The sequence below is a fragment of the Bombina bombina genome, chromosome 11 (genome assembly GCF_027579735.1).
Source record: "Bombina bombina isolate aBomBom1 chromosome 11, aBomBom1.pri, whole genome shotgun sequence".
Lineage (NCBI taxonomy): Eukaryota > Metazoa > Chordata > Amphibia > Anura > Bombinatoridae > Bombina > Bombina bombina.
This window is the reverse complement of record NC_069509.1, coordinates 55429428-55573606: the sequence shown is the minus strand read 5'-3', so window position 1 is coordinate 55573606 and position 144179 is coordinate 55429428. Positions and strand designations below refer to the sequence as shown.

Here is a 144179-nt window from a genome sequence, read left to right as displayed (position 1 = left end):
TGCAAAACAACCAGAGATCTACTTGGGGAAAAACTACAAGGTTTTTACCCTTGCCTAACATGTAAGGCATGTAAATATGCTAATAAAACAAAAAGTTTTATCTCAACAAATACTAAGAAAAAATATACAATAAAAGAAACTATTAGATGCATTGACATCAATGCTATCTATTTGATAACTTGTAAAAAATGTGGGAAACAGTATATTGGTGAAACAGAGAGAACAATAAGAGAGAGAATAAGGGAACATTTAAACTCAATTGAAAATTCCGAAAAAGACAGAAATAAAGACCTTCCAGTGGCTAAACATTTTAGGACATGCTGTAACAATAACTTAAAATATTTTAATTTCACAGCAATAGCTAAAATGAATGAAAAGAGAAGAGGGGGTAATCTGTCTTACTCACTATTGTAAAACGAGGCAAAATGGATTTTTGAACTCCGTACACTAAAACCAGAAGGGTTAAACCTAGATTTTAACCTTAATTGCTTTTTAAACTCCTGAGTTAAATATGTGTTTTATCATATCCAAGACTACCTACAAAACATAATAGAAGTTAACTGGTTTCCTCCCTCATAATTACCTTCCTCATCTTCTTCTATCTTTTTAACCTAGCTTTTTAAGCATTCTTATTATGTATATATACACTATCTCCTTATACACATTTTACAGCGTTTATAAATCCATGCGCTTACTGCACTATTCCTTATTCCTCCTCTAACATCTTCTGGGAGATTTATTACTGTTCTATTCTAAAACTGAAATAGTGGTGATGAAGTCAGATCACTACATTTATATATCTCTCACTTTATGATATTTTTAACAAAAGTCACTTAGTCAATGCATGTTTAAATGCTCTAAAATACAGACTTGGGAATTCTACGATCATTGCTAAAGGTTATATATTGTATGATCAGAAACTACCTCTATAGTAATCTTTTACACTGTAAGACAACAATATTTGATAATTGTATTATTGATATCCACTAATAGCCAATCTTTCCTCAGCTGAAACGCGTTGCTGCTAACTTTTTCACCCAAGGAGATCGCTTAGGACGTATCTGAAACCATTTTCTACTACAGCCGTAGAGCCGGGATCCTCATCGTAAGCGGCTACTCCCCCAAAAGGCTGGGACCAATCAGAGCCCTTTCCGGAGAAGGCGCGCTCTCTGTAGGTTCACAGCAGGAGAACGCCGAGAAGTCCAGACCGGCTCCACGATCGGCTGTCATCTTAAATATCTGAAGGTTCCTTCTGCAAAGCTTCCACAGAAGCGAAACGGAGGTTCTATATTGGATGACCTGCACTGGGCAATTTAGAAAGGAGAGACTCCGCTAAAGGTACCATTCAGCTGCAAAATATACGGTTAAACAGTCAAACAGATGTTTAATCCGTTTGTCTTTCTTTGATGTATTTCGCAAAAAGAACATTGATTTAACAGACTATTTGTTCGCATAATAACTGTCCTTTTCAAGTATATTATTGGTATATTTTAACACCAACGAAAAGAATAATCATCATTAGGTTTACTTAGGTTAACTATTTTATTAAGTACAGATCTTCCAGCCCTTAGATCTGCTGTATATGATTCATGTAATACCTCGCACTATATTAATATCATTTTTATTGCTCTGTGCTGCTACAGTCTTTTATTTTATTCTCTGTGCTGAGTTAGTTTTTATATATGCATTAATAGATAAATCCACTATATTTATTACATCCACATTTTTGTATTTATTTTTAAGGTTGGCCAACCTGAATACACATAATTCCTCTGGCACAGTGAGAATTACCAACGTCTTATATCGGATAACCATATTCTAATTGTTTTTATATATAGTTCAGTAATAAATAAATATTTATTTTATTTCATAAACAGATTCTGTGTCCTTTGGGTATTTTAGCCTATTCTTGGCGCTGGTGTGTTATTTCTTTGCTTGAGAACCTCTTCTTACAGTGCTCCACCGTTTTGGCATGTGCGCCTTTCGGCGGAGACACTGTCAGCTATACCCTCCAAATTCTGTTTTTTGGAGAGAGAGGTTTTTTGGGCTTTGGAACCAATTAAAAAATCATAGTGCTCTAAAACAAGGGTAACTAAAATTCGGTTCTGCTCAAAAGAAAATTGAATATTGCGCCCAGACTTTGTCTTTCCAGACGCCATATCCAAATAACCAAAATAAAGTACAATAAAGACTCAAAAAAATAAAGCACAAAATCACAGTAATACCTACCGCTATCATGCAAGCTTTGTAGGACTTAATATACTCTATTTTGCTTCCCCTTTTATAGTTAGTCAATACGTAGACAATCAGCCGTTAACAATTAGACAATAATCAATTAAAACAGTATTAGCTTTATTGAAGGTTATTCAATTATTTAAGTACATGCTATTAATAATGCCGTCATTGTTGACGCATATAATATTAAATGTTCGGACAAGTGATTTCGAAAATGAACTTGTTTGTTAAATTAATTAATATTGTTATATAATCAATAACTTCTATGAAATTCATTAACATTGATTCAATACACTTATGTAAGGAAATATACATTCATATTTGTTTTATTAAGAATTTATTAGCAAGTGCGAAGAAAAAGAGGATATAGTTTTCAGAACTCAGTCATTGGTGAAAAAGAGGATATAGTTTTCAGAACTCAGTCATTGGTGACGCATATTATATAATATGTTTACATTTTTAATGTGGATTACATAGCAATTGTCATAAACACATGATGAATATAATCCGCCAATCAAATATTAATAATTTGTTTCCACTGTCAATAACCAATCAGATTGCTCTCTAATTGGTATAGTTGTGTCGCACTTAAAAATTATATCATTTTTTGGAGTTCAAGATGGCGCGACCTCCAATTTTTAGTGAAGGGGAATTGTTGATCCTGGTCTATGGGATGGACCGCTATTTCCCAAGGAGGATAGGAGGTGTGAGAGGGATTGCCCATGAGGACAGGGACCGCATCATCTATGAGATGATGCAGCGGATGAGAAGGGTGTCGGGCATAAGGAGGTTGCGTCAGAGTTGTCCCCAGAGGTTTTTGGACCTTCGGAGATGTGAAAACGAGCGATACCTGGACTTCTGATCGCTCATTAGAGCCTGTAAGTATCACTTCTTATATTGTGTATTGTAATTATAAATTATGTATATTTCAATGACGCTGAAAAAAAATAATAATTTCATGATAGAGCTTTGAATTTTAATCGACTTTGTAATGTAATCCTATTAATTTTATTTCATTCTGTGAATATGTTTATTTGAAAATCAAAGAATATAAGTTTTGTTGCAGGCCCATTTTAATTTCAAAACATGGGTTGTTTTTAATGGTTGTTGGCTTTATGGCAGCCACCAATTTTATGTCAGCCCCCAATAAAACAGTTCTGTACAGGGTCATTAAAATAAAAATGACTACCTCCTTAGCTTATATACATTATTTTTTAAATAAAGACAGCCATAGAAAGAAGAAAAATGGATAATATGAGTAAATATGGTTGATTAAAAATTCATACTCTATCAGAATCCTTTCAAAAACATAAAATAAAGTTTATTAAGAAAAAAAAAATAATAATATATATTTATATATATATTATATATATTATATATACTGCATGTAAATATATATATATATATGTTATTTTAAATCAGTTGTTATTTTCATAATAGGAAATAAAGATTACATGCATTACAGCTGCAGATACATTACACAAAAGAAAAATATAACATGGATCTAATGTTGACATAGAACTTTATATTTTCACAGATCTCAGTGGGCAGAGAGAAAGAATACCTGTTATGTCAGGTCAGTGTCGATGGCTACCCCTAGGAGCAACCGCTCTACTCCACCACTGCCATTGACACTGCTTGAGGGTCGTCCAGAAGATGACCCAGGGACAGATGTGGATGTCCCTGACATCCAAGGTAATTTTCAAGTATAATACTATCGGATAGATTACGAGTTTTGCGTTAGAGGCTATGCGGTGATAACGAGCAGTTTATGCTCACCGCTCACTTAGACAGCGCTGGTATTATGGGTTTCTACAAACCAGACAAGAAGTGAGAGTTGAGCAAAATTTTGCACATTAACGCACTCCAATACCAGCGCTGTTTAAGAGGTGAGCTGGTGTAACATGCTCGTGCACGATTTCCCCATAGGAATCAACGGGGAGAGCCGACTGAAAAAAAGTCTAACACCTGCCAAAAAGCAGCATAAAACTCACTAACGCAGCCCCATTGATTCCTATGGGGAAATAAAATTTATGTCTACACCTAACACCCTAACATGAACCCCGAGTCTAAACACCCCTAATCTTATACTTATGAACCCCTAATCTGCTGCCCCCAACATCGCTGACACCTACATTATATTTATTAACCCCTACTCTGCCGCCCCAAATGTCGCCACCACCTACCTACATTTATTAACCCCTAATCTGCTGCCCCCAACGTCGCCGCCACTATAATAAACATATTAACCCCTAAACCGCCGCAGTCCCGCCTCACAAACATTAGTTAAATATTATTAACCCCTAATCTGCCAGCCCTAACATTGCCGACACCTACCTACATTTATTAACCCCTAATCTGCCGCCCCCAACGTCGCCGCCACTATATTAAAGTTATTAACCCCTAAACCTAAGTCTAACCCTAAACCTAACACCCCCTAACTTAAATATAATTAAAAGAAATCGAAATAAAATTACTATAATTAACTACATTATTCCTATTTAAATCTAAATACTTACCTGTAAAATAAACCTTAAGATAGCTACAATATAACTGATAGTTACATTGTAGCTAGCTTAGGGTTTATTTTTATTTTACATGCAAGTTTGTATTTATTTTAACTAGGTACAATAGTTATTAAATAGTTATTAACTATTTAATAACTACCTAGTTAAAATATATACAAAAGTACCTGTAAAATAAAACCTAACCTAAGTTACAATTACACCTAATACTACACTATAATTAAATTATTTCCCTAAATTAAATACAATTAAATTAAATTATCTAAAGTACAAAAAAACCACACTACATACCACACTAAATTACAGAAAATAATAAACAAATTACAAGATTTTTAAGCTAATTACACCTAATCTAATCCCCCTAACAAAATAAAAAAGCCCCCCAAAATAAAAAAAAGCCCTACCCTACACTAAATTACAAATAGCCCTTAAAAGGGCCTTTTACGGGGCATTGCCCCAAAGTAATCAGCTCTTTTACCTGTAAAAAAAATTACAAATCCCCCCTCAACATTAAAACCCACCACCCACACAACCAACCCTACTCTAAAACCCACCCAATACCCCTTAAAAAAACCTAACACTTACTTACCGGGAGAAGTCTTCATCCATCCGGGCTGAAGTCCTCAACGAAGCTGGGAGAAGTCTTCATCCAAGCCGGGCGAAGTGGTCCTCCAGACGGGCAGAAGTCTTCATCCAAACAGCATCTTCTATCTTCATCCATCTGGGCGGAGCAGGTCCATCTTCAAGACATCCGACGGGGAGCATCCTCTTCATCCGATGGCTAAGACTGTATGAAGGTCCCTTTAATGACATCATCCAAGATGGTGTCCCTTCAATTCCGATTGGCTGATAGAATTCTATCAGCCAATCGGAATTAAGGTAGAAAAAATCCTATTGGCTGATGCAATCAGCCAATAGGATTGAACTTCAATCCTATTGGCAATCAGCCAATAGGATTGAGCTTGCATTCTATTGGCTGTTCCAATCAGCCCAATCAGAATTAAGGTAGAAAAATCCTATTGGCTGATGCAATCAGCCAATAGGATTTTTCTACCTTAATTCTGATTGGCTGATAGAATTCTATCAGCCAATCGGAATTGAAGGGACGCCATCTTGGATGACGTCATTTAAAGGAACCTTCATTCAGTCTTAGCCGTCGTCAGAAGAGGATGCTCCGCGTCGGATGTCTTGAAGATGGACCCGCTCCGCGCCGGATGGATGAAGATAGAAGATGCTATCTGGATGAAGACTTCTGCCCGTCTGGAGGACCAACTGACAGAAAAGCACTTCTTCATGCTACCAGCTGCCACCCTAGGGCACTACTACAGGCTATACCTCAAGCCCAATTGACAAGAGTCATTAGGAACAATAGTGACAATTTCAATCAATCATTACAACTTGAGGCAATGAGTAAGAAGTTCCTGGATAGGAGTTACCAGCAAAGAAGCATTAGACATGCAAGAGAAAAAAGCATAGAGTCCAGTTTGGTGCACCTGAAGAAGGATGAGTCCATCACTCCACGGATGACTTTTGTCACCAAGTATTCCCCTGACTTAAGATCAACTGAGATGAGTCTTCGCCATCATTGGCATATTGTGCAAGGTGACCCCAATTTGCCACTTTCCAATTGGGCACCACCAAGGGTCGGCTACAAAAGGAATACCAGCTTGAGGGATCTCCTTATGAAGACAGATCCCAGCCACTGCTATCAGGAACACACTTGGCTCCAACCAAAAAAGTTGGGATGCTATCGGTGCATAGGATGCCCTACCTGCAGCTCTATGCTTCCAGGAGCAACATTCAGTCATCCGCATAAGATGAAAAAAATCACTATACGACATTGGTTGACATGTACAACAAAGTTTGTTATTTACCTGCTGAGCTGCAGTTGCGCCAAGTTCTATGTGGGAAAACCATCTGATGACGCCCGCACAAGGATGGCGAATCACCGATCGGCCATCAGAGCGGCTATTAAGAACCAGAAGAGTGATCAACCCGTTGCAAGACATTTTTTAGAGGCTGGTCATAATCCAACGGACCTTCGTTTTGTCCTCATTGACCATGTCCCACCTCTGAAAAGGTGGGGTGATAGGAACAGAACTCTCCTTCAAATAGAAGCAAAATGGACATATCGATTGAACACTATACAGCCACACAGATTAAATTCCATGCTTGATTGGCATTGTTTTCTTTAATGAGTTTGTCCAGCAGATCCTGTTTCTTGAGAGTCCGCAAGCCATTATGCTCTGCTTCTCTATTAACTTAATGTAGCTTGTTAATTATTGCAACATAAGCCATTGTGTACGGTAGTATGCATCCATGTTCAGTGGGTGCTTCCATCGTCCTCTTTGCAATATGTACTATAATGTGGAGGTATGGTTAATTAAGTTTCCTATTGGTCTAGTCCCTCTCTTTAGGGTGCCCTATGCGTGCCCCATGATGCCCTGGTCTCTATATAATCTTTTTATGTAGAATCTTTTATGTATAGAATTTGTATGTATACTTATGCATGTCTGACATATTTCTTCTGTCCTACATGAGTATAGACCTATACATGTTCGTATTTGTATACCTCTACACCATGCAGTGTTTATACCATTTTAAGTTCCTAATGATAGTTGTTTGCACGCTGTTGCTACCAACTGATTATTCAGTTATTCAGTTATATGCTTAATCATCCTTGTTAGGTCCTTGGTTTAGGTGTTTAATGGTATATAGGGTTCCCATCTGAACTTTTCACATTAGTTATGTTTCAACTATAATCCTCTCCGTGCATCACAGTGACAGCGTGTGATCCGATGTAACAGCTGTTCGTTTGTTTACTCAGCTGACACACGTGATGACGCAATTGGCGCCGCCTCCTCTGGATACACGCTGCCTCTGTGCAGTTTACTGAGCGCTTTGCTGTTAATACACATTGGCCTATGGCTTCTAGAGTTACAGTGGCATGTTGTGACATAAGTATGAACCGAATTGCATATTTGAAGGTAGGTTGAGTCATTTTGTGTTCTGTCCCCTTGCTCTTAAATAGTGCTCTGTTGCAAATAGCGGTTCTAAATAGCTTCTGTATTTCTGTGTATCTGCTTGTTGTGGTAAGTTTGCTGCTGTTAGAGTGAGTTGATGTTAATGTACTTAATTCTAAGCTTATATGCGTTTTTTTACATTCTGTACCTATGATAAATGTTGTTGTCCTTATGTTAGGTGTCACTTGTTGTTTCTCGCCTGTCTATTGGGTGAGCTTTGTGGGTGTGTACTTTGTTTATTGTGGTTGCTATGACAACCATTTGGCGTTTTTTTTTCATTCAGGGGGTGGGGTTTGTGTTTCATTGGTTGTTTGTTCTTATAAATGAATGTATTTCACTGCGATCCTTTGTCTGAGGAAGGGGATACGGTCCCCGAAACGTCACAAATAAAGGCACGTAATTAAAAGGACCAGTGAGTGCAAGCCAATTGTTCATTGCTATTCAATTTTTGCATGCACCCTGGCAAGTTGACCTATGAAGTGCGAGTGCTCTCCAATTGTTTATATATATAATATATATATATATATATACAGTATATATACATACATAGTACTGTGCAAACGTCTTAGGCTACCACCAGCTTGTTGACCAGTGAGTGCAAGCCATTTGTTCATTGCTATATATATATATATATATCATTTATTTAAGAATAAATAGAACATATTCTTCTATGTAAACAATATTGGAATGTACAATATTCATATTTCATGTCGGGTTTAGCACTCTTGAATAAACGCGATCAGGTTAATGCGCAAGTATGGGTGTTTTTTCCCCCCAGCTTTTGAGCACGTCTGGTTTTCGATGACGCAATACTTTTTTCTTTCAACTTGTAATACAAGTGCAACTCGACACGCACAAAAAGTTTACTTCTAGCAAAGTTAATCTAGCCCAAAGAGAAAAAGTTGACATATTCTTATTGATTTATTGTGTTATATTTCATTATAGTCATATACAAATATACACTAAATTGGCCACCTGGCCATGGGCCAGATTACAAGTGGTGCACTACTTAGCGATGTCGCTGGCGTGCAAACACTGCCAGAAGTAAACTTTTAATGCATACAGGTTAGCGAACATATTACAAGTTGAAAGCAAAATGTTTGCCTGCCAGCAAAAGCCAATGCCCGCTAACATCAGGACTTATCGTGACCGCACTAAGTAAAAAAAAATAACACGTATTGCTTGTGCGTTAACCTGACCACTTTTAACCAAATGCGCTATACCCGACATGAATTATGCATATTTTACATTCCAATGTTCTTCACATAGAAGAAAATAATATATTTTTTTTAAGATATATTTCTATAGATATCTGATGTTGTTTTTGTAAAATAACATAATTTATGCTTACCTGATAAATTCCTTTCTGTCTTGGTGGTGATAGTACACATAATTCCTTGCTTTTGGGAAATGACTTTCTGGTTACCAGGAGGAGACAAAGACAAAAAGTCTTTAAATATCCCTCCCACTTCCCTGTCTCCCCAAGTAGTATGAATAGCTGAGGAAAGGAGAAAGAAGTAAGAAAGATAGTAGGGTAAAGAGGTGCACCCTAGAACTGCCGCCAACCTTGAAACACAGGTTGGTTTGTGGATTATTACCACCAAGAAAGGAAGGAATTTATCAGGTAAGCATAAATTGGAAACCAAATAAGAGCTCTACACCAAAAGAGCAATGCAAAATTTTGCATGATCACTAATCTACAGCAATCCCTTGTAAAACATATTTTCTAAGAAACGTGTAACCCTGTGTTTAACATTAAGAGGGAATTGATCCATAGTTATTACCTAGAGCACAGTTTAAGGTCAAAGTTGCAATACCAATTTATATATTGCAAAGGGAAAGATCACTATACACTATTATGTATCCAATTGTGTGATCTAATCTCTATCAAGAAAATGTCTAAAATTCACCATCGTAAATTATTTCACTCCACTTTTGAAAATATGATACTAATCCTTCATTAAGATACAAATGCTGTTTGCAGTGCTCTACCTTTGGCATCATATATAGCTAATTTGCCGCGTTCCCTTAAACTCCCCTCATAATACTCCAACCCCATACGTCTTCCCATCTGTTCTAAGCCAATTTAAGTAAATATTTCTGCCCATTTCAAATCGAAATTAGAGGGGTTTGTCATATGATGCAACGTTTACTAAATCAAGTCGATGTTTGTAACATTCTACATAAATCTTTACATAATTCCAATTCTAATTAAACAAATTAACCAATTTTTTAAGTCTCATCAAGGAAAGTATGTGAACAATACCAAACCACTACACAGTAGATACTATCCCCCTATTTAAGAAATCTGGTGGACCTGATCCAACAGTGTGGATCAGGTCCGCCAGACCTCACTGAATACGGCGAGCAATACGCTCGCCGTATTCAGCATTGCACCAGCAGCTCACAAGAGCTGCTGCAACGCCGCCCCCTGCAGACTCAGCAGGGGGGTGTCAATCAACCCGATTGTACTCGATCGGGTTGATTTCCGGCGATGTCTGTCCGCCTTCTCAGAGCAGGAGGACAGGTTATGGAGCAGCGGTCTTTGTGACCGCTGCTTCATAACTGCTGTTTTTGGCAAGTATGCAGGCTCGCCAGAAACACGGGGCATCAAGCTCCATTCAGAGCTTGATACATATGCCCCTATTAGTACTTCATGGCTGATAACAATGCCTAGGAAAGACCCATACATTATTTGTTTATTCCTCCCCTTCATTATTGAGTTGGACCAAAATATCCACTTACTTTCAGCCTGCAGTAACATCTTATCAATATTACCACCACTTATCTCAGTTCTTATTACCTGTAAAACACAATATACTAATTCCAGTTTGGAATTGTGTTTGATCATAAAATGCCGTACCACTGATCTTATTGTTTTACCTCTTTCAAAGTCTTTCTTGCTATTACGTATATTACAGATATGTTCCTTAAAAGGGACAGTCTACACCAGAATTGTTATTGTTTTAAAAGATAGAGAATCCCTTTATTACTCATTCCCCAGTTTTGCATAACCAGCACTGTTATATTAATACACTTTTTACTTCTGTGATTACCTTGTATCTAAACATCTTCTGACAGCCCCCTGATCACATGACTTTTTATTTATTATCTATTGACTTGCATTTTAGCCAATTAGTGCAGTGTCTGCCACAAACGTGATCACAATGTTATCTATATGACTCACATGAACTAGCAGTCTCCTGTTGCAAAAAGCTAATAAAAAAGCATGTGATCAGAGGCTGTCTGTAGTGGCTTAGAAACAGTCAGACATTTAGAGGTTTTAAATGTTATAAAGTATATTAATATAACAGTGTTGGTTGTGCAAAGCTGGGGGATGGGTATTAAAGGCATTATCTATCTTTTTAAACAATAACAATTTTAGTGTTGACTGTCCCTTTAACCTTACTCTGAGTTTTCTGTAGGTCATTTACACTACAGGTAATAAATCACATTACGTGTTTTACAATTCAAGTAATCACATATCCGTTTCAAAGGTCTTACTCTCTGTCAAAGCAAACATATAATAATAATAGCTACATGATCCACAGACAAACGTTCCCCTACTCTTCTGGTCACGTATACAATGACTATTTACCACCTTATCAGCAATTGAAGGCGCTTGTCTTTAATATATTAATATGGTTATTCAAAATGCATGTAACCTCTATGGGCCCCATTACATATGCGGCATCGCCCGCAAAAGCAGGCAACGCCGGTTTTTGCGTGGTTTTGGTACCCTATATACAGCTCCGCATATTAATGCGGCACGTATATATATTTCACCCGTCACCCGCAATTTTTACTCCCTTAGGCTAACATGGGACCGCGTTGCAAATCGGTATCCAATATCCAGCGCCAGACTTACGTGGCGAAAATGAAGAAATCTTACTCCATTTTTACCTCGCCATAAAAGGCAGCCATAGCAGGCCTTGCGCTGAGTATGGGAGCACCGTAACTCCCGAAAATGCCTGCAAAAATAGCGCAATGTCTATCTACGTGTCAACCGCAATCCCCCACCGCAATAACTAATAAATTGTATTAACCCCTATATCCGCCATCAAACCCACACCGCAAGTAATAACTAAATTATTAAACCCTAAATCCACCAACCCCAACATCGCAAACTACCTATTAAAACTATTAACCCCTAATCCACCATTAACCCACAACGCAATAAACCCATTAAAACTATTAACCCCTAATCCGCCATTAACCCACAACGCATTAAACCCATTAAAACTATTAACCCCTAAACCGCCAAAACCCACAACACAATAAACCTATTAAAGTATTAACCCCTAAACCGCCAAAGCCCACAACGCTAAATTAAAAAAGAGTAACACTACTTTAAAAATACAAATAAACTAAGTATAAATTAAAGGGACAATCTAATAAAAATTCTGGAGTACACTGTCCCTTTAAACTACAATTACAGAAAATAAAAAAATCTAAGATTACCGGCGGCAAAAAAAAGAATTTTGAAAACCCAAGGAAAGGAGACAGCCCTCGTGGAATGAGCCGTAATTCTCTCAGGAGGCTGCTGTCAAGCAGTCTCGCCAAACAAATTATACTTCGCAACCAGAGAGAAAAAGAAGTAGCAGAAGCTTTCTGTCATTTATATTTCCCAGAGAAACAAACAAACAGGGTAGAAGACTGGCGAAAATCCTTAGTCATCTGGAGATAGAATTTAAGAGCACGTACAACATCCAAGTTGTGCACCAAACGTTCCCCATGAAAAGAAGGATTAGGACATAGTGAAGGAACAACAAATTCCTGAATTTCTATTCAAAACCACTTTAGAAAGAAAATCTAACAGTACAAAGAACCGCCATATCGGCCTGAAAGATAAGATAAGGCGAACCACACTGCAAGGCTGAGAGTTCCGAGATTCTCAGAGCAGAAGAGATCCTTAGCGAAAAGAGCAAAACCTTCCAAGATAACAAATTCAATATATATGGAATGCATCAGCTCAAACGGAGCATGCTTCAAAACCTTAAGAACAAGGTTAAGGCTAGCAACAGACTGAAACACAAGTCTGAAAATCTGCCCCTGGGAGGAAATATTAGATTGGACTCAAAAAGGCATGACTGACCCTGCAGAAAGAGGAAAAGTAAAGTTTTCCTTTAGTTCTACTCTCCTGACGAGTGGTAGAAAAAAACCTTTCAGTTTTTACCCGAAAGTCAGAGGATAATTTTGCTAGACTAACCCAAAACAAGGTCTAATCTTTAAGGAGACGCCAAAAACGTGGATTTGGAGAAAACTTAAAATATTGAACCTGCAACAGCAGGACTCTTAAGCCTAGACTGTACTACTAAGTCACAGGTAGGTATCTCAGTTGACAAAGACTTCAGTCACAATGCACAGCGGCTAGTACAGCAAGTCTAAAAGAGACAAGGCATTGCTCTAAATGAACACTTAAACCTCTTATCCATGGATCCATAAAGGAGCAGCCACCGTCCACAAGGTTCAAAGTTCTCAGAGCCATAGTAGAAAACACTCCCTTCTACTTAGGGCACTGTGCAATTTAGTGGAGTCAGTGACAGGAATATCATTTAAAGGACGGTAAACAAAGGAGGATGATATCCCTAGCTTCTCCTATTCCTGTGAAAATATCCAAGGCAGCTTCCTCATAGAAAGGAACAACATAGAAAAGGTAAAAGTTCACAAAACTTTCAAAGGTTGACAACGACAGGGGTATCAATGTCGTCCAAGTAGCCAAAAACCTCCTTTAACAGTACACAAGCTGTGCAAGCATACATCTGAAGAGGACCACTTCAGCATCAGATGAAGGAATTATACTGTCTGATCTGAGAATTTATCCCGAGAAGCTACCGGCAAATTCTCCTCACCAGACTTAGGAGAGAGAGCATCCTGTGTAGTAGAAGGAAGAGCAGCAACCTTACTATCTGGATCTTGATCTTCTCCTCTTGCGTTTTCAGGGATGGATTCCCTGCACTTTCTGGAACAGGACCACAGTGGAATCCTAGTAAATATAAAATTTACTAGATGGACACAGTCCAACTTCCCCTTAGCTGTTAGTGCATATATACACAAACCCTTTAACTCTAAATCTATTTCTACTATTTTCTGCGTTTTGGGAGCAGAATTGTATATGTGCAAGGGCTTATACCAGTGCATCACTTAATCCTTTTGTTTTTTAAATTTACTAGATATCTTAGGGTTGACAGCGACAGGATATCAGAATAGTCCCAAGTAGCCAAAACATCCTTTAACCATACACAAGGTATTCAGGCATAAATCTGAAGAATATCACTTCAGCATCAGATGAAGGAATTATACTGTCCAAATCTGAGATTTCACCCTCAGAAACTACCAGCGATTCCCGCTCACCAAACTTAGGAGAGAGAGCAGCTGTGAAGCAGAATGTGGAACAGAAACCTACTATCTGAAACTTTACATATCCTCTTGCATTTACCCTGTAAGAAAGGGAAAGCAGATAAAGTCGCAGATAGGATACCTGAGCTGCAAATCTGCAGGCAAATACACTCCTCCAAGAGTTTAAGAGGAACCGCAGAGCACTGCATGTGATGCCATAGAGGCTTGGGACGTTAGAGGAGAAAACTGTGGCAATGCCTGAACAGTATCATCCTGGGAGACAAGAGGTTCAGAAGGCAACAAACTATCTGTACATTAAATAGTTTGAATATTTGTGCCCTACCAGAATAGGTAAACAAACCAGTAACACTCCGTTACCAAAAAAACTGCTTATGAGGGACATGAGGCATGATCTTTACTATGCAGAAAACATCTTGAATATGAGGGATAAAATTCTTTATTAGGTTCAATAATCCCTAGTTCCTAGGAACAGATCCTGTCTCAAGAAACAAAAGCCCCAAAACATTAACCTTTTAACAGTTTGACTTCCTTACCACTAACTACAGTGATATTTCCTTCGTTTAATATATTGTCCCTGACTTGAGGACCTTAAAAATATTCACCCTTTTATTTACATTTTCTCTTGTTTTTAAGTACCGTTTCCATCCAGGAACGTTATCAACAAATAACACTGCTACCATTGTGGTCTCTCTATAAAGAACTGCTCCTCAGAGCTAGAGACAGGCATAACGAGAACTCTGCTCCGTTCTCATGTCTCCAAACGAGGCAGAGTTACAGACACTAACTCGTATTTTGATTTTCTCTTCCAAAATGGCGCTGCTCCGCTTTACTGAGAAGGAGGCGGAGCCATGAGAAACGGCATGGGGATGAAGCGCAGTTCTGATACCTCACGCTTCATCCTGCCGTCACTAACAAATACCAGTCAAGGAAAATTTACCTCCAAGTAGCATACAGGACAATAAAATAAAACAAGGAAACCGCTGCACTTTCTATCAACAAGTGGAAGAATTGCCATAGTTCACACTCCCCATTAGTATGATACAGTTTACTTTACCTATAGGCATGGTGCTGTAAGTGAAAAAGAGCGCTTCTCCTAAAACAGGGGTCGCCAACCTTTTGGACCTCAGGGACCACTAAACTCACAATTTTGAATCCGTGGACCACTAACATGATTTTTTTTTTAAAAAAGGTACAAACCTCTGTGTATGTGTTTGTATGTATATATATATATATATATATATTTATTTATATCTATCTATATATATATATATATATATATATTATATATATATATATATATATATATATAAACACATACTTACTTTACATAACTAGTATAACCATAGCTAAGTTTACATTATGTATATATATATATACACATTTTTAAGAATTATTTTTTGGAATTAACTAACTGAATGACAGAACTGAGAGAATAGTTCCAAATGACAGATGAAGGGTGAGTGCCAACTTTTGAGCTGGAATCAGAGAGGCAGAAAGTGGGAAAAAAAGAATTATGTTTAAAAGGACCACAAGACTTCCAAGTTACCTCCCCAGTTAGGAATTATTCAAAACTACTTATGATCATGGACAGACATTGGAGTCATAAATTAAGTTTATATCAGAAAACTCTCAATATGGATGTGAGCTAACCACGACTGATGTTACTGGCAATTACTATAATACCTGTGGGATATGGCTGATCTGCTGGATGGCAATTACTGGAATTCAGGTGGAATAAAATTATTAGAATGAAAAATAATATTTAATTAAAAAAAAGAAGATGGAGGGGAGGAAGACAAACAGTGATTTAAGTCTATCTAAAGAAATTAGGAAAACTACTACAAAGAGACAGGTAAAGGAAAGAAAATAAATGAAATATGAGAGAAATAGTTTTTAATTTTTTTTTTCTTTTTTATATATTTAATTCCACTATTTCAAGCCAAGACTATACCAACCTCTGCTGGCTTTAGAATGGAAGACTCTTCCTCTGAGCAGCGCGCCGGATGGGAGAAGTAAAAAATACAATCTAGTTACGCAAGTTGCGCAGTACTACGCAACGTGCGTAGGGAGATTGTAATTTAACTCCTCCTCCATTAGTTTTCACTGATGTCCAGCCAGGCACTGTAGGGAGTTGCGGCACAACGGGTGTGACACCATCAGAGGATATTAATTTCTGCTTGATGGTGTCAAGGACCACCAACATCTTCTCGTGGACCACCAGTGGTCCATGGACCACTGGTTGGCGACCACTGTCCTAAAACACCACTAATACTTCTGACAAACAGAGAATTAGGGCAGGATTAACCCTAAGAATTAAATAAACAGGGTCCTGCATTAAATTAAGAGGGGATTAAAGTAAATTCTGAGCCAAAAGAGAATTAACTCCTTCCTTGCCTTGAAGGAGATTAACCTTTAAGTCTCTCAATCACATGCCCATGTAGTGCCTGCCCACTGCCATAAATATCCTTCATTCAGGATTTTGTGTCCAATATAAATTGCAGGGAGTCCTCAACTAGGGATGGGCGAATGTTTCTAAAACTTCGAAATTTAAAACAAATTTTGATACATTCGTTCATTCGAATCGAATTTCGAATGTTTATATAACATTCTAACATTCTATTTTCAAATTTTCGTTTTCAAATTTTTCAATAAAATTCGAAAATATTTGCTCGAATAATAGAATGTTTAGCTATGTATTCATTCAATTTCGAAATGTAATATTCGAATTCGAATGTGACATTCAAATTTGAAATAGTATTTTGAGTCTAATACTGTGTTTTAAATGTGATATTCTATTCGAATGTGATATTCGATTCGAATGTGACATTCAAATTCGAAATAGTATTTCTAGTCTAATACTGTGTTTTATAAATGTAATATTCGAATTCGAATGTGACATTCGATTCGAATGTGATATTCGATTCGAATGTGACATTCGAAATAGTGTTTCTAGTCTACAATTGTGTTTTATAAATGTAATATTCGAATTTGAATGTGATATTCGAATGTGACATTCGAATTCGAATGTGACATTCGAAAACTGTAAATAACATTCGAAAATCGAATTTTTAAGAATATTCGTTCTTATCAACATTCTATTATGTAAATCGAATTTCTACAATAACATTCGTTCTAACATTCGAACAGATATAAACACATTCGCCCATCCCTATCCTCAACCCCTTCAGTGCCAGCCTCCTAGCCCCAGAAGTCAAAAGGCACTTACCTGCACATATAGCTGTCCGGCAAAAGGGCAGCTCACCCGGCATGAGAGGTTGCCACTCCTCACAGAGACCTGTGGAAGAAAGAAAGAACTGAGTAAACCTACTCAGGCTTTCTATACCAGGGCAGCAACATGTTAGGAAAACGCAACAAGGCCCACCTCACAAGTTCCTAACGGCTTTAAAGCCACCACTGCCCTACTGAAGAGACTAATGTGGAGTACAGCTAGACCCAATCTTGAGAGGAAAGATCAGAGCAAACCTACTCTGGCTTTCAAAATAATAAAATCTTGATAGAAGTGAAATATCCAAACTTCTTCAGACACCAAAAAACTTCACCTCCTCCTTGCACCGAAGGCAAAGAGAATGACTGGGGTTTGTGGAAGGGAAGTGATAACAGCTTTGCTGTGGTGCTGTTTGCCTCCTCCTGCTGGCCAGGAGTGATATTCCCAACAGTAATTGATGATGCCGTGGACTCACCATATCTTAGGAAAGAAAAGGGGTTTATCACGGCTGTTTGTGTGCGTTTTTTCACTCGTATTATAAGTTGAAAGTAAACATGATCGTTTAAAGGACCAGTAAATACAGTAGATTTGCATAATCAACAAATACATGATAAAAAGACAATGTAATAGCTTGATGATATAATCTTTGCCAGCTCAAACCTTCTTTTTCTCACTGACACTCGCAGGGCTGCCCCGGTGCAATGATCGTAAAAAAGGGGCAGTCCCTGCGAGTTGCGAGATGGCTCCTATAAAAAGTATTGGAGCTCGCTGGTTAGGGAAACTTCGCTCCTTAGTGCCAAGTTATCAGGGAGCAGGGGGAGCACTTTAAAATTAAAAACCTGCAGCCAATATAACTCACATTACGTTGCTTTCTGCTTATAGCATCTTACATTCGCCTATATTTTAGTATGCACTTGTTTTTCTATTGGGGTTATAAGTGTTCGTATTGTTTTGAGAAAAGCTCGCCACCTTTTAGTTGGCGAGAAAAAACAGTGAGATCTGCAGTGCGAACATCTTTATAGAATTACGCTGGGATTAGTGAGACATTGTCATATACGCCCATGGAACGCCCATGTTCAGCTAATTTTACGAAAAAACAACAATTACGCTGTGCATTTTGTATTTATAAATTCAAATTTCTGTGTGATTTTTGCACATCCAGTGTACTACAATTACGATTTACGCTGTGCATATTTAATTTGATTTATTCCTGTGTAAATTACATACTAATTTTACTTTTTTGTTAACATACGATTTTTGGTGAAGTATTTTGTTACGATTTTTGATGCACCTTAACAATACAATTTTTCCCTGCTTATTTTTGTGTGAATGGTTCAAATATTTGTTTTGTATAATGTTTAAAATCCGAATTTTGTTGTGCACATTTCATATGAAAATGCAGTATACGCCCCTTAGCGAGACACCCTGTTTTCAGGGTAAAAAATGGATTTAGATCATCCCACCAGGGAAATAGAAGGACTGGTGAGCATTTATTCATAATCTCGCCAGCCCAGAGAGCTTTCAATCATCGAGCCCTTAGTCTGAACTTCAAATTAGTAGTAGATTTTATTCTGACAAATTTCAAATTTCAAGGTTATGTCTATTTTCACTCCTCCTGTATCATGTGACAGCCATCAGCCAATCACAAATGCATAACATATATTCGGATAATTCTTGCACATGCTCAGTAGGAGCTGGTGACTCAAAAATTGTAAATATAAAAAAAAATTGCACATTTTGTTAATAGAAGTAATTTGGAAAGTTGTTTAAATTGCTTCTCTGCCTGAATCATGAAAGTTTAATTTTGACTTGAGTGTCCCTTTAAGCACAACTGAAGTTAACCTTAGAGCTCTGGTTAACTGTTTCGCTAAAAACAAAAAAGTGTCACAAAACACATCAAAAATACATTACAAAGTACAGTTACACTCATAATAACACCATCTAATAAAAATTATTTTAAAAAAATTTTGCGCACAAAAGTTATAAGGGCTCAAAGATATGAGATCTCAGGTGTTAAAAAAAGAAAAGCAGGCAAAGGGCTGTAACATAGAGATACATACATCTACATGTCAGATGGAATATGTGAATATTATATATATATATATTTATATATATATATTTATTATTATGTGTGTGTGTACATTGTAGACCTTTGCAGTTAAAGGGACACTAAAAAATCTTTCACGATTCAGGTAGAGAATACAATTTTAAGCAATATTCCCATTTACTTATATTACCTAATTTGCTTCATTCTTTAGATATCCTTTGTTAAAGAAATAGCAATGCACATGGGTGAGCCAATCACACAAGACATCTGTGTGCAGCCACCAATCAGCAGCTACTGAGCCTATCTAGATATGCTTTTCAGCATAGGATATCAAGAGAATGAAGCAAATTATATAATAGAAATGAATTAGAAAGTTGTTTAAAATGACATGCCCTTTATAAATTATGAAAGAAAAAATTTGGGTTCCATGGCCCTTTAAGTAGATGAAAACATGGAAGATCATATTTATGCAAAATTAATATTTAATAAAGGTTTTAAACTATATATTTACTGTAAATATTTCACATTCCAATGTTCTTCACATAGGGGAATATGTTCTAAGTATTTAGAAATAGATATTCCTATAAATAAATAAATAATATATATATATATATATATTTATATATTTATATATATATACTGTATGTATATATGTATAGATATATATTGTATCAAAACACCATAAGATATATTTAGACATATGTATTTATGAATAACTAGAACATTCTTTGTGAAGAACAATGGAATGTGAAATATTCATACCAGTCAGTCAGAAGCATGGCCTGATAATTAAAGTTACCGTGTGGTGGAGGGAACTATAATTACCAGCCCAGTCTTTGTATAGAGAGGAGGCAGAGGGGAGGAGCATCATTAGAGAGCACTACATAGGCGAGTTTTTGATCATCGGGCCCACAGAGAGATGGGATATGTCTGCTATATAAAGTAATGAGGCTTTCTGGAATACATAATTTCACAGGGGAGAGTGAAGTTAACAGGAGAACATCTGGGACTAATATAAAGTCTAATATAATATAAACTGAAATACCCTGGAAACTTACCTGTTCAGCACAGGGACCCTGTCCATCATGCTTTCTGAAGCTGTCAGTTTTAGAGTAAATACAAAGTGCAATATAAAAGATACATATAAATATACAAAGTATGATCCTAATTTGTTAAAGTAACAGAAAATATCAAAACATAATCATTATTTGTAAAATCACTCTTGTATCTATACATCTAAATGCACTAACTAAAAAAAAAATGTTATAATACTGAAAGGACCCAATCTAAAGTGTAAAGTGTCACAGATAAAGAGGGCAGATATGTATTAGTTCACAGACAAATCCACGGGGTAGATATCCTACTATGTAACATCTTTACGCCCAATGACAAGCAGGACTCTTTTTTTTCTGTAATATCTCCAACCTTATAACAGGCTGGACTTAAACCAGAATCATCTTAGCTGGAGACTTCAATGTCGACCTCCAAACCCTATTCTATAAAACACCCGTGATAAAATTAAAAAAAAAGCAAAGTCAAAATTCCATACCTAAGACCATTGTAGAGTCTCTATCCACACACACTTTACAAGACACATGGAAAACAGTATATGGCGATACTTCAGACATAACCTACTACTCAGTCGCACATTACTGCTATGCTAAGATTATATATACACTAGTCAGATTCTCCAACCTATTCTTCAGTCAGCCAACATACACACATGCATGTGGTCAGACCACTCTATTTCCCAAATCCACCTGGGAGACATTGGAGATCCAAAGAGAGAGAAAAGCTGGACTTATGACCCCTTGTGCTTGAAAGACCCAACCACTAAAGATAACTTACTTAAAAACTTGAAAGAATATTGGCAAATTAATATAGACAACACAACAAATCCTTTGGGCATATGGGTCACTCACAAACCAGTCATCAGAGGCCTACTAATCAAAGAAAAGATTCTCTATAGGAAAAAAATGAACACACACATGGCACAACTATATACTGAAATAGAGACCCTAGAAAAAGAACACAAACTAACTGAATCGAAAATTACCCTTTCTACACTTCAGAGGAAAAGACAGATCCTATCTGCAAATATAAATGAACAATCTCTTAAGACTGCCCACAGATCAAAAACTAACTATTGCTTATATGCGAATAAACCTGATGTTTAGCCAAAAAAATAAGAGATAGTTACCAGGCTTTGTCTATCCCACATTTACAAAAAGCAGACGGGAATCTCACTTGCCATCCCCAGGAAATTGTAGACACATTCACACAATACTATAGTAACCTCTATGACGGTAATAAGGTACCACATAACAAACACACTCACACTTTGCTCCAGTCCTTTGTCAGCAAAGCAAGCTTAAACTCCATAACAAAGGAAACCATGTAAAATGGAATGCCCCAATAATACATGAGGTGATAGTATCGGCTATAAAAGACCTAAAGCCAGGAAAAGCCCCAGGCCCTGATGGATTCCCAAGCGAATATTATAAAGCCTCAGTTCTGATACCACATCTAGCTAAATTCGCTAACCACCTTATGGAAGGTAGAGACATTCCTATTGATCTACTCTAAGCCAAAATTATAGTGATCCCAAAGCCAGGGAAAATCCCCAAGTTTTGTTCTAACTACAGACCCATCTCCCTCATTAACCAAGACACTAAGGCCTAGATTTGGAGTTTGGCGGTAGCCGTGAAAACCAGCGTTAGAGGCTCCTAACGCTGGTTTTAGGCTACCTCCGGTATTTGGAGTCACTCAAAAGAGGGTCTAACTCTCACTTTTCAGCCGCGACTTTTCCATACCGCAGATCCCCTTACGTCAATTGCGTATCCTATCTTTTCAATGGGATTTTTCTAACTCCGGTATTTAGAGTCGTGTCTGAAGTGAGCGTTAGAATTCTAACGACAAAACTCCAGCCGCAGAAAAAAGTCAGTAGTTAAGAGCTTTCTGGGCTAACGCGGTTCATAAAGCTCTTAACTACTGTACTCTAAAGTACACTAACACCTATAAACTACCTATGTACCCCTAAACCGAGGTCCCCCCACATCGCCGCCACTCGATTAAATTTTTTTAACCCCTAATCTGCCGACCGCCACCTACGTTATACTTATGTACCCCTAATCTGCTGCCCCTAACACCGCCGACCCCTATTATATTTATTAACCCCTAACCTGCCCCCCACAACGTCGCCGCCAGCTACCTACAATAATTAACCCCAAATCTGCCGACCGCACAGCGCCGCCACCTACATTATCCCTATGTACCCCTAATCTGCTGCCCCTAACACCGCCGACCCCTATATTATATTTATTAACCCCTAATCTGCCCCCCACAACGTCGCCTCCACCTGCCTACACTTATCTAACGAAATTAATTAACTCTTATTAAATAAATTATTCCTATTTAAAGCTAAATACTTACCTGTAAAATAAACCCTAATATAGCTACAATATAAATTATAATTATATTGTAGCTATTTTAGGATTAATATTTATTTTACAGGCAACTTTGTATTTATTTTAAACAGGTACAATAGCTATTAAATAGTTAAGAACTATTTAATAGTTACCTAGTTAAAATAATTACAAATTACCTGTAAAATAAATCCTAACCTAAGTTACAATTAAACCTAACACTACACTATCAATAAATAAATTAAATACAATTCCTACAAATAACTACAATGAAATAAACTAACTAAAGTACAAAAAATAAAAAAGAACTAAGTTACAAAAAATAAAAAAATATTTACAAACATAAGAAAAATATTACAACAATTTTAAACTAATTACACCTACTCTAAGCCCCCTAATAAAATAACAAAGCCCCCCAAAATAAAAAAAATGCCCTACCCTATTCTAAATTACTAAAGTTCAAAGCTCTTTTACCTTACCAGCCCTGAACAGGGCCCTTTGCGGGGCATGCCCCAAGAAGTTCAGCTCTTTTGCCTGTAAAAAAAAAACATACAATACCCCCCCCCAACATTACAACCCACCACCCACATACCCCTAATCTAACCCATTGGATCAGCCAATCGGATTGAACTTGATTCTGATTGGCTGATTCCATCAGCCAATCAGAATATTCCTACCTTAATTCTGATTGGCTGATAGAATCCTATCAGCCAATCGGAATTCGAGGGACGCCATCTTGGATGACGTAATTTAAAGGAACCGTCATTCGTCGGCCAGGATGGATGTTCCGCGTGGAGGTCTTCAGGATCCTGCCGCTCCGCTCCGGATGGATGACGATAGAAGATCCCGCTTGGATGAAGACTTCAATCGGATGGAAGACCTCTTCTGCCCCGCTTGGATGAAGACTTCAGCCGGATCATGGACCTCTTCAGCTCCCGCTTGGATGATTACTTCAGCCGGATCATGGACCTCTTCAGCCCCCGCTTGGGCTTGGATCAGGACATCGGAGGAGCTCTTCTGGACCGATCGGTGAACCTGGTATGGTGAAGATAAGGTAGGAAGATCTTCAGGGCTTAGTGTTAGGTTTATTTAAGGGGTGTTTGGGTTAGATTAGGGGTATAGGTGGTGGGTTGTAATGTTGGGGGGGGGTATTGTATGTTTTTTTTTACAGGCAAAAGAGCTGAACTTCTTGGGGCATGCCCCGCAAAGGGCCCTGTTCAGGGCTGGTAAGGTAAAAGAGCTTTGAACTTTAGTAATTTAGAATAGGGTAGGGCATTTTTTTATTTTGGGGGGCTTTGTTATTTTATTAGGGGGCTTAGAGTAGGTGTAATTAGTTTAAAATTGTTGTAATATTTTTCTTATGTTTGTAAATATTTTTTTATTTTTTGTAACTTAGTTCTTTTTTATTTTTTTGTACTTTAGTTAGTTTATTTCATTGTAGTTATTTGTAGGAATTGTATTTAATGTATTTATTGATAGTGTAGTGTTAGGTTTAATTGTAGGTAATTGTAGGTATTTTATTTAATTAATTTAATGATAGTATAGTGTTAGGTTTAATTGTAACTTAGGTTAGGATTTATTTTACAGGTAATTTTGTAATTATTTTAACTAGGTAACTATTAAATAGTTCTTAACTATTTAATAGCTATTGTACCTGGTTAAAATAATTACAAAGTTGCCTGTAAAATAAATATTAATCCTAAAATAGCTACAATGTAATTATAATTTATATTGTAGCTATATTAGGATTTATTTTACAGGTAAGTATTTAGCTTTAAATAGGAATAATTTATTTAATAAGAGTTAATTAATTTCGTTAGATTAAAATTATATTTAACTTAGGGGGGTGTTAGTGTTAGGGTTAGACTTAGCTTTAGGGGTTAATACATTTATTAGAATAGCGGTGAGCTCCGGTCGGCAGATTAGGGGTTAATAATTGAAGTTAGGTGTCGGCGATGTTAGGGAGGGCAGATTAGGGGTTAATACTATTTATTATAGAGTTAGTGAGGCGGATTAGGGGTTAATAACTTTATTATAGTAGCGCTCAGGTCCGCTCGGCAGATTAGGGGTTAATAAGTGTAGACAAGTGGAGGCGACGTTGTGGGGGGCAGATTAGGGGTTAAAAAATATAATATAGGGGTTGGCGGTGTTAGGGGCAGCAGATTAGGGGTACATAAGGATAATGTAAGTAGCGGCGGTTTACGGAGCGGCAGATTAGGGGTTAAAAATAATATGCAGGGGTCAGCGATAGCGGGGGCGGCAGAATAGGGGTTAATAAGTGTAAGGTTAGGGGTGTTTAGACTCGGGGTACATGTTAGGGTGTTAGGTGCAGACGTAGGAAGTGTTTCCCCATAGCAAACAATGGGGCTGCGTTAGGAGCTGAACGCGGCTTTTTTGCAGGTGTTAGGTTTTTTTTCAGCTCAAACAGCCCCATTGTTTTCTATGGGGGAATCGTGCACGAGCACGTTTTTGAGGCTGGCCGCTTGCGTAAGCAACTCTGGTATCGAGAGTTGAAGTTGCGTTAAATATGCTCTACGCTCCTTTTTTGGAGCCTAACGCTGACATTATATGGACTCTCAATACCAGAGTTATTTTTATGGTGCGGCCAGAAAAAAGCCAGCGTTAGCTTTTCGGGTCCTTACCGACAAAACTCTAAATCTAGCCGTAAAATAGTAACTAAGATCCTAGCTAACTGCCTCAAACACATTCTACCATCCATAATACATCTAGATCAAGTGGAATTCATTAAAGACAGGGAAGCCCCAGATAATATACGAAAGATGATATCTGTGATTGACTACTTAAGCAACAACAAGATCCCTTCTCTGCATCTATCCTTAGATGCAGAGAAGACGTTCGATAGGGTAGACTGGACATATATGACCATTTTTTTTTAAAAAAATGGGCTTTGAGAGACCATTTATGTCGGCCATTAAGAGTCTATATTTCACACCCACAGCACAAATTAGAGCTATTGGTCACCAATCCAAACAACTCAATATTCTCAATGGCACCAGGCAGGGATGACCACTTTCCCCCCTCCTCTTCACCATATGCATAGAACCCCTAGCAGCAAGTATCTGAAATTACCCAGACATTTATGGACTAAAAATCGGAACTAACCACCACAAAATAACCCTGTTTGCCGATGACCTATTACTAACATTATCAAAACCATTAATATCCCTAATCCCTATTCTATACACCATCTTACAACAATTCTCTGAAATATCAGGATATAAATTAAATCTGGACAAATGTGAAGCCCTCTCCATAGCTCTACTGAAACATACAATCAAAACTATTAAAACAAACTTTACCTTCAAGTGGACCAGAGATTAAATAAAATATCTGGGGTTCAAATTGACAACCCATTCTAAAAAACTATACAAAGCCAACTACACACCACTATATAGATCAATTCGGGCAGATCTGAACAAATGGAAACAATATAACTTTTCATGGTTTGGCAGACTATTCTCTATTAGGATGACGACTGTCCCAAGAATCTTATATTTATTTAGAACCCTCACAATCAAAATCAACAAATAAGAGTTGCTAACTCTCCAATCAGATATACAACGATATCTCAGTGATAATAAACATGCAAGAATCCCACACCTGACTCTCACACAACAGATAACTGGGGAAGTAGGGGCCCCCAATCTATCAGATTATTACCTGCCTTCCAGACTGGCCCAAAACTCTATCTTAAGTAGAAGACAAAGTGATATACTATGGCCCAAATTAGAATCAGACATAAGTGGGCTTGAGACGCCGGAAGATATAGTTTGGGACAAAGATAAAAGTAAAAGCGAAAGTCAGTACCAGAACCTGACCACAAAAAGTCCACACAACATTGGTCACTCCCTCTAAGAGATGAACAGTTATTACCCACATATACCCTGATTAAACCTGTTAAATATCGGATTCACAGAGACTACAGGCAACATATTGACAAATGGGAAAACAAAGGCCTTTATAGGGTAATGGATTTTATAAACAACAAAGCGCTATTAACATTTAACCAACTTCAACAAAAAAATAGACCCCCTCCATCTACACTGGTTTCTCTACCTACAAATCACCTCAGCCCTACGGGAATATATCCTAAAAAACGACACACCCAAACCGACCTGGAACAACTAAGCAGTACTTTATAACATCGCTTTTTTTTATACCAGAGAGTGGAGAGACAGCCACTCAGATAGGAGGGGACGGCAATAGCGCTCAGAAAGACATAACAAAGAGCTAACACCCAAGAACCAGAATTAAACCCTATCAACTAGTAGACAGAGAGAGACTAATAGCTATAACAAAGAGATGTACAGGACTTAATGTCCTTTTTTTCTCTTCTTTTTGTATTATTTAACTCATTTAAGTAATTTTCCTTCTTTATGATTAGTTAAGTTTGTATTGCAGTTTGTAAAATTATAGCCACATTCAACATTTCTCAATGATATATGTAATAGACCGTAGTAATTTACTGTAGTCCTCCTACAACACTTGTACTTCATCACAAGCCCAAGATCTCAATTACGTCCATCAACAAAGAGGAAACAGAGCTCCTCAAGGAGATTTGAGGACAATTGAAAGGAACCTGCTCATTGTAGGAACAACCTCTGCTGCTACAGAGACCTGTGAACCACATTATCTAAAGGTCGATAAAGATATACTAATTAATATGTCTAGTACTTATTATGTCAAAGCTGTATTTGTACGAGATATGTGAAGTGTGCTTAATAAAAACCAATTTCAACCAAAGTGTAAAGTAATATAAAATACAAAGCACAAGGTATAAGTGTAACAAAACTCTCGAATCATGCATTGCTATATTACACTGGGCTTGTCTCTTCTTCACATACAGAAATGCAGAGAACACCCCTGCAAGAATCTTGTGAAAAAATGACGCAGTGCTGTGAAGATCATATAAGATCATCTCATTGAGTGGAGAACTTTATAGGGAGGTGTAACGGAAGCTTCCGTTACTTTTGTACTTGGAGAGGACATGCAAGCCAGCCTCCTTCCACTGACTATGGACCCAGGAACTTGAGGGTATTCTATGTTTGGGAGGTGGGTGCCCAGGGTACATTTGGAGTACTTTTTACCCGTGGATTCAGGTTTACCCATTTTCCATCAATTCCCAGAGACTCTGAGGACTGAGGGAACTGATACAGAGTTGGGATTCCTGTGTTTTGTTGGAGTATAAGGTGACAGCCCAATTCAGTATTGCCTGCTCCAACCCCCCCCCCCTAGACTCAGAATGTTTGAACTTATAGTCTAGATGTGAGACACAGAGCAGGAGATTACACACAGCACAGACATCCAATGCTGAGACCTCCTGCTGTTATGTGTCTGTATATCTAGTCTAGGTGTGAAGTTTCTTTCTGTTATTGTGTGAGTCATCCATTGCCCTTTTGTAAGTCATGATGTGATTAGAATCTTGTTTAACTAACCATTGTCTGATGTTGTCTCATTGTATAATATTTGTATATAACTACCCCCTTTTTGTTGGAAATGTATAAAAGCTGTGTTTCCTGTGCAATAAAGCAGTTCCTATTTTGACCCTCAAGCATTCAGTTTTGGCTAATGTCTTGGGGTAAGCTATAACAACTTGCAGCGGCCGTTATTCTAATAGCGGAAGGTATCCAGTGGAGGTTTATGGGTTGGCGGTTTGTGGAAGGAAGCTGATTTTAGCGGGTATACCCAGTCTGGGGTACCGAGACCCGCTACAGGAGGTATCTCTAATCTCTCTGGCACTTTCAGGTTCCAACCTTTTTTCTCTTATAGTATTCAATAAGTTCAGCCCCTGTGAAGTCTGCATTGTAATTTTTTCTCCAAGCTGGAGAGAGAATCTTTGATTATCATACCCTATGTGTGATGCATTTAGAAATGTGTTAGGAAATATTATTGCGGTATAAAGAAATTATTATAATTTGCAATATGAATATTTGAATAATTTACACTATAGTAAACTTAAGTAAATGTATTATTCTGATGAGAGAAAAAAACTGTCATATCGGTTTCTAGGGGCCTTTACAAACAGATATGCAGTTATATATAATGGAGAACGTAGAAAACAAATGAATATCTATATATATAGCAGTAATATTCATGTGTAAGGATGACTGTGTAACGTTATTGAAAAAAAAAAAAAACAATGTATATTTGAAAGGAAATATATACTTAGAATATGAGATGCTGTAGGTTAGAGAAGCTTTATGTTGACCATCACCTCAGTCTGGAATTCTCCCCTTTAAAACTGGTTTCCCACTGGTCCTTCCCAGTTGATCATCTCCCAATGTATTGTGTGGTAACTCTCTTACGGAGAAATCTATATGCAAATGCTAGTACAACCTTTAACAAGTGTATTTTAAACGATTAATTAAAATACTTAATTTTAATAATAAAGAGAAACAAGATATTTTTTGAATAACCATTTAATATCTATAATGCAAGACAGCACATTTTTCCATTTGAAAAATAAACCCCAAAATAATGATAAATTCTCTATTGTTTTAACTAATATTCTGCATGGGTGGATAGGATTGATCACTCCCTTTATATTCCCAGAAAAAAATCTTCTACCATGGGTTTTTAACTAGGACATTTGACAGGTAAACAAAAATTATAACTTTTGAACAACAACCATCATGGACTCCCATTATCCCATGAGAAAAACAACTGGTCTAAAATGTAGATTCAGAATTCAAAAATAATTATGAATTACATATTATATAATCACCAACTTCAAGTAGGATAACATGATATATAATGACCATCTGTATGTGAAGCTTCCATGGATATATAAGTGTCTCTAGGGATGTGCATTCGGGGTGTTTACATTATAAAACGAATGCCAAATATGGCTGCCGCCAGCAGCATTCAGCTTGTGAAAGTGCAACTACGAAGATCTGTGCAAATCCAGACTTTCACAAGAAGAAATCTAGCTCTGAAAAAAGAGCTGAACACCCGAAAGCAAATCCCTAGCGTCTCCTTTATAAGACGGTAAGTTATATCACTGGTCACAGTATATGGAACTAAAGACTATTCACTTGACCAAAATAAAAAAGGGGATGATAAAATCTAATTAGGAGCCATTGAGTCTGGTTTTGAGGCTAATCACAGAGACTTCTGAACTCTGGTAACTTAACCGTTTTCAGTGTCTTCATCTCGGTGACTACAGTGGTGTTTTTGCCCCTTCATCTGTTTTCTCACTCTCTCTCTCTCTAATTCTAACTCCATCCTCATTTGTTCCTTAACTTGCCTCTTGTATTCCGTCATCTTACCTAGCCTCTGTCTTTTTCGTAGGCCTCTGTCAGCCTCGTTAATACACACAGTCAGAAAGTTCATGATTTCAGCGTCGGTTTCGGGGGTTCGCTCAGGTTTCTCTGTGCTGAAATTCTGAAGGGAACAAACATGGCTCACTCCAAGCAATGAAAACGTATTGCTGATCTTGTCCAAACTTTCACCCGCCTCCATGATCAGAACAATAGGGAAAATACCTACAAGAAAAACCAAAGAGCATTTCAGGCCAATAAAAGCAGAAACATTTTATAAAACTATTTATAACCCAACTTACACAAACATTATGTTATCATGTAACTAGCTAGTTAACTAGAGTGGATGTCGATTTAGGAGGCGGCAAATACTTTTTTCACAGCCTGCAGTAAAGTCTGTGTTTTTTTATTCAGGTGAATGGTGTTCAAGAAGCTCATGAGAGTTAAAGGGACGTGAAACCCAACATTTTTTCTTTCATGAATCAGATAGATATAACAATTTTAAACAACTTTCCAATTAAACTTCTATTATCTAATTCATTTCTTCTCTTGGTATCCTTTGTTGAATGAGGATAGTGCAGTAATGTACTACTGGTAGATAGCTGAAAGCCAATCACAAGAGGCATATATGTGCAGCCACCAATCAGCATCTTCTGTGCCTTCCTAGGTATTCTATCCAACAAACGATACTAAGAGACATGAAACAAAATTAAATCATTAAATTGGAAAGTTATTTAAAATTGCATCCTCTGTCGGAATAAAAGAACACAATTTTAAGTTTAATATCCCTTTAAGGTAAGTAGCCCTGCTTAAAAAGCAAAGATATTATACTCTATTATGGACAAATGACAGTGAATACAGTGAGTGGGAGAAATTATGTGAGTTAGCCATTTGTGGGAGTGTGTATGAGAGTCAGAGTGTGTGTAGGAAAGTTTGTCTATAAGTTATTACCTTTACAACATTTTCAATTGTGACTGCACTATAAAATGTGCACAATTCTAGTCACTTTGCACACAAATGTTTAGCTGTGCAATTTTTGGCCCAGTGCTCAAAAAAATAAAAAAATTAGAAGGTACATTACTGGCAGCGTATTTTCCCTATATTTGTTTCTTCAAATAATTGTCAAAAAATATGATGCAGATTAAAGCAAACCTGGTTAAAAATATATGTGAGTGCATCTTTTTGAATACAAAGGCCTAAATCCCTAATTAAAAAACTAATAGATTTACGCCCGACTATTGACAATGATCTTAAAAGGACATTAACTGCTGTGCAAGTCTCCAAAAGAATAGTAACTGCTCCACTGTGTTATTGCATTTTATCCAGTTCCTGCAGATCTTTTCAAATCCGTTTTCCTGTTTTAATAGCTTAAAGTGCCATAATATAGGTTGAGATCTGTTCATATACTAAAAGTGCTAATTAATTAAAAATAGTTTGCATAAAAACATTGTTTAAAAAATTGCTGGCAAGTATTTTAAAATAATTTGCAAAAATACTAAAATAGCCATGCTGTCTGGAGCAGTCTACTACACCCCCCTTATCAGTGTTTAGAGCACAGGCATTGTATTTCAAGTGAGTTCACAGCTTCTAGGCAGCTCCAGCAGATAATCCCTGTTCACTTTTGCATTCTACCAAAACAACAATAGACATAGATACAGCCATAGAAGGAAATGTGTGGGGGGAGTTAGAGCTTTACAATTCGGAAACTTAAAAGAAAGGGTTAATGACGAGGCACTGCAATATAAAGTTGCAGGTAAAGTAATTAAAGTACATGTTATTATATTTTGTCTCTATCCAACTTGTTTTATGTCCCTTTAAAGGTGCCAGATACCAAAGCTCCACCAGTCTTTGTACTGGAGCCGCCATCTTGAAGCTAAAGTATTCTCACAGCCTGTGACAGAAGCTGTGCGCACTCACATATCAGTAATATTGCCCACTTTTTTTACAGCTGTTTCATTTGTTTGGAGTTAGTGTGCATGATACATTGTGTGACCTTTACATTTCTTACATAGTTTTACAGTTACACAAAATATATTTTAAAAAAGGCACTCAACTTTAATATACAGCAATGCAGCAGCTGCAAAATGTAAAGCTTCTCTGTATCATGCACCCTAACCTTAAGCCCTTTATACAACCTCATTCATATGTAAATGCACACTGCTTTTGTCACAGGCTCTGAGAATTACTTAAGCTCCAAGATAGCAGTGCCCAGTATGAAGAGACGGAGCTTCAGTATCTGGCACCTTTAAAGGGACAGTTTACTCAAAAATGCTCTCCCCTTTAATTTGTTCCCAATGATTCACTTTACCTGCTGGAGTGTATTAAAATGTTTACAAGTATTTCCATTAGCCTTATATTGGCATTTGAAATAGTATATTTAGCCTGTGATATCTCCCCACCCATCCTGAAAGTTTTTGGCCTCAAGCACAGCCAGTAGAAGAAATTACACTCCCAGTGGGGTATAGAAGAGATAAGGTAATAAAATGTTAATTTTACATTGTTCTCTCCAAGTATTGGTGATTCGTTTATGGACAGATATAAGATAAAGAAGCAGGTATATGTATACAATGTGATAAAGTAATACAAAATCTGATTAAACCTACAAGCTTAAAGGACCAGTCAACACAGTAGATTTGCATAATCAACAAATACAAGATAACAAGAAAATGCAATAGCACTTAGTCTGAACCTCAAATGAGTAGTAGATTTTTTTTCTGACAATTTTAAAAGTTATGTCTTTTTCCACTCCCCCTGTACCATGTGACAGCCATCAGCCAATCACAAATGCATACACGTACCATGTGACAGCAATCAGCCATTCACAAATGCAAACACACTTATTCTTGCACATGCTGAGTCAATAGAATGCCAGCTCAATCCTATTGGCTGATTGGATCAGCCAATAGGATTGAAGCTCAATCCTATTGGCTGATTGCATCAGCTAATAGGATTTTTTCACCTTTAATTCCGATTGGCTGATAGAATTCTATCAGCCAATCGGAATTCAAGGGACGCCATCTTGAATGACGTCACTTAAAGGAACCTTCATTCTGGAAGAAGACTTGGATGGAAGAGGATGCTCCGCGCCGGATGTCTTGAACATGGACCTGCTATGCGCCGGATGGATGAAGATAGAAGATGCCATCTGGATGAAGACTTCTGCCCGTCTGGAGGACTACTTCTGCCGGCTTGGATGAAGACTTCTCCCGGCTTCGTTGAGGACTTCTTGCCGCTTGGATGAAGACTTCTCCCGGCTTCGTTGAGGATGGATGTCCGGTCTTCAAAACTGTAAGTGGATCTTCGGGGGTTAGTGTTAGGTTTTTTTAAGGGTTTATTGGGTGGGTTTTATTTTTAGATTAGTGTTTGGGCAATTGAAAAAGAGCTAAATGTGTTGGTGGGTTTTATTGTTGCGGGGTTGTTTGTATTTTTTTTACAGGTAAAAGAGCTGATTTCTTTGGGGCAATGCCCCGCAAAAGGCTCTTTTAAGGGCTATTGGTAGTTTAGGATAGGTTTTTTTTATTTTGGGGGGGCTTTTTTATTTTGATAGGGCTATTAGATTAGGTGTAATTAGTTTAAATATCTGATAATGTCTTTTTTTATTTTGTGTAATTTAGTGGGGTTTTTTTTTGTAATTTAGGTAATTGTATTTAATTTAGGTAATTTATTTAATTGTAGTGTAAGGTTAGGTGTTAGTGTAACTCAGGTTAGGTTTTATTTTACAGGTACATTTGTATTTATTTTAGCTAGGTAGTTAGTAAATAGTTAATAATTATTTACTAACTATTCTACCTAGTTAAAATAAATACAAACTTGCTTGTGAAATAAAAATAAACCCTAAGCTAGCTACAATATAACTAATAGTTACATTGTATCTAGGTTAGGGTTTAGGGTTAGACTTAGGTTTAGGGGTTAATAAATTTAGGATAGTGGCGGCGACGTTGGGGCAGCAGATTAGGGGTTAATAAATGTAGGTAGGTGGCGGCGATGTTAGGGGCGGCAGATTAGGGGCTAATAATATTTAACTAGTGTTTGTGATGTGGGAGTGTGGCAGTTTAGGGGTTAATATGTTTATTATAGTGGTGGTGATGTCCGGAGCGGCAGATTAGGGGTTAATAAGTGTAAGTAGGTTGCGACGACATTGTGGGCGGCAGATTAGGAGTTAATAAATATAATATAGGTGTTGGCGATGTTGGGGGTAGCAGATTAGAGGTTAAGTATAATGTAGGTGTCGGCAATGTCGGGGGCGGCAGATTAGGGGTTAATAAGTGTAAGATTAGGGGTGTTTAGACTCGGGGTTTATGTTAGGGTGTTAGGTGTAAACATAAATTTAGTTTCCCCATAGGAATCAATGGGGCTGCGTTATGGAGCTTTACGCTGCTTTATTGCAGGTGTTAGACTTTTTTTTTCAGCCGGCTCTCCCCATTGAGGTCTATGGGGAAATCGTGCATAAGCACGTATAACCAGCTCACTGCAGCTTTCAGCAGCACTGGTATTGGAGTGTGGTATGGAGCACAATTTTGCTCTACGCTCACTTCTTGCCTGTTAACGCCGGGTTTTTGTAAACCTGTAATACCAGCGCTGTAGGGAAGTGAGCGGTGACAATAACATGCAAGTTAGCACCGCACCCCTCATAACGCAAAACTCGTAATCTAGCCGTTACATCTTTGCATGAAAACCACATAAATGTTTAAGGTATAAAAATGAATAGAAAAATTGAGATATATATATATATATATATATATATATACAAACAATCGAACCAAACAAAAATCAGTCCTCTCTCATAGATGTGTGCTAAACCAGCAGACGTAATGTTATACGCACAAGTCTTGGTGCTATGTATAAAAAAATTGATGTCAGTCACTATGCAAAGTTCCAATAGTATAGATAGCCCCCTTCGGTGTGATAATAATAAAGCGCAGAAGACAGGTAAACATACCCCTAAGTTTGTTCTTGACAGAATCCGCAAATGCTTAAGAAAAAAAGCAAACAGTCGTACTGTACCTCTCCGTCTTCAGCAGATGATGCTGCAAGAAAGCTCAGCTCTCTGTGTAGTAGAGCAGGGATCGATGTCCGTCGGAGGCTGTATGTGTCAGAGCGGATGATGCCGCGTCAGGCTCCTCCTATGTGACATCAGAGAGGGAAGCGGACTCTTAGAGAATACTCACTACCGTGAAGGGGGCTCCTGTATGGAACACTGCTGGTAGCAGAGTGCAAAACTACGAAACGATTCCAATCCTCCGGGCTTGCCCAGCCACAAATGCAGATACAAAAAAGAACAACAAGGAGGTGCAGGAATCTTAAAGCAAGTGAATTTATTCAAGCTTGATGTGTGGAGCACAAAACCAGTGTACAAGGCTTAGAAGCTACGGATCTGACGCGTTTCGCGCATGCTCAGTGCGCTTCATCCGAGATCTCTGATGAAGCGCACTGAGCATGCGCGAAACGTGTCACCTCCTTGTTGTTCTTTTTTGTATCTATATATATATATATATATATATATATATATATATATACTATAATTATATATATATATATATATATATATATATATACACACACACATACATACACACACACATATATATATATATATACATATACATACATACACAAAATTGCTATTTTATGCTACAGGTACATGTAATTATTCTTCCTGGGTGCACTGGTCCAGTCTGTGAGTGTGGTCCATTCCTGTGTTTTGTATATACATAGGGGAGGTTACAAAAGCCTATGTCACCCTGGGAGGTTCCCAGTTGTTTTTTTTAGAAGTATGCATTGTGTGGGTGCTGGTTTAGGGTCCCAGGAAGGGGGAGACCTTGTTGTGGTCCTGGGCTTGATCCTTTGGCGCCAAATGTAACTGACTTCCCCCAGTTTTGCTTTTAAACATTACTGTGAATCTGCTGGCGAGGTTTTCTGTGTGTTGAGTTGATAATGTTTGTAATGCTTCCCTGCAGGTTTGTCACCCAGGCTGCTCTGGGGTCAGCTGCCTGTGTTGCTGGGAACTTTGTAGCTGTCTGTCAGTGTTCAGGGCTGTGGAGTTTAGAGTGGCTTAGGATGTGATTGTGTACACAGTCCAGTATGTGAGTGTGGTCCATTCCTGTGTTTTATATACACATATACACATATACAGTATATATATAATATAATTGAAACTAACAGGTGTGTGATAAATGCAATTCCAAAGTTGGGTGTTACTGCTAAAAAAACAACCTAGGTAAAAAGTGTTAAGAAAAGGAATAGTGCTAAAAAAGCTATCGCACTGACATGGACAAATATTTTATCTATAAAATATAGCATAAACAATGTTATAATACAGTACAATAATAATATATTAAAATCTCAAATGAGACCACCGGTGGATTTCTAAAAATATATATTGGCATAGAATATGAAAAATGTCGATAAGGCTTATAAATGGCTGATTTAAAAAACAGGCATTGAATAATATTCAAAATGCAAAGTCCGTACAAAATCAGAATCTTCAACATTGAACTGGAAATTTATATCACATAAAGAAGCCGACAACAAACAAGTTTCAAATCTCACACCGGAAAATCTCTACCCTGATTGGCTCTCACACCACACGTGACCGCAAGGCAGAAGTAATCTACATCGTGGAGCTACAACGGCGTACAAACAGACGGACCAAGTAATACCAGTGCGATTTGTGCAGCCACATACCGAAGGAAGCTACAAAGTGGTGAAGTATACTTGGTATCAAGTTCTGTTTGTTGTCTTCATGTGAAGGCTCTGTTGTCTAAACTTCTATAAGTGTCTTTTTACGGACTGAAATTCTGCCCATATTAACCGCAATCCTCCACTTCTAAAGGACACTTTACTATCACGCTGTTACCGACCCTTTAGATCACTGTCCGATTATATCTGCAGATTCTGATTTTGTACGGACTTTGCATTTTGAATATTATTCAATGCCTGTTTTTTAAATCAGCCATTTATAAGCCTTATCGACATTTTTCATATTATATGCCAATATATATTTTTAGAAATCCACCGGTGGTCTCATTTGAGATTTTAATATATTATTATTGTACTGTATTATAACATTGTTTATGCTATATTTTATAGATAAAATATTTGTCCATGTGAGTGCGAAACGTTACTGGCAATAAAGTCACTTTGGTGGATTTAAAAGACCTATGAGTGCGGTCTCTAACTTTGTTGTATATATATATATATATATATATACACACACACACACAATATATATATATATATATATATATATATATATATATATATATATATACACACACACACACACAATATATATATATATATATATATATATATATATATATATATATATAAACACACACACACAATAATTTTGCTCTTTTTATGCTACAGGTATATGTAATTATTGTTGCTGGGTGCACCGGTGAAGAATCAGTGTCATAAAACACAGGCAGGTATTTTCTCACTGTGTGCTGCTATATTTGTGCAATTAAAGGGATAGTCTAGTCAAAATTAATGTTTCATGATTCAGGTAGAGCATGCAATTTTAAGCAACTTTCTAATTTACTCCTATTATCATTTTTTCTTCGTTCTCTTGGTATCTTTATTTGAATGTGAGCTTAGAAGCCTCAGCACCTGGGTAGCACTTGCTGATTGGGTGGCTACATTTAGACACTAATCAGAAATTGCTACCCAGGTTCTGAAACAAAAATGGGACGGCTTCTATGCTTACATTATTGCTTTTCAAATCAAGATACTAAGAGAATGAAGAAAATTTGATAATAGGAGTAAATTAGAAAGTTGCTTAAAAATGCATGCTCTATCCGAATCATGAAAGTTTAATTTTAACTTTCCTATCCCTTTAATGCTCCATTCCTTTTTAATCCTTTGTCATTATTTTAAATAGACAAACTCTAAATACACTGACAATAGAAAAAACAAGACATAAATAGAAAGACAAAATACTATAGAAAGACAGAGACAAGCAGGTAGATCAACTGTAACTAGAGTGATATGATACTGTATGGACTTTTAATAAAATACAATCTTTTCCTAGTTACTCATATTTGTAGTTTCTTATATAATGATCTTACTTGTGACATCAAAGGCCCTCGATATAAACTTCCTCATATTGTTGGAATGTTCTTCAGACATATTAGTCGTTCCTCTGTAAAAGAAAGTAAATCATTCAGATCACCAGTATCTGCTTAAATCTAGTAAGTGCCATTTTTCAGGGGGCAAATAAAAAAATAAAATCATCCCTTATTACTTGTTACCTTACAAGTGGTTTTCACTTAAGCGTTAAACCCACCCATTCATGAGCTATCTGAGCTCCCTAAAACATTCCCGTAATTAAATAAAGACACAACAAGAGGAGCTGGCGAGAAAGTCAACACGGGACGCATTTATTAAGTACAAAATGCTGAAAAGCATGCTAACTTTGTTTCTTAAACAAAACAGGGAGCGGCGCAAGAGGTCCAGATACTAATCTACAAGTAGGACCCAAGTGAAGCAAGGACAGGGACCTGCATGTGAGCGATTTTTGCAGGACCCCAGCCGGGCCCCGCCCATCAAAAATTGGAAACCGACAGTCACCAGGAAACGAGGGCCAGCAGGCCGGCGGGGAGAGGCACAGCAGGCTCTGAACTGCTGCATCCTGCCCCTCCCATTAGCTCGACCCCTGCACCAATAGGCTATGGCAAACATTTGCAGAACCCTGACCCCGCCTGCCAGGGTGCTCTTTATAAAGTTATGTTTCATGCCCTGACCTATTAGGGGTCCAAGTAATGCCAGCAGTACCACAAGACATTTACCCGGAAGGGCAAAAAATAAAGTCTATGGGCTTACTCTGAGCTAGCTCAAATGTGCATGCCCCTGCCATGACAACTACGGTAGCCAAAAGGACTCTGGGCTACCTCGGCACCACTTCCTTGAAATACAAAACCAACAATGGGGTGTGAGGGAAAAAAACAGCAGCAGGATCCAGGAGTTAAGAGGATTCCCTTACACAGCCTTATATAAGGTAAGGGAAAACGCCCCTTATAAGAAACAATGTTTCATTCCCTTACTCAGCTAACTCCTAGGTTGGGTTAACCCTTAAGGCACTTCAGGTAAGGGCTTTCATATGCATTCTGTTGCTTGCAAGCATAATCACATGTACTCTGCCTCTCTGAAACACATTCCTGTACAAACCAAAACTATTTTATTGTACTACGTCTGTGTATTCTAATACATGATTCTTATTGTTTCAAAATTAACTTTTTAAAGTCCTTAAGCACCCCTTCCCCCAATATTAAATTGTAGAACCGCCATTGCCCTAAGACGTGTTATCTTTTTAAAACACATTCACAAAAAGTTTGAACATCTTCTTTTTACCTACAATATTGCAAATGGGCGGTTATAAATTTTACAGTTTCTGTCCTGTCAAATTCCAGTTTAAGAAGATGTCATAAGTCCTTGTTTTTTTATGTAGATAACACGAAAACGTGCCTTTCAAATCAATAAAAGTACATTTAGAAAATATATTACAAGTGACAATATTGCTCAGTATGTCCAGCATGCCTCAGATACAAATGGAATCCATATTGTTTAGCAGTGATGAGGATGGACTTGGATTGCAATAGGTTCCTTCTGAACAACTGCGCAATCCCGTGTGAAAGGTCAGTTATGAAGACGCCTGTGTGGTTTTTAATTTTGTCCCTTTGTGGTCGCCAAAATGTGTTTTTTCATTTTATCTGGAGATATATATATATATATATATATATATATATATATAAAATATAAATGTATCTAGATTTTTAAATTTATACTAAATACAATTCTACGGTAAATTATCTGGAAACGACTAATCCATTACAACTAAGTTGTTAAATAAACACTGTAAAATGGTCTCCATTGTTTCCAAAGCATTTATTAGGAATCAATATATGTTAATAAGAGGAATATATTTAGAGATATATTTACAAATATATTTTACAGCAAAACAGTCCAAATAATTATTACAGGGCAACTAGCTACCACAACTAGTGATGGGTGAATGTTTCGCAACATGCGAAAAATGAAACAAATTTTAACACATTCGTTCATGCGAATCGAATTTCGAATGTTTACATAACATTCTAACATTCGATTTTCGCATGTTCGGTTTTGGATTTTACGATTACATTCGAAAATATTCGTTTCGAAAAATTCAAATTTTTCTAAATTGTATTTCTAATGCTTTCTTTAAATGTAATATTCGAATTATGCAATATTCTATATAGAAACATTCGAAATTATATATTTGTATCTATTATGTATCAATTTACTAGATTCCCTCCCTACCACATGAACTATTGAACTTCTGAATAGTATTTGTTAAATAGAATGTTAAATTCGAAATTTCGAATGTGGACATTCAATATAATTATAAACATTCAAATTCGAAAGTGACATTCGAAAACTGTAAATAGCAATCGATTATAGAATTTTTAAGAAAATTCGTTCTTATCAACATTCGGATTTATAATTTGAATTTCAGTAATAACATTCCTTCTAACATTCGAATTTGGAAATTTACACATTCGCCCATCCCTAACCACAACCCCAATTTGTGCAACACTGCTAAAATAATCACAGAATTTTATCAAAGGAATATACTTAGCCGAATTCTCCAATGTGTCCAACATCAGCCATCTTCAGCAAGAGAGGGAGAGAGAAGAGAGAGGAACTAGTTTGGTGTTCCATTTTTTATGCCCCAATTCAATAGGGAGTGGCTTATCATATGATGTCAAATGCTATATGAGAGTATTTTTAACACCTTGACAAGAAACAAAGCTGTATCTGGTAAAGGGTTTTAATAACAGCTAGGTGAATATTCCAGTGATAAAATGTCACCACAGCCTGTACTGACAGTGACAATCACAACTGTGAGAAACAAACATTAACAGAAAGTGATTGCTACATGCCATGTATAGCTGTCCTAATCTCACCTTTCCCGAAGCCCCTCATAGCTGTATAGGTTATCATGTACTCAAATATATAGATTAAATACTACAACCATGGTCTTAAGTAGACTGGCTCAAATAACCCTATCTCAGCCATAACATCAGCGACCCTAAGGAAGCCGTAAAGCTCACTCCCCCATTACTAATATCTGGGTGTGGTAGGGAGGGAAAGCTGGCTGATGACCCATGGAGATGAGGCCTGGAGTCTGCTGGAGTATCCTTTTAAAACGGTGAGTACAGACACACACTGCAACTCTTTTCTAGTCTTGTGCTTTTTACGCTACTCTTCTCTCTACCTTAGGCCTTAACCTGTAACCCCTTCAGGACAAATATATTCACAATTTTTGCACAAAGGATCAGAGCTTTTTTTGCTATTTTTGACAGGTTTATATAGTCAACCACGAATCTCTGCTTTAATATTTAATGCACCCATATATATTATATATTGCTTTTTAAAGGACAGATAGGGCTTTCTTATAAAAGCTATATATATATATATATATATATATATATATATATATATATATATATATATATATATATATATATACACACACACACATTATATATATATATAATTTATTATTTTGGCACTTTAAGGTCAACTTCCACAAGAGGTACATTATTGTTTCAAAACTACAATTTTTCAAAATTCAATATGCTGGCATTGAAAGTGTCTCAACTTATACACAACCGAAAATTGCTACACAAGAGTATATATTTTTAAAAAGATATAAAATCAGAGGTTTTACATTTGGGGGTTTTGACACATTTCATATGGTCATTTGATTAGCAAGATCTGCCAGAATATGGGGTTATATTTTTTTTTGTATTTTACACACAGGCTCACACAATATTGCATTTTAATTGTGAATATTGAACTCCTGGGGGGATATTTATCAAAGCATCAATCTCAGTGCATTCGCCAGCGTCAATACGCTCGCCAGACATCGCTGACACGGATCCACATACAATCCCCTTATTAATTTAAAAAAAACGTAAGAAACACACGCGTCAAGTCATCGATGTCGCGGTTATTCAGGTTTTTCCCAACTTTATTTATACCATTTCATTACTGTCCATGAACAAGCACATTTCTCTAAAGCTAATCTTTTATTTTTTATCTGTTAATGTCCAAGAAATAGATAGATGTATACCTCAACAAACAAATTCTCATAGAAAGTTACTTTTATATTTATTTGTTATATGATACTTTCACATAAATTAATGTGTATTTGTAAGTCATCATGATATGCTTTTATCTCATGTTTCTTTTTTATAAATGTTTATTAATGCTAGAATTTGTACATATATCTTTGCACATACTTGAATATATATATATATATATATATATGTGTGTGTGTGTGTGTTATGTCAGAAATCTTTTGCAAACATATTTACATGTCTCTAAGTTCCTTTTTTTGTTCTAAACAATGTTGTCTGTCATGTCTCTGTGTTTATTTATACCACTATATGTATATAGTGTAAGTTTATTATTATTCTGAGCATGAATAATTGCGAATATAGCATGTAATCAGGGTATCATATGTATTTATTTGCAATCAATGGATATTTTAAGAGCTGGGATAGTTTTCTCTCTGTACCAGTATAACCGCTCCTGATTGCAATCTAGTTTTAAAAAACACTCCTACACAGGTGTTATAAAATGGGCTGGCATATAAGATGACATTTCTTACTGAAAAAGAAATTCAAGAGAAGGAAGAAATACACTGAAAATAGCATGACAGTAAAGAGGTGATTTTAATTTCTGCTGTATCTGAATTATGACAGTTTAATGTTAGGTGGGCTATCCCTTTGAGCTATCATCTTAAGATTATATTGAATCAAACATCAATTCGAATTTTAAAATCATTGTCTAAAATATTACACTGTGTGTCCTAATGTCAGCATCAATGTTTATCGTTAATACTAATTTCACATATACATACTTTCAAAGTATAATACACAATGTAACAAATGGCACTTACAAGTTCTAATGAGTTATCAATGACACAAGTATTTAGATTCGCAAGCAATTAGATTCGTTAGTGATAGTTTAAAATGTATATTTGAATCAGATTGGCTGATGTCATAAATCATGTGATTATGCATATTCCAATCAAAAGTGGTTGAAAAATTCACTAGCGTGTGGGTTGTTTAGGAGTCTGCGTCATAATTGGTGCGAAAAGTGTTGCGTTAAAATTGGTGCGAAGTGGAGAGTGGGACTTGTATTACATGGCTTAAACATGGTGCACATAGATTTTTCCAAAAAAATAAAAAGGAAGTTAGCTATATTATGTTGTGTATTGATTTCATTTTTATCTCTATATCTATTAGTGCGACAAGTTTAGGGCAAAACTTTGCAACAAATTTGGAGAAATAATATTGTCCCCTTGCTTTGTAATGAGAGACAAAGTTGTACCATAATTCATAAGTAGTAATGTATTTTTAATTTTTATCCCTATATCTACCAGTGCACCATATGTGGAGCAATAATATTGTTTGATTTAGAAAGGGTATACAATTTTAATAAAGTTTATAATTTACTTTTATTATGTAATATACTTCATTCTCTTGCATCATCGAACATAAGCTTTCTGTGTTTTCAGACTCCCATTGAGTTCTATGGCATCCGCTGCCTCAAGGGTGGCGGATTGAAAACGAGGTACGCTGCGTCTGAATAGACGCAAGCGTACCTGTTAAATGTTTGATGAATTTGGACAAGGGTCAAATAGAGTCGAATCTGAAATCGAAACATCTGTAATGATGCAAGCATCGATCTGCGTCAGATTGAGATTCCGGGAGCGTATACTACATCACAAATTTCAACATTTGACAATCTTGACGCTTTGTTAACTACAGTGGATCAATCTTGCAACAAATATGACGCGGGATTCAAGCGTATTTTCAGTTGACGCTTTGATAAATATACCCCCTGATATGTACCACTGCAGACAAACTTCTCAATATTTGTTTACATCTACTGAGTCCACCAGTACCCCACAAGTATAGGTTTGTCTACTTTCTCTTGTTAAGTGTATCCAGTCCACGGATCATCCATTACTTGTGGGATATTCTCCTTCCCAACAGGAAGTTGCAAGAGGATCACCCACAGCAGAGCTGCTATATAGCTCCTCCCCTAACTGCCATATCCAGTCATTCTCTTACAACTCTCAACAAAGATGGACGTAGTAAGAGGAGAGTGGTGTATTATAGTTAGTTTCTTAACTTCAATCAAAAGTTTGTTATTTTTAAATGGTACCGGAGTGTACTGTTTTATCAAAGGCAGCATTAGAAGAAGAATCTGCCTGTGATTTCTATGATCTTAGCAGAAGTAACTAAGATCCATTGCCGTTCTCACATATTCTGAGGAGTGAGGTAACTTCAGAGAGGGAATGGCGTGCAGGTTTTCCTGCAATAAGGTATGTGCAGTAAACATATTTCTAGGGATGGAACTTGCTAGAAAAATGCTGCTGATACCGGATTAATGTAAGTTAAGCCTAAATGCAGTGATTTAATAGCGACTGGTATCAGGCTTATTAACAGAGATACATACTCTTATAAAAGTGTAATATAAAACGTTTGCTGGCATGTTTAATCATTTTTATATATGCTTTGGTGATAAACCTTATTGGGGCCTAGTTTTTTCCACATGGCTGGCTTTATTTTTGCTAGAAACAGTTTTCCTGAGGCTTTCCACTGTTATAGTATAAAAGTTACAGTTGGTGCAGTTAAAATTACAAACTGTGACATTCAGCTTCCCTCAGCAGTCCCCTGCATGCTATAGGACATCTCTGATGGGCTCAACAGGCTTCAAAAGTAGGAGCTGTGGCAGTTGTTATGACTGTTTAAAAAACATATTTTTCGTTTTGTTAATCTGTTTTTTGTATTAAGGGGTTAATCATCCATTTGCAAGTGGGTGCAATGCTCTGCTAACTTGTTACATACACTGTAAAAACTTCGTTAGTGTAACTGCCTTTTTTCACTGTTATTTCAAATTTTGCCAAAATTTGTTTCTCTTAAAGGCACAGTAACGTTTTTTTATATTGCTTGTTAACTTTGTTTAAAGTGTTTTCCAAGCTTGCTAGTCTCATTGCTAGTCTGTACAAACATGTCTGACACAGAGGAAACTACTTGTTCATTATGTTTAAAAGCCATTGTGGAGCCCCATAGGAGAATGTGTACTAAATGTATTGATTTCACCTTAAACAGTAAAGATCAGTCTTTATCTACAAAAGAATTGTCACCAGAGGGGTCTGTCGAGGGGGAAGTTATGCCGACTAACTTTCCCCACGTGTCGGACCCTTCGCCTCCCGCTCGAGGGACGCACGCTAATATGGCGCCAAGTACATCAGGGATGCCCATAGCGATTACTTTGCAGGACATGGCTGCAATCATGAATAATACCCTGTCACAGGTATTAGCCAGATTGCCTGAATTGAGAGGCAAGCGCAATAGCTCTGGGGTTAGACGAGATACAGAGCGCGTAGATGCTGTAAGAGCCATGTCTGATACTGCGTCACAATATGCAGAACCTGAGGACGGAGAGCTTCAGTCTGTGGGTGACGTCTCTGTATCGGGGAGACCTGATTCAGAGATTTCTAATTTTAAATTTAAGCTTGAGAACCTCCGTGTGTTACTTGGGGAGGTATTAGCTGCTCTGAATGACTGTGACACATTTGCAGTGCCAGAGAAATTGTGTAGGCTGGATAAATACTATGCAGTGCCGGTGAGTACTGATGTTTTTCCAATACCTAAAAGGCTTACAGAAATTATTAGTAAGGAGTGGGATAGACCCGGTGTGCCCTTTTCCCCACCTCCTATATTTAGAAAAATGTTTCCAATAGATGCCACTACACGGGACTTATGGCAGACAGTCCCTAAGGTGGAGGGAGCAGTTTCTACTTTAGCAAAGCGTACCACTATCCCGGTTGAGGACAGTTGTGCTTTTTCAGATCCAATGGATAAAAAATTAGAGGGTTACCTTAAGAAAATGTTTATTCAACAAGGTTTTATTTTACAGCCCCTTGCATGCATTGCGCCTGTCACTGCTGCGGCGGCGTTCTGGTTTGAGGCCATCCATACAGCTCCATTGACTGAAATTATTTACAAGCTTAGAACACTTAAGCTAGCTAACTCATTTGTTTCTGATGCCATTGTTCATTTGACTAAACTAACGGCTAAGAATTCCGGATTCACCATCCAGGCGCGTAGGGCGCTATGGCTTAAATCCTGGTCAGCTGATGTGACTTCAAAGTCTAAATTACTTAACATTCCTTTCAAGGGGCAGACCTTATTCGGGCCTGGTTTGAAAGAAATTATTGCTGACATTACTGGAGGTAAGGGTCATACCCTTCCTCAGGACAGGGCCAAATCAAGGGCCAAACAGTCTAATTTTCGTGCCTTTCGAAATTTTAAGGCAGGTGCAGGATCAGCTCCCTCTACTTCAAAACAAGAGGGAACTTTTCCTCAATCTAAGCAGGCCTGGAAACCTACCCAGTCCTGGAACAAGGGCAAGCAGGCCAGAAAGCCTGCTGCTGCCTCCAAGACAGCATGAAGGAGCGGCCCCCTATCCGACAACGGATCTAGTAGGGGGCAGACTCTCTCTTCGCCCAGGCGTGGGCAAGAGATGTTCAGGATCCCTGGGCGTTGGAGATCATATCTCAGGGATATCTTCTGGACTTCAAAGCTTCTCCCCCACAAGGGAGATTTCACCTTTCAAGATTATCTGCAAACCAGATAAAGAAAGAGGCATTCCTAAGCTGCGTGCAAGACCTCCTTGTAATGGGAGTGATCCATCCAGTTCCGCGGACGGAACAAGGACAGGGGTTTTATTCAAATCTGTTTGTGGTTCCCAAAAAAGAGGGAACCTTCAGACCAATTTTGGATCTAAAGATCCTAAACAAATTCCTCAGAGTTCCATCATTCAAGATGGAAACTATTCGAACCATTTTACCCATGATCCAAGAGGGTCAGTACATGACCACAGTGGACTTAAAGGATGCCTACCTTCACATTCCGATCCACAAGAATCATCATCGGTTCCTGAGGTTTGCCTTTCTAGACAGGCATTACCAGTTTGTAGCTCTGCCATTCGGGTTGGCTACAGCCCCAAGAATTTTTACAAAGGTTCTGGGCTCACTTCTGGCGGTTCTAAGACCGCGAGGCATAGCGGTGGCTCCTTACCTAGACGACATCCTGATACAGGCGTCAAGCTTTCAAATAGCCAAGTCTCATACAGAGATAGTTCTGGCATTTCTGAGGTCGCATGGGTGGAAAGTGAACGAAGAAAAGAGTTCTCTATCTCCTCTCACAAGGGTTTCCTTCCTAGGGACTCTGATAGATTCTATAGAAATGAAAATTTACCTGACGGAGTCCAGGTTATCAAAACTTCTAAATGCTTGCCGTGTTCTTCACTCCATTCCGCGCCCCACGGTGGCTCAGTGCATGGAAGTAATCGGCTTAATGGTAGCGGCGATGGACATAGTGCCATTTGCGCGCCTGCATCTCAGACCACTGCAATTATGCATGCTCAGTCAGTGGAATGGGGATTACACAGATTTGTCCCCTCTACTAAATCTGGATCAGGAAACCAGAGATTCTCTTCTCTGGTGTTTATCTCGGGTCCATCTGTCCAAAGGTATGACCTTTCGCAGGCCAGATTGGACCATTGTAACAACAGACGCCAGCCTTCTAGGTTGGGGTGCAGTCTGGAACTCCCTGAAGGCTCAGGGTTCATGGACTCAGGAGGAGAAACTCCTCCCAATAAATATTCTGGAGTTAAGAGCAATATTCAATGCTCTTCTAGCTTGGCCTCAGTTAGCAACACTGAGGTTCATCAGATTTCAGTCGGACAACATCACGACTGTGGCTTACATCATCCATCAAGGGGGGACCAGGAGTTCCCTAGCGATGTCAGAAGTCTCCAAGATAATTCGCTGGGCAGAGACTCACTCTTGCCACCTATCAGCGATCCATATCCCAGGGGTAGAGAACTGGAAGGCGGATTTTCTAAGTCATCAGACTTTTCATCCGGGGGAGTGGGAACTCCATCCGGAGGTGTTTGCTCAATTGGTTCTCCGTTGGGGCAAACCAGAACTGGATCTCATGGCGTCTCGCCAGAACGCCAAGCTTCCTTGTTACGGATCCAGGTCCAGGGACCCAGAAGCGGCACTGATAGATGCTCTAGCAGCGCCTTGGTTCTTCAACCTGGCCTATGTGTTTCCACCGTTTCCTCTGCTCCCTCGTCTGATTGCCAAAATCAAACAGGAGAGAGCATCGGTGATATTGATAGCGCCTGCGTGGCCACGCAGGACCTGGTATGCAGACCTAGTGGACATGTCATCCTTTCCACCATGGACTCTGCCTCTGAGACAAGACCTTCTAATACAAGGTCCTTTCAATCATCCGAATCTACTTTCTCTGAGACTGACTGCATGGAGATTGAACGCTTGATCCTATCAAAGCGTGGCTTCTCCGAGTCAGTAATTGATACATTAATACAGGCACGAAAGCCTGTCACCAGGAAAATTTACCACAAGATTTGGCGTAAATATCTTCATTGGTGTGAATCCAAGAATTACTCATGGAGTAGGGTTAGGATTCCTAGGATATTGTCCTTCCTCCAAGAGGGTTTGGACAAAGGACTATCAGCTAGTTCTTTAAAGGGACAGATTTCTGCTCTGTCTATTCTTTTACACAAGCGTCTGGCAGAAGTTCCAGACGTTCAGGCATTTTGTCAGGCTTTAGTTAGAATTAAGCCTGTGTTTAAACCTGTTGCTCCCCCATGGAGCTTAAACTTGGTTCTTAAAGTTCTTCAAGGGGTTCCGTTTGAACCCCTTCATTCTACTGATATCAAACTTCTATCATGGAAAGTTCTTTTTCTGATGGCTATTTCCTCGGCTCGAAGAGTCTCGGAGTTATCTGCCTTACATTGTGATTCTCCTTATCTGATCTTTCATTCAGATAAAGTAGTTCTGCGTACAAAACCTGGGTTTTTACCTAAGGTGGTTTCTAACAAGAATATCAATCAAGAGATTGTTGTTCCATCATTATGCCCTAATCCTTCTTCAAAGAAGGAACGTCTTTTGCATAATCTAGACGTAGTCCGTGCATTGAAGTTTTACTTGCAGGCTACTAAAGATTTTCGCCAAACATCTCACCTGTTTGTTATTTACTCTGGACAGAGGAGAGGTCAAAAGGCCTCAGCAACCTCTTTCTTTTTGGCTTCGGAGTATAATCCGTTTAGCATATGAGACTGCTGGACAGCAGCCCCCTGAAAGAATTACAGCTCATTCTACTAGAGCTGTGGCTTCTACCTGGGCCTTTAAAAATGAGGCCTCTGTTGAACAGATTTGCAAGGCTGCGACTTGGTCTTCGCTTCATACCTTTTCAAAATTTTACAAATTTGATACTTTTGCTTCTTCGGAGGCTGTTTTTGGGAGAAAGGTTCTACAGGCAGTGGTTCCTTCCGTTTAAGTTCCTGCCTTGTCCCTCCCATCATCCGTGTACTTAAGCTTTGGTATTGGTATCCCACAAGTAATGGATGATCCGTGGACTGGATACACTTAACAAGAGAAAACATAATTTATGCTTACCTGATAAATTTATTTCTCTTGTAGTGTATCCAGTCCACGGCCCGCCCTGTCCTTTTAAGGCAGGTCTAAATTTTAATTACACTTCAGTCACCACTGCACCCTATGGTTTCTCCTTTCTCGGCTTGTTTCGGTCGAATGACTGGATATGGCAGTTAGGGGAGGAGCTATATAGCAGCTCTGCTGTGGGTGATCCTCTTGCAACTTCCTGTTGGGAAGGAGAATATCCCACAAGTAATGGATGATCCGTGGACTGGATACACTACAAGAGAAATAAATTTATCAGGTAAGCATAAATTATGTTTTTTGTGAAGTAAAGGGCCCAATTATGAACCTGCCCATTTCTGTTTTCAAAGCAGGAATTTGTACAGCTTATTTTCTTGGGTCCATGTTGCATTTAGATTACTGCAGTAGCCTACCAGCTCAAAATACCCCCATTATGTATACTATTTTCAATGGTAGACACCCCAGGGAATCTGAAATGGAGCATTTTCAGCCTTTGTGAACCCCCATCTCATAACCAACTTCTTCCATATTTTGCGGTAATAAAATCATCATTTTTAGCACACAAGTTGCATTTTCATTGTGAATATTGAAATCCTGATGTGCGCCACTGCAGACAAATTCCTTTATATGTTTTCAGCTACATCTCATCCGCCAGTACCCCACATGTATAGGTTTGTCTACTTTTTCTGAAGATAAAGGGCCAAATTAGGAACCTGCCCATTTCTGTTTTCAAAGCAGGAATTTTTACAAATTAATTTCTTGGGCCCATGTTGCATTAAGAGTAGAGCAATAGCCTACCAGCTCAAGATACCCCCCAAAATGAATACTATTTTCAATGGTAGACACCCTGGAAATCTGAAATGGAGAATTTTCAGCTTTTATGAACCACTATCTCATCACTAATTTCTTCCAAAATTTGCGGTAAAAAACAAACAAACAAAAATAAGTTTTTCACACATAATTTGCTTTTTTCACTGTGAATATTGAAATCCTGATGTGTGCCACATCAGGATTTCAATATTCCTGAGCCCTGATCACCACAGATCACAATGCTGACTGGAATGAGGACAGTGAAGGATCTCTGATCAAGAGGTTAATGTTAACCTTAAACCCCAAAGCCTTACCCTTACACTAAATAATAAATATTTAACTAATTCATTTGTTATTAAAATTATGGTTTAAAAAACAAAACAAAAAAACCCAGCCCGGATCACATGTAATAATCACAGTGACAAGGCTTAGGGGTTAATTATTTGTGGGATTTTGTGTGTGTGTGGGTGTATGAGGCACTTCAATTAAGCTACAAAAACAATGTAGCAACTGCCCTAACTGTTAGCTCTCTCTAGAACACAGAGATCATGAGAGGCAGAGGTGCACTTCTATTGTTACGATTATGGTCCTGGATAGAGTAACATTGTGATTTGCTATCGCAATGATCACATGACTGCCTGGGCTGTGATTGACCCCGGACACAGTGCTTCAGTTGTGAGGTAGGTTCCAGGGTTGAGGGCGGTCGAAGCCAGCAATCCCCTCAGAATGCAGAGCAAAAGGGAGGAGGCACCATTACGTCACTAGGGTCCTTAAAATCCAGCATTTTCGAGACATAATGGTACGTCCAAAAAGCCCAAGGGGTTAAAGCGTTTCTAGCCTAAATGTCCCAGCCTAACCTCATCAACAGAGCTAAACTGGGAGCTTTTAAGGAAGTTTTTAAAAGGTTTTATACTGGATTTTTATATAGTATTGTCTTATGCATGCAGTTATTTGAAAATTGATGTATACTGTCCCTTTAAGGCACCTTCCTTCCTGGTAACCAAATGACTGCCTGGTTAAGTACAACGCCCATTTCACTGTTTACGCAGCTGTTTCAAGGTTAAGGTACAACCTAGTGAGGAAGACTTTTTTTAATGATACTTTGTATATTTGCTCTTCATTGTTTATTGAGCATATTACTTTCACATATTGAGTTTTTATTTGTCAGTAATAGCAATATTCAGATCTTTCTCAGAATATAATATTAATGGGACATGAAACACAGATTTGAATATAAAATGTTAAATGATGTATACATTTTACTAGATTATTTTCCAAAATGCAAATGTTACTCTAGCTGTTGGAGAATTTTAACCCTTTGACGCTCTTAGGACATTTCATGCCGTCCTAAAAGCAATGGGCTTTAGCGTCATTACTTTTGCTGCGTCCTGATCCCTTTTGTCTACAAACGTCAATTGATCTGACTGGAGGGCGTGCAGTCCCCCAGGAGCCAATCAGCATCATTTTTGAAGCACATAATTGCAGTGACCATCATGTGCTTCCTTTTTTGTTTACTGTTTGAACTTGGACAAATACGTCTGTCCTGAAGGGGTTAAATACAATAACAGGAAAATAGTAAAATGTATTATGTTCATGGCTTATTAGGGTGGACTCAGTATACATATGTCGACTGGGCAGTATTAACCCATTTTTTGCCGGTACTTATTTGTTACATCGGAACAAATAAGTAAAAAATTTAAATCAATTTCAACAAATAAGTAAAAAAATTTAAATCACACAGTCGTACATGCGATCACATGATTTCAATGATGGGATCCCGTTTGGGGGAATGCCTATGATGCTAGGCACGCCCTCCATTCTGCGATCCCAGTTAGGGAGCCAAAGCTGCTTCAGTAAAGCAGACATTCCATGCCGTCCTAACGGCTCTAAAGCCCAGCGCGGTTAGTACGGCATGGAACGTCCTAATGGCATTAAGGGGTTAATATAACGATAACTTCAACACAATATTTGTCCACCTACCCCTATATTTTCACTCTGCATCTACCCCTTGTTTTTTAGCCTTCCTTTTTTTTAGTCTTTTATTCTCTCCCTCTTGTATTTCACCTGTGGACTTTTCCACTCATCCTCTTGCTTTTTCTGATTATTTCACCTAGTTCAGATATCTGGTCTGTTTGGGGCACCAAGGACTGGAATTGAGAAACAGGGACTTTATATCAAGCATGCAAATTAAATTTAAAAAAAAAACCAGTTTACTTTATTTAATCAAAATTTGCTTCATTGTCTTTGTATCCTTTGTGGAAAGGCATATCTAGATAGGCTCAAGAGCTTGGAGCTGCTGATTGGTGGCTGCACTTGTATGCCCATTTTCATTGGCTTATAAATGTGTTCAGATAGCAAAATTGATAACAGAAGTATATTTGAAAGTTGTTTAAATATGTATTATCTATCTGAGTCATGAAAAAATATTTTGGAGTTTTATGTCCCTTTAACGAACCATGGCAGCAGTGTTTGCAAATCCAGATCTTAGAGTGGAGGTCTTTTACAAGAATCAATCTGGCTCCGAAAATATCCGAAGGACACGAGCCACTGCTTACTTCCACATTCGGATCCTCACGAAAGATCCGAATGCACATCCCTAATGTATAGCATTGCTTTAAACATTGTCGCAAACAGTGCTACTATAGAGTGCTAAAGACACGTGCCTTTTCTAGAGCTGCTAAAAGCCTGCAACAAAAGGATACCAAGAGAACAATGCAAATTTAATAACATTAAATTAGATCTTTTTTGTTTGTTTTAAATTGCATGCTTTATCTAAACCCTGAAAGTTTAATTTTGACTTTAACTATCCAAGTCATTTCTTGGAGCTTGCTAAGGGATACAGATTACCAATATGGGTAAATTATAATAAAGGCGTGCCATCCCTTCTCTTCTAGATTGGGTTTCATGCATTGCCTCAACCAGCATAGTTGCTGCAAAACTAGATTAAATATAAAAAGGTTTTATAACAAGGAATATGTTTAATAACCCTAATAACCCACCCTAAAATCCTTCCACATCCAGTGGGTTTAATCATACAAAACCAAGGCAGCATTTAACCAGACAAACCTGGGGCTCAATCACATATGCAGCGTCGCCCACAAAAGCCGGCGTCGGCTATTTTTAGACGGCTGTAGCGATCACATATACGGCGCTGCATACAAGTGTGGCACGTATATTTTACCCATCGGCAGCTGTTTTTACTCCCATTAACATAGAACCGGTGTCGCAAGTCAGTATCACATATTCAGCGCAAGGACTCACCTCACCACACATAGGCAGGCGCAGCAAGCCTTGCGCTGAGTATATGAGCACCGTAACTCCCTGGTAGTCTTAATCACCTAATGCATGCGCAATATCTACCTCTCAACCGTCATCCCCCACTGCAATAACTAATAAAATTTATTAACCCCTAATCCGCCAACCTACAAATCGCAAAGTATCTAATAAAGTTATTAACCCCTAATCCACCACCCACCCAAAACACAAAGTATCTAATTACACTATTAACCCCTAATCCACCAAACCACCACAATGCAAAGTATTAATCTAATCACTAAACCCTTTAACTTAACACCCCCTAAATTAACCTCAATTACATAAAATAAAAAAAGACTATCTCCCTAAAAAATTTATTCAAAATTACCAAAATAAAAAAATCCTAACATTACATTAAAATAAAAACTAAGATTTAATTTTAAAAAAAATCTAAGATTATAAAAAAAAATAATCTAAGATTACAGAAAAAAAACAAAATTATCCAAAATAAAAATGTAAACCTAATCTAATACCCCTATAAAAACAAAAAAGCCACCCCAAAATAAAAACACCCCCTAATCTAACACTAAACTACCAATAGCCCTTAAAAGGGCCTTTTGTTGGGCATTGCCCCCTGAAGAAATCAGCTATTTTACATAAAAAAAATACAAAATTAACCCCTAACAGTAAACGCCCCCCACCGACCCACCCACCCTAAAAAAAAAAAAGTCATAACTCTAAAAAAAAATCTAATCTACCTATTGCCCCTAAAGGGGCATTTGTATGGGCAATCAGCTCTTTTGCTGCCCATTAAAAAATAAAAAAGCCCTAATCTAACCCCCCCCCCAAAAAAAAACCCAAAAAACAACCTTACACTAACTCCAAAAAATGTACTCACCGTTCCTGAAGTCCGGACTTCCATCTTCTTCCAGGCGGAGAAAAGTCTTCATTCAGGTGGATCTATCTTCATCCATCGCGGGACCATCTTCTTTCTTCTTGCCAGAGATGCGGACCGGTCTTCCGATGTGGAGCGGTGGTCCTCCTCGGGGGCAGCGGTCATCAGCGACAAGGAGGTCCTCTTAATGCGATCGTCCGCCGCACACTGAAGATTGAATGCAAAGTACACCTTTTAAATTGGGGTACCTTGCATTCCTATAGGCTGAAAATTTCAAATCAACCAATAGAATGAGAGCTACTTAAATCCTATTGGCTGATTTGAACAGCAAATGCACCTTGCATTCAATCTTCAGTGTGCGGCGGACGATCGCATGAAGAGGACCTCCACGTCGCTGATGACCGCCGCCACCGTCGTGGAGGACCACCTCTCCGGATTCACGCATCGAAAGACAGCTCTGCACCTCCGGCAAGAAGAAAGAAGATGGTCCCACAATGGATGAAGATGGATCCGCCTGGATGAAGACTTTTTAGAGTTAGGTCTTTTTTATTTTGGGGGGTTGGGTGGGTGGGGGGTTTACTGTTAGGGGTTAATTTTGTATTTTTTTTAATGTAAAAAAGAGATGATTTCTTCAGGGCAATTCCCTACAAAAGGCCCTTTTAAGGGCTATTGGTAGTTTAGTGTTAGATTAGGGGGTGTTTTTATTTTGGGGTGGCTTTTTTGTTTTTATAGGGGTATTAGATTAGGTGTACATTTTTTTATATAAAGATAGGAATTTTTTTTGGTAATTGTTATTAATTTTTAAAGTTAGTCTTTTTTATTTTATGTAATTGTAGTTAATTGGGGTTCATTTAGGGGGTACTAGGTTAGGGGGCTTAGTGATTTGATTAATACTTTGCATTGTGGGGGTGGTGGTTAAGGGGTTAATAGGTTAATTAGGTAGATTGCATTGTGGGGGTTGGCGGATTAGGGGTTAATAGTTTTAATAGGACGTTTGCGTTGTTGGGTGATGGCGGTTTAGGGGTTAATAGTGTTGATAACCACTTTGCGTTGTGGGGGGGATGGCAGATTAGGGGTTAATACATTTATTATGTAGTTTGCAATGTGGGTGGGTGACGGATTAGGGTTTAATACATTTATTAGGTACTTTGCGTTGTGGGGGTTGGCGGATTAGGGGTTAATAGTTTAAAAAGGTAGATTGTGTTGTGGGGGGATGGTGGTTTAGAGGTTAATATTTTATTATTAGTTGCGAGGTGGGGGGTTGGCTGATATAGGGGTATTGACGTATCAGGTTCATATTTGGGAGGCTGGTTAGACTTTTACAGCGATTAAACATTTTTATTTTTTTTCTTAGGCGCCGGCAGTTCATAAACTGCTGTGTCACTGGCGACTCCAGAAATGTCTATTTCCGCACATTTCTGAACGTCGCCTGTTTATCCGACTTAGGGCAGTATATGATCTGCCGGCACCGTATATGTGATACAGCTGATGTGCGAGGTGAACTTACGTAGTTGTGCTGAAACCTACGCTGTATATGTAATCTCGCCCCTGATTTTTATAAGAATTGATACCACCTGTATACGTACCTGTACACAATCACAGGAACAATGAAATCAGTAGGAGGTGTATTATATTTGGCAAGTATCAGATCCAACTTCTCTTCCATGCTTCTGTTCCATTTCACTCCCTCTTCCAAGAACCGCAACGAAGCTACAAGCAGAGAAAATGTAACAGTTCAATAAATGCATTTTCCACTGACATCTTCCAGATGACCCATGCATAAGGTTTCCACCTCAGGCCATGTTTTCCTGGACACTTATGAGTTACACATGTTGCAGGGTGTGCAGAGAGGAACATGAATAGTGCTGTTCAGTGTCACCATTAGTGTGCTGTCCAGGGTTGAAATTCATGTTCCTACCCAGGGATAGGCACAGACAAAGGCTGTGGTGGACATTTTCCAAAGTACAGACCTTAGTGAAGGACACCAAGGTACATTTGAAATTAAAAACATTATTTTATAGTGCTGGGTGTTATTATACTGATGCAGATACCACTGATCCTATAACCAGCCCTCCTCTGGCTATACCCATGTGCCAGTGTCACTACTGTGTCATTATATAGTGCTGGGTGTTATTATACTAATGCAGATACCACTGACCCTAAAACCAGCCCTTGTCTGGCTATACCCATGTGCCAGTGTCACTACTGTGTCATTATATAGCGCTGGGTGTTATTATACTGATGCAGATACCACTGATCCTATAACCAGCCCTCCTCTGGCTATACCCATGAGCCAGTGTCACTACTGTGTCATTATATAGCGCTGGGTGTTATTATACTGATGCAGATACCACTGATCCTATAACCAGCCCTCCTCTGGCTATACCCATGTGCCAGTGTCACTACTGTGTCATTATATAGCGCTGGGTGTTATTATACTGATGCATGTACCACTGACCCTAAAACCAGCCCTTGTCTGGCTATACCCATGTGCCAGTGTCACTACTGTGTCATTATATAGCGCTGGGTGTTATTATACTGATGCAGATACCACTGATCCTATAACCAGCCCTCCTCTGGCTATACCCATGAGCCAGTGTCACTACTGTGTCTTTGTATAGTGCTGGGTGTTATTATACTGATGCAGATACCACTGATCCTATAACCAGCCCTCCTCTGGCTATACCCATGTGCCAGTGTAACTACTGTGTCATTATATAGCGCTGGGTGTTATTATACTGATGCATGTACCACTGACCCTATAACCAGCCCTTATCTGGCTATACCCATGAGCCAGTGTCACTACTGTATCATTATATAGTGCTGGGTGTTATTATACTGATGCAGATACCACTGATCCTATAGCCAGCCCTCCTCTGGCTATACCCATGTGCCAGTGTCACTACTGTGTCATTATATAGTGCTGGGTGTTATTATACTGATGCAGATACCACTGATCCTATAACCAGCCCTTGTCTGGCTATACCCATGAGCCAGTGTCACTACTGTATCATTATATAGTGCTGGGTGTTATTATACTGATGCAGATAACACTGACCCTATAACCAGCCCTTGTCTGGCTATACGAATGTGCCCGTGTCACTACTGTGTCTTTGTATAGAGCGGGGTGTTATTATACTGATGCAGATATTATTCCATACCTTATCACCCAATATCGCTAGCAGTCTCTTGATAAGCCACTAACTTTATTCACACTACATATTTTTTTTATTCCTATTATTTAATCAGAAAGAAAAGATATACTAAGGTTGTGGCGGACACTGCAAGGGCTTGTCACGGACACCAGTGTACGGACACCTTGCCTATCCCTGTTCCTACCTGCACACCCTGCAGCATGTATAACTCATGAGTGCTCAGGAAAACATGACTGAGGTGGCAACTCTACCCATGCATCTAATTTTAGTCAGTTTTGTACCAGTGAAATTAATATCAGCTTGAAGAGAATTGTACAGATTAAAGGGACATTAAATAGCTCATGTTTTTTTGTGTAAAAATCTTTGTCCCACATTACCTCAAAAGACCAACAAGCAAAACTGGTAACCTAGGTTTTCAAAATGCTGCAAATTGCCTTAACCAGCTATTTGTTTTACAGCATTTGTTACAGCATTTGGTCTTTGGCCTCTTCTAGGGAGTGTGAGACAAGCATCATTTTTACACAAAAGCAGGAGATGTTCAATGCCAGGGAATTGTAAATTACCAAAGCTTGGTAAAAGTGCCATTATATTATGTGTGAACAGTGTGATCAAAGGCCTCTTCCCAAATGTTTGTTTATCAGAATTTAACAAGCATAAGAGTATGGTAACATTGGTATTCGTCTACATAAAGTAATGTGTGACACCATGTTGTAACAGTTTCCCTAGATTTAAAATGGTTAAAGCAGTGTTTTTCAACCAGTGTGCCGTGGCACACTAGTGTGCCGTGAGAGATCCTCAGGTGTGCCACGGCAGACTGACAACAGTGTGACATATTTTTTAAACTTTGCTTTTTTTTACTCCCAGTGCAGGGGTAAGTTGTAGGAGGCATGGCATAACAGCACAATACATACAGTATGTGTGTGTATGTGTATATATATATATATATGCTGTATTAGGCTACAATGTGTGATTTTTTTTAAAAATTTTGGGATGGTGGTGTGCCACAGGATTTTTTAATGTAAAAAAGTGTGCCACGGCAAAAAAAGGTTAAAAATCACTGGGTTAAAGGGACATGAAACCCAAGATTTTTCTTTTGTGATTTAGAAAGAGCATGTGATTTTAAACAACTTTCCAATTAGCTTCTATTATCAAATTTGCTTCAATCTCTTGGTATCCTTTGTTGAAAGAGTAGCTATGCACTACTGGGAGCTAGCTGAACACATGCAGTGAACCACTAAACGGAAGCATTTATTTGCAGCCACCAATCAGCAGCTAGCTCCCAGTAAGGCATTGCTGCTCCTGAGCCTACCTAGGTATGCTTTTCAACTAAGGAAATTAAGAGAACAAAGCAAATTAGTTAATAGAAGTAAAATGGAAAGTTGTTTAAAATCACTTGCTCTATCTAAATCGTGAAATAAAAAATTTGGGTTTCATGATGTACCTTTAATATACTTTTTACCTCAGATTACCTTGTATCTAAGCCTCTGCAGACTGCCCTCTTTCAGTTCTTTTGACAGACTTGAATTTTAGCTAGTCAGTGCCGACTCATAAAAAAACTCCACAGGAGTGAGCACAGTGTTATCTATATAGCACACATGACCTAGCGCTGTCCAACTGTGAAAAACTGTCAAAATGCAATGAGGTAAGAGGCGGCCTTCAAGGGCTTAGAAATTAGCATATGAGCCTACATAGGTTTAGCTTTCAACAAAGAATACAAGGAGAACAAAAGTAAATTGGAAAGTCCTCCACAATTTTATTATTTTTTGGGGCTTGGTGCATTTCAAGACCTGTATCCAGCTCTCTTGCAGCTTTTGTGACTAGGTCCCCTTGTGACATCACCCCACATTGTCACCGGCACTACCACTGAAGCCTTGGAAATGGTGCCCAGTAAAGCACAAATACTAGACCAGCGATCCCCCTTTATGATGATCACAGGTTGTACTTGTTACGTTCATTGTAGCAGTTAAAGTGAAGGCAAATCCTAGCGTTAAATGGGACCTTCAGCCATGAGTTTAAAAAAGAGTTATGTTAAAGGTACCTTTTCTTTGTCGCGGCCTCTTTACTAAACTAAACAGCCCCGGACACCAATGGCATAACTCTCTTTTTTTAATGAGGTGACGTTTCTTCCTCTCAGCCAATTGCAGTGCTAGCTGTACGGCAATGTGCCAAAAGCTAGCACAGCTATTGGCTAAGAGGTGGAAAGTCGTCACCTCATTGAAAAAAAAGAAAGAGTGCTGATAAAGCCTATAGTTTCTTAAATGCTTTAAAGGGACATTCCAGTCAAAATTTAAATGCACATAGATGAATTACATCTTTGGACAGAAACAATACACATGTATTGGCAAAAATGCTTCTGGTGAAAGTTTTCACTGTTTTAGCGTTAACATTTTTCTCTGCACGTGCACGTGAGGCGTAGCTAGATATTCTCAGTGCACCAGCATTTTAATACTGCAGCTGCTCAAATATCCAATGGGGCTTGTTTCATGTCAGCAATTAACAGAGTCATTACCAGATGGTACAAGCACCTTAGGCTCGCTGCGCAAGTGCTGTACTTAAAATGCTGGTGCACGGTGCATACTTAGATACACATTTGAAACAGCTATAGCTTTTATTAGAAGCATTTTTGCTAATGCATGTATATTACAAAAATGCTTCTATTCAAAACTAAAATTAATTCATGTGGATTTCATTATTGGCTGGAATGTCCCTTTAAAAGTCAGCTATAAATAATTTGAAAAGCAATATCACCAGGTACTTCTTAGAATGAGAGAACACTCTAGAGTCCACCCTGGTTTCTCAACAGCCAGGCCATGGCCCAGTACTGTACCTTGACAATCCTTCTGGTGGCCAGCAACATCCCTCGCACCTTTGTCAAATGCCAGGCATTGGTTCCACAAACTGCTCTAAACCACTGGTTTTCAAACCTGTACTCAGGCCTCCCTAGCAGGCCAGGATCTGAGGATTTCTGAACTGGAGCACAGGTGAAATAATCAGCTGATTAGTAACCATGGTTATTTTACCTGCTCTCATCCAAGGTAATCCTGAAAACCCGGCCTGTTGGGGAGGCCAGAGGGCGGGGTTAAAGACCAGTGCTCTAGACCTCCCTAACTATATAAAGATCACTCGCTATTGGGAGTAGTAGGCAGGGACAAGTAACTTAAATTATTTTATATACTTTTTTCTATCCTTTACATGCTCTTCCACTCCTTTACCATACAGTGAGATTAAGAGCTTTGACTCCTTGGCACCCCTCTAAATCTAAATATAAACATGCTGTGATGATAGCAGGATGTGATGTCACTAGCTGGTGGGCGGGGCTTAGGTCCGGTGTCTGTGTCGCAGTTAGTTTAGTACAATCAACCTGTCTGGATGTGTATTGCTATGCTCTGCAATAAAATAGAGTTGTACCATCATTGCTGTGTCCTGCATATGTCCTGCATCTCATGACATGGTGTCAGAAGTTCTGGACTACGCTTCTGTTTCTGATGATGACGATGTCAAAGTTTACCCCACCTGAGCCTTTTGACTTTTCTCAGCCTGCAGCTTGGCCCACATGGCGTCAGCGGTTTCAGCGCTTCAGGATTGCATCCAAACTGAACAAGGAGAGTGGTGAAGTACAAGTTAATTCTCTTTTATACTCTATGGGGAAAGATGTAGAGCCAGTGTTCAATGCTTTTACTTTCCAAGAAGGGGAAGAAGTTAACTTTGATATAGTTATGGATAAACTCAGTGCCCACTTTGTGCCCAAAAGAAATGTGATTCATGAGAGAGCTTGTTTTCACAAACGTAATCAGCGTGTGGGAGAATCTGTGGAGTCATTTTTGCGCAGCCTGTATGAATTAGCTGAATTCTGTGAGTTTGGTGTTGCTAAAGAAGAGTAAATCAGAGACAGAATAGTTATTGGAATTGCAGATGCTGAAGTCTCCCTGAAGCTGCAGTTAGAGCCTGATTTAACATTAGACGGGGCTATTAGGATGGCCCGCCAGAGTGAACTGGTGAAAAAGCAAAGTGCTGATCTGAGGTCTGAGAGTATTGTGGACGAAGTGCAACAGTCTAGGAAAAATACTAGTGAAAGGCACAGTGTGAGCGGTAGATCTAAGGTACTGGAAAGGCCTAGAAGTGGATGGGCGCAACATGGCCGATGCACACGGTGCTACCGGGCTCATGATCAGAGTGCTACATGCCCGGCCAGAGCAAAAGCATTTACATCTTTATTTGGAACTATGCTAATATATACATTTCTTTCTTTTTGCAATATATAATATAGGAGGAGCAGCACAACAACTGCAGGCTCCTCCTTCACCCAGGTATGAGAGTGGTGGGGATGAATTGCCACCTCGGGGAACATCAAAGACATCCCTCTATACTCAGAAGAAGAAGAAGCCCCCACTTCCGAAGACATCCCTGCACCAGTAGACCCTCTTGCACCAGCAGACCTCTCTTGCACCAGCAGCTCGCCGTGCACCAGCAGCCCGCCGTGCACCAGCAGTACCTCAGGAGGAGATAGCTGAGGTGCAGGTATTGCTAGATTTTCAGAACAGATGCGTGCCTCCCGGAGGGAAAATATTCAAACTCGAGTCCAGATGTCAGAAGATATTCGTGCCATTTGAGAAGGCCAAAGAGAAATTATACAAGGCCAAAGAGAACTTATACAAGGACAAAACCAATTGGTGCAGATTCTACAAGATCTATTTCAGTTCCTCCGGGGCGCATGCTGGGCCATCCTGCTGGGCCATCTGCTGCTGGGCCATCTGAACCTGGGCCATCTGCTCCTGGTACTCCTCAATCTCCTCCTCAGTCTGGTCATCCCAGTACTCCTCCTTTCCCCTCTTCCCCAAACATCTCCAATGAGAACTCGTCAGAGGGGCAGTTGCCCCCCCCCCCAGAGCCTCAGTCTCGTGGGAAGAGGGGAAGGAAGAGGAAGTAAGTATTTTGTGGTATCTATATTGTTGTTTATTAAATGTGTGTAATGGATAGGTATGTGATGATGTGTCTTCTTACACTTGTGGACCACACTCTGCATATAATCTGCTTCTATGGGACCGGGTCCATGAAGGCAGATTTTTGGCAGAGTGTGGGTTACAAGTGGACACCACATCATCACATACCTATCCATGTTCATTACATTGATTGGTTTCTGTGATGTGATGTCCAAACTGTTTCCCTAATCTCAAACAAAATGACCATTACATTATACATGATGGCATATTACTGTTTGAATGCCAATAACACAGCTTAAAGGGACAGTCAGAACATTATTTTTTTACAAAGAAAACACTGTATTACGCATTATCAAGTTTGTCAAAAAAACACCTAGAGAAATACACGTGTGACTTATGTGATTACCCTTGTATCTATGCTTCTGAAAAATGACCACTTATTTATTTATTTTGACATTCCAACATTTTAGCCAATCCCTGATCAATCCAGAGTAACTATGCTGTATGAGCTCAAAGTTTCTATATGAAAATTCTATCAAAATGCCCTCTAGTGTCAAAATGCATTTATATTCGATGCACTCTTCAAGCTCTATGAAATGAGCAGATGAACCTCCTAGTTTAGTTATCAACTAAGAATAACAAGAGAACTATGATAAATTGGTGAGAAACGTTGAGATTTAAAAAAAAAAAAAAAATTATGTATTTTTAAACATTAAAATCATTATTGTTTTTTCAAGACTGTCCCTTTTAAAAATTACATATGCTAACATATGCTAATTCTTTGTGATTGTTGGAATATCTACATGTACTTGTTTAAAAAAGAATATATTGGAATAGGATTTCTAATGACGTGTTAAATAAAGTCTATTTTCTTAAAGAGACATTATTGTGTTTGAATTTTTTAAGTAAGATATTTAATTTAGCAGGCATATGGTTTCAGGTCCTTTTATGAGTTACTTGAGAAATATAGCTCACACTAATATATTTGGAGATTAACCAATGTGGAACTCATACATGACACAATACTCAACATTTACATTAAAGGGATAGTATACAATCATTTTCACAGAAATGCATGTAATAGATACTACTATAAACAACAAGATGACCACATACTGATATCAAAGTACATGAATAAAACGGGTTAAAGACTTACTTAGAAAATCTGTTTAGCTATGTTGAAAAGCTAGCTGAAAGCACATTCCAATTGGGAAATAAGACAATACCCCTTCATTTGCATATAAAAAGACCCTTTACACAAACAGGAGCAAGCTGGAGAAGGTAGCTGATGGTACTCACAACAAACTTTGAGGCTTGGGGAGGAGTCAGAAAATCACTGCAATGTTATTTAAACATAATCAAAACTAGACATTGCTTAAAAAAAAGGACTATATAAATAGATAGAAAAAACATATATGTTTTTAAAAATGAGTGTATAACGACCCTTTAATAAAAAATACCACAACAAAACAGCTAACGAAGTATGCATCTCATATATTTAGCATAATTATTATATTATTCTTTATTTATAAAGCACCGACAGATTCTGCAGCGCTGCCCATGTACAAGGATAACATACAGTGGAGAAACAATACGATAAGACACAAAATTTTACAGACAAATACAGGGGGAATTGAGGGCCCTGTTCCCATGGGAACTTACAATCTAGATGGGTAGGAGGATTGGAAACAGGAGGTGGGGACTGCAGAGGTGAGAATGATATTAGCGAGGGATAGAGGGCAATTGTTAGTTAATTGAAGTTATTTGTTAATAAGTCGGGTGATAAGCTCCCTGAATAGAAAGGTCTTTAGGGAACGTTTAACCCCTTAATGACCACAGCACTTTTCCATTTTCTGTCCGTTTGGACCAAGGCTATTTTTACATTTCTGCTGTGTTTTGTGTTTAGCTGTAATTTTCCTCTTACTCATTTACTGTACCCACACATATTATATACCGTTTTTCTCGCCATTAAATGGACTTTCTAAAGATACCATTATTTTCATCATATCTTATAATTTACTATAAAAAAATTATAAAATATGAGGAAAAAATTGAAAAAAACACACTTTTTCTAATTTTGACCCCCAAAATCTGTTACACATCTACAACCACCAAAAAACACCTATGCTAAATAGTTTCTAAATTTTGTCCTGAGTTTAGAAATACCCAATGTTTACATGTTCTTTGCTTTTTTTGTAAGTTATAGGGCCATAAATACAAGTAGCACTTTGCTATTTCCAAACCATTATTTTTCAAAATTAGCGCTAGTTACATTAAACACTAATATCTTTCAGGAATCTCTGAATATCCATTGACATGTATAATTTTTTTTTAGTAGACATCCCAAAGTATTCATCTAGGCCCATTTTGGTATATTTCATGCCACCATTTCACCGCCAAATGCGATTAAATATAAAAAATCGTTCACTTTTTTTACTAATTTTTTCACAAACATTTGGTTTCTCACTGAAATTATTTACAAACAGCTTGTGCAATTATGGCTTAAATGGTTGTAAATGCTTCTCTGGGATCCCCTTTGTTCAGAAATAGCAGACATATATGGCTTTGGCGTTGCTTTTTAGTAATTAGAAGCTGCTAAATGCCACTGCGCACTACACGTGTATTATACCCAGCAGTGGAGGGGTTAATTATGGAGCATGTAGGGAGCTTTTAGGGATACTTTTAGCTTTAGTGTAGTGTAGTAGACAACCCCAAGTATTGATCTAAGCCAATTTTGGTATATTTCATGCCACCATTTCACCGCCAAATGCGATCAAATTAAAAAAAAAACGTTACATTTTTCACAATTTTAGGTTTCTCACTGAAATCATTTACAAACAGCTTGTGCAATTATGGCACAAATGGTTGTAAATGCTTCTCTGGGATCCCCTTTGTTCATAAATAGCAGACATATATGGCTTTGGCGTTGCTTTTTGGTAATTAGAAGGCCGCCAAATGCCGCTGCATTTCACACGTGTATTATGCTAGCAGTGAATGGGTTAATTATGTAGCTGCAGGGTTAATTTTAGCTTTAGTGTAGAGCTCAGCCTCCCACCTGAAACATGAGAGCCCCTGATCCCTCCCAAACAGCTCTCTTTCCCTCCCCCACCCCACAATTGTCCCCGCCATCTTAAGTACTGGCAGAAACTCTGCCAGTACTAAAATAAAAGCTATACTTGGGCTTTTTTGGGCTTTTTTTGGCATATTTACATACTGCTGTGTAGATCCACCCTTAGTCCCCAACCTCACTGATCCCCCACCAAACAGCTCTCTAACCCTCCCCCTCTGCCTTAATGGCGCCATCTTGGGTACTGGCAGCTGTCTGCAAGTACCCAGTTTAGTAACAAATGTGCCTTTTTTTTTAAAAAAAATGCCCTTTTCTGTATGTAGCTTCCCCCCCCCCAAACCATCCCCCCACCCCTTCTAGATCCCTTAGCTGTTCATTTTTAACTTTTAACAAACATTTTATTTTAACTTTTAGCAGCTTCATTTTTCTGTAGTGTAGCGGTTCCCCCCTCGCCCCGCCCCGTGCACCGCCCCCACGCCGCCCCCCCCATGAGCGCTCCCGACGGTTCCGCCCCCGATCCCGCCCCCCTTCCCTCCAGTTGGCACATCGATGGCCGCCCACCCGCCTCCCAGACTTGCTCCCACCCACCAACGATACCGGCCACCGATGTCCGGTGCAGAGAGGGCCACAGAGTGGCTCTCTCTGCATCGGATGGCCAAGGGGGGTTATTGCAGGATGCCTCCATATCGAGGCATCACTGCAATAACCGGAAAGCAGCTGGAAGCGAGCAGGATCGCTTCCAGCTGCTTTCCAGACCAAGGATGTACGCCACACGTCCTCGGTCATTAACTGTCTTTTTTTTGAGGACGTGTGGCGTACGTCCTTGGTCATTAAGGGGTTAAAGGAGGAGAGGTTAGGGGCAAGTCTGACATCTCGAGGAAGTGCGTTCCAGAGGGTTGGGCCGCACGAGAGAAGTCCTGTAGTCTAGAATGAGAGGAGGTGATGGTAGAGGACGCAAGAAGCAGGTCGTTGTTGGATCTTAGGGGATTGGCAGGAGTATATTTGTTGATGAGTGAGGACAGTAGGGTGGGCAGCATTGGTGAGGGCTTTGTAGGTCAGGGTAGAATTTTGAATTTAACTCTGTTGTGAATGGGGAGCCAGTGAAGGGACTCACAGAGAGGCACAGCAGAAACAGAACTTCGAGAGAGGTGCATTAGCCTGGCAGATGCATTTAGGATGGATTGGAGGGAGAGAGGCGGGAGAGAGGGAGGCCAGTTAGTAAGTTGTTACAGTAGTCAAGTCGGGAAATTACCTGGGAGTGGATGAGCTGTTTGGTAGTTTCAGCACTCAGAAACAGGTGAATTTTGGAGATATTGCGTAGGTGGTTGCGGCAGGATGAAGAGAGCAGTTGGATGTGGGGAATGAAGGACAGATTTGAGTCAAGCGTGACTCTGAGGCAGCGGACTTGAGGTGATGGGGAGATAGTGGTGCCGCCAACAGTGAAAGAAAAATTAGAGACTGGAGTGGAGCTAGAGGGGGGAATTAGAAGTAGTTCGGTCTTGGACATATTTATTTTTAGGTGGTGAGAGGCCATCCAGGAGGAAATGCCAGATAAGCAGTCGCTGATGTGAGAGTTGACAGAAGGAGAGAGTGCAGGGGTGGAAAGGTAGATCTGGGTATCATCAGCATAGAGGTGATAGCTGAAGCCATAGCTGTTGATAAGTTTACCCAGTGAAGAAGTGTAAATAGAGAAGAGTAAGGACCCAGGACAGAGCCTTGAGGTACTCCAACAGACAGGGACAATAGAGAGAGGAGTCACCAGCAAAAGAGACTGAGAATGATCTGTTAGAGAGATAAGAGTGAATCCAGGAGAGGGCAGTGTCACAGAGACCAAGAGAACTGAGAGACCGTAGGAGAAGGGGATGGTCAACAGTGTCAAAGGCAGCAGATAGGTCAAGTAAGATGAGTATAGAGTAGTAGACTTTGTTTTTAGCAGAAAGGAGATCGTTAGTAACCTTGGTGAGGGCAGTCTCAGTTGAGTGTTGGGGACAGAAGCCAGATTGCAGGGGGTCGAGCAATGAGTTGGAGGACAGGAAGTGGGTTAGGCGATTGAAAACTATTTTTTCAAGGAGTTTTGAAGCTAGTGGGAGCAGTGATATGGGGCGGTAGTTTGCAGGGCAGTTAGGGTCGAGGGAGGGTTTTTTGAGGATGGGGTGACCTTCGCATGTTTGAAGGAGGCAGGGAATGAGCCGGTAGAAAGGGATAGGTTAAATATGTGAGTAAGAGCCGGAGTGAGGGTGGTAGACAGAGGAGGGATTAGATGTGAAGGAATAGGGTCGAGTGGGCAGATAGTGAGGTATGAGGAAGACAAAAGGGAAGCCACTTCACTCTCAGTGGTTGGGAGGAGGGTGCAGAGAGTGGCAGAGGGGGTGACTGGGAGTTGGGAGATTGCAGGTTTGTGTTGGGATGATTCCTCGGATTGCACGTGTTTTATTGAAAAAATAGTCAGCGAGGTCTAGAGCACTGAATGCAGATGAGGGGGGTGGTGCAGGTGGGTAGAGGAGAGTTGAAAATAGAGAAGAGTGAGTGGATATAAGAGAGGAGAAGTAGGTTTGCTTAGCTAAGCGAAGGGCAGAGGTGTAAGAGTAGAGAATGAACTTATAGTGCATGAAATCATGTTCAGAGCGGGATTTCCTCCAGACACGCTTAGCAGTGGGGGAGCATTTTTGTAGGTGACGCATTTGTTGGGAGTGCCAGGGTTGGAGCTGACGACGTGGGGCTTTGCGAGGTTGGGGTGAAGCGAGAGTGTCAAGTGCAGCAGAGAGAGTATTGTTATAGTGGGTTATAGCAAGGTCAGGGCAGGATATCGTGGAAGTGTGGGGGAGGCGTAGTTGAATAAAATTGGAGAGTTGGGGAGCGTCCACAGTGTGCAGATTTCTGCTGGTGCGGGGGCGAGAGGGGGAAGTAGGTTTAGTATCTATATTAGGATTAAAGGTGAGCAGATGGTGGTCTGACATGGGAAATGGGCGACATGCAACATTAGAGAGAGAGCAGAGATAGGAGAATACCAGATCAATCGAGTGTCCATCGCGGTAGGTAGGGAATAGGGTAGATTGTGAGAGGCCGAAGGAGTTAGTGAGTGAGAGAAGTTTAGAGGCAGCAGGGGCAGATGGGTTGTCAATGGGGATGTTGAAGTCCCCTAGGATTAGAGTAGGTGTATTTGTGGAGAGAAAGTAAGGAAGCCAGGCAGCAAAGTTATCAAGGAATTGGGAAGTTGGTGCAGGGGGGCGATAGATAACTGCCACTCTGAGAGAGAGAGGGGAGAACAGGCGAATGCAGTGGACTTCAAAGGAAGAAAAGGAGAGAGATGGAAATGGGGATAGGCACTGATAGGAGCAGGAGGGGGGAGTAAGATGCCAACACCGCCACCGTGTCTCTCACCTGGCCTAGGTGTGTGGCTAAAGTGAAGACCACCGTGTGTGAGAGCAGCAATGGAAGCAGTGTCAGAGGAAGATAGCCAGGTTTCAGTAATAGCTAAGAGGTTGAAAGCGTTGGAAACAAAGAGGTCGTGAACAGTTGTAAGCTTGTTACAGACGGAGCGAGCATTCCAGAGGGCACAAGAAAAGGGAGGGGTTAGGCGCTGTGTGTTAATTGAGATGAGATTGTTGGTACTGCATGACCTAGGATTTTTGCAGTTGGAGATGGAGCGAGAGTGTAAAAGTGTGGCGATTGTTGCAGGGCCAGGGTTAGGAGAGACATCACCAGCAGCAAGCAGTAGTAGCAGTGAGAGAGACAGAAGGTGAGAGTGAGATTCGTAGGAGCGGGAATGATTAGACACAGGAGAGTTAGAGGGGGAAGTGTTTCTAAGGAAACAAAGTAGTTCATGAGAGACAGCATAGAGGATGAGAGAAGGGAGGGGGAGATATGGATAGTGTGGGGATTGTTGTTATAGGGACATGCAGTGATTTTTAGGAGAAGGTAAGACAGAGAGAGCAGAAAAGGCATAAAGAGCATTGTGTAGAAGTATAGTTATTAAGTTTACCTGTTAGTCGGTCTGCAGTTTCAACCTCGTTTCTAACTGCAGTTTGCTAACTCTTGCTACTTGTAACAGAGAGCTATTTAGAATCAGAGAGCCTCGGCCCAAAATGAGCCTTAAGCCTTCTCCATATGTAGGAGTGAGAAGTGATGAAATGATTCTAGCCAGCTGTTACAGGCAGTTTTAGCTAGCAGGAGTTACACACTTGCAAATTAGAGAGGGGGTGGGGTGAAAGGATGAATACGTTTTAGACAATATAAGATAAAATGATTACAGGTAGACAAAATGGAGACAGAGGAAATGGTTACCAGAGGAGTCTAGCAGAAATTAAAGGGGCGTTTAAAAGCAGTCAGTTAGGTAGAAGCAGGAAGACATACCAGAGGAGTCTAGCAGAAATTAAAGGGGCGTTTAAAGGCAGTCAGTTAGGCAGAAGCAGGAAGACATATACGGAAGCCCAGAGAGGCCATGCATTTTTTATAATTTTTTATCTTGTTATTTCAAAATAACAAGTTATTTCTCAAAATAACAAGTTGTTTTCTCGAGATAACAAGTTGTTTTTTCTAAATAACAAAATAGTTTTTTCGAAATAACAAGTTGTTTTTTCTAAATAACAAAATTGTTTTTTCGAGATAACAAGTTGTTTTTTCAAAATAACAAAATTGTTTTTTCGAGATAACAAGTTGTTTTTTCAAAATAACAAAATTGTTTTCTCACGGTAACAAGTTGTTTTTTTAAAATAACAAAATTGTTTTCTCGCGGTAACAAGTTGTTTTTTTAAAATAACAAAATTGTTTTCTTGCGGTAACAAGTTGTTTTTTTAAAATAACAAAATTGTTTTCTTGCGGTAACAAGTTGTTTTTTTAAAATAACAAAATTGTTTTCTCGCGGTAACAAGTTGTTTTTTTAAAATAACAAGTTGATTTGCCAATAATTTTTTTACTCTCAGATTGATACATTTGCCTTGCTAGATTTCAGTCAGGAAGTGTTGAGGGAGCATAAAGATTTTAAGAGAAAGCAGCTTCCCAAGCTGTCACAGGAGCCTGCAACCTTCTACCTAATCATCCTAGCAGTGTAGTGTGCTCACCAGCAGCCAGAGTAAGTACTTTTATTCTCAGTCAGGACCTGCTACTAGTTAGATCACAAAGAATATTTTATCCTTGCCTTGATTTCTCCTAATCCTCTCACTTCACTGAAGTTGCTGTCTGACTGCCCTGTAAACACAGGGCTCCTCTCTCTGTCTCTCTTTTCCTATTGTGTTGTTTATGAAGAATGCTTTTACTCTCAGATTGATACATTTGCCTTGCTAGATTTCAGTCAGGAAGTGTTGAGGGAGCATAAAGATTTTAAGAGAAAGCAGCTTCCCAAGCTGTCACAGGAGCCTGCAACCTTCTACCTAATCATCCTAGCAGTGTAGTGTGCTCACCAGCAGCCAGAGTAAGTACTTTTATTCTCATTCAGGACCTGCTACTAGTTAGATCATGAGGGATATTTTGCCTTGCCTTGATTTCTCCTAATCCTCTCATTTCACTGAAGTTGCTGTCTGACTGCTCTGTAAACACAGGGCTCCTCTCTCTGTCTTTTACTAATGTGTTTATCTGTATCTATCTATGAGAATCTGCACTTCATGTAGTTTTTCCCTGGCTTAGTTTCCTTTTTTTCTCTGCTTTTTTTTTCTCTTCTCATGAGTGTCTCCCTCTGTCTAGTTACATCTGTGTGTGTTTTACTCCCTCTTTCTATATGTCCTTTCTCTTTAACCCACTGTGTTTCAGCATCTCTTGCCTCTCAATTTTTCTTCCTTTTTTCTCTATATCCTTCCATGTGTCTTTCTGTTCCCCTGTGTTTTTTTCTCTATATCCTTCCATGTGTCTTTCTGTTCCCCTGTGTTTTTTTCTCTATATCCTTCCATGTGTCTTTCTGTTCCCCTGTGTTTTTTTCTCTATATCCTTCCATGTGTCTTTCTGATCCCCTGTGTTTTTTTCTCTGTATCCTTCCATGTGTCTTTCTGTTCCCCTGTGTTTTTTTCTCTATATCCTTCCATGTGTCTTTCTGATCCCCTGTGTTTTTTTCTCTATATCCTTCCATATGTCTTTCTGTTCCCCTGTGTTTTTGTCAGCTCTTGTCTCCCCCTATCTCTTTATGCCGGCTTCTAGAGACTGCAGTCACTTTTTCAGGTTTCTTCTGCAGCAGAAATTAAAGCGGAGCTCTTTTTTGTAAAGACAATTATACAAATTGTGTCACGTGAGACTAACGTGAAACACAAACATTTTCTTTTATAATTTAGATAGAGCATACAAATTGAAACATCTTCCTAAATTACTTCTTTTATCTAATTTTCTTTGTTCTCTTCTTAGCCTCTGCCGAAAAGCTATACAGGTAGCCCTCAGTTTACGCCGGGTTTAGGTTCCAGAAGGAATGGTTGTAAACCGAAACCGTTGTAAATTGAAACCCAGTTTATAATGTAAGTCAATGGGAAGTGAGGGAGATAGGTTCCAGGCCCCTCTCAAAATTGTCATAAGTAACACCTAATACATTATTTTTAAAGCTTTGAAATGAAGACTTTGAATGCTAAACAGCATTATAAACCTACTAAAATAATCACACAACACAGAATATATAATTAAAATAAGTTAAATGACCAAAAAAAAATTGTTAAACAGCATTATAAACCTAATAAAATAATCACACAACACAGACTTCACTTGCATTTTTCTGCAAACAGTTCTTTCAATGCATTCCAATCTGGACTGATTTATAGACAGGAAAATCTTGTTCCTTTGAAATCTGCTCGATAGCTCAGGTCGGGTTAAACTGATTAATTTCAGCTTGCTTGGCTTTGCTGCAACACAAGCGGACAGCTCCACCTACTGGCTATTTTAATAAAACTGCTTCTCAATGCATTTCAATAGCAGTCACATGACTGGAAAAAAAGGTTGTTATTCTGAAACGGTGTTAATTGAACCGTTGTAAAACGAGGGCCAACTGTATAGATAGGCTCAGGAGCTGTGAGATAGCTGCTGATTGGTGGCTGAAAATTTTTATGCCTATTGTGATTGGCTTACCAGTGTGTTCAAATATCTCCCATTAGTGCAATGCTGCTCTTTCAACACAGTATTGCCAAGAAATGAATCAAAATTGATCATGAAAACAAAGAGGAAAGTTGTTTACAAATTCATGCTCTATCTAAATGAATGTCCTCAATTATAAATAAATTACATATTTAAATATAAACATATTTACGATATACATTATTGGGAAAAATGCTTCTAGTAAAACTTTTTGTGTCCTTGTGTGTGTGTTACTCCCTGCTTGTGTTTGTGTAATCCCTGCCTGCTTGTGTGTGTGTCCTTGTGTGTGCATCCCTGCTGCGTGTGTTTGTTTGGCCTTGTGTGTGTTGTCTATGCCTGCTTGTTTGTGTGTGTATCCCTGCCTGCTTGTGTGTGCCTTGTTTGTGTATCCCTGCCTGCTTGTGTGTTTACCTGCCTGCTTGTGTTAGTGGTGTATCCCTGCCTGCTTGTGTGTGTGTGTCCTTGCCTGCTTGTATGTGCCCTTGTTTGTGTATCCCTGCCTACTTGTGTGTGTGTGTGTTAGTGTGTATCCCAGCCTGCTTTGTGTGGTTTGTCCTTGTGTGTGTATCCTGCCTGCTTGTGTGTGCCCTTGTTTGTGTATCCCTACCTGCTTGTGTGTTTACCTGCCTGCTTGTGTGTGTGGTATCCTATCCCTGTCCTGCTTGTGTGTGTGTTCTGTGTGTGTATCCCTGCCTGCTTATGGGTGTGTATAGTGTGTGTTTGTCCCTGTCTACTTTTACATGGAGGAGAAGGGGTTACTCACATCTTTCTATTGTTGGTAACAGAACTAACCAATTATCTATTATCGTATTGCTAACAGTAAATAGGACAATTATATTTGTGTTCCAGGCCACTATAGGTGCATAAGGTATCATTACTGCCTACTGCCATGGACCAGCGCATCCAAATTTTATTTGATCATGGACTGACTCAAGCTGAAATAGCAGTTGTTTGTCAGTGATAGACAATGTGCAAATCAGCATCCGTCAATTGAGAAGGAGGTTGGCTAATTTACACCTTTACCGTCGTGGACATTATAGTGAGCCTGAACAGGTAATCAGTTTCATTGCCAGCCAGCTTGAGGGACCAGGACGTCTACAGGGTTATAGAATGATGTTTGAAAGATGCCGCTTACATGGCTTGCGTCTTTACAAGAGAAATGGTGAGAGGAGGTACAATTAAGTCTGGATCCCATTGGTGTGCAGGAGAGGAGTGGTAGAAGGCTACGGAGGAGACATTACAGAGTGCCAGGCCCTAATTACCTATGGCATATGGATTCTTATGACAAATTGAAGCCATATGGAATAGCAATCAATGGGTGCATTGATGGCTTCTCTAGGCACTTATCTGGATGCAAGCTTATTTCACCAATAATAATCCTCGGAGTAATTTGCTGGTTATTATTTCCATGCAATTTGCTGAAATAGGTGGCGCTGCCCACAAAGATCAGAATCTGATTTTGGGAACCGAAAATGTCCATGTGAACAGGGCTACAAGAGTTTCTCCGTGAAGATCTACAGGTACTATTCACGGACCATCTGTATTGCAAGGAACAAGCCCAGCAAACCAGCGAATTGAAAGAGTTGGTGGGGCATCTACAGAAGACAAAATGCTGACTACTGGATAGATGCATTCAAAGAACTGCAGGGCAACTGGTGAATTTTACAGGCGATGCAGTTGGACAAGGGCCCTTGTACAATTTTGCTTTATCTCAATTATTCAGGTAACTTTCCTTTAAACAACATGTTTAATATATGTATTTATGCATACACCATGCAATTTTTTTTATAATTACATTCGTTGTTGCCATATTTTTTATTCTGTGCCACTGCTTTTTGTGCTTAAAAGGGACGTTAACAACATTTGGCTTTCCCTATTTAATTTAATTAATAGAAATAAATCAACTTTACAATATTCATTATTTATTTTCCTTTTTTTTTTGGTTTAAAATATTATTTATAATTTGTCTTATTCCTCACTCCCCTGAGCCCTGGAGATAGCCATTTTAACAAAATCATTTTATATTTTTGAAAATTAGCTTGAATTTTAGCAACCAATGGTGTATAGCTAGTGCTGAATGGTCAATCAATACAATATAAATTAATATCCTCTCTGGGCATTTCAACCATTATTACAAATCTGTAAGTAACCCACTAAAAAGTGAATTTTAATACACCTATGAAAGTTTGCCTTTAAGATGTTTGTGAGTTTTTTTAAATTTGTTTTACCCATTTAATTTATTTTTTCAAATTGATTTGCCATCTGTAAGTTTTTATAAACACCAAGTGCTTTTTAAAGAGAGGGTTAGAGCTAGGGGGGCCCTGTATAGCAGCCCTTAGAGTCGTTGAACTAGCGCAGAGGATAGAGGGAGAACAGGCCCAGAGGTAGATGTGGTGCCTGTGGAACTATAAAAGTTTCGGGTCTGCTGAAACCTGTCAATCAGGTTTGTGGCAGGGTGTGGGGGTCTGATGCAGTACTCAATTGTCAGTAAGTCCTGAGCTGGCAAACAAAAAGAATACAGCCTGTCCTTCAATATGTGTAGACTGAGGGTCTCGCAATGTAAGGGATGGAGCCTACTGATATAGTAATTATTTTTAACTGCCATGCATGTCGTCACTCTAGCCTTTCTCTCTCTCCCCCTCCCCCCCTGTGTCTCTCTCCCCCTCTGTATTTCTCTCCCTCCCTCTCTGTGTCTCTCCCGCCTCTTTGTGTCTGTCTCTCCCCCCCTCTGTGTTTCTCTCCCCTCTCTGTGTTTCTCTCCCCCCGTTTGTGTCTCTCTCCCCCGTTTGTGTCTCTCTCTCCCCATCTCTTTTTTCCAGCCTGTGTGTCTCGATCTCTCCACCCATGACTCTCTCCCCCCGTGTCTCTCTCCCCTCCTCTGTCTCTCACTCTTACCCGTCTCTCTCTCTTACCCGTCTCTCTCTTCCCCATCCAATTTTTCTATTCTCCTCCCTCCTTGTCTCTCTCTTTCCTGCCTCAGTGTATTTCTGTCTTCTCCCTCTGTGTGTCTCTCTCCTCCCTCTGTGTGTCTCTCTCCCCCCTCTGTGTGTCTCTCACTCTCCCCCTCTGTCTCTCTCCCCCCCCGCTATGTGTGTCTCTCACTCTCCCCCTCTCTGTGTGACTCTCCCTCCCCACCTCTCTTTGTCTCTGACTCTCCCCCCAGTCTGCGTCTCTCACTCCCCCCCTCTGTGTGTCTCTCACTCTCCCCCTCTGTATGACTCTCTTTCTCCCCCCTGTCTGTGTGTGTCTCTCTCTCCCCCTCCTTTTGTTTGTCTCTTTCTCCCTCCCTCTGTGTATGTCTCTCCATCCCTCTGTTTCTCTCTCACCCCCTCTGTGTTTGTCTCTTTCCCTCCTCTGTGTGTGTCTGTCCCCCATGTCTCTCTTTCTCTTTAACCTGTCTCTCTCTACCCCTCTGTGCCTCTCTCTTACCCCTCTGTGTGTCTCTCACTCTCCCCCTCTGTATGACTCTCTTTCCCCCCTGTCTGTGTCTGTCTCTCTCTCCCCCTCCTTTTGTTTGTCTCTTTCTCCCTCCCTCTGTGTATGTCTCTCCATCCCTCTGTTTCTCTCTCACCCCCTCTGTGTTTGTCTCTTTCCCTCCTCTGTGTGTGTCTTTCCCCCATGTCTCTCTTTCTCTTTAACCTGTCTCTCTCTACCCCTCTGTGCCTCTCTCTTACCCCTCTGTGTCTCTCTCTCTCTCTCGCCAGTCTGGAGAAGTCCTGTAAGTGGGAGTGTGAGGAGTTAACAAGAGAGGAGGAGAATAGGAGGTCATGAGCAGAGCGAAGGGGACAGGAGGGAGAGTATCTGGAAACAATGTCTGAGATATAGGGGTGAGCAGTGCAGTTGAGGGCTTTGTATGTCAGAGAGAGAATGTAGTGTTTAATCCTGGATGCAAGAGGAAGCCAGTGAAGGGATTGGCAGAAAGGTGCAGCAGATGAAGAGCGATGTGTAAGGAAGATGAGCCTGGCAAAGGCATTCATTATGGATTGGAGCTAGGCGGCAGCTGGGGAGACCGAGAGGACAGAGTTGCAGTAATCGAGGTGGGAAAGGATGAGAGAGTGGATTACAATCTTAGTTGTGTCAAGAAATGTCTAATTTTATACATGTTTTTAAGGTGGAAGGGGCAGGATTTAGCCAAGGACTGAATGTGAAGAAAAGAAAGATCAAAAGTCAAGAGTGACCCCAAGACAACGGGCATGTGGGTAGGGTAATGATGGAGTTATGCACAAAAAACTGGAAGCAGGCACTGAACTAGAGCCCAAAAGAATATAAAACAAAAATCTTTATTTAATATAGGTTAAAACATCCACAATGATCGAGTTGCCGACAGTTCTAGAGAGTTTGGGGGTGTAGATTTTGGAATGAGGGAAAATAAGGAGCTCATTTTTTGAGAGATTTAGCTTGAGGTAGTGAGAGGACATCCAGGAAGAGATGTGAGAAATACAGTTAGTGACACGGGTTAGCAAGGAAGAAGATAGGTCTGGTGCAGAGAAGTATATTTGGCTGTTGTCTGCATACTAAATGATAGTGAACCCCATGGGACTTTATTAGGGAACCTAATGATGACGTGTAGATTGAGAAGAGAAGGGGATCAAGGACAGAGCCTTGCGGTACCCCAACAGAAAGTGATGACGGGTCAAAGGAGGCCCCAGAGAAGGCTACACTAAAGGTACGGTTTGACAGGTAGGAAGAGAACCACAAGAGGTCTGTGTCACAAATTCCGAAGGATTGGAGAGTTTGGAGCAAAAGAGGTTGGTCAACAGTATCAAAGGCTGCGGACAGATCAATGAGGATAAGCAGAGAGAAGTAGCCTTTTGATTTTTCTGTAAGTAGGTCGTTGGTAACCTTAATGATTGCTGTCTCTGTGTAGTGATGGAGATGAAATCCAGATTGCAGTGGGTCAAAGAGGGAGTTTAATGTAAGGAAATGGGATAGGCATACATATACTAGCTTTTCGAAAAGCTTTGAGGCAAGAGGGCGTAGGGAAATAGGGCGGTAGTTGGATAGGAAGGTTGGATCAAGAGAAGGTTTTTTGAAGATAGGTGTGACCAGTGCATGTTTCAGAGATGAGGGAAATATACTGGTGCTAAGGGAGAGGTTGAAAATATGTGCGAGTATAGGTTTAAGGTAGAAGAGAGGGAAGGGAGCAGCTTTGAGGGGATAGGGTCAAGAGGACAGGTAGTGAGTTGAGAGCTCAGTATAAGTGCTGAAACATCTTCCTCAGTAACAGGGGAGGAGCTAAATTTATGGCTATGTGGGTTGTGGTTGATTGCGAGCGTTTGAGGGGTGAGAGAATTAATTATTAATTATATTGAGAGCTGATTTCGTTTCTGATGGAGTCTATCTTGTTATTGAAGTGGCTGGCAAAGTCTTGAGCTGACAAAGAAGTTGTATTAGGGGTGGGCGGAGAAGAATATTGAAAGTGGAGAACAGATGTTTTGGTTTGAAGAAAGATTAGAGATAAGAGTAGAGAAGTAGTAGGAATTAAAAATGATCTTTTAATGAAGGAAATCAGCTGAACTCAGAGATTTTCTCCAGTGCCGCTTAGCAGTACGGGAACATCTGTGTATGTACTGTGTCAGAGGAGTATGTCAGGGCTAAGGATGAGTGTGTGCTTTCCGAGCAATGGTAAGAGGGGCCAGGTTGTCAAGGACCGATATAAGGGTGAATTATAGTGGCAGATAGATTGGTCAGGGCAGGAGAGATTGATTATAGTAGATGTTTGAGGGAATTAGCAAGCTGTTGCTGATCTAATGACATAATGCTTCTGTGAAGTTTGGTGTGAGGAGTTTCTCTCTCCATCCCTCTGTGTCTATCTCTCTCCCCCTCTGTGTATGTGTCTCTCTCTCCCCCTTATGTCTCTCTCCCACCTCTGTGTATCTCTCTCCCACCTCTGTGTACTCTCTCCCCTTCTGTGTGTCTCTCTCTCACCCTCCTCTATTTATAATTCCCCAACTCACTCACCTGGAATCACCATTACTCTTGACACAGAATCAACCTAATCAACTTCCCTTGTTCATATCTTGTAGTCATATTGGATTGTTCTCTTTTTTACAACCATATCTAGTCACTCTCTAAAATCTTCCATAATCACTTTTGTAATAAATCCAAAATCCATTCCTTATTAACATCAGACACCACAATGATCATGATTCACTCCCTTACCATATCTTGTATTGACTAATATAAATTGTTACTGGTGTCCCACTCTTCATGATGTCTTCCTCTAATTCATGTTTAAATTAATTTGCAATACTCAAACACTTATCCCAGTGTATTTCCTTAGCTGGCTCACTTGGCCTGTGCCTTCGCTGACCTCCCATAGTCAACACAATAAAGTTTAAAATCTTATATAAAAATTAGTACCCTCACTCTTTCATGTCCTCTCCTTTTCCATAATTACTACCTCCCTTGCCTGCCTGTAAGACTTTTCTTGTGCTGCTCTGGAACTTACTCCATTTCTTACTCCAAGTTTCAACAAATATTTAAATTCTTTTTATAAACCCACCGGTTCCGGACTTCGAAAATATGCCCGGAAATTACCTTTAATGTCACCCACACTAAACTATCTCAAAGCTGCCACCACTTAAGATGTATTATATGTGCAATCTTAAGGAAAACACAGACTAACAATTTAAATCCCGTAATAGAATTTATAAATAAAGTATATAAAAAAAAACAGTATAAATACTACCAGTCTCTTACAGTTACTTGGTTCGAATATTAGACAAAGGGCAAAAACTTAAGTAACAAATTATGTATTATTCAAAAATGAGGGCACAGTGCATTATTAATAAAAATATGATAACACATAGGCATTATACACAAGCAAACAAGTTTTGGTTAAATAAAAAGGAGAATTATCAGAATCTAAAACTTTATTAGCTTACATGTCTGCGCCAGGGAGATTGGCAAGAAAAGATGGTCCACCTCATGCTGTAATATCCTCCAATGTTGAATGAACAACTTGTATTTTTATACCAACATTTATTACCTGTTCCTCGTGATGTCGAATTGGTTGACCAAACCTCTTTCTAGACAGCCTTGGAAAATATCCACTCCTCTCTTTTTACGACACTGTCATAAAGCTCATAATCTTTGGCTGAAATTATATAACATCTTATAGCTTATGATATGTATATCTTTTTCTATATACACAGATATGCAATCCCTTAGTGATATTGTGAGAGTATTTCGATACCCAAACACCATCTATTTTGAATATTTTATGGTTCTGAGGATTTATGACATTTAAACTTATATTTATTTTGCAATTAACTCAGAATAGTGCCTGGATTAAAGGCATTGTGTTTCATCATTCTCTGTGCTGAAAAGTTGTGGCAATAAACTGACCATAGCCAATAAACTTCTCTTTGATCATACAAACTATTTAAGAGGGCTCTGGCTTATCTAAGGGAAAAAACAAGGGACACATTTCTTCTTAACAAACAACTGTTTTTAGCAGATGAGCTAAATAAAATTAACCCTTTATCAGCTAAATCAGGAGGTATTCATAACAAACTTTGTTTTTAGGATGAATGGAGACTGTTGTGAAGATGTGAACAACCATCGCATCCGACCTGGCAATGGTCGTGACTCCTATCATGGAAGACCCCTTTCTTATGTACAACTTAGCAGAACTTTATCAAGCTAGAGATAACTTGAAACCTGTAGATCCGGAAAAATTGGATGTGATTATCGAGGGAAATATTTGCCAATGGAAATCAGATATATCCTGTGATCGTGACTTGTATGCAACTTTGTGTCCTTGTTATGGATGAAAATAATCTACAACTGCTGAAACAGCCTCAGAGGCATTCAGACTCTACAGAAATCTTAGACCTCTGATTAGAGGAACATTTGTTTGGCATATAGATGATCTGCCATTGGGTCAAGGATATAGTAAAAGTGAATGGGTTTATGATGTATTTATATAAAATATGTTAAAGTCAATAAAATTGTTATTATACTGTATTTTAAAATATAGTAATTAATGCTTTGATTTAACTTTACTCTTAGCTATGTTATATAAAGAACTAACAACATGAAAAGTTATTAAAGTTAAAGGGACACTAAACACAATATGTTTCTTTTGTGATTCAGATAGAGCATGCAATTTTAAGCAACTTTCTAATTTACTCCTATTAGCAATATTTCTTCGTTCTCTTGCTATCTTTATTGGAAAAAGAATGCATCTAAGCTTTTTTTGGTCATACCCTTAACAGCACTTTTGTATTGGTGGATGAATTTATCTACCAATCAGCAAGAACAACCCAGTTTGTTCACCAAAAATGGGCCGGCATCTAAACTTACATTTTTGCATTTCAAATAAAAGATACCAAGGAGAATAGAGAAAATTTGATAATAGGCGTAAATTATAAAGTTGCTTAAATTTCATGATCTATCTGAATCACGGAAGAAACATTTTGGTTCAGGTCCCTTTAGGAAAATGTTAGTTTTAATAAAAGAACTCCTTTTTTTTTGCATATCTATAAAAAATGTCAACAACAGAAATTTGATGAAAGGTACATTTAAGTGCTTTTCTGCTTCTTCTATGTCAGCAGTCCCCTTACAGATATAAAATATTTTAAAGGGACACTATAGTCAAAATTAAACTTTCATGATTTTAATAAGGCATGCAATTTTTAAATAATATCCAATTAACTTTTATCATCAATTTCGCTTTCTTCTCTTGTAATCTTTGTTGAAGCTAAATCTATGGTACGCTCATATGCTACTTCTAAGCTCTGAATTCTTCTCTTATCTCAGTGCATTTTGAACGTTTTGCACAGGCTACCCAGCACTAGTTCATGTGTAAAAGAAAAAAAAGAAGGCGCTCAAATGTTATTGAATTTCACTGCTCCACTCCATCACAAACAGCTTCTCATACATGAGAAAGAATATTAACAATTTAAAAAGCACTAAAATAAGTGAAATATAGCAGAGCCCTCAGCTAGCTCACTGGTAAGCACAGCTTACTTAGGGAACAGAGGATAGACTCGACTAGTATCAAATGGGTATAAAAAATCACCAAAAACAATGTGATTCGTTTTAAAAAAAAAAAAACATAAGGCACGTGTGATTTTCTTTATTAAAACTTAAAATAAAGTAATTTATGCTTACCTGATAAATTTATTTCTTTTCGATATATGAGTCCACGGATTTCATCCTTACTTGTGGGATATCGCCTCTCTGGTCAGCAGGAGGAGGCAAAGAGCATCACAGCAGAGCTGTATAAATAGCAAATCCCTTCCCTCCCAACCCAGTAATTCGACCAAAGTTAGGAAAGAGAAAGGAAAAGCCAAGGTGCAGAGGCATCTGAAGGTTTAAAAAAAAATTAATAACCTGTCTCATTATAACATGGCGGGCCGTGGACTCATTGTTTCGAAAAAGAAATAAATTTATCAGGTAAGCATAAATTTTCTTTTTCAAGATACGATGAGTCACAGATTTCATCCTTACTTGTGGGATACAATACCAAAGCTATACTACACGGATGAACGGGAGGGATAAGACGGGTAACCTAAAACGGAAGGCACACTGCTTGAAGAACCTTTCTCCCAAAAACAGCCTCAGCTGAGTCAAAATTATCAAATTTGAAAAATTTAGAAAAAAGTTGAAGAGAAGACCAAGTTGCAGGCTTTTGCAAATATCCGACCAACAGGAGCTTCAATTTTTGAATGCCTATGAGGAAACAACGGCCCTAGAGGAATGATTTGTACTTCTTTCACAGGAAACTGCTGTCCAGCAGTCTCATACGCACACACGGATGATACTCTTCAGCCAAAATGTCACGCTCAGCCCCTGGGAAGCTCTGGCAGTCCTCTCTGTGTGTTTGATTGGACAGGTAGTCTGAGCCATCCCTTCCTGATGATGTCATGACCAGGCTTTTTCCTGTGAAACTCTCAAACTGCATGACAACCTGTTGCCAATCCCTGCAAGTACTGATTAATCTGTATTAACCCCTCTAACTTCCTGTTATCCTGTTATCTAACCTGCATATACTGACTATTCAGTATAAACCTACAAACTTTAAACCTATATTTAAATACATATATAATTCTGGGAGGTGGCTTCGAGTTGACCACCTAACCAAGCCTATAATAGGATATGAGGTCCTTCTACTAGGGGTGCTTTAGGGACTGAAGGGAAAATTTGAACAATAAAGTGTTTTTAAAAATATTCCTTAGTTTTGTTAGTGTGTGATATATGGGAAATACATCATCCCGAAGGGGACGAATTCAGGTACGGACTGGCCATAGGGCATACCGGGCAAATTCCTGATGGGCTGCTGGGTTACCTTAGACCCACCGACCATTACCACACACAAGTGCTGTCAGTCTGTTGCTCTTACTTGCCACAAAATATTTATTTGTTGTTGTGGACATGTTATAGTTAATATAGTGCGGATATTGGGTTTCCTTAGCACCGCCCACCATTACCGTAAACAAACAGCTGACAACCTCAATATCCCTTTAGCTAGCATAAGATGGTATGTAATCGTGGGGTGGGGTGGCAAAATGTTCTCGCCTGTGGGCCAAAAATCATAGCACTGGCCCTGGTTCTGGGAGACTGCTAAGGTTGTCCTGAGCGGTGAAATTATTTCATATATTTACAATCTTTCTAGAAGGGACCAAACCAAACAAATTATACACTGCATGGTAATTAGCACAAGCTTACCAAACATATTGTGAATCTCCAATGAAAAATCATTGAGAATTTTATAGCGCCAGCGGGAGATGTTGAGGCTTTTTTTGAAACATCAATCCATACCTGCCTTAACAAAAACTGATAGTAAGGACTATAGTTTTGGTAACAAAACCAGAGGGAATTTTGGCCTCCAGATTACTCTATCTGGATCTTGAAGATTTGTAGCCTCTCTTGGAATTTGATGGGAAACATTACTCTATCTGTATGGACATTGGCAAATTCTTTGCCAACTTTAATAATAATATAATGCAAAAATCACCAGAAAGAATATTGTACTAATATTAATATGTGAAATGAAGTGCATATAAAAAAAAAACAAATTAAAATGAAAATACAATGTCCGATATCATAAAGCCAATAATGGTCTTTTCATTTTCCTCTGAATCCACAACTCCACATCAAAAAATAATAGAGAGAGAAATGCAAAATAGTGCAAAAGAGTTTGATTTCAACCACTTCAGTGAGTATTACTCATGTGATTAGTAGCTTTTCTGGAAAAACTCCAACCAATACAGCAGTGTTATTTTGGCACATACCATCCACAACTTTCAGCATATTGTATAATTGCTTTAATTATTCAAAACACATACAGAAATTACCAAATACAAGCATAAGTCTCATACCAAAATTACATAATTTATTAACGAATATATTCCTGCTAGCTAGGTAGCGTATCTTATCTCTATGTATTTACCCTAGAGCACTTACGATTTATCAATTTAAACGTAAATGATGAAACAACTATTTGTAGAGCAATATGATGTTATATTGTATGTACTTAATAGTATATAAAATTACTGGACCCTGCAATTCAAGAGCAACTACTATTGACCTTTTCACAGACTGAGTTGATGCTATCTGCCTCTTTGCGTGTAGAATCTTCAATCTTATATTCTGCGTGTGTATGTAGTCTGGAACATGATACAGAGGGTGAGGTGCTGCTTGAGAAGGTTATTTAGGCTGTGGGTGCAGAGCTGGATGGTGAGTTCAATATATATTTAATCCCCCCCCCCCTTCTCTTTTTCTTTACTGCATTCTGGATCCCATTATACTCTTAAAAAATGCTTTATATGGTTTAGTGAAATACTGATATACAAGTGTAGTGTTAAATTTTGACTTTGTTTACTTTTCTAAGTTTATATTCTGTATTTGAAAAGTTAAAAACGGGACTACACAGTTACAAACAATCCTTTATTAATGGATAAACCATGTGCTGGACAAATGTTCTTCAATCAAACGATCAACATTTTACTTAAAACAGGATATTACGCTCAGCACTTGAACATTATAAAAGCCTTTTAATGATTCAGAAAAAGTAAAATCACTTTGTTAATATAACATGTTTATTGAGATATTTTCTTATTTTTAAACCTCAAAATGCAATGCAATTGTATTATATTCTCCCTCAATAAAAAAAAATAATAAAAAAATAAAGATATTTTTCAATTTTTTTTTTGCATCTATTTAGAAAAACACAACTCTGACAGATGTTGCAGGCTTTTACATCAGGCAAAGTATCTAAAAAAATATATGGATTCATGTGAAAATTAACCATCGATTATCCTTATGGTGTTCTTGACTCTTTGTTGGATATACCCGCTATAGACTTCGGAAAGTAAGATAATGAACTATATTTAGGCATTTTAGCTCTCCAGGGAGAAAGATAGCGCTTGAACAATTTTTAAACAAACATAAATGAATCACAAACTTTATTAAACTTACAACATCCTATATACGTTTACAATTCCAGCGTTGCTAGCCCTACTTCCATCAACCAATACTAATAACATGTCGTTAACATCCCACACCCCAGCTGATCACACTCTTGAAACAAGATTCTACATACAGTAAAATCAGAATTGAAAATCATGTTTAAAATTAGTTTGTGTTTCTCAAAAGATGCATCCATCTTGGACTCTATTCAGAGGTCCCTTCTTGCACTGTAGTTATTGGTTGGTCGAGTATATGCTTTAGCCATGTGATATCAACAAAAAATAATTAACTTGTACTCACTAAAAGACTAGAAACTAAAAGATTTATATGAAGAAACCATAAAACTTGTAATGAACTAATATTGTTAACACTAAATCATATCCATTGACCAAATGCCACTATTCAGTACTTTCTGAAAATTTGCCTCGAAAATCAGCATATGATGAGTAATTAGATGCTAACTCTAATTCACAAGAGCATGTGTGGGCCAAAGGCCGTCTCTCAAAGTCAGACATTTCACGAAATGTTACATGATTTGTTTTGACAAAAACAAATCTGATCCAGTGCAGTATCGCATAAAGAAACTGAGCTCTCTATTGTCCCTTTCTCTTATAAACCGCAACAGGTAGTTGGATGTGGTGGGTTTCTTGTTGAGACATGTTAGTTGGTAATTTGATGAATTTGGCCACTTTTCTTGCATTAGGCTTGAGTTCTGAAAGTACCTCCTCGAATCCCGTGACACGTACACATTCACCAATTTCTATTAGAATTGGCTTCCAGCATTTGATAATGTAAGCAGGTTGTTGCACTAACTCTTTGTGAGCAATCTCTTCTAAAAGTCTAGAAAAGTTATGCCTCTGTTGGAATAGTAGAGCAATTATAGCCTGAGAGTACACTAAGTAATTTCTTCTGTGTCCGAGTTTGTAAAATCATTTAAAGCTTCGGTTAAAACATCTTTCTCTGTTGGGCCTTATATAATTAAAAAAAGGCGTCCATCAGAGTGCTCTCTTTTGGAGGGAGAGACAGTACCTCTGCCAAAAATGGAGGTGCTAGCTGCACTGGCAAATAGCCAAATCTCCATCCATAAGCAAAAATTCTTGCAATTGCTTTCCATTCTTTTGCTGGTACTATGATGGATGGTTGGAATCTTGAATGTGGTTCCACTAGTTCTCTTCTCATAAAACTGATTCCAAAAATCTGTGAGGCAATCTTGGATTACCCCATTCCCAACAGCAGATTCTTCTTCACACATTCCAAGCAGACGCTTAATGATATGTTAGCAATACAAAATGTTCTCATCAGTAAAAGCTTTAACCATGTCTGAAAGACAGTTTAAACGGTGAATTAGAATGTTATGCTTTTCAGATACATTTGTTGGGTCTTCAAAAAATGTGCTTGTTACACATATGCTACTAGAATTTGATGAAGGTTGATAATTTGCTTCTGGAAGCAGATTTAGTTCTTGTGACTGCTGTATGGTGTTATCCAACAAGATTACATCAGGGGACTGGATATCTATTTGTAAAGGGGGAATAAATCAGTGTATCATTCAGATCATCTACATTATCTCGACTGTTACTACAAAAGAAAACCACTTCATCATCTGGAGACTGCAGCATTTCGTGAACCTGTGTATTGTCAAAATTCCTGGGTAGCAAATGTGGGCTTTCTGGAGTTGTGAGTGCTGATTGAATGCCTGTATGAAGAATCAGCACTAGTTGATGGCATGGAATGGTTTTGGACAGTGCTCTGAATCTTAGGTTTACTGCATATGTACAATCTTAGTTGTTTGTGCTGTGTTTGATCATATAAGTTACGGACAGGTAAATCATGTTGTAATGGTTCATATATACCAATAAGACATACCATGATATCCATATCCTCAAGTTTGCCTTTCTTTGAGATTCCTTTTGGGAAAAAAAGATTCTTCCCAATATCCATTACATTTGACACTGTATCATTTTGTTTACATTTATTATTCGAGTTCCTCCCCCTAATGGACGTCGTACCTGTTTATAACAGCAGGCTTGATAATGCATCCAACCTATTTCCAACTGTCTTCTTTTTCTTTCTGCATTCTTATTTCCACATTATATACAGATCTTTCCTTTCTGTCCACTGGTAATTTCAATTTCTGCCTCAGGCGGTTGATCAACTTTTCTTTCCTATCTTTAACACAATCTGGCCTGTCTACAATGTCTAACCAGTTTCTTGCAAAAACTCTATCTCCATATTGTGGTAAATACTTTGATAACTCTTCCTCATTTATCAGCTTAACCACCTCATGATCAATCTAAAAAGTAAAAGAATAAAAAGCTATTTTTGATTTTAAAGAATACAAGTAAAAAGTTGGTAAAACATTTTTTAAATTTCAATTGACAGTTACACAGGGCTTATAATGATAAGGGTTGGATGGAAACCTGCAACATTCTGTCTTATATAATTAATATAATGCTGCCTTTATAAAGGGGAACTTTTAAATGCCAAAATAGTCAACACAACATACATAAAAAGACTACACACACTATCCAACACAGTTCAATAGAAAAAAAGAACAGAGAGGATTTCACATTTCTGCTATTATAGTGCTACTAGTCCTAAAGCCCGTTCACACGGGCCATTTTTTGCAGTACAGCGGTCCCACCCCTTGCACTCTCTCCTCCCCCTCTCTTTTACTTTCTCTCCCCCCCTCTCTTTTGCTCTCTCTCTCCCTCTTTTGAGCTCTCTCTCCCCCTCTCTTTTGCTCTCTCTCTCCCCCCTCTCTTTTGAGCTCTCTCCTCCCCCCTCTCTTTTGAGCTCTCTCCCCCCTCTCTTTTGAGCTCTCTCCCCCCCTCTCTTTTGAGCTCTCTCTCCCCCCCTCTCTTTTGCGCTCTCTCTCCCTTCCTCTCTTTTGCGCTCTCTCCTCCTCTCTATTGTGCTCTCTCTCCCCCCTCTCTTTTGCTCTCTCTCTCTCCCCCCTCTCTTTTGCTCTCCTCTCTCCACCCTCTCTTTTGCGCTCTCCCCCTCTCTTTTGCACTCTCTCTCCCCCCTCTTTTGCTCTCTCTCTCCCCCCTCTCTTTTGCTCTCTCTCTCTCCCCCCCTCTCTTTTGCTCTCTCTCTCCACCTCTCTTTTGCGCTCTCGCTCTCCCCCTCTCTTTTGCTCTCTCTCTCTCCCCCCTCTCTTTTGTTCTCTCTCTCCACCCTCTCTTTTGCGCTCTCCCCCCTCTCTTTGCACTCTCTCTCCCCCCTCTTTTGCTCTCTCTCTCCCCCCTCTCTTTTGCTCTCTCTCTCTCCCCCCTCTCTTTTGCTCTCTCTCTCCACCCTCTCTTTTGCGCTCTCGCTCTCCCCCTCTCTTTTGCGCTCTCTCTCCCCCCTCTTTTGCTCTCTCTCTCTCTCCCCCCCTCTCTTTTGTGCACTCTCTCCCCCCTCTCTCCCTCTCTTTTGCGCTCTCTCCCCCCCCCTCTCTCTCTCTCCCTACTTCTCTCTCTCCCCCCTCTCTCTCTCTACCCCCCCTTTATCTCTCTCTCTCTCTCTCTCTCCCCCCCTCCCCTCTCTCTCCCTCCCTCTCTCTCTCTCTCTCTCCCACTCTCTCCCCCCCTCTCTCTCTCTCCCTCTCTCTCCCCCCCCCTCCTCTCTCTCTCTCCCCCCCTCTCTCTCTCTCTCCCCCCCTCTCTCTCTCTCCCCCTCTCCCCCCCCCCTCTCTCTCTCTCTCCCCCCCTCTCTCTATCTCTCCCCCCTCTCTATCTCTCTCCCCTCTATCGCGTGACTGTGCCCGGCCACACCCCCTCCATGTCCGGCCATGCGCCCTTCACGGCCATTCACACCTGGCCATGCCCCCACTCACGCCGGTCACGCCCCCACTCACGCCCGGCCACGTCCACTTCTGCCGCAGATTAGCTAGGGACTCAAAGGCCAGGTGTGTGTTTGTCCCTGTGCTGTCTCTACTGCGCATGACAGCTTTGGACAAACACACTTGGCCTTTTATATTATAGGATGTGTAACAGTTCAAGTTGTTAACAAGAAAAATAATATAATGAGAAAAATGAATACTTGCAAATCTGATTGTATGACAGAGATGTTAGCACTGGCAACTTGTGTCTTAAATATTGTTCTACATATAGCTACCCATATTTTCCTATAATAAAATATAGACTAATACAATACATTTGTGTAAGAAAATGTGGGTTAGTAAGTATTAGACCTCTGGAGCCTCATTTCAAAAGATGCTATGTTTTTGCTGTGTGGAATCACATATTAAAAGGGACATTAAACACTTTTAGATAGTATTATTAAATGTTAAATTGTATATATATATATATATATATATATATACACACATACAGGGGGTGGCATTGCACAAGCATTTCACTATAAATGCTTGTGCAATGTTAAATGATGGCAGCGTAAGCCGGGGAGGGAAGAGAGCTGTTTGGGAGGAATCAGGTAGGGATCAGGTGGTGGGGAGTGTAAGGAAGTCAATCTCTATACTAAAGCTAAAATTAACCTTTTATGCTAATCAATTAACCCCTTCACTGCCGGGAATACTAGAAGAGTTGTGCACAGCTGCAATTAGCGGCCTAATTTCAAAAAAGAAATGGCAAAGCCATATATGTTTTCTATTTCTGAACAAAGGGGATCACAGAGAAACTTTTACAAACATTTATGCCATGATTGCACAAACCCAAAGTTTGTTAAAAAAGTATAACATTTTTTTAGTTCATGACATTTGGCGGTGAAATGGTGGAATGGAATATACCAAAATGGGCATAGATCAATACCTTCTGTTGTCTACTTAAAATATATATATAGATTTCATAGGTAAATAAAAAAAAAAGGCTCTATTTATGTTTAAATGTAGTGATAGCAAAAATGCTAAAAATGCTCTTGTATTTTGGGCAAGTTTTTGTCTTGAAGTCCCGTTAGTGAAGGGGTTAAAAGTGCAAGATGTGTACTGTAAATATGATGAATGAACTGACAATATTTCTTTCTAATGACACGGTGAGTCCACGGATCATCAGTAATTACTGTTGGGAATATCAATCATGGCCAGCAGGAGGAGGCAAAGAGCACCACAGCAAAGCTGTTGTATCACTTCCCTTCCCACAAACCCCAGTCATTCTCTTTGCCTGCGTTGCAAGGAGGTGGTAAAGATAGAATTTCTAAAATCAAGTTTTTATTATTTTTATATACAAAGTAGGTTTGCTATGCTATTCTGGGATTTAGCCTGGTCCTCGTCAGTCTCTTCAGTAGCGCAGTGGTGGCTTTTAAGCAATTGAGAACTTGTGAGGTACAATCCTCACTGCGCTTTGTCAATCATTCTTGCTGCCCTAATTTGAAAGTCTGTGTAAGTTTACTCAGTCTTTCTTTTTGCACAGGTCCATGTGAGGGGCTTCAACCTCTCAAACCGGGTGAACTGTTCTGCTGCTGGATATACTTAATTTAAGGTAAGTGCCATGTTTATTTTTCTTTGAGGGTAAGAAATATTCTGGCACTTTAGCAGCTTTCTCCATTTTTAATGTTAAAAGCGCACATATTTTTTTAATCCTAGTGAGGATTTATTTAAAAATGTGTAAGTTTGCAGGCACTGTGGTATGTGTTAGATATTGGTGGCTCAGATTATGTTCCTAGCTACGGTATATTACGGGCTGGACAGCTTGTACTGTGTGTTTTTTTTTTTTTTATAGATACTTAAAATTGCGGATCTTTTGCTTAAGCATTTTGTTTTTTTGCCATAACTTTTCTTCCGACCGCCGAGACAGCCTTAGATTAGTATGGGGGCGGGTCTTTCACAGGCAGGTGTTGTTTGGCGTGCTTCTTCTCTCTGAGGAGAGATTTTCTCATTGCGTGCAGTTTCCGGTTGTGGCGTAGTTGTCGGTGGCTCCGACATTGCGGGCTCAGACGACGGATCGCAGGACCGGTGTTCAGACAGGTGATTTATACAGGCTCCGTTTGAGAAATTACTGTTGGCTAATATTATTCCAGGCAGCAGGTCGGATAGGCACAGTATAATTGCTGAGGTGTAGTGGGTTGCCTGGTGTATAATTCATTTTTTGTTATCCTATTACATTAAATGTAATAAAATTTTGTTATTAAAGGCACAGTAACATTTTGTGGGCTTTTATAAAATAAGAGAACAGTTTTTATTTTTAACATGTAATAAAGACATTTTTTTTTTAATTTTTTTTTTTTGGTAACATGATGGACCAAGGGTCTATGCAGATTGCTACATGCAAGATATGTTTTGATACCCAGGTAGAACCATCAGTACCATTTTGTGCTACCTATATTGAAAGAACATTATGCTTTAGAGAAAAATGTTTTGAACATGAGCCACCTTTAGATAAGGCGGATGCTTTTCAGGGGTCTCCTGTACCAGTCATGCTGCATCTGTCCCCCCAAGCGTCACAAGCTTGTGTAACACATGCAGTGCCCTGCATTTACTCTCATAATCCAATTGTATTTTCTTTGCAAGACATTGCTACTCATGTCTCTTCAGCAGTATCTGAGGCGTTGTCTGCTTTTCCCATGCTTCAGGGAAAGGGCAAGAGGAAGTTTAAGGAATCAGCAAGTAAGGATTCTGATCAGGTTGTGGCTAATCAAGTTTCCCTTGTTCAAGAATCTGATGAGGAAGCCACTTCGGTGGCGTCTGAGGGTGAAATCTCTCATTCTGACAGTGTAATTCCTGCTTCTGATGTTGAAGTTGTATCTTTCAGGTTTAAGCTAAAACACCTCCATCTGTTACTTTAGGAGGTTTTAGTTACTTTGGACGACTCCGACTCAACTGTCGTAGTCAAACCTAAGAAGTCTTGTAAGCTAATTTGATGTTCCCTCCTCGGTGGAGGTTTTCCCTGTGCCAGACCATGCTACAGAGAATATTATATGAGAGTGGGAGAGAACTGGAATTCCCTTTTCTACACCTCCAATTTTTAAGAAGATGTTTCCAATAGCTTACTCTATTAAGGAGTCTTGGCAAACGGTTCCCAAAGTGGAAGGGGCAATTTCCACATTGGCTAAGAGAACCACTTTTCCCATAGAGGACAGCTGTTTTTTTAAGGATCCAATGGATAAGAAAGTGGAGGCCTTGCTAAAAAAGATTTATGTTTATCATCATCAGGGTCTCCAATGGCAACCTGTGGTGTGCATTGCCACTGTTACCAGCACAGCAGCCTACTGGTTTGATGCTTTGTCTGAATCGATTCCGACAGATACTCCTCTTGAGGAGTTCCAGGATAGGATTAAGGACCTTAAATTGGCCAATTCCTTCATCACAGATGCATCCCTACAAGTCATTAATTTGGGAGCAAACATATCTGGTTTTGCTGTTCTAGCTCGCAGAGCTTTATGGTTGAAATCCTGGTTTTCAGATGTTTCATCTAAGTCCAAACTTTTGGCAATTCCCTTCAAGGGTAAGACCTCTTTTGGCCCGGGATTGGCGGAGATTATTTCTGATATTACAGGAGGAAAAAGGGCAATTCCTTCCCCATGACAAGAGAAATAAACAAAAGTTGCATCAGAGTAATTTTTGTTCCTTTCTAAACTTTAAAGGTAAGCCTCCCCCCTCTTCCAAACAGGAACAGACCAAGCCCTCCTGTAAGCCCAATCAGTCTTGTAACAAGGGGAAGCAATCTAAGAAGCCCACAATTGACTCCAAATCAACATGAAGAGCCTGCCCCCGATCCAGGAGAGGAGCTTGTAGGGGGCAGACTTTCTTATTTTGCTCAAGACTGGATTCGGGATGTCCCAGATCCCTGGCCAGTGAACAGCGTGTCCCAAGGATACAAACTAGAGTTCAAGTCCTTTCCTCCCAGGGGCAGATTCCACCTCTCAAGATTATCTGTAGACCAGATAAAAAGAGAGGTGTTCTTACATTGTGTTCAGGATCTTTTCGACATGGAAGTGATAGTTACTGTACCAATGCAGAAACAGGATCTGTGATTTTACTCCAATCTGTTTGTGGTTCCCAAGAAAGAGGGAACTTTCAGAATGATTTTAGATCTCAAAAGTCTAAACAAGTTCATCAGAGTACCGTCATTCAAAATGGAAAATATTAGTTCCATTCTTCCCTTGGTTCAAGAAGGTCAGTTCATGACAACTGTAGACCTAAAGGATGCATACCTTCATGTTCCCATTCACAGGGATCATCACAAGTTTCTGAGGTTCGCGTTCTGAGACAAACACTTCCAGTTTGTAGCTCTTCCATTTGGACTTGCCACAGCTCCCAGGATTTTCTCAAAGGATCTTGGGTCTTTGTTAGCGGTGCTACATTCTCGGGGCATTGTAGTGGCGCCATACCTAGATGACATTCTAGTTTAGGCGCCGTCTTTTCAACAACAAATCTCTCATACAGAGATCTTGTTGTCTTTTCTTCGCTCTCACTGTTGGAAGGTGAATTTGGGAAAAAATCCCCTGACTCCAGCTACAAGAGTAGTATTCTTGGGAACCATAATAGATTCCCTATCAATGAAAATATTTCTGACAGAGGTCAGGAAATCAAAGATCTTCGATTCTTGTCATGCCCTTCAGTCTTCTCCTTGGCCGTCAGTGGCTCAATGTATGGAGGTAATTGGTCTGATGGTAGCTGCCATGGACATCATTCCGTTTGCTGGGTTCCATCTCAGACCTCTGCAGTTATGCATGCTCAGGCAATGGAACGGGGATTATGCGGACCTGTCTCCACGATTAGTACTGGATCAGGCGACAAAAGATTCTCTTCCGTGGTAGTTGTGTCACGATTATCTATCCCAGGGAACATACCTGGGTGATTGTGACCATGGATGCCAGTCTGCTGGGTTGGGGGACAGTTTGGGGACCGTTACAGGCACAGGGTTTTTGGTATCTGGAGGAGTCAGTTCTCCGTGAAAACATCCTAGAGCTGAGGGCAATCTTCAATGCTCTCCTGGCCTGGCCTTAGGTTTCCTTTCTAAGGTGGTTTCAGATAGGAATATTAACCAAGAAATTGTTGTTCCTTCTTTGTGTCCTAGCCCTTCCTCTCATAAGGAGCGGTTATTGCACAACCTAGATGTGGTGCGTGCATTGAAATACTACTTGCAGGCGACTAAGGATTTTCATCAGTCTTCTGCTTTGTTTGTAATTTTTTCTGGGAAACGTAAGGGTGAGAAAGCTACGGCTACTTCTCTTTCTTTCTGGCTTAAGAGTATAATTTGCTTGACCTATGAAACTGCAGCCTCCTGAAGAGGTCACGGCTCATTCTACTAGGGCTGTTTCTTCTTCCAGGGACTTAAAAAATGAAGCTTCTGTGGATCAGATTAGCAAGGCTGCAACTTGGCCCTCTCTTCACACTTTTACAAAGTTTGATAAATTTGATACTTTTGTCTCGGCTGAGGCTTCTTTTGGGAGAAAGGTTCTTCAAGCAGTGGTACCTTCTGTTTTGGTTACCTGTCTTGTCCCTCCCTGATCTTCTGTGTCCTCTAGCTTGGGTATTGATTCTCAACAGTAATTATTGATGATACGTAGACTCACAGTGTAATTAGAAAGAAAACAAAATGTATGCTTACCTGATAAATTTGTTTCTTTCTTGATACAGTGAGTCCACGGCCCCCCCCTATTTTTCAATTTTTTTTTATTTTTTATAAACCTCAGGCACCCCTGCACCTTGCGTTGCTTCCTTTCTCTCCTTTTCCTTTGGTTGAATGACTGGGGTTTGTGAGAAGGGAAGTGATACTTAACAGCTTTGCTGTGGTGCTCTTTGCCTCCTCCTGCTGGCCAGGAGTGATATTCCCAACAGTAATTACTGATGATCCGTGGACTCACCGTGTCAAGAAAGAGACAAATTTATAAATTAAGCATAAATTTTGTTTTTATAAAAACAGATAGATATAATGACACATTAAATTATTTATTTTATATGGGTGGCGAGAGTCCATGCGCTACTGACGTACGGGATATACATTCCTACCAGGAGGGGGCAAAGTTTTAGAAAACTCAAATGCCTATAAATACACCTCCCACCTTACTCATACCTCAGTTTTACAAACTTTGCCTCCTTAGGAGGAGGTGAAGCATGATGTGCTTTATTTCTTCAGTGAAAGGCACTTCTAAGCATATTGAAGCCCAGTTCCTCCCTTAGTGCAGTAATTGTCTGAGTGATGTGAAGGGAGTATTGCCTGATGATACCATGTTTTTGCCTATGGGAAACCCTTTATAGATCGACAATATACTCTTGTACCATTACCTCTGCTGATATGTTTCAGTACTGGTGTGGCAGTCTGCTATATGTGGATGGGTATCTTACACCACGGTAAGTATATACTTTTATTATATAAGACACTGTCAGCTATGGATTGGGCACTTTTAAAATAAAGTTGTAATATATTGTTTGTATACATGCCTTGAGTCAGTGCTATTTTTTAGCGACTTTATTTGTGGCTAATTATTTGTCAAGGTTGGTAGAGTCTGTGAAACATACAGTTTTTTTTTGGGAGATAGTAATTAATTTATAAATTAGGATGCTAAGTATTATGTTAGTCTCATGGAATGATGATAATCACATTTTATGCAGCTATAATAGAGGTATCTATTAGGCTTTATTCAGGTGTCTGTTATATAAATCATATATAGGTGCATGGATATAAATTTGAAGAATAACTTTATAAAAAAAAAAAATCCAATTATGTATCAAACTGAACCTGCCTCTCATGTTACAATAGGATTTGAGCGACCTAAACACTAATTTACCAAAGCTAAGTATGTTTGTTGTATTAAAGCTGATCTTAATTATTCTGCTTTATTATGTGGCTCTTGATTTTGATAAATTGTTAAATGCTGATAATATATCTATGAGTACAAATACACCCACTGTTATTCTATCTCAGTCTAATGTACATAGCATTACAGCAGGCATGTAAGATTTTATTGCTGCAGCTATAGAGAAGGCAATGACTGCTATTTTGCCTTCAAAAAAATTTAATGGGTTTTGCAACATTTTCCTAAATGTAATTAATTATGACCTTCAGCATACTGATGTATCCTCTACTGATAGGGTTTCCTCTGATTCCGAGGATGCCACGTCAGAGACAGATATAGACAAATCCTTTTTTATTTAAGTTAGAATATATTTGTTCTCTCTTAAAGAAAAAAAAAATATGTACAGTATTTAATACTACTGTTATTACTCCTGAAGTATTTCCTATTCCTGACGCTATCTCTAACCCTTCTTCTAGGTTTCAAAAATTGTATTCTTTATCTGTAGCCATTTTCGAACTTTGGGAAACAATTCCTAAAGTGGATGGGGCAATTTTCACCCTTGCTAGGCATACTACTATTCCTATAGAAGATAGTATTTATTTTACGGATCCTTTAGTCAGAAAGTTTGTAACTTGTCTAAGAAGGGCATATTTACATACTGGCTATTTTCTTAGACCTGTTATATCTAGGGCTGATGTTGCTGATGCTTCTGCTTTTTGGTTGGACAGTTTAGCACAGCAGTTGTCTTCAGACTTTGAATTATCTAACATGTATGTTGTACTTCAACATACAAATATTTTTATTTATGATGCTATATTTGATGTTATGAAGATCAATGTCAAATCCATAACTTTCGACATTCTAACTAGAAAAGCTTTATGGCTTAATCTTGGAATGCGGACATGGTGTCTAGATTATTATATCCACTGTTACTGGGAGGTAAGGGAGTCTTTATGCCCCAAAACAAGAAATCAAAGGGTAATTTTTAAGCTCCCACTTATTTTCGTTCCTTTCATCAGAATAGAGAACGGAAAACCACTCCTTCCCCTAGGGCTTCTGGCACTAATTGGAGACCATCTCAGAATTTGAATAAATCAAAGCTGTAAAAGAAACCAAACTTGCCCATAAACCTCTTCTGGTAGGGGGCAGACTAAAGCTATTTCAAACTCTGTTTAAAATCAGTGGATTCAGAATATATTTTCTCAGGGGTATCGAATAGTATTCTGAATAAGACCTCCTTTGGCAAGATTCTTTCTTACTCATAACAAAATAAACAAGGAAAAGCTCAAGCCTTTCTGAAATGGGTTTCAGATATAGAACTTTCAGGGGTAATTATCCCTGTTCCACAGCAGGAACAAGGATTGGGGGTTGTATTCAAATCTATTCATTGTACCAAATAAGGAAAATTCTTTCATACCAATTTTTTATTTTAAATTTTGAAATCGTTTTGTAAGAGTCACAACTTTCAAGATAGTGACTATAAGGACTAGTCTGCCTTTTGTTCAGCAAAGTCACTTCATGTCCACAATAGACTTTCAGGCCGCTTACCTTCACAATCCAATTCATCAAGATCACTATAGTTTTCTGATATTCTCTTTTCTAAACAAGCATTACTAATTTGTCACTCTTCTGTTTGGCCTTACAACAGCACCAAGGATATTATTAATAGTTTTAGGTGCCCTTCTATCTGTAATCAGAGTGCAGGGTATTGCAGTGTTTGCTTATTTGGACGATATCTTGTTAATAGCTGAATAGATTTTAAGATAGTTTCAGTGTCCATAAATCTATACCTAACAAAAAATAGATGTTTGAGATTGGTTTCAGCTTGCCTAAACCTTCAGTCTCTTATCATTCCCGTCAGTGGCTATGTTTATGGAAGTTTTAGGTCTCATGATTGCAGCATCGGACGCAATCCTTGTTGCTTGTTTTTATATGAGACCTCTACAGCTTTGCCTGTGGCACCAATGGTGTATGGATTAGACTCAAATATCACAACTGATATACTTAAATCCCAACACTCAACTCTATCTGAAACCATCACCTTATTGTTCAAGGGGCCTCCTTTGTTCATCCTACCTGAACTGTGATCACAACAGATGCACGTCACACGGGTTGGGGAGCTGTTTGTGGGTCTCTGACAGCACAAGGAGTTTGGAATCCTCGAGAGGCGAGGTTAACAATCTATATCTTAGTACTACGTGCTATTTTAAGAGCTCTTCAGGCTTGGCCTCTATTAATAGAGAATCGCATATTCGGTTTCAAACAGACAATGTAGCATATGTCAATCATCAAGGGGGGATTCGCAGTCCCCTAGAAATTAAGGAAGTATCTCTAATACTTTATTGGGCAGAATCCAACTCTTGCTAAATTACTGTGATTCATATACCAGTTATAGACAATTGGGAAGCGGATAATCTCAGCAATCAGACTTTACTTCTGGTGGGGTGGTCTCTCCCCACCGGATGTGCAGATGTGGGGTCTTCCAGACATAGATGTGATGACCTGTTATCTAAAAAATAAACTTCCCAGATACCACTCCAGGTCCAGGGATCCTCATGTGGAATTGATGGATGCTGTAGCAGTTCCGTAGTTTGAACAACCGGCTTACATTTTTCCACCTATGGTTCTTCTTCCAAGAGTGATCTCAAAGATCATAATGGAACAATCATATGTGTTTCTGATAGCAACAGCATGGCCTCACATGTCCATTTGCCAACCTTGGTCACTTTCTCTAAGACCAGACTTTCTGACTCAAGGCCTGTTTTTCCATCCGGATCTCAAATCTCTAAATTCGAAAGCATGTAAATTGAATGCTTAGTCCTTAGTCATAGAGGTTTCTCTGATTAACACTATGATACAGGCTCGTAAGCATGTTTCAAGGAAAATATATCACAAGGTTTGGAAAACCTATTTTTCATGGTGTTCCACTGATGATTATTCTTGGCATTCTTTTATAATTCCTAGAATTGTACAGTTTCTTCAGGATGGTTTTGAAAAATGTTTGTATGCAAATACTTTGAAAGGACAAATCTCTGCTCTTTCAGTTTTATTTCAAAGAAAGATTGCTAATCTTTCTGATGTTCACTGTTTCATACAGGCTTTGAATCGTATCAAACCTGTTATTAAATATATCGCTCCTTCTTGGAGTCTAAATTTGGTATTAAGACTTTGCTGGCTCCTCCTTTTGAGCCTATGGGGCCTATCTATCAAGCTCTGTATGGAGCTTGACGCCCTGTGTTTCTGGCGAGATAAACCTGTTCGCCTGCCCTGAGCAGGTGGACAGGAATCGCCACAATTCAACCCGATCGAGTACGATTGGGTTGATTGACACCTCCCTGCTGGCGGTCCATTGGCCGCGAGTCTGCAAGGGGCGGCGTTGCACCAGCAGCTCACAAGAGCTGCTGGTGCAATGTTGAATACGGAGAGGGTATTGCTCTCTGCATTCAGCGATGTCTGTCGGACCTGATCCGCACTGTCGAATCAGGTCCGACAGATATTTGATAATTCAGCCTCTATGCGTTTTTGGTACAATAAAATACTTTTTTGAAAAGTTATGTTTTTTCTTGGGTATCGCTTCTGCTAGAAGGGTTTCTGAATTGTCTGCTCTCTCTTGCGAGTTTCCTTATCTGATTCTCCATCAAGATAAGCTGTTTTGCAGACTACGTTTAATTTTTGACTTAAGTTGAGATTTCTAACATCAATAGGGAAATTATTCTTCTTTCCTTGTGTCCTAATCCTAAGAATACTCTTGAAAGCTCTTTACATTCTTTTGATGTGGTAAGAGCTTTGAAATATTATATTTAGACTACTTAAGATTTAAGAAAGACTTCTAGTCTATTTGTTATTTTTTCTGGTTCCAGAAAATGTCAATAAGCCTCTGCCATTTCTTTGGCATCTTGGTTGAAAATTCTGTTTCACAAAGCTTATTTAGAGGCGGGGCAGTCTCCGCCACAGATAATAACAGCTCATTCTTAAAGATCAGTTGCCACATCTTTTCAGGAATGAAACTTCAGTTGATTAAATTTGCAAAGCAGCCACTTGGTCTTCTTTGCATAACTTTACTAAATATTTAAATTTTTATGTTTTTGCTTCATAGGAAGCAGCATTTGGTAGATGGGTTCCTCAGGTCACTGTCTCAGTTTGATTCTAGTGCCTATGATTATTTTTTTTTTAAATTTTTAAGAATTTTTTTTTTTTGGGGATTTAAATTCTCCGCGGAAATAGCTGTTTTTAGTTTATTCCTCCCTCTCTAGCCACTCTAGGACTTCCACATCTTAGGTATTATATCCCATACGTCACTAGCTCATGGACTCTCACCAAATATATGAAATAAAACATAATTTATGTAAGAACTTACCTGATAAATTCATTTTTTTTCATGGTGGCGAGAGTCCATGAGACACACACATTTTTTGGTGGGTATGATTTATTTTTGTAAAAGCACATTTTTTATCCTATTCCTCTATTTTTATTCTTTTACTCCTTATACACCTCACTAACTTCAGTATACATTAAACTGAGGTATGAGTGAGGGTGGATGTGTATTTATAGTCATTTAAAGGTTTGGAAAACTTTGACCCCTCTTTTTAGGAATGTATATCGAATTTGTCACTAGCTCATGGACTCTCATCACCATGAAATAAATTAATTTATCAGGTAAGTTCTTACATAAATTGTGTTGTTTTACTATGGATAAAATAAGTATTTATTTTGAAAGTACAAACCTGGACATTCCCCACTGTCTTGCAGTAGGTGCTTTCATTTCAAGGTATTTGTGGTATCCGAAAGCAATTAAATGTCCTTGAGAACTATTGTTTGTTGCTTTAATACTAAACACAGAGAACATACAAAGATGTGTTCTGTGTGTAAGGGGTAGTTTTATGAAGTCTTATAAATAACACAATAATTTATGTATTATAAAATGAATAAAAATAAAGAAGATTTCAGCCATATGTCACACCTGTATGGAAATGCACTAAATTTAGTGAAGAGCTAACCTTGTCTTCTTGCAGTTTCAACAAGCAGTCATCAGGAACACCTCTGTTTCTTAGTGCTTCAATGAAACCATCCATATCTGCTTGTGTAAATTTCGAAAACATGCAGAGATTAGCCAGGGTTTTTTTTAACCTGGGTGCAAGGAATATTTTTATTGCCCCCTACACCATTAAAAAGGTATTAAATATAGATACACAGTATACCCATAATCAAACCCACACATCCACAGTTATAGGTAAATACATAGTTCTGTAGTTGGGCAGGTACAGCTATAGATAGGTAATCTGGTTGGTAGGTAGATACTGGGCTATCCATGACAAGTGAGGGTCCCTAGGCAGCATAACAATATGGTCAACCATGCCAAAAAAGAAAAAAAAGGTTTCAAAGAATAAAGGACAAAAACACAATGGGCCAGATTAGTATTGGATCTCAAATTTACGCATCCGCTTGCTCATTAATTGTACGTGAAGTAAGCTTTTTGCACTTGTCGGGTTGCACTGGTATTACGAGTTGAAAGTAAAAAAAAAAAAAATAGCTCCTGCACACAAACACAATCAATTATTTTGCACACAAACACAATCAACTTTTTTTATTTGCGCTAACTCTACATGAAAAATATAAACATTTACCCATTCCAATGTTCTTGGCATACAGTAATATGCTCTACTTATTCATAAATACATATTTCTTTAATATTATTTTTTTTAATTTTTTTTTATTGTTTTATAAGATATAAAAAGAAATACAATGCTTGACCATGTTTATACATTTGATTTGATGTGAATACATACAATAACCTAACAGAAACATAACAGATGTGCAGTCCAGGTCAAAACATTGTAAGGTTCTTAAAGAGACACTGAACCCAATTTTTTTCTTTCGTGCTTCAGATAGATCATGTAATTTTAAGCAACTTTATAATTTACTCCTATTATCAATGTTTCTTCATTCTCTTGGTATCTTTATTTAAAATGCAAGAATGTAAGTTTAGATGCCGGCCCATTTTTTGTGAACAACCGAGGTTGTTCTTGCTGATTTGTGGATAAATTCATCCACCAATAAACAAGTGCTGTCCAGAGTACTTATCCAAAAAAGAGCTCAGATTCATTCTTTTTAAAATAAAGATAGCAAGAAAACAAAGACAAATTAATAATAGGAGTAAATTAGAAAGTTGCTTAAAATTGCATGCTTTATCTAAAGCATGAAAGAAAAAATTTGGGTGCACACATACACACACACAAAAACATAAATACACACATGCAGATACACAGTCATATTCACATATTTGCATGCACATATATACTGATATACACACATGTACATAGACATAAACACAAAGCATGGAACAAACATTTATAGACACACACACACAGACATACATACACAAATGCACACACACCAATATCTCTATCCTATATAATAAAAGACAAGAGTTTGTCTGAAGCCGTCATGCGCAGTTCAGACAAACTCTTGCAGCTGATCGCACGCGCACCCACCCGGCAGCAGCGCGAGGACCCGGCAGCACAGCTGAAAGAAAGCAGCGCGCGAGGAAAGGCAGGTGAAGGCGCACAGGGGGGAGAGAGAGAGAGAGAGAAGAGAGAGAAGAGAGAGAGAAGAGAGAGAGAGAGGAGAGAGGAGAGAGAGGAGAGAGAAGAGAGAGAGGAGAGAAAAAAAAAAAAAAAAGGCAGGTGAAGGCGCACAGGGGGGAGAGAGAGAGAGAGAGAGAGAGAGAGAGAGAGAGAGAGAGAGAGAGAGAGAGAGAGAGAGAGAAAGAGAGAAAGAGAGAGAGAGAGAAAGAGAGAAAGAGAGAAAGAGAGAAAGAGAGAAAGAGAGAAAGAGAGAAAGAGAGAGAGAGAGAGAGAAAGAGAGAAAGAGAGAAAGAGAGAGAGAGAGAGAGAGAGAGAGAGAGAGAGAGAGAATGAGAGAGAGAGAGAGAGAGAGAGAATAACATAAATAACATAACATAACACGGCCCGTGTCAACGGGCTTTAGGACTAGTAGAAACATAATAAAATAAAGGGTTCAAGTTATTTGAAAGGTAGGGGGTCAACTTTGTGGCATTCTGCACAATAGGTTGTAGTACTGACTGTTGACATATAGGTGAGACAGCTGCTGATGTAGCATATATTGTATGGCAGGACATGGTAGTAAAGGGTTCATTACAAATATGTGTAAATCAAGGATGCAACAAGAATGAGAAGATCATTAGTAAACAGCACATGGATATTGTAGTATGGTTCAGCTGCCTCAGCTTAACGAGGCAGAAAGGAGGATAGTGGGTGCACATAAATAAAATGTCTGCTGAAAAAGAACACTGAAAAAGTGACTGCAGTCTCTAGAAGCCGGCATAAAGAGATAGGGGGAGAAAAGAGCTGACAAAAACACACAGGGGATCAGAAAGACACATGGAAGGATATAGAGAAAAAAAACACAGGGGAACAGAAAGACACATGGAAGGATATAGAGAAAAAAACACAGGGGAACAGAAAGACACATGGAAGGATATAGAGAAAAAAACACAGGGGAACAGAAAGACACATGGAAGGATATAGAGAGAAAAACACAGGGGAACAGAAAGACACATGGAAGGATATAGAGAGAAAAACACAGGGGAACAGAAAGACACATGGAAGGATATAGAGAGAAAAACACAGGGGAACAGAAAGACACATGGAAGGATATAGAGAGAAAAACACAGGGGAACAGAAAGACACATGGAAGGATATAGAGAAAAAAAACACAGGGGAACAGAAAGACACATGGAAGGATATATAGAGAAAAAAAACACAGGGGAACAGAAAGACACATGGAAGGATATATAGAGAAAAACACAGGGGAACAGAAAGACACATGGAAGGATATAGAGAGAAAAACACAGGGGAACAGAAAGACACATGGAAGGATATAGAGAGAAAAACACAGGGGAACAGAAAGACACATGGAAGGATATAGAGAGAAAAACACAGGGGAACAGAAAGACACATGGAAGGATATAGAGAAAAAAAACACAGGGGAACAGAAAGACACATGGAAGGATATAGAGAAAAAAACACAGGGGAACAGAAAGACACATGGAAGGATATAGAGAGAAAAACACAGGGGAACAGAAAGACACATGGAAGGATATAGAGAGAAACACACAGGGGAACAGAAAGACACATGGAAGGATATAGAGAGAAAAACACAGGGGAACAGAAAGACACATGGAAGGATATAGAGAGAAAAACACAGGGGAACAGAAAGACACATGGAAGGATATAGAGAAAAAAAACACAGGGGAACAGAAAGACACATGGAAGGATATATAGAGAAAAAAAACACAGGGGAACAGAAAGACACATGGAAGGATATATAGAGAAAAAAACACAGGGGAACAGAAAGACACATGGAAGGATATAGAGAGAAAAACACAGGGGAACAGAAAGACACATGGAAGGATATAGAGAAAAAAACACAGGGGAACAGAAAGACACATGGAAGGATATAGAGAGAAAAACACGGGTACAGAAAGACACATGGAAGGATATAGAGAAAAAAACACAGGGGATCATAAAGACACATGGAAGGATATAGAGAAAAAAACACAGGGGAACAGAAAGACACATGGAAGGATATAGAGAAAAAAACACAGGGGAACAGAAAGACACATGGAAGGATATAGAGAAAAACACAGGGGAACAGAAAGACACATGGAAGGATATAGAGAAAAAAAACACAGGGGATCAGAAAGACACATGGAAGGATATAGAGAAAAAAACACAGGGGATCAGAAAGACACATGGAAGGATATAGAGAGAAAAACACAGGGGATCAGAAAGACACATGGAAGGATATAGAGAGAAAAACACAGGGGATCAGAAAGACACATGGAAGGATATATATAAAAAAGGATGAAACATTGAGAGGCAAGAGATGCTGAAACACAGTGGGTTGAAGAGAAAGGACATATAGAAAGAGGGAGTAAAACACACACAGATGTAACTAGACAGAGGGAGACACTCATGAGAAGAGAAAAAAAAAGCAGAGAAAAAAGGAAAATAAGCCAGGGAAAGACTACATGAAGTACAGATTCTCATAGATAGATACAGATAAACACATTAGTAAAAGACAGAGAGAGGAGCCCTGTGTTTACAGAGCAGTCAGACAGCAACTTCAGTGAAGTGAGAGGATTAGGAGAAATCAAGGCAAGGCAAAATATCCCTCATGATCTAACTAGTAGCAGGTCCTGAATGAGAATAAAAGTACTTACTCTGGCTGCTGGTGAGCACACTACACTGCTAGGATGATTAGGTAGAAGGTTGCAGGTTCCTGTGACAGCTTGGGAAGCTTTTTTCTCTTGCAATATTTATGATCCCTCAACACTTCCTGACTGAAATCTAGCAAGGCAAATGTATCAATCTGAGAGTAAAAGCATTCTTCATAAACAACACAATAGGAAAAGAGAGACAGAGAGAGGAGCCCTGTGTTTAGAGGGCAGTCAGACAGCAACTTCAGTGAAGTGAGAGGATTAGGAGAAATCAAGGCAAGGATCAAATATTCTTCATGATATAAATAGTAGCAGGTCCTGAATGAGAATAAAAGTACTTACTCTGGCTGCTGGTGAGCACACTACACTGCTAGGATGATTAGGTAGAAGGTTGCAGGTTCCTGTGACTACGGAAGCCCAGAGAGGCCATGCATTTGTATTTATTTTTTATCTTGTTATCTCAAAATAACAACTTATTTCTCAAAATAACAAGTTGTTTTCTCGAGATAACAAGTTGTTTTTCTAAATAACAAAATTGTTTTCTCACGGTAACAAGTTGTTTTCGCGAGATAACAAAATTGTTTTTCCAAAATAACAAAATTGTTTTCTTAAGATAACAAGTTGTTTTCTAGAGATAACAAAATTGTTTTTCTCCATAACAAGTTGTTTTTCCAGAATAACAAAATTGTTTTCTCATGGTAACAAGTTTTTTTTTTTCAAAATAACAAAATTGTTTTCTCACGGTAACAAGTTGTTTTTTCAAAATAACAAAATTGTTTTCTCATGGTAGCAAGTTGTTTTTTCAAAATATCAAAATTGTTTTCTCACAATAACAAGTTGTTTTTTCAAAATAACAAAATTGTTTTCTCACGGTAACAAGTTGTTTTTTCAAAATAACAAGTTGTTTGCCAATATATTTTTTTACTCTCAGATTGATATATTTGCCTGGCTAGATTTCAGTCAGGAAGTGTTGAGGGAGCATAAAGATTGCAAGGGAAAGCAGCTTCCCAAGCTGTCACAGGAGCCTGCAACCTTCTACCTAATCTTCCTAGCAGTGTAGTGCTCACCAGCAGCCAGAGTAAGCGCTTTTAGTCTCATTCAGGACCTGCTACTAGTTAGATCATGAGGGATATTTTTCCTTGCCTTGATTTCTCCTAATCCTCTCACTTCACTGAAGTTGCTGTCTGACTGCTCTGTAAACACAGGGCTCCTCTCTCTCTCTTTTACTAATGTGTTTATCTATACCTATCTATGAGAATCTGTACTTCATGTAGTCTATCCTTGGCTTAGTTTCCTTTTTTCTCTGCTTTTTTTTTTCTCTTCTCATGAGTGTCTCCCTCTGTCTAGTTACATCTGTGTGTGTTTTACTCCCTCTTTCTATATGTCCTTTCTCTTCAACCCACTGTGTTTCAGCATCTCCTGCCTCTCTCAAATGTTCTTCTTTTTTCTCTATATCCTTCCATGTGTCTCTCTGTTCCCCTGTGTTTTTTTCTCTATATCCTTCCATGTGTCTCTCTGTTCCCCTGTGTTTTTTTCTCTATATCCTTCCATGTGTCTCTCTGTTCCCCTGTGTTTTTTTCTCTATATCCTTCTGTAGCCCTTCCTGTTGAACATTTGCACCTGTATACATTCTGCAGGAGAAGTTGCCTAGGCAACTATTAGACTGGTTGGTCATGTGATCAAGTGAAACTGAAAGAAGAGTGTAAGACACAGGAGGAAGCAGACATGTCAGAGCAGTGAAGGTGTGTGTGAGGCCTGGCTGTGTGAGAGCTGCAGACTTCATCTTGTAAAGTAACAGCATTCCTCTGCTGATTTAGTGTATGCTGCCAGCTGCAGTCTGTCCCTGTTAGAGAGCTGTGGAGAAGAATGCAGACAAAGTAAATGACTGGCAGACCTTGGAGTTTTCTTTCAGCCTGTTTAGTGGTAAGAAGTATCCTCTCTCCTTGTCATACTGACAGGGCATTCTGTCCATCACATAAACTTATAAACAGCTCTCCCTGTGGATTGCAGTTTCCTATGAGCTGTAACTGTTTAAATGCATGTGGATTACCTTAAAGGGCCCCAACATTTATGTGCACCAACTGGTACCCATCAGCCATTAGGGTGAAGCCTGAGGGTGGGTTCGCAGGTGGTTTGGGAGGGTGCTGGGCCTGGTTAGAGAGAGTCGGTGTGTTAGTTAGCCACTGTATTTCTTGCCTTATTTTTATTTACCATAATCCTTTAATACATGTTCATACTGTTTTACTGTTATTACTGTGTGTGTTGTAGTTATTTATTATGTTCCTGTCTGGGAAACCCATTCTTGCCCTGGATGCCCAGTCAGGTGGAGGCACTGCCACAGTCATGTACCCCAACTCCCAGGTAGCGGAGACTCAGGATCAGCCTGCAGAGCACATGGAGGTAGCTGGGGTAAAGACCCACAGGGGTAATTGTGGGCCTAGGCCAAACCCCGTTACATTTGGTGGTACTGCTGAGATAAATTGGGGTACACCCAGTAAGGATCCGTTAATTCCCCGGCCCACACTCCCATTTGTAACAGATTGGGCCCAGCAACAGAAGGTACCATTGCATCATGCAGTGATGATATGCCAGGTACCTCCCTATAGTGAGATAAAACATGTCACCAAGTGCGTAGAGATTATACTGGGAATAGAGATGGCTACCATCAGAGACATCCTGCATGATTCATACGGTCAAACTTACATGTTAGTATATTCCCATGCAGATTTGAGAGGCCGTCATAGGCCTACATGTCTATACCTTCTTGAAACAGCTCCTGAAGGATGTCGCTTAGTGTACGCTCTCCCTGATAAGGAGGAAGGGGTTACACTGCAGCAACCCTCCACTATAGGCCAAAGAGACTTTAATGTATCAAGTTATTCCCAGATTCTGTCCCCTTTGTCAGAGAAACCCCCCAGGAGATTACCGGTTACCCCTGTAGAGACTGGGGCCATCCCCAAACGAAATGTCTACTTTTCCAGTGTGCAAGGGACAACTGCCCCTAAGACCCCAGATCTAGTGGTTCCCTCATCTCCAACATCCCCAAAACCAGGCGATTCCCTATTGAGAACCACAAGTTCAGGAGAGAGTAACATATCTGAAATACTGCAAAAACTCTCAGAAGCCATAGTAACAGCTACCCATACCCACAGTTACCGTAAGCTGAAAGTGTTTTCTGGGAATCAACCTGTTCCTGCCGGGGAGGAGCCCTTTAAGGCCTGGAAGGATAATGCTGTACAATTATTGGAAGAATGGTCTTGTACGGATAACATAAAAAAACAACGGATAATGGAGAGTCTTCGTTTCCCAGCTACAAATATGATAAGGCTGTTTAGGGGAGTGAATGAACAAGCTACCGCACAAGATTACCTGAAAGTTTTGCAGGATGCGTATGGAAAATCTGAGGACTCTGATGATCTATTAATCAAGTTCCTAGCCACTAAACAGAAGGAACATGAGAAAGCTTCAGACTATATCAATCGATTACAATTGTCACTGGGAAAACTGTTTCATAATGGAGCAGTCACTGCATCTGAGTTGGATGCTCGACTATCCAAACAAATTCAGAAGGGAGGCCTTAGCAATGATCCAGTCATGATCATGTTAAGAGTTAAGTTGGATGATCAAGTCTTGTCCTATTCCACACTGATCCGAAAAGCAAAAATACTGGAGAACCAAATGTCCCCATCTCCTCCACAAAAAGGAAATTCTTCTAAAGCTGCAGATAAAGAGGATATGGAACTGTTCGTCCTTAAAAAAAAGGTAGCTGAATTAGAATTATTGTCTAAGTCATCGCCAAGAAGAACAGATTATTCTCCTACCAGGAGGCAGCACCGCAGGGAGACCACAGGAAGGTTATTCCCAGAGGAACAGTCCCCCCGAGGGAACTGTTTTAAGTGTGGAAAATCAGGGCATTTCAAGCGGGAGTGTCCCACTAATTCATCAGATACAGAAGTGGATGTGCTAGCTATTGAGCTGGAGGAGGCTCAAGCTACCAGTCCTTTCAGGAAAAGAGGAAAAAGAACCACACCCATATTATCTGTGGGGGCCAAGATCGGGCCCAAATCTCTGATACAGTTACAAATAGAAGATATTCATGCCTCGGCCTTGTTAGATACTGGATCCCAGGTCACCATCATTAATAGAGACTTCTATGACCATCATCTAAAACATATTCCCCTGGAGCCAGCAGGAGAGTTGCAGTTGTGGGGAGTGGGATCTCAGGCCCAGCCTGTAGAGGGATGTATAAGAGTGACAATAACAATCCCACAGTTAAACACAGGAATGATCTGCCCTATGGAATTGGAAGCTCTTGTATGCTCCATGAAGAAAACAATGTGCGCCCCAATAATTTTGGGTACCAACGCAAGAATGGTGCAGGACATGTTCAGGGCCTACCTAACTGAAGTGGGAGATGTATCTCTAACCAGACTGATGGAAGTCAGCCCTGTTCTAGGGAAAGAATGCCATCGACTAGCCCTACAAGCTAGACCAGGATCATGCCACTACTCAGGGAAAGAACCTTTATTTGTAAGGCCTGGAGAGACTAAGACTCTACGAGCCATAGCATCTATGCACCATGAAATATCAGGAGGAACCAGGCAATACCTCATTGAGTCCTTGCCTGAGGAGGATGAAAAAAAAGGGTGGACTCTCATACCTGAGGTGAAAGACTGGCGGAATCACTGGTGTAAAGATTTTCCCATAATGATAAGAAACTTAACACCCACAGAGATCAGAATTGATCGTCACCAGAAGATTGGTGTGATTCACTTGTTGGACCAAGTCTCTTCAGTAATGTCTGTAAAGGCAGAACAGGGAGGTGATCATGAAGGACCTATAGTTTTTGAACTGGAAGATTCTCCTCTACCACCAAAGTGGAGAGATAGCCTCCGATCCAAATTAGCTACTCGAGAGAAAGTTTTCTCCAGGAAAGAAATGGATGTGGGATGTGCAAAGAGTGCCACACATGCTATCAGACTTTCTGACCCAGCTCCTTTCAGAGAAAGATCAAGGAGAATACCCCCTCGAGATGTGGAAGATGTCCGGGATATACTCAAACAGATGGAAGAATCTGGCATTATTAAAGAGTCCAGAAGTCCATATGCCTCACCCATAGTGGTAGTTAGGAAAAAGAATGGCACAGTCCGGCTTTGCATAGACTATCGGACTTTAAACAAAAGGACTGTGCCAGATCAATATACTCTGCCACGGATAGAAGATCTGCTAGATGCCCTTTCTGGAAGCCAGTGGTTCAGCGTCCTGGACTTGAGGTCTGGGTATTATCAGGTACCCATGAAGAAGGAGGATCAGGAAAAGACAGCTTTCATCTGTCCCTTGGGATTCTACGAGTTTACCAGGATGCCCCAAGGGGTCACTGGAGCTCCCGCCACCTTTCAAAGGCTGATGGAGAAGACTGTGGGGGATATGAATCCCAAAGAGTGCCTAGTCTATCTTGATGACCTCATAGTGTTTGGAAGGACACCAGAAGAGCACGAACAGCGATTGCTGAAGGTGTTGGATCGACTCCAAGCAGAGGGTCTGAAATTATCAATAGACAAATGTCGATTTGCCCAGAACTCTGTTACATATGTAGGTCACATTGTTTCCGCACAAGGTGTGACAACTGACCCGACCAAAATTGAAGCGGTGATGAACTGGCCCAGGCCAGATAACATCAGTGAGCTGCGCTCATTTCTTGGATTCTGCGGTTACTACCGGAGGTTTGTGAAAGACTATTCAAAGATTGCTCGAGAGCTACACAACCTGTTAAAGACTAACTCAGCTATAGAGGGTGTTAAGGTGCCAAGTCCTAAAGACTCCTTCGGAAAGAAATGGACCTCAGGATGCGAAGAAGCCTTCTTAATCTTGAAGAAAAGACTCACAGAAGCTCCTGTATTGGCATATTCAGATCCCGAGAAACCATATGTGCTCCATGTTGATGCCAGTATGGAAGGCCTAGGGGCCGTATTGCATCAGAGCTACCCAGAAGGGTTAAGACCAGTGGCCTACATAAGTAGAAGTCTAACTGGTGCAGAGAAAAACTATCCGGTCCATAAGCTAGAATTCTTGGCGCTCAAGTGGGCAATTGTGGACAAGTTACATGACTATTTATATGGAGCAACATTCGAGGTAAGGACGGATAACAATCCGCTTACTTATATTCAAACAACAGCAAAGCTGGATGCCACAGGGCATAGGTGGCTGGCAGCATTGTCAAACTATAGTTTCAGCCTTAAATACAAGCCAGGCCCTAAGAATGTCAGTGCGGATGCTCTGTCCCGCAGACCTGGACTTCCTCCTCATGAAGAAAAGGAGGAATGGGAAGAAATCCCTGTGCCTGGGGTAGGAGCCCTGTGCCAAACATATGTAGTGGCTGAGAGGCAGGATGAGTTCTCTGAACTCAGAGGAATAGACTCCATATGTCACTCCCCAGAAGCCGTACCAGAGGTATTCTGTGCTCCAGCAATGCTCCAACAGTGGTCTCACATAACCAATGAAGACAAGAAGAAAGCCCAGTCACAGGACTGGTATATAGGTACAGTCCTCAAGGCAATGAGAGCCAAGAACCCTAAATTACTGAGCTCCCTTCCCATTGGACAAAGAGATTTGTACCGGAGAGAATGGAGTAAACTACATCTAGAAGATGGAATCCTTTATAGAATTATAAAATACCATGACCACCCTGGTCGAAAGCAGCTAGTGTTACCTCATAGATATCGGGGAATGGTCCTGAGAGCTCTCCATGATCAACATGGGCATCTTGGGGTAGACAAGACCTATGGCCTGGTACAAGACCGGTTCTATTGGCCTCGCATGAGAGAACATGTTGAACATTATGTGAAGACCTGCAGAAGATGTATTCAGAGAAAGACTCTGCCTGTGAGAGCTGCCCCTATGGGCCACCTGAGAAGTACAGGACCCCTGGATCTTGTGTGCATGGACTATCTATGTATTGAGAATGATACTACCGGAATTGGGAATGTTCTGGTAGTAACAGACCATTTCACCAGATACGCTCAGGCTTTTCCCACTAAAGACCAGAAGGCTGTGACCGTAGCCAAGGTCCTCTGGCAGAAATATTTTATGCACTACGGTCTGCCCAATCGAATACATTCTGATCAAGGTAGAGACTTTGAGAGTAAGCTGATCAAAGAACTGCTGGATATGTTGCAGGTTCACAAGTCCAGAACAACACCCTACCACCCTGAGGGTGATGCCCAGCCTGAGCGTTTTAATAGGACACTCCTAGACATGCTCGGGACTCTGAAACAAGTGGAGAAGCGGTCCTGGAGTAAGCATGTAGAAGCCATGGTCCACGCATATAATTGCACAAGGCATGAGTCTACAGGATTCTCACCCTATTTCCTAATGTTTGGAAGGGAAGCCAGACTACCGATAGATGTCCGGTTGGGGGTGTCCCCAGATGGGACAAAGTCAGACTCTCACTTCCAGTATGTGAGGACCCTCAGACAAAACCTTCACAGTGCCTATGAGTTGGCCACTCAAGCTGCGGCAAAAATGGAGGAACGCAACAAAAGAAGATACGATACCAAAGTGAAGCATCAGGAAGTCCAAGCGGGAGATAAGGTTCTCCTCCGGAATCTAGGGGTACCTGGGAAACACAAATTAGCAGACAGATGGAAGGATACCCTATTTGAAGTTGTGTCTAAGCTAAAGGGGCTGCCAGTGTATAATATAAAAGGCCCAGAAGGCCGGATCAAAGCTTGGCATAGGAACCATCTACTACCAATAGCCTATATCGATGAAGAGGAAGGGAGTAGTAGTGAATGGGAGAAAAGCACAACGGAGAGTCCTGAAAATGAGGCAGTAGAGACCCCAGAAGCTCTTAGTGCTGATGATCAATGGTGGTCTCCTCCTGCTGAGGAAACACAGCACTTTCCTTCCTCTCCTCCCTTAGCCTCCTCTACATTGAATCCCAACAGCCCCAACTTTGTGCCTGGGACCCCAAAAAGAGACTCTTGTATCATGGGAAAGCCAGGGTCTCAAGCATCTGGTGAACTCCCCACCCAAGTGGCCAGAGCTGAAGATTCCCAGGAACATTCTGGACTTCCTCAGAGAGAACAGAGACTGGGTACTAGAATACGACAGCCTCCCAGGGTTCTTACTTACGATCAAGTCGGAGAACCCAGTTATGTACATATGCCCCAGGTACAGTCTAAAATGGTTGATTTACTGTATGCGGTTGCGGACATTAGATCCGGACTGGCAACCATCTTCTTCCAAGCGGCATCTTCTATCTTCATCCGATGACGACCGGCTCCATCCTGAAGACCTCCAGCGCGGACCCATCTTCCTCCGGCGACGTCCAACTGAAGAATGGCGTCCCTCGAATTCCGATTGGCTGATAGGATTCTATCAGCCAATCGGAATTAAGGTAGGAATTTTCTGATTGGCTGATGGAATCAGCCAATCAGAATCAAGTTCAATCCGATTGGCTGATCCAATCAGCCAATCAGATTGAGCTCGCATTCTATTGGCTGTTCCGATCAGCCAATAGAATGCGAGCTCAATCTGATTGGCTGATTGGATCGGCCAATCGGATTGAACTAGATTCTGATTGGCTGATTCCATCAGCCAATCAGAAAATTCCTACCTTAATTCCGATTGGCTGATAGAATCCTATCAGCCAATCGGAATTCGAGGGACGCCATCTTGGATGACGTCCCTTAAAGGAACCGTCATTAGTCGGGAGACATCGGAAGAAGAGGATGGATCCGCGTCGCCTGCTTCAAGATGGACCCGCTCCGCACCGGATGGAAGAAGATAGAAGATGCGGCTTGGAGAAGATGTTTGCCGGTCCGGATGTCCTCTTCTTGCCGGATAGGATGAAGACTTTGGAGCCTCTTCTGGACCTCTTCAGCACCGGATTATGGATCGCCAACCCCCGCTTGGGTTGGATGAAGATCTTGGAGCCAGGACGGATCGGTGATACCTGGATGGTGAAGACAAGGTAGGAAGATCTTCAGGGGATTAGTGTTAGGTTTATTTAAGGGGGGTTTGGGTTAGATTAGGGGTATGTGGGTGGTGGGTTGTAATGTTGGGGGGGGGGTATTGTATGTTTTTTTAACAGGCAAAAGAGCTGAACTTCTTGGGGCATGCCCCGCAAAGGGCCCTGTTCAGGGCTGGTAAGGTAAAAGAGCTTGTAACTTTTTTAATTTAGAATAGGGTAGGGAATTTTTTATTTTGGGGGGCTTTGTTATTTTATTAGGGGGCTTAGAGTAGGTGTAATTAGTTTAAAATTGTTGTAATATTTTTCTTATGTTTGTAAATATTTTTTTATTTTCTGTAACTTAGTTCTTTTTTATTTTTTGTACTTTAGCTAGTTTATTTAATTGTATTTATTTGTAGCAATTGTGTTTATTTAATTTATTGATAGTGTAGTGTTAGGTTAATTGTAGGTAATTGTAGGTAGTTTATTTAATTATTTTATTGATAGGGTAGTGTTAGGTTTAATTATATCTTAGGTTAGGATTTATTTTACAGGTAAATTTGTTATTATTTTAACTAGGTAACTATTAAATAGTTCTTAACTATTTAATAGCTATTGTACCTAGTTGAAATAAATACCAAGTTGCCTGTAAAATAAATATTAATCCTAAAATAGCTATAATATAATTATAATTTATATTGTAGCTATATTAGGGTTTATTTTACAGGTAAGTATTTAGCTTTAAATAGGATTAATTTATTTAATAAGAGTTAATTTATTTCGTTATATGTAAATTATATTTAAGTTAGGGGGGTGTTAGTGTTAGGGTTAGACTTAGCTTTAGGGGTTAATACATTTATTAGAATAGCGGTGAGCTCCGATCGGAAGATTAGGGGTTAATAATTGAAGTTAGGTGTCGGCGATGTTAGGGAGGGCAGATTAGGGGTTAATACTATTTATGATAGGGTTAGTGAGGCGGATTAGGGGTTAATAACTTTATTATAGTAGCGCTCAGGTCCGCTCGGCAGATTAGGGGTTAATAAGTGTAGGCAGGTGTCGGCGACGTTGAGGGGGGCAGATTAGGGGTTAATAAATATAATATAGGGGTCGGCGGTGTTAGGGGTAGCAGATTAGGGGTACATAGGGATAACGTAGGTGGCGGCGCTTTGCGGTCGGAAGATTAGGGGTTAATTATTTTAAGTAGCTGGCGGCGATGTTGTGGGGGGCAGATTAGGGGTTAATAAATGTAATATAGGGGTCGGCGGGGTTAGGGGCAGCAGATTAGGGGTACATAAGTATAACGTAGGTGGCGGTCGGAAGATTAGGGGTTAAAATTTTTAATCGAGTGGCGGCGATGTGGGGGGACCTCGGTTTAGGGGTACATAGGTAGTTTATGGGTGTTAGTGTACTTTAGGGTACAGTAGTTAAGAGCTTTATAAACCGGCGTTAGCCAGAAAGCTCTTAACTCCTGCTATTTTCAGGCGGCTGGAATCTTGTCGTTAGATGTCTAACGCTCACTGCAGAAACGACTCTAAATACCAGCGTTAGAAAGATCCCATTGAAAAGATAGGATACGCAAATGGCGTAGGGGGATCTGCGGTATGGAAAAGTCGCGGCTGTAAAGTGAGCGTTAGACCCTTTAATCACTGACTCCAAATACCAGCGGGCGGCCAAAACCAGCGTTAGGAGCCTCTAACGCTGGTTTTGACGGCTACCGCCGAACTCTAAATCTAGGCCTATATATATTAAAAAAACGTCTGATTAAAAAAATATATAGGTCCACAGGAAGACTCAATGGAAAGGGCACAAAAAATGTAATATACTTGTTCAAATAGGTTATTGGGATATACACTATGACTAAGAAGCCCATTATAACATATAGATTGAATCAAAATGGTCCCTAGGTTAAAAAGGGCTACAATTGCGTGGATGACTGAAAGGTGGGAAATGACGGCGGCTTAATCTAATCTCTCAATCTATAGAGTGTAGCAGTTATTGTACAAAAACTTAAGGGGGCACAGCGCTCATGTGTAATGTTAAATTCCGGCAGAGGATTGCTGTCCGCAAGAGGAGAGCTGGGGTGGACAGGGCGAATATGTAACTTTATTTAAAAAGTTCAATGGTTGTCTGAAGATCATGCAAAACACACACACACATCATCCTCTTGCTTTTTCTGATTATTTCGCTTGTGCTCTAGTTCAGATATCTGGTCTGTTTGGAGTCCTGATGACCAGAATTGAGAAACACTGACTTTAGATCAAGCATGCAAATAAAAAATAAAACAGTTTACATTATTTAATCAAAATTTGCTTCATTCTCTTGGTATTCTTTGTTGAAAAGCATATGTAGGTAGACTTAGGAGCTTGGAGCTGCTGATTGGCAGCTGAACTTGTATGCCCATTTTTATTGGCTTACAAATGTGTTCAGATAGCAAAATTTCTAACAGAAGTAAATTTGAAAGTTGTTTAAAGTAAAGGTCAACTTCTCGCAACTGCCCCACGGCATTGGATAGACTTTGTAAAATGAGGGTGAGTTTAATTCATCAAATATGTTATATTTCATTATTTTTTTGAATTTTTACCTTTTGAGCGCTCCAATGATAAGCGCAGCTCTCCTGCCCAGCATTTTGTCAAATTGATTGACAGATGAAGATTCTTAAAAGAACAAATCCTTGTTTCTCCCTGGGCTGTGACGTTTATGTAAAGAGCTAAACGCCCCGGGAGGGAAACAAGGATTCGTTCTTTTAAGAATCGTCATCTGTCAATCAATTTGACAAAATGCAGAGCGGGAATGCTGCGCTTATCGTCAGAGTTCTCAAAAGGTAATTTTTTTTTTTAAAATAATGAAATATAACATATTTGATGAATTAAACCCACCCTCATTTTACAAAGTCTATCCAACGCCGTGGAGCAGTTGTGTGAAGTTGACCTTCACTTTAAATATGTATTTATCATGAAAGAAAAATTTGGAGTTTTATGTGTCTAGCAATCCATGGCAGCTGTGTTTGCAAATCCAGATCTTAAGTGGGGATCTTTTACAAGAATCAAACTGGCTAGGAAAATATCCGAAGGGCTAATTATGTAAAAATAGTTTGCATACAAAAATTGTTTAAAAATTGCTGGCATGTATTTTAAAATAATTTTCAAAAATAAGCAAAATTAGTTACATAGCTATGCTGTCTGGAGTAGTCTGATCCACCCTCCTTATCAGTGTTTAGCATCAAAAACACACGCATTGTATTTCAACTGAGTTCACAGCAGCTTATTTGCTTCAATGCATGCTCCAACAGATAAGGAGTGTTAAAGTCTTGTATTCTACCAAATCAAAGGTGGATATAGATGCAGCCATAAAAGGAGTTGTGTGTGGGGAGTTAGAGCTGTACAATTCGGAAACTAAAAAGAAAGGGTTAATGGCGAGGCACTGCAGTATAAATTTGCAGGTAAAGTAATTAAAGTACATATTATTATATTTTGTCTCTATCCCAACTTATTGTATGTCCTTTAAACTATCCAAGTAATCCCTTGGGGCTTGCTAAGGGATACAGATTACAAATATGGGTAAATTATAATTAAGGCGTGCCATCCCTTCTCTTCTAGATTGGGTTTCATGCATTGCCTAAACCAGCAGACAAGGTTATACGCACAGTTGTTGCAAAACTAAATTAAATATAAAAAGGTTTTACATGGCAGCAGAATTTACAACAAAGAATGTTTGATAAAATTGATCCCATGCTAAAATCCTTTCACATCCAGTGGGTTTAATCTAGGGCTGCAACTAACGATTATTTTCATAATCGATTAGATGGCAGATTATTTTTTTTATTAATCAGATTAAAAAATAAATAAAATGAAAGGAAGGTCTACACCAAAATGTATTGTTTAAAAAGATAGATAATCCCTTTATATGTATATAATACCAAAAATAAATGAATACACAAAATAAAAAAAACGTGTACCTTACTCTAATTTCTGGCTGATTCCTAATTAATTACATTTTCAAACTTTTTTTATTTATGTGCAAGATCTAACATTGTGTATCATGTAGTGTGTCTCATGTCAATGTGTGTATCACAGGAAAGGGTGACACAGCATCCCAACTAGTTAGTGCAGACTCCAATATAGACTGGAGCTATTATAACGCTGTCATAGGAACCTATAGCAGGGCTTTATGTGCAGTATATTTCTAATGGGAAATCAGTGTCTAGGAGCATGTGAGTGTTACATCAGCAATGCTTTCATGGTTCAGCCACCTCGTTTAAACCCTTGGCTTATGGGACTGCAACGCATTGTGAATCTCCCGGGTGGCCAGTAGGTTTACAGCGAAGTCGGAAGCACATAACACAGAAATGCCAGGTGTGATTCTACACCTTTTTGCAAACCTTATTTCTGGAATGCAATGAGCCATATATATTTCCCTAATGAGTGTGTCTAACACGATTTACCCATACTAAGTACTAAAACATGGTATTGATTTAGTACCTCTCCCATAAGTAAGATCCAAAGCTGCAATAACTTTACCCTTACATTATATCTCAAACATCGCACTAACACAGGATCAGCACCTAAATGTCGGCACCACCGGCAGCAAACATTAACCCTTGTCTGTCACAAAGGGCTACAAAACCTGTAGGGTCAGAATACATAAGAGACAGTTAGCTCAGTTTGGACGTTGGAATCAATTATGACAGCTAATTGTGGAGATAAGAATACAAAACGCAGAAACTATGTTTTTATGTGCTTGGGTCATATACCGGCTACCAGAAAGGACTGCCGACTACAGTAACAAGTTACTGTCCTCTCTGGTCACCACTTCGCTAGGTGGGACTCTGGGAGGGGGCAAGTGGTGCTGTTGCGCATGCCGTTGGAGAGGGGAGGTGTAAGATGGTGCAGCAGCGTCGTACAGGCTCAGAGAACCAACTAATCTATTTTCATTATCATTTAATCACACAACACCAAGGCAGCATTTAACCAGACAAACCTGATTTTTATAAGAATTGATACCACCTGTATCAGTACCTGTGCACAATCACAGGAACAATGAAATCAGTAGGAGATGTATTATATTTGGCAAGCATCAGGTCCAACTTTTCTTCCGTGCTTCTGTTCCATATCACTCCCTCTTCCAAAATCCGCAAAGAAGCTACAGAGAAGAATAACAGCTTAATAAATGAATTTACCACTGACATCTTCCAGGTGACCCATACATCCAACATTAGTCAGTTTTTGTACCAGTGAAATTAATATCTGCTTGAAGAGAATTGTACAGATTAAAGGGACATTAAACAGCTCATATTTTTTGTGTAAAAATATTTGTCCCATGTTCCCTCAAAAGACCAAAAAAGCTACACTGGTAACCTAGGTTTTCAAAATGCTGCAATATGCCTTAAAGGGACAGTCTACCATAGAATTGTTATTGTATTAAAAGATAGATAATCCCTTTATTACCCACTCCCCAGTTTTGCACAACCAACAATGTTATATAAATACACTTTTTACCTCTGTGATTACCTTGTTTCTAAGAACATTCTTCCAGCCCCCTGATCACATGACTGTGACTGTTTATTATCTATTGTCTTGCAGTTAGCATTGTGTTGGGCTAAATCTTAAATAACCCCCTGTGTCTGTACACAGTGTTATCTATATGGCCCACGTGTACTTTTAGTCTCTTTGTGTTGAAAAGGAGTTTAAAAAGCCTGTGATAAGAGGCAGCCCTCAAGGGTTTAGAAATTAGCATATGAGTCTGCCTAAGTTTAGTTTTAACTAAGAAAAAAAAGCAGATTTGATGATAAAAGTAAATTGGTAAGTTGATTAAAATTACATGTCCTATCTGAATAATGAAAGTTTAATTTTGACTAGACTGTCCCTTTAACCAGTTGTTTTACAGCATTTGCCCTTTGACCTCTTCTAGGGAGTGTGGGACAAGCATCATTTTTACACAAAAGCAGATGTTCAATGCCAGGGAATTGTAAATAACCAAAGCTTGGTAAAAGTGCCATTATATTATGTGTGATCAAATGCCTCTTCCTAAATGTAGCATAAGAGTATGGTAAGTTCTCAATATGCAGTAACATTTTATGTCAGTAAGATGCTGTTTAAGATAAAATTGGTATTAGTCTACAAATCAGGGGTGTCAAACTGGCAGCCCACGGCCTCATGCGTCTCTTGATTTAATTTTGTGCGGCCCACGCCACCTTTATGAAAAATAATAATTATAATATGCTTATTACTTAGGGATAGGCATATGCTAAAACCCCTTAGTCTTTAACGAGTAAGATTGTTATTAAAAAGAAAAAGGCAAACACAAACACAGATAAGTGCATAATGATTTGACACATGCAGCACGTCTTTATATGTGTTCATTACTATGACAGCACTGATTTCACGCATCATTTCTGTCTATTCCTTTCTATAATTTTCTCTTTAGAGTGAAAGTCAATCCTAGCGTTGTACAAACGCTAGGATTGACTATTGAAACAAATAAAGGGGACTTTAATTCATGAAATATAAAATACTTCATGTAGAAAGCTCCTTTATTTGTTTCAATGGATTGCCGCTCTTAGCTGCTACAGCAGCCCACGACTAAAAATTTTTTTTGCTAAGAGGTGACGTTTTCCCCTCTTAGCCAATAGCCATGCGGTAAATCCGGCTTGGCGCCCATAAGAGCCGGATTTACCGCACGGCTATTGGCTAAGAGGTGAAAACGTAACAGCTGAGAACGGCAATCGGTTAAAACAAATAAAGGAACTTTCTCATTAAGTATCTTATACTTCATGAATGAAAGTCCCCTTTATTTGTTTCAATAGTCAATCCTAGCGTTTGTACAACGATAGAATTGACTTTCACTTTAACTAAAATCACATACTTTATATTTGATAAATTAATATTTTATATGTATTTTTTTATATTCTATACAACAGGTATACTGTATGTCTATCACTTTATAAACAGTGTGTCGCTATGCCGAAAGCATTGTGATCCACTATTTATAATGCAGAGGAAATGTTATACTATGCGCATGCTAAACTGTGAGTGCGCCCGGAACAGGACTGCTATAGAAAAAAATAGCACGTACTCTGTGGGAGAGCAACCCAATGGTGCACGTGTGTTACCTTCTTAAAAGCATAAGAGCGCATTTCATCAAGCCTGAGTCATTAAATAGGAGATACAGAACACAATCTTTTTAAATGTATACAGTTATAGCAAACACCACTGCTTTGTTTAGTAATGACAAGATATGTCAGTAGTGTGCGGCCCACGCGAGTTGTACTTGCATGGAAAATGGCTCGCGACTCAAATTAGTTTGACACCCCTGGTCTACATAAAGGAATGTGTGACGCCATGTTGTAAGTTTCCCTAGGTTTAAAATGTTTAAAGGGACATGACCCAAACATTTTCTTTTGTAATTCAGAAAGGGCATGCGATTTTAAACAACTCTCCAATTTGCTTCTATTACCAAATTTGCTTTAATCTCTTGGTATCTTTTGTTGAAGGAGTAGCTATGCACTACTGGAAGCTAGCTGAACACGTGTGGTAAACCACTGATAGGAGGGATTTATGTGCAGACACCAATCAGCAGCTAGTTTTCAGCAATGCATTGCTGCTCCTGAGCCTACCTAGGTATGCTTTTCAACTAAGGATATAAAGAGAACAAAGCAAATTAGTTAATAGAAGTCAAATGGAAAGTTGTTTAAAATCATGTGCTCTATCTGAATCATGAAAGAAAAACAAATACATACATACATACATATATATATATATATATATATATATATATATATATATATATATATATATATATACACACACACGTAACTATTTATATAAGTCTGAGGAAGGGGTGAACACCCTGAAATGTCAGGTCAGTAATTTGTGTTTTGTAAAAAACCAAAGAGTGTTTTTTTCAGGATTTATGTAATTAATTATATATATTTTATTTATTTATTTATTTATTTATTTATATAAATGTGTGTATATGACTGACTGACTACCGGGTCCTGGACATGTCTGGCTAAAATTTACCAGCCCTTGAGGACAGTTGGGTTGAGAAATTATCAGTGTTATTATATAATTCTCCATGAGCAACACATACATTTTATGGTATCCCTCTAAATACAGTTAAGCTAAAATACTGCATTTTCTATACCAGGACTTGGGTTCACAGCTGATCTGGTGATATCGTTTAAGGCAGTATGCACATATATATTATTATATCTTGTTGGGACTCTTGTCCTTTTTTTGTCTGTAACCACTGCTCTAGACCACTGGTTTTCAAATCTGTACTCAGGCCAGGATTTGAGAATGTCTGAACTGGAGCACAGGCGAAATAATAAGATGATTAGTAAACATTGTAATTTTACCTGCTCTTCCCCAAGGTAATCCTGAAAATCTGGCCTGGCGAGGAGGCCTGGGAACAGGTTTGAAGACCAGTGCTCTAGACAGATGCTTGATTTGCAAACAAATGCCTGAAAATTAGTAAAAGACCCCCTAACTATAAAGATCACAACAACAACAAAATCCCACAAAGAACAAATGTCTCTTTTCCAAATAAAAGTAATGTAGCCTGGGAATTTAACCACAATTTAGTCTTTTTTTTACTACTCCTGGGTAAATGATACTTCTAATCTTATATAGCAATAATTCATTCATGAGCACTGATTTTTACTTACCAAGTTGCGCAGATGCTTCTGTGATTTCCTCGTCATCAATTTTAATAAATCCTCTGTTATCGGTAATAATTACAGTATTGGTAAGCCAGTGTTCTCGTCTTTCTTTAATCACCAAGCCATCAGTCCACCCTGATCCTGCTAAGTCCTCATATGGTTTGTTTCGCACAACGCTCAGACATAGGTTTATAAGAGAGGTCTTACCATGGCCAAATAAACCGTAAAGCTGCAGAATAATACGTTGGAATTGATGCGCATATCCATAAGCCAATGTGGAGCCTGGTGTGTATTGGGTGGTAAATTTGATCCTTAAATCATCGGCCAAAGCAGTTAGCTGTTCTGGTGTGTTTGCCATGTTAAAGGAAACAAAAATGTATAGAGTGATGCAGCAGTCTAGTACCTTGTGAAGCTGCCTCTGGGTTGGAAACTAAAAGCTGGAAATCACTGAGGAAATGAAACTGAAACAAGATAGGAAAATGAGACGTGTAGCTGTTTAAAAGCTTTGGAAGAAACGCAGCACAGCCTAGTGCATTGTTTTAGAACTACTTCTGTGTTCAATCATAGTGTGATTATTTCGCTTTATAAGTCAACTGCTCTCACCCATTCACCTGTGGTCTAGTTCAGATATCAGGAAAAACTGTTTTGTTTGGAGATCCTGTGGGCTGGAGTTGACAGACACAGCGTTAGATCAAGCATGCAGTTTTTTTTTTTCTTTTAATAAAAATAAAAAACATCACAGTTTACTTTTTTTCTAAATCAAATTTGCTTTATTTTTTTGGTATCCTTTGTTATAGTAAATCTAGGTAGCCTCAGGAGCGTGCACGTGTCTAACACTCCATGGCAGCAGTGTTTGCAAGTGTGTAACATTTTTTCAAGCATTGTTCCATACAGTGCTGCCATAGAGTGCTAAAGATGTGCCATTTTAAAAGCTGCTATGAGTCTGCAGCAAAGGATACCAAGAGAACAATACAAATTTGATAATAAAAGCCAATGAAAATTTGTTTTTTAATTGTATGTTTTACCTAAACCATGAAAGTTTATTTTTCACTTTAATGATCCCTGTAATTCCTTAGGGCTGCCACCTCAGACTTTTTGTCCTGGACAGAGTAAGCAGGGCGGAACGCGTATTGTGCCTCTGGCATCACATGAATAGCGCTGATGAACAGCACAAAAACAGGTTCCTCCCTGCACACCCTACAGCACATGTAATGCATAAATGTCCAGGAAAACATGGCCGAGGTGGCAACCTTACCTGTTCTTAGAGCTTGATAAGCGATACAGTTTACCAATATGGGTAAATAATAATAAAGGCGTGCCATCCCTCCCTCTCCTAGGTTGTATGTACTGTTGTTGCAAAATTAAATTAAAGGGACATGAAACCCAAAACGTTTCTTTCGCCATACAGATATAGCACACAATTTAAAACAACTTTTCAATTTACTTCTAATATCAAATTTGCTTCATACTCTTGGCATCCTTTGTTGAAGGAACAGAAATGCACTACTGAGAGCTAGCTAACTCACTGAGTGAGCCAATGACAAGAGACAAATATTTGCAGCCACTAATCAGCAGCTAGCTCCCAGTAGTTCATTGCTGCTCCTGAACCTAGGTATCTAGGTATGCTTTTCAACAAAGGATTATGATAGACTGAAGCAAATTAGATAATAAAAGTACACTGGATTTTTTATTTTTTTTTAAATTCCCAGCTCTATCTGAATTTTGGAGGTTTATTTTTTATTTTACTGCCCCTTTAAATATAAAAGGTTTTACATGGCAGCAGAATTTAGAACAAGAGAATATGTTTGATATCATTGGTCCCACCCTAAAATCCCTCATGTTTTTTGTGTAAAAACTCATATAGAAAGTTGCTTAAAATTGCCTGCTCTAATTTACTCCTATTGTCAATTTTTCTTTGTTCTTTTGCTATCTTTATTTGAAAAAGCAGAATTCTAAGCTAATCGGTCGGCCCATATTTGGTTCAGCACCCTGGCTAGTGCTTGTTGATTGGTGGGTACATTTAGCCACCAATCAGCAAGCGCAACCCAGGTGCTGAACCAAAAATTGAGCGGCTTATTAGCTTAGATTCCTGCTTTTCAAAAAAAGAAAGCAAGAAAACAAAGAAAAATTGAAAATAGGAGTAAATTAGAAAGTTGCTTAAAATTGCATGCAAAGAAGAAAATTTGGGTTTAGTATCCCTTTAACCAGTTAGTTGTTTTGCAGCATTTGTTACAACATTTGGTCTTTGGCCTCTTCTAGGGAGTGTAGAACAAGGATCATTATTACACAAAGCAGTAGGAGTTTAATGCTATTTTAAGCTCACTGATCCCACAGAGGAATTGTAAATTACCAAAGATTCGTAAAAGCGTTATTATATTATAGGGGCTGATTTACTAACTGTCAGACGGACATGATCCGCTGTAGTGAATCATGTCCGCCTGACATCGCTGAATGCTGTCGGCATTTATCATTGCACAAGCAGTTCTGATGGTGAAAAAAAAGTTGGTGGTGTTAAAGCTGCCTATACCATAATCAGAGCTGATCCAAAAAACACACACATAAATCTCTAAAATGTGAATGTAATGTAAGTAGAAGAACGAGGAGTAGGGAAAAGCGCTCCTATAAAAAGAGCTGATTATCAAAAAAGGAATAAAGAGTGTGAAGGTCAAAAAGACACTAATTTAATAATGAGTGATGAGTAACAAAATTGTAAACGTAATACACAATAAAAGAGATATGGTCTATAATAATAGGATAATAAAATGAAATTAAAATGGAAATGTAATATAAGTAAGATGCCGGCATCGAGTTAATCATAAAAGTCTATGCAATGCATATGGTAATAATGTCTAAAACATACACAAGAGAGTAATACGTTAACTGCAGATAATATGCAAAGCGTATACTGTACATAAAAACAACGAGAACAAAGCATATGAATAAAGGCAATGATAAAGCAAATGTCAACAAATGAAGGGGAGAACAGTAATATAAACTACTAGAAAATCCCAGAATTAAAAGTTCAGCAATAAAATGGCCAGAAAGAACTTAAAGTTCCGCAACCGTGGAGCGTCTTGCGCTAAATTATAAAACAAATGAGATCTGTATACAAAGTACGCTGAGTAGCGTGTTTGTAAGGAGATGAGGTATGTTATTTCAACAAATAGGAGGTTTCTTCTGCTGTGCACAGCTAAGACTGAACAGTACCTTAACCTCTACTGTCGATGATGAATACAGCTCCGACTGAGCGTTCCGTCCTTGAGCCACGTCGTCTCTGTGTCACTTCCGGTCACGTGACTTGGATGTAGCCAACCAGTGGCTTATTCCCGGCTTACACATTGTGTGCTTGTTTAAATTTGTAAACTTTGTTTCAAAGGTAGAATCCACAGTCCTGCAGTAGAGGTGAACACCACACTGAGTTATTCCTCCAGGTAATAGCTGACGTTCAGCCCACTCAGTATTGTATGATATATAAGTACCAAAAACAAGTGCTAGTAGGTGTAGGAATATATAAAGCTCCACGGCAGGAATTAGGCTGTAAATGAACACTCGTTCGATACAAAGTGATCAAAAGCACCTGTTGGGCTCTTATATTTCCACTACATGCACCTGATTAAATGACTAAGCAAAAAGATCTACGTGTTTCGTTTATCAAGATGCTTACTTACTGAGATAGAGCTCCTTATATAGGGTGTTGTCTTTTTAGGAAGTATTTGATTGGTGGATCACTTATCCAATAAGAGAATACTGTATTTTTTCTTTTCTCCCCATAGCCAGGGGTTTTCAATCAGTTGCTTAATGAGTCTTCATAGTTTAACTCTTTCTAGTGACACCTCAATGTCAGATATATGTATGTTATATGGATACTCGCATGAGACAAAGTTAGAGCCACATGTATCAAATAAAAGAATAAAGACTTAATATAAGCAACAATTTGATGTGAAATAATAATAATATTAATAATAATTTGATAATTTAAATAAATTGCAAATAGGGGTATATATACAGTGGATATAAAAAGTCTACACACCCCTGTTAAAATGTCAGGTTTCTGTGATGTAAAAAAATGAGAACTTTTTCCACCTTTAATGTGACCTATAAACTGTACAACTCAATTGAAAAACAAACTGAAATCTTTTAGGTAAAGGGAAATAAAAATAAAAAACTAAAATAATATGGTTGCATAAGTGTGAACACCCTTAAACAAATACTTTATTGAAGCACCTTTTGATTTTATTACAGCACTCAGTCTATTTGGGTATGAGTTTTTCAGCTTGGCACATCTTGACTTGGCAAGATTTGCCCACTCTTCTTTGCAAAAAGACTCTAAATCTGTCAGAATGCAAGGGCATCTCCTGTGCACAACCCTCTTCAGATCACCCCACAGATTTTTAATTGGATTCAGGTTTGGGCTCTGGCTGGGCCATCACAAAACTTTAATCTTCTTCTGGTGAAGCCATTCCTTTGTTGATTTGGATGTATGCTTTGGGTCGTTGTCATGCTGAAAGATGAAGTTCCTCTTCATGTTCAGCTTTCTAGCAGAAGCCTGAAGGTTTTGTGCCAATATTGTCTGGTATTTGGAACTGTTCATTATTCCCTCTACCTTGACTAAGGCCCCAGCTCCAGCTGAAGAAAAACAGCCCCAAAACATGATGCTGACACCACCATGCTTCACTGTGGGTATGGTGTTCTTTTGGTGATATGCAGTGTTGTTTTTGCGCCAAACATATCTTTTGGAATTATGGCCAAAAAGTTCAACTTTGGTTTCATCAGACCAGAACACCTTTTACCACATGCTTTTGGGAGACTTTAGATGTGTTCTTGCAAAATTTAGCCAGGCTTGGATGGTTTTTTTTGTAAGAAAAGGCTTCCGTCTTGCCACTCTACCCCATAGTCTAGACATATGAAGAATACGGGCGATTGTTGTCACATGCACCACACAGCCAGTACTTGCCAGATATTCCTGCCGCTCCTTTAATGTTGCTGTAGGCCTCTTGGCAGCCTCCCAGACCAGTTTTCTTCTCATCTTTTCATCAATTTTGGAGGGACATCCAGTTCTTGGTAATGTCACTGTTGCACCATATGTTCTCCACTTGATGATGACTGTTTTCACTGTGTTCCATGGTATATCTAATGCCTTGCAAATTCTTTTGTACCCTTCTCCTGACTGATACCTTTTAACAATGAGATCCCTCTGATGCTTTAGACGCTCTCTGCGGACCATGGCTTTTGCTGTAGGATGCGACTAACAAAATGTCAGGAAAGACCTACTAGAACAGATTAACTTTATTTGGGGTTAATCAGAGGCACTTTAAATGATGACAGGTGTGTACTGACTCCTATTTAACATGATTTTGAATGTGATTGCTTAATTCTAAACACAGCTACATCACCAGTTATAAAAGGGTGTGCACACTTATGCAACCATATTATTTTAGTTTTTTATTTCCCTTTATCTAAAAGATTTCAGTTTGTTTTTCAATTGAGTTGTACAGTTTATAGGTCACATTAAAGGTGGAAAAAGTTCTGAAATGATTTATCTTTGTCTCATTTTTTTACATCACAGAAACCTGACATTTTAACAGGGGTGTGTAGACTTTTTATATCCACTGTGTATATATATATATGTCTGTGATAATCACTGGTTTACATATATTTTCATATTCATACATATATAAAAATTCTGGTGAACTGCTTGTGCAATGCCGCCCACTGCAGATTCATGGCCAATCGGCCACTAGCGGGGCGTGTCAATCAACCCGATCGTATTCGATCGGGCTGATTGCTGTCTGCCGCCTCAGAGGTGGAGGACGAGTTAAGAAACAGGTCTTAAGGCCGCTGCTTATCTTTTTTTTTCCGGCGAGCATGAAGGCTCGTGTGGAAACAAAGGCATTAGGGGCTGTACGGGGCATGATAAATCGGCTCCTATGTGCCTAAATGTTTGTTTTTGTTTTCCCAAAGGCCATCAAGCAGAATTTATCATACGTATAAAAAGTAACGTAAGTTCTAATTATGCAATAACATTTTGTGCCAGTAAGATGCTGTTTCAGACATTAAATTTGGTATTAGTCTACATAAAGTAATGTGATGCCATGTGGTAACACAGGTTTCCCTAGATTTAAATCATGTCTCAAAGTGTTTAACCCCTTAATGACCACAGCACTTTTCCATTTTCTGTCCGTTTGGGACCAAGGCTATTTTTACGTTTGCAGTGTTTGTGTTAAGCTGTAATTTTCCTCTTACTCATTTACTGTACCCACACATATTATATACCGTTTTTCTCGCCATTAAATGGACTTTCTAAAGATACCATTATTTTCATTATTTATGAGGAAAACCCCCCCACTTTTTCTAACTTTGACCCCTAAAATCTGTTACACATCTACAACCACCAAAAAACAGCCATGCTAAATAGTTTCTAAATTTTGTCCTGAGTTTAGAAATACGCAATGGTTACATGTTCTTTGCTTTTTTGTAAGTTATAGGGCAATAAATACAAGTAGCACTTTACTATTTCCAAACCACTTTATTTTTCAAAATTAGCGCTAGTTACATTAGAACACTGATATATTTCAGGAATCCCCGAATATCCATTGACATGTATATATTTTTTTTTTAGAAGACATCCCAAAGTATTAATCTAGGCCCATTTGGTATATTTCATGCCACCATTTCACCGCCAATTGCGATCAAATAAAAAAAATCGTCCACTTTTTCACAAACTTTAGGTTTCTCACAGAAATTATTTACAAACAACTTGTGCAATTATGGCACAAATGGTTGTAAATGCTTCTCTGGGATCGCCTTTGTTCAGAAATAGCAGACTTATATGGCTTTGGTGTTGCTTTTTAGTAATCAGAAGGCCTCTAAATGCCACTGCGCACCATGCGTATTATGCCCAGCAGTGAAGGGGTTAATTAGGGAGCATGTAGGGAGCTTGTAGGGTTAATTTTAGCTTTAGTGTAGTAGACAACCCAAAGTTTTGATCTAGGCCCATTTTGGTATATTTCATGCCACCATTTCACTGCCAAATGCGATCAAATAAAAAAAATTGTTCCCTTTTTCACAAACTTTAGGTTTCTCACTGAAATTATTTACAAACAGCTTGTGCAATTATGGCACAAATGGTTGTAAATGCTTCTCTGGGATCCCCTTTGTTCAGAAATAGCAGACATATATGGCTTTGGCGTTGCTTTTTAGTAATCAGAAGGCCGCTAAATGCTGCTGCGCATCAAACGTATATTATGGCTAGCAGTGAAGGGGTTAATTAGGGAGCTTGTAGGGAGCTTGCAGGGTTAGTTTTAGCATTAGTGTAGAGATCAGCCTCCCACCTGACACATCAGACCCCCTGATCCCTCCCAAACAGCTCCCTTCCCTCCCTATGTGTGATCTTCCTAAATGTTTGTTTTTGTTTTCCCAAAGGCCATTAACCTCTTAAGGACATGACGGAATTTTTCTGTCATAAAACAATTGAGCAAACTGAAAGCTGTGTCCTTAAAGGGTTAAGCAGAATTTATCATACATGTATAAAAACGTAAGTTCTAATTATGCAATAACATTTTGTGCCAGTAAGATGCTGTTTCAGACATTAAATTTGGTATTAGTCTACATAAAGTAATGATATGCCATGTGGTAACACAGGTTTCCCTAGGTTTAAATCATGTCTCAAAGTGTTTAACCCCTTAATGACCACAGCACTTTTCCATTTTCTGTCCGTTTGGGACCAAGGCTATTTTTACGTTTGCGGTGTTTGTGTTAAGCTGTAATTTTCCTCTTACTCATTTACTGTACCCACACATATTATATACCGTTTTTCTCGCCATTAAATGGACTTTCTAAAGATACCATTATTTTCATCATATCTTATAATTTACTATAAATTTTTTTTATAAAATGAGGAAAAAATGGAAAAAAACACACATTTTCTAACTTTGACCCCCAAAATCTGTTACACAGCTACAATCACCAAAAAACACCCATGCTTGTCCTGAGTTTAGAAATACCCAATGTTTACATGTTCTTTGCTTTTTTTTTTAAGTTATAGGGCAATAAATACAAGTAGCATTTATTTACAAACCTCTTTTTCTTTAAAAATTAGCGCTAGTTACATTGGGACACTGATATCTTTCAGGAATCCCTGAATATCCCTTGACATGTATATATATTATTTTAGAAGACATCCCAAAGTATTAATCTAGGCCCATTTGGTATATTTCATTACACCATTTCACCGCCAATTGCGATCAAATAAAAAAAAATCGTTCACTTTTTCACAAATTTTTCCCAAAACTTTAGGTTTCTCACTGAAATTATTTACAAACAACTTGTGCAATTATGGCAAAAATGGTTGTAAATGCTTCTCTGGGATCCTCTTTGTTCAGAAATAGCAGACTTATATGGCTTTGGCATTGTTTTTTGGTTATTAGAAGGCCTCTAAATGCCACTGCGCACCATGTGTCTTATGCCCAGCAGTGAAGGGGTTAATTAGGGAGCATGTAGGGAGCTTGTAGAGTTAATTTTAGCTTTAGTGTAGTAGACAACCCAAAGTATTGATCTAGGCCCATTTTGGTATATTTAATGCCACCATTTCACCGCCAAATGCGATCAAATAAAAAACATTGTTCCCTTTTTCACAAACTTTAGGTTTCTCACTGAAATTATTTACAAACAGCTTGTGCAATTATGGCACAAATGGTGTTCAGAAATAGCAGACTTATATGGCTTTGGCATTGCTTTTTATTAAGTAGAAGGCCGCTAAATGCCGCTGCGCATCAAACGTGTATTATGGCTATCAGTGAAGGGGTTAATTAGGTAGCTTGTAGGGAGTTTGCAGGGTTTATTTTAGCTTTAGTGTAGAGATCAGCCTCCCACCTGACACAGCAGACCCCCTGATCCCTCCCAAACAGCTCTCTTCTCTCCCCGACCCCACAATTGTCCCCGCCATCTTAAGTACTGGCAGAAAGTCTGTCAGTACTAAAATAAAAGCTATCTTTTTTTTAAGCATATTTGCATATGCTGCTGTGTAGGCTCCCCCTTAGCCCCCAACCTCCCTGATTCCCCCCCCCCCAAAAAAAAACAGCTCTCTGACCCTCCAGTTTACAATAAAAAAAATAAAATAATTTCCATAGTGTAGCTTCCACCCCCCCCCCCCAAAGATCAACTCCCCACCCTCTCCCAGATCCCTTAGTTATTTTTTTAAAACTATTGCCTCTCCCCTTTCTCCCATTTTTACATTTAGATTTCTGCCGTAGTGTACGGTTCCCACCCACTCCCTCCCCGTGCACGCGAGCGCATCAGTGCGCGCACCCGTCGACCCCGTCCCCCTCCACATCACATGGCCCATCGATGTCCGCCCACCCGCCTCCCACCAACGATACCGGCCATCGATGTCCGGTGCAGAGAGGGCCACAGGGTGGCTCTCTCTGCATCGGATGGTCAAGGGGTGTTATTGCAGGATGCCTCGATATCGAGGCATCACTGCAATAACTGGAAAGCATCTGGAAGCAATCAGGATCGCTTTCACCGTTTTCCAAGACCAACGACGTACAGGGTACGTCCTCGGTCGTTAACTGTATTTTTTTAGAGGACGTACCCTGTACGTCGTCGGTCATTAAGGGGTTAAAGGGACAGTAAAGTAAAAATTAAATGTTCATGATTCAGATAGAGCATATCATTTTAAACAACTTTCCAATTTACTTCTACTATTAATTTTGCTCAGTTCTCTTGGTATCCTTTGTTAAAGAGTAATCCTATGTGACTTAATAATTAAAAATGAACAAAATATATATGAAATCAAGCAGCGGTCTACAATGACTTACAAACTGCGGCACTTCCCCCATCCCCCAGTCATTCTGCCTTGGGAACAAGGAACAGTAGGAGAAATATCAGGGTATAAATGGTGCCAGAAGAAAAATATAATTTATAGGGCCGCAGAATGGCAGAAGGAAATGAAATTATCTGATAAGCATAATTTATGTTTTCCTTCTTAATATAAGGAGAATCCACGGCATCATTCCTTACTGTTGGGAAACTTATACCCAAGCTCTAGAGGACACTGAATGATAACGGGAGGGACAAAAAGAGGCGGACCCGAATCTGAGGGCACAACAGCCTGCAAAACCTTTCTCCCGAAAGCTGCTTCAGTCAAAGCAAAAACATCAAACTTGTAAAATTTAGAAAAAGTATGTAAGGAGGACCAGGTAGCCACCTTACAAATCTGATCCATAAAGGCCTCGTTTTTAAAGGTCTAAGAGGAAGCCACTGCTCTTGTAGAATGAGCCGTAATCTTTTGAGGAGGTTTATGTCCCGCTGTCTCATAAGCTAAGCGGATAACACTCCTTAACCAAAAAGATAAGGAAGTGGAAGAGACCTTCTTACCCTTATGCTTCCCAGAATAGACAACAAATAAGGAAGAAGTTTGTCTAAAATCCCTAGTAGCCTGAAGATAGAACTTCAAGGCGCGAACCACGTCCAAATTTTGAAGCAGACGTTCATTCAAAGAAGAAGGATTGGGACACAAGGGGAAGGAACCACAATCTCTTGATTGATGTTGCTGTCTGACACGACCTTAGGAAGAAAACCTAATTTAGTACGTAAGACAGCCTTATCAGAGTGGAACACCAGAAAATGAGGCTCACATTGCAAGGCAGCAATCTCAGATACTCTGTGCGCAGAAGCAATAGCCAGTAGAAAAAGAACCTTCCAGGATAATAATTTAATGTCAATTTCATGCATAGGTTCAAACGGAGGTTTAGAACAGAAAAAATGCCACAGCGCTGAAAACAAATTTACATACAACACAAGTGCATATAAAATTAAGGAAACCATCTCTCCTTAATTAAAAAATACTATGTAGGGGAAATGGAATCTCAATACCTAAGACAGGTATAGAGACAATGCACTGAAAGCTGAATGTATGTGTAGCAACTGGCTTAAATGAAAATACTCTATATAGGCAGAATAAAATAAAATACCCTATTATAGGAATTATCTATAAAAGTTGGTATGAATTATATATGAAAGTTGGTATGAATTTTTAATAAAGATATATTCCTTAATAATTAAAAAAGTGTCAGAATAAAATCACAAGATTCCATTTCCCCTACATAGGCTCAAACGGAGCCCGTTGCAAAACTTTAAGAACAAGATTTAAACTCCAAGGAGGAGCCTTAGATCTAAACACAGGTCTGATTCTAGTCAGAGCATTAACATCTGGAAGCTCTGAGAGCCTCTAGTGCAGTAAAACAGACAGGGTAGAAATCTGTCTCCTCAGGAAACTGGCAGAAAGGCCCTTCAGGATCCTGGCAACCTTAACTTTATGCCAGGAAAATCCACGCTCTTCACACCAGAATAAGTAGGTTCTCCACACCTTATGATAGATGCGACGAGTAACCAGCTTACGAGCTTGAATGAGAGCATCAATAACTCTCTCAGAAAAACCTCTCTTGGCTAGAACTAAGCATTCAATCTCCACGCAGTCAGCCTCAGAGAATCTAGATTTTGATGAGCAAAAGGACCTTGTTCCAGCAGATCCCTGCGACAAGGTAACTTTCACGGAGGAGATGATGACATCCCCACCAGATCCGCAAACCACATCCTTCGCGGCCATGATGGAGCAATCAGTATCACTGATGCCCGCTCCTGCTTGATGCGAGCCACTACACGAGGAAGGAGTGGTAACAGCGGGAAAAGGTAAATTAGACTGAACCTCCAAGGCACTACTAATGCATCTATTAGCTCCCCCTGAGGATCCCTGGACCTTGACCCATATCTGGGTAGCTTGGTATCGAGACGGCCATGAGATCTATCTCCGGCGTCCCCCACCTGTTGCATATCTCCGCAAACACTTCGGGATGGAGAGACCATTCCCCCAGATGAAAGGATTGTCTACTGAGAAAATCCGCTTCCCAGTTGTCCACACCCGGAATGTGGATTGCTAACAGCGAACAGTTGTGGGCCTCCGCCCACTGCAGAATCAGAGATACTTCCCTCACTGCTAGGGAGCTTCTCGTTCCCCCCTGGTGGTTGCTGTAAGTCACCAAGGTTATATTGTCTGATTTGAATCTGATAAACTAAGACGAACCCAGAAGGGGCCAAGCCTTCAGAGTATTGAAGATTACCTGAAGTTCCAGAATGTTGATCGGGAGGGAGCATTCCTCCTGAGTCCACAGGCCCTGTGACTTCTTGGCATCCCAAACAGCTCCCCATCCTGATAGACTTGCATCCGTAGTCACAATCTCTCAGGATGGTCTTCAGAAGGATGTCTCTCGGGACAGATGATCTTGACAGAGCCACCAAGAGAGTGATTCTCTTGACCGGTTGTCCAGAGAAATCTGTTGAGACAGATACGAATGTTCGCCGTTCCACTGCCTCAGCATGCACAGTTGCAACGGTCTGAGATGGAACCTGGCAAAGGTAATGATGTCCATGCTGGACACCATGAGACCAATCACCTCCATACACTGAGCCACAGAGGGCCTTAAGGAGGTCCGGAGGGCAAGACATGCCAAAGCTAGCTTGCAACATCTCTGGTCAGTTAGAAATATCCTCATGCTCTATTATAGTACCCAGGAATTCCACCCTGGTGCTTGGAATAAGAGAACTCTTTTCTAGGTTTATCTTCCATCCATGAGAACAAAGAAGAGAGAGAAGAGACTCTGAATGGTCCTCCGCCAGACGAAAAGATGGTGCTTGTACCAGAATATCGTCCAAGTAGGGCGCTACTGCTATACCCCGGGTTCTGGTAACGGCTGGAAGAGCCCCTAGAACCTTCGTTAAAATCCTTGGAGCAGTAGCTAGACCAAACAGAAGTGCAATGAACTGGAAGTGCTAGTCCAGGAACGCAAACCTTAGGAACTGGAAGTGATCCTTGTGGATTGGAACGTGAAGGTAAGCATCCTTCAGATCTATAGTGGTCATGAACTGTCCTACCTGAACTAAGGGAAGGATGGACCTTATAGTCTCCATCTTGAACAAGGGGACATTTAAAAATTTGTTTAAGCACTTTAGGTCCAGAATCTAGCGGAAAGTTCCCTCCTTCTTTGGCACCACAAAAAGGTTTGAATAGTATCCCAAACCTCTTTCTGCGATAGGTACCGGGACAATGACCCCTAAGGAGGACAGATCCCGCAAGCACCCCAGCAAGGCTTCCCTCTTTTCTGGTCTGGAAGACAGGCTTGAGAGGAGAAATCTGCCCTTGGGTGGATGAGACTTGAAACCTATCTTGTATCCCTGAGCTATGACCTCCAGGACCCATGGATCCTGAATGTCCCTGAACCAAGCGCCTGAAAAGAGCGACAGTCTGCCCCCTACACGATCCAGCACCGATTCGGGGGCCACCAATTCATGCCGATATAGCCTCGGCTGGCTTCTTGCACTGCTTGGATTTATTCCAGGACTGAGCCAGCTTTCAAGTGCTTTTGGTTTGCTCGGCTTAGCGGAGGGTTGCTGACATTGGGATTTATCAGAATGAAAGGAACGGAAATTAGACACTTGTCCCTTTGAATTGTTCTTTTTATCTTGCGGTAGGAAGGCACCCTTGCCCCCTGTAACCGTGGAGATAATGGAATGGAGATAGCGCCATCCACCTTAGAGACGGAACCCCACAACTCCAATTGAGAGTCCGGGAATAATTTTTTAAAGGAAGACGAAGGGGAAAAACAGAATTTATGTTTACCTGATAAATTACTTTCTCCAACGGTGTGTCCGGTCCACGGCGTCATCCTTACTTGTGGGATATTCTCTTCCCCAACAGGAAATGGCAAAGAGCCCAGCAAAGCTGGTCACATGATCCCTCCTAGGCTCCGCCTACCCCAGTCATTCGACCGACGTTAAGGAGGAATATTTGCATAGGAGAAACCATATGATACCGTGGTGACTGTAGTTAAAGAAAATAAAATATCAGACCTGATTAAAAAACCAGGGCGGGCCGTGGACCGGACACACCGTTGGAGAAAGTAATTTATCAGGTAAACATAAATTCTGTTTTCTCCAACATAGGTGTGTCCGGTCCACGGCGTCATCCTTACTTGTGGGAACCAATACCAAAGCTTTAGGACACGGATGAAGGGAGGGAGCAAATCAGGTCACCTAAATGGAAGGCACCACGGCTTGCAAAACCTTTCTCCCAAAAATAGCCTCAGAAGAAGCAAAAGTATCAAACTTGTAAAATTTGGTAAAAGTGTGCAGTGAAGACCAAGTCGCTGCCCTACATATCTGATCAACAGAAGCCTCGTTCTTGAAGGCCCATGTGGAAGCCACAGCCCTAGTGGAATGAGCTGTGATTCTTTCAGGAGGCTGCCGTCCGGCAGTCTCGTAAGCCAATCTGATGATGCTTTTAATCCAAAAAGAGAGAGAGGTAGAAGTTGCTTTTTGACCTCTCCTTTTACCAGAATAAACAACAAACAAGGAAGATGTTTGTCTAAAATCCTTTGTAGCATCTAAATAGAATTTTAGAGCGCGAACAACATCCAAATTGTGCAACAAACGTTCCTTCTTCGAAACTGGTTTCGGACACAAAGAAGGCACGACTATCTCCTGGTTAATGTTTTTGTTAGAAACAACCTTTGGAAGAAAACCAGGTTTAGTACGTAAAACCACCTTATCTGCATGGAACACCAGATAAGGAGGAGAACACTGCAGAGCAGATAATTCTGAAACTCTTCTAGCAGAAGAAATTGCAACCAAAAACAAAACTTTCCAAGATAATAACTTAATATCAACGGAATGTAAGGGTTCAAACGGAACCCCCTGAAGAACTGAAAGAACTAAGTTGAGACTCCAAGGAGGAGTCAAAGGTTTGTAAACAGGCTTGATTCTAACCAGAGCCTGAACAAAGGCTTGAACATCTGGCACAGCTGCCAGCTTTTTGTGAAGTAACACAGACAAGGCAGAAATCTGTCCCTTCAAGGAACTTGCAGATAATCCTTTCTCCAATCCTTCTTGAAGAAAGGATAGAATCTTAGGAATCTTTACCTTGTCCCAAGGGAATCCTTTAGATTCACACCAGCAGATATATTTTTTCCATATTTTGTGGTAAATTTTTCTAGTTACAGGCTTTCTGGCCTGAACAAGAGTATCAATAACAGAATCTGAGAACCCTCGTTTTGATAAGATCAAGCGTTCAATCTCCAAGCAGTCAGCTGGAGTGAGACCAGATTCGGATGTTCGAACGGACCTTGAACAAGAAGGTCTCGTCTCAAAGGTAGCTTCCATGGTGGAGCCGATGACATATTCACCAGATCTGCATACCAAGTCCTGCGTGGCCACGCAGGAGCTATCAAGATCACCGACGCCCTCTCCTGATTGATCCTGGCTACCAGCCTGGGGATGAGAGGAAATGGCGGGAATACATAAGCTAGTTTGAAGGTCCAAGGTGCTACTAGTGCATCTACTAGAGTCGCCTTGGGATCCCTGGATCTGGACCCGTAGCAAGGAACCTTGAAGTTCTGACGAGAGGCCATCAGATCCATGTCTGGAATGCCCCACAGTTGAGTAATTTGGGCAAAGATTTCCGGATGGAGTTCCCACTCCCCCGGATGTAATGTCTGACGACTCAGAAAATCCGCTTCCCAATTTTCCACTCCTGGGATGTGGATTGCAGACAGGTGGCAGGAGTGAGTCTCCGCCCATTGAATGATTTTGGTCACTTCTTCCATCGCCAGGGAACTCCTTGTTCCCCCCTGATGGTTGATGTACGCAACAGTCGTCATGTTGTCTGATTGAAACCGTATGAACTTGGCCTTTGCTAGCTGAGGCCAAGCCTTGAGAGCATTGAATATCGCTCTCAGTTCCAGAATATTTATCGGTATAAGAGATTCTTCCCGAGACCAAAGACCCTGAGCTTTCAGGGATCCCCAGACCGCGCCCCAGCCCATCAGACTGGCGTCGGTCGTGACAATGACCCACTCTGGTCTGCGGAAGGTCATCCCTTGTGACAGGTTGTCCAGGGACAGCCACCAACGGAGTGAGTCTCTGGTCCTCTGATTTACTTGTATCTTCGGAGACAAGTCTGTATAGTCCCCATTCCACTGACTGAGCATGCACAGTTGTAATGGTCTTAGATGAATGCGCGCAAAAGGAACTATGTCCATTGCCGCTACCATCAAACCTATTACTTCCATGCACTGCGCTATGGAAGGAAGAGGAACGGAATGAAGTGTTTGACAAGAGTTTAGAAGTTTTGTTTTTCTGGCCTCTGTCAGAAAAATCCTCATTTCTAAGGAGTCTATTATTGTTCCCAAGAAGGGAACCCTTGTCGACGGAGATAGAGAACTCTTTTCCACGTTCACTTTCCATCCGTGAGATCTGAGAAAGGCCAGGACTATGTCAGTGTGAGCCTTTGCTTGAGGAAGGGACGACGCTTGAATCAGAATGTCGTCCAAGTAAGGTACTACTGCAATGCCCCTTGGTCTTAGCACCGCTAGAAGGGACCCTAGTACCTTTGTGAAAATCCTTGGAGCAGTGGCTAATCCGAAAGGAAGCGCCACGAACTGGTAATGCTTGTCCAGGAATGCGAACCTTAGGAACCGATGATGTTCCTTGTGGATAGGAATATGTAGATACGCATCCTTTAAATCCACCGTGGTCATGAATTGACCTTCCTGGATGGAAGGAAGAATTGTTCGAATGGTTTCCATTTTGAACGATGGAACCTTGAGAAACTTGTTTAAGATCTTGAGATCTAAGATTGGTCTGAACGTTCCCTCTTTTTTGGGAACTATGAACAGGTTGGAATAGAACCCCATCCCTTGTTCTCCTAATGGAACAGGATGAATCACTCCCATTTTTAACAGGTCTTCTACACAATGTAAGAATGCCTGTCTCTTTATGTGGTCTGAAGACAATTGAGACCTGTGGAACCTCCCCCTTGGGGGAAGCCCCTTGAATTCCAGAAGATAACCTTGGGAGACTATTTCTAGTGCCCAAGGATCCAGAATATCTCTTGCCCAAGCCTGAGCGAAGAGAGAGAGTCTGCCCCCCACCAGATCCGGTCCCGGATCGGGGGCCAACATTTCATGCTGTCTTGGTAGCAGTGGCAGGTTTCTTGGCCTGCTTTCCCTTGTTCCAGCCTTGCATTGGTCTCCAGGCTGGCTTGGCTTGAGAAGTATTACCCTCTTGCTTAGAGGACGTAGCACTTGGGGCTGGTCCGTTTCTACGAAAGGGACGAAAATTAGGTTTATTTTTGGCCTTGAAAGACCTATCCTGAGGAAGGGCGTGGCCCTTACCCCCAGTGATATCAGAGATAATCTCTTTCAAGTCAGGGCCAAACAGCGTTTTCCCCTTGAAAGGAATGTTAAGGAGTTTGTTCTTGGAAGACGCATCCGCTGACCAAGATTTCAACCAAAGCGCTCTACGCGCCACAATAGCAAACCCAGAATTCTTCGCCGCTAACCTAGCCAATTGCAAAGTGGCGTCTAGGGTGAAAGAATTAGCCAATTTGAGAGCACGGATTCTGTCCATAATCTCCTCATAAGGAGGAGAATCACTATCGATCGCCTTTACTAGCTCATCGAACCAGAAACACGCGGCTGTAGTGACAGGGACAATGCATGAAATTGGTTGTAGAAGGTAACCTTGCTGAACAAACATCTTTTTAAGCAAACCTTCTAATTTTTTATCCATAGGATCTTTGAAAGCACAACTATCTTCTATGGGTATAGTGGTGCGTTTGTTTAAAGTAGAAACCGCTCCCTCGACCTTGGGGACAGTCTGCCATAAGTCCTTTCTGGGGTCGACCATAGGAAACAATTTTTTAAATATGGGGGGAGGGACGAAAGGTATACCGGGCCTTTCCCATTCTTTATTTACAATGTCCGCCACCCGCTTGGGTATAGGAAAAGCTTCTGGGAGCCCCGGGACCTCTAGGAACTTGTCCATTTTACATAGTTTCTCTGGGATGATCAAACTCTCACAATCATCCAGAGTGGATAATACCTCCTTAAGCAGAGCGCGGAGATGTTCCAACTTAAATTTAAATGTAATCACATCGGGTTCAGCTTGTTGAGAAATTTTCCCTGAATCTGAAATTTCTCCCTCAGACAAAACCTCCCTGGCCCCCTCAGACTGGTGTAGGGGCATTTCAGAACCATTATCATCAGCGTCCTCATGCTCTTCAGTATCTAAAACAGAGCAGTCGCGCTTACGCTGATAACTGGGCATTTTGGCTAAAATGTTTTTGATAGAATTATCCATTACAGCCGTTAATTGTTGCATAGTAAGGAGTATTGGCACGCTAGATGTACTAGGGGCCTCCTGAGTGGGCAAGACTCGTGTAGACGAAGGAGGGAATGATGCAGTACCATGCTTACTCCCCTCACTTGAGGAATCATCTTGGGCATCATTTTCAGTGTCACATAAATCACATTTATTTAAATGAGAAGGAACCTTGGCTTCCCCACATTAAGAACACAGTCTATCTGGTAGTTCAGACATGTTAAACAGGCATAAACTTGATAACAAAGTACAAAAAACGTTTTAAAATAAAACCGTTACTGTCACTTTAAATTTTAAACTGAACACACTTTATTACTGCAATTGCGAAAAAGTATGAAGGAATTGTTCAAAATTCACCAAAATTTCACCACAGTGTCTTAAAGCCTTAAAAGTATTGCACACCAAATTTGGAAGCTTTAACCCTTAAAATAACGGAACCGGAGCCGTTTTTAACTTTAACCCCTTTACAGTCCCTGGTATCTGCTTTGCTGAGACCCAACCAAGCCCAAAGGGGAATACGATACCAAATGACGCCTTCAGAAAGTCTTTTCTATGTATCAGAGCTCCTCACACATGCGACTGCATGTCATGCTTCTCAAAAACAAGTGCGCAATACCGGCGCGAAAATGAGGCTCTGCCTATGATTAGGGAAAGCCCCTAGAGAATAAGGTGTCTAAAACAGTGCCTGCCGATATTATTTAACAAAAAAAAAAACTCTAAGCCATCTCCGTGGAGATGTTGCCTGTACAACGGCAAAGAGAATGACTGGGGTAGGCGGAGCCTAGGAGGGATCATGTGACCAGCTTTGCTGGGCTCTTTGCCATTTCCTGTTGGGGAAGAGAATATCCCACAAGTAAGGATGACGCCGTGGACCGGACACACCTATGTTGGAGAAAGGAAGATCCAATTCTGTCCCATTCGTTCTTAATAATGTTCGCCATCTTTACAGGCACAGGAAAAGTTAAAGGTACTACCCTGTCCTCGTAAACTCTGTCTAATTTAGGAATCTAAGGTTCATCAGGCAACTTGGCCTCTGGAACCTCTAATGTAGACAGGACTTCCTTTAGAAGAAAACGTAAATGTTCAGTCTTAAATCTAAAGGCTGGTTCCTCCGCGGCAGGAGGCTTAGAGGCAGCAGACTCCGTCCCAGAAAGTTCACCCTCCGAAGCCTCAGAGTGTGACTCATCCTCGGATAACTGAGACAGAGCAGAGAAATCCAATAAATGGCATGATGACCCCGGGGCAGGAAAGCTATGTTTAACCTTTCGCTTGCATTTAGCAGGGCAAGGTAAAGCACTGAGGGCCTCAGACACCGCCATTTTTAACTGCGCGGTAAAATTTGATGGTAAAAGGCCCCCTCCAGATGGAGGATTAAGCATGCTACGGGAAGATGTGGGTGTAGAAGGAGATGAATGTTGGGTATGCACCTCATGGGACGGCGAGTCCTCAGAGGTGGACAGCTCAGTGGTACTAAAGGGGTTAACCTTCTTTGACCGAATAACGTTGTCAAGGCATGTGGAACATAGTTGAGAGGGCAGGCAAACCAAAGCCTCCTCACAATATAAACAGGTATTACTATTTGGAATAGAGGGAGTACCCTCCAATATCTCAGCATCCTCCATAGCTTAAGCTAATGAAAGCAGTACACAGAAAATAAATTATCTTTATTTCTCAAAAAAACGGCACCTTTATACTCCCAATGGCTGGGGCACTCACCACCTCCTAGACACAGACAATGCAGAGAAATAGCGTCTTCTCCCACAACCAGCTCGGTCAGGAAAGAGGAAGTGAAAGCGAGACCACTCCCGGTCACATGGTGCGCAAGGCAGGACTGCCCCTGCTATGAGAAAAAGTGCGCCAAGCTACAAGCTGCGCAGTACTCAAAGTGAAAGTAAAAACCTGTGCGTTCCAGCCACATAACAAACAGTCTAGGAGCCCAATAAAATCTCACACATAAAGCAGCATAAAATCAAAGCATCACATTTGATTAATCCCCACTGTTCAATAATACCCCTCAGAAGATATTAACCCATGATTCTATAAAGATAAAAGAAGCCAAACTGTGACCCTGTCTTCTAGCGTTTTCAACATATGTAAAAAGTGAAACGATCTTACCAGAATCCATGCTGTGGAACAGAAAAACAGCCTCTCAAGTGTGACAGTCTTGTAGTATCGCTCCTGACATGGACTTGAGTGAGAAAGCAAGCAGGCAGTAAAACTCGTCAACACTGATTGCTTAGAAGCTGTTAGCAGGCAGTCTGGATGGGTTCGCAGAAAGACTATCCCTGCATCTCCAGACTCTAACTTTCGGCAATGCTCTCACTGAGAGGCTGATAAGACTACTTAAAACTCCAGTCCCATATCGAAGGGCAGATACCCTTCCTAAGGAACTACTCTGAAATCTTCTGACACTTCTCTGCCATCCTCCTGTGACAAAAGGCAAAGAATGACTGGGGGAAGTGGAAGAGATATTTAAGCCTTTGGCTGGGGTGTCTTTGCCTCCTCCTGGTGGCCAGGTTCAGTATTTCCCAACAGTAAGGAATGATGACGTGGACTCTCCTTATATTAAGAAGGAAATTGCTAGTGTTGCAACCATGCTTTCCTCTGTTGCTGTGTTTTAAAAGGATACTAAACCTAAATGTAGCCACCAATCAGCAAGCTCTACCCAGTGTGCTGAACCAAAAATGGTCCGGCTCCTAAACTTACAGTTCTGCTTTTTTCAAATAAAAATAGCAAGACAACGAAGAAAAATTGATAATAGGAGTAAATTAGGAAGTTGCTTAAAATAGCTGCTCTATCTGAATCATTACAGAAATAGTTTGGGTTAGTATCCCTTTAAGTAAGGGGTGTTTATACTTTTTGTACCTTTTATGTTCATTTTAGGCACAAGCGACAGACACATAATTCTTACCTGTATCTAGTATTAATATGGTTGGGTATGTCAAGGTCTGGTGTAACGTTAAACTATGTTATTCTTTAGAGACCTTTATAATCATTACTGTTAGATTTTTTCTATATTCATATTATTCTCCCATTGCATCCCAGATCTATTATATTTATGCATCTTGACCTTTGAGATTTCTTCAGTACCTTACACTGTGGGAGGGGGGTATGTGAGCACAGCGATTAGATATGATATTGCTTTCTGTTAATGATTTTAAT

At 39.6% G+C, this 144179-nt stretch overlaps 1 protein-coding gene across 1 annotated transcript; it reads right to left on the bottom strand.

Moving 5' to 3' along the window:
* Positions 1 to 29690: 29690 nt before the first annotated feature.
* LOC128641839 (uncharacterized) lies at positions 29691 to 123326 on the bottom strand. Its single transcript, XM_053694397.1, has 4 exons — positions 122811 to 123326; positions 119161 to 119284; positions 38194 to 38267; positions 29691 to 30346 (listed from the first exon to the last, which is right to left on the bottom strand). Exons 1-4 carry the CDS (start codon positions 123160 to 123162, stop codon positions 29991 to 29993), a joined length of 906 nt encoding a protein of 301 aa, XP_053550372.1. The 5' UTR covers positions 123163 to 123326; the 3' UTR covers positions 29691 to 29990.
* Between the last annotated feature and the right edge of the window lie 20853 nt (positions 123327 to 144179).

What these genes read in the sequence shown, in the direction of transcription:
- LOC128641839 (XM_053694397.1), bottom strand. Translation starts at nt 123,162, where the DNA reads ATGGCAAACACACCAGAACAGCTAACTGCTTTGGCCGATGATTTAAGG. An exon ending in AGAAGCATCTGCGCAACTTG is followed by an intron (nt 119,285 to 122,810) that starts GTAAGTAAAAAT and finishes TCTTCTCTGTAG; the next exon opens with CTTCTTTGCGGATTTTGGAA. An exon ending in GTTCCTGTGATTGTGCACAG is followed by an intron (nt 38,268 to 119,160) that starts GTACTGATACAG and finishes TTTCTTTTACAG; the next exon opens with AGGAACGACTAATATGTCTG.